Raw genomic sequence first — 144,179 nt, 5'->3', positions numbered from 1 at the left:
GGCCCCTCGCGTGCTCTCTCTCTCTCTCTCGAGGGGCGTCTTTCCTCGCAACATCTCCGTCCCGACGGGTCGACGTCGCCATGCACCGGGCGTCCGTTCGGTCTCGCGGATGTTTTCTCGCTCGCCCTCCGCCGATCGTCGTGCCCTCTGCGCCCCCCCCCCCCCCCTACATCCCCGCTCCACCGTCCACCGCGCGGCTACTTTGGCGGTCTCGCTGCCTCTGCTGCCGCTCGCGGGGACCATCGCCTCCCACTTTGTCCGCAGGATCCATCCTCTCGCCGCGTCGCTCGCTCGTCGCCGAACGCCGATCGCTCGGCGGTTCGGCGTTCGGCGAGAGGTTGAAGGACGACGGCCCCCGAAGTGAAGAGATGTTTACTTCTTTAAAAGACAACAAAAAAAACTCCCAAGCGAAACAAATGTCGCGTCGTGACGCGCCGCTGGGCCATTATTGGCGACGGGAGGAAAAGAAGAGAGGTGGTGAGCTGGTGGCGGTGGCGAAGATGACGATTCATGTTGGCGCACTTGGCGACATTGGTGTAAATGATGACGATGATGGCGAAATTTTGATGTAAAGCTTTCGTGACTGCATGGATTCATATTCTTGGTTCTTTCGGTAAAGTCACCACGTAGAAGGGAAACAATATATATATTTATTATTTGATTGTTTCCCTTCTACGCGACTTTACCGAAAGAACCAAGAAGATGATGGCAAAGTTGGCGAAGACGGTGATGATGTTGCCGATGGCCACAAGAAACGATGGGATTCAATTCGCACCTGCCCCTTCTTGTTCGACGCGGTAATGGTGATGCATGTTGAACTTCTTTCGCACCGTACGCAGCCAATCATGCTAATCGGATGATGATGATGATAACGACGATGATGACGATGGGATGATTTCACATTCTCTGAATAAGTGAGGTATGGCACGGTTTATGGGCATGATATGCAATGAAAATGTAAACACGCTCCCTCCAACTTCACCTCTCCCGCTGTCAAACACGCTGACACGTTCATGCTCGCTCGCTCATGCACGCACGTGTGACTGTGGTGGTGAAGGCGGTGCCACGCGGGCGGGCAGCTGGCGATGGATGGAGGCTGTGCCACATGACCACCAGCACCGCAGTCAACAGCGGGCATACACCATCTCACTACCGATACCACCTGCACCACCACAACCACAACCACTGCCGCCACCAGCACCACCAACGCCATCAGCTATGCCACCTCCACCATCATTATCAGCAGCAGCACAATCATCGCCAGCAAGCAGCATCCATCACCAGCATCAGCCACACCATCATCACTAGCATGACCAACACCATCAGCTGTGCCACCACCATCGTCATTATGAGCAGCAGCAGCATCATCAGCATCACCACCACCACCACCACCAGAGCCACCATCAACACCGATGCTAGCAGTACCATTCCCACCTCTCACCTCCTCTATCACCATCGCAGCGACCATCATCACCATCATCACCAACATCACCACCATCAATCTCGGAAGCTGCTATAGCAGCAGCAGCAACGATAACAGCTGTTTCATCACCTGCATCACCTCCACCAATCATTCCCCAAACCCCATGATTCAAGTAAGAGTCCTGATTCAGGGTCGCGATTCGATTCAGAGTATATATAAGTCTAATGCCGTGGTGAAAGTCGTGGCCTCTAGTGGTTGGCGGAATCAAACCATTGCAGCTGTGCGTACAACACACTGAGTTTAAACATATTGAGTCTCTACACGCGTGGATGAATTCATCCAGCAGTGGATTGACCATTGCAGATGTCGGTGATGACTTATTCCTCGCGTGCGCCGTGCGATTTGGGACTTGATTTTGTTCATCGATAGATTCATCGCAATATCCATAACCACCGCTACGTCCACCTTCACCACCACCACCACCACCATCGTCGTCATCACCACTGCCAACTGCAACGACACCACCACCAGAGGTACCCACAACTGCATCATCACCACCACAACCTCCCTCCCATCACCAAACTTCCGCCGTTATGATCGCCACCATTTGCTCAACCACTAGCACCTAAATACATCTTCAACACAGGACCACCTCTACCGACGTTAACACACATTACCACCACCTCTTCTACTGTGTCCACAACTCAGAATCAGACTACAGGGACTCCTCTGCTTATGAACATTCGACTTATGAACTTTCAGAGATACGAACAAACCTGTCCGTATGTCCAATTGCCTGTTCGGATCGAGAGTCGTAAGTTCAACCACCGCGCAATAGATGGCGGTGGTGGCATCTACACAACGTGAAGAACCAGTGGCATCTACATCTGCAGAACGTGAAGAGCCAGTGTCATCAACATCTGCAGAACGTGAAGAACCAGTGACATCTACATCTGCAGAACGTGAAGAACCTGTGGCATCAACATCTGCAGAACGTGAAGAACCGGTGACATCTACATCTGCAGAACGTGAAGAGCCGGTGTCATCTACATCTGCAGAACGTGAAGAACCGGTGACATCTACATCTGCAGAATGTGAATAACCGGTGGCATCAATATCTACAGAACATGAAGGACCGGTGGCATCTACATCTGCAGAACGTGAAGAACCAGTGACATCTACATCTGCAGAACGTGAAGAACCAGTCGTATCTACATCTACAGAACGTGAAGAATCGGTGACATCTACATCTGCAGAACGTGAAGAACCAGTGGCATCTACATCTGCAGAACGTGAAGAACCAGTCGTATCTACATCTACAGAACGTGAAGAATCGGTGACATCTACATCTGCAGAACGTGAAGAACCAGTGGCATCGACATCTACAGGAGATTATACAACTTTTAAAGCCATTCCCCGTGTTTAGTGAACACGCCATACAATGTGTTTGGAATCGACAGGAGTAAAGTTGAACTTACGAACAAAGCGACTTACGGACAGACTTCGACAACCTAACTCGTTCGTAAGTAGAGGAGTCTCTCTATCGATTCATACTGGAGCAATCCCATGAGCCTATGAAGCTCGTTTTTTTTCCCACAGACGTCCAGGAGACATGTGTGGAACTGACACCTGCCCCAACCGTAACACAACGCACCACCGCCACCACGACTACTATCAGCGCCATCTCCACCGCAGTGGTCCTGCCACCAGCTCCTCGACCAATCGCCAACAGCTGCCTCCACCTCCGCTAAGCCCACCAACAATCCCCGCAACCCCCCGACTATTGCTAGCGACACCGTTATCTAACCACACAACGCCACCACCACTGCCATATTACCACCACCGTCAACTCATCCACCTCCAACCCCCCCCCCCCCCCCCCTATTCCACCTCTACCTTCTCCAATATCTCAACAATTTCCACCAAATATCTCCTCCTTCATCATTTCCCCTTCCACCACCATCACCACAATTACCAACGTCAGCTCCACCATCTCCTTGACGACCTTCACAATCTGCTACCACCATTAGCATCCCCTCCCCCCCCCCCTCCTCCATCATCACCACCTCCCCTCGCTCCTTCACCACTGCCACCATCACCACCTCCAACATCATCACCTTCACTACCAACACCACCAACTCTATCTCACCCTCAACCTCTTCCACCACCACCACCACGACCATCTTCACTTTTTCCTCCACCACCATGCCCACTACTGCCATAGCCACGACATCCATCGCTGTCACCGCCACCAACAACCACCACGACCTCCACCATTTTCATTACTTTTCCAATCTCCACCGTCACAACCTCTCCATCCAACACCTCCGCTACCTCCTGATCCAACACCACCACCACCTCCCCACCTCGCCGCTCCCCGGCGAGTGCACCTCCTCCTCCTGCTCTTCCTCCTCCTGCTCTTCCTCCTCCTGCTCTTCCTCCTCCTCTTCCTCCTCCTGCTGCTCCTCCTCCTCCTCCTGCTGCTGCGGCGCGTGGCTCAGAGCCGCTTGCCAGTGGCCGCGTGGCCGTTGTGGTGGCAGAGCCGCGGTTTGAAGTGCATCGAGTTCTCGTGGCCAGCGTGGCCCACGTGCTGCTGCTGCTGCTGGGCGTGTGTGTGGCCGTGCCCTAACGCGTTCCCGGCGGGCGACAGCAATCCTCCTCCTCCTCCTCCTCCCACTCCCACTCCTCCCACTCCTCCCATTCCTCCGACTCCGCCTCCTCCTCCCGCCCCGGCGGGCACGAGCAGCCCGGCGCCCGCCGAGTCGTCCTCCTCGTCGTCGTCATCGTCCTCGCGGGGGAACGCGTGGTAGCGGTGCCGCCGGCCACTGCCGCCGCCACCGCCGCCGCTGCCGCCACCCACGGAGCGGCGCTTGGGGGTGAAGCGGCACGAGAGCCATCGCCACGCCTCGGCTACTCACGCGGGGGGGGGGGGGGGGGCAGGGGGGGCAGGGGGGGGGAGGGAAGAGGAGGGAGGGATGGTGGGGGAGGATGGGGGAGGTGGAGGGAGATGGTGGGGGAGGATGGGGGAGGTGGAGGGAGATGGTGGGGGAGGATGGGGGAGGTGGAGAGAGATGGTGGGGGAGGATGGGGGAGGTGGAGAGAGATGGTGGGGGAGGATGGGGGAGGTGGAGAGAGATGGTGGGGGAGGATGGGGGAGGTGGAGGGAGATGGTGGGGGAGGATGGGGGAGGTGGAGAGAGATGGTGGGGGAGGATGGGGGAGGTGGAGAGATGGTGGGGGAGAAGGGAGGAGGGGAGGAGGGACGAGTGGGAGGGATGGTGAAGAGGCGGGGGAGGGGGGGGATCAGGGAGGAGGGGAGAAGAGGGGGAGGATGAAGGGGAGAATAAAGAGATGGACAGCGCCCCCCCCCCCCCCCCCCACCGTGCAGTGTGTAGGATGAGATGAGGGGCACAGCAGCAGCATCAGCAGCAGCAGAGGCGGCGGCGGCATCATCGCCGTGGCCTCTCCCACATTCCTCCACAGACGTCTGCAAATCCGAACGCCGCCGTCTTTGCTCGTCTCTCCTCGTACCGGCGTTACGCGGCGCTGCCACGCCGCCGTTGGCGAAACCGCAACGAGGCGACGCAGTCCGCCGCGACCCGGCATCAACGGCGGGGCACAGACAAACGAGGCCACGAAGCCGGTCACCGCGCAGGGACAGCTGCCACTCGGGGCGCCCTTGCAAGCGTGTTGAGTCTGGGTCGCTCGTGAATCACGCGCGGTGCGTTGCGCTCCGTTCCAACACAAAACGACGGACGGCCTAGTCCATCCGCGAGTCACTCAGTTCATCAGTAAGTCAATTAGTTCAGAATATGCTCCATCGACCCGTCAAATGAACAGCGCATCAATCAGTCAACGAGTTAATTATTCAATCGGTAAATTGGTAAATCCATCTGTGGGACAATTTAGTCAATCACGTGTAGTTCGTTTTGGACACACGTGTAGGGTGCACAACGATAGGAACATTAAAAGCGATGCTGTGATGTTCGAAAGAAATGGAAGGAGCAGGCAGCGCCGGATTATCCTCGTAGCAAAAGTAGCTACACATGTAGTAGCTGCACATGTGTGGTAGCTGCACATGTGTACTAGCTACACATGTGTAGTAGCTGCACACGTGTAGTAGCTACACACGTGTAGTAGCTACACACATGTAGTAGTAGCTACACACATGTAGTAGTAGCTACACATGTAGTAGTAGCTACACATGTAGTAGTAGCTACACATGTAGTAGTAGCTACACGTGTAGCAGCTACACATGCATTAGCTACACATGCATTAGCTACACATGCATTAGCTACATATGCAGTAGCTACGGGCCCCGCACTTTCCAGGGCCCCGCGCTAAATGCTTTCAAGCCAACAATTCCGGTTCAGTGATTCTGCGCTTGCTCTATTACCACAGTACTATACTGCTTTCAACTTTTATGAACGACTGGGTGTTCAAGGTTAGCGATTTGTTGTATTATCTGGCGTATAGCAAATGAAAAAAATACAATTACTTTACTATGCAAGTAAAAAATGTGTGTTTTCCTATTTACGTGTTTTCTTTATATTTATAACATGTGCTAGAGGCCTCGCACTCGCTTAATCCGGCACTGGCAACAGGAAAGAGAGGAAGACCTGCCAGAGAGCAGCTTTGAGGACGGCGACGACGTCTTACACAAGATCGGTGCCAGAAAGATGTGGCCGCGACTCGAGCATATTGGCACGACAAGACACAGAGAGAGAGAGAGAGATTGAACGTGTAAACACAAAAAAAAGACGACAAAATGTGCAGTGGACACCTCGGCCCACGGTGGATCGTGATGACGCCGACGACGCTGATAGCTAGTCGATCGAGCGAAACCACAAAACGACGCATTTCCACCAGGCGGTTCGGCACCCACATCTGTACGGCTCAAATGAAAAAAAAATCCGTTCCGACAAACGAGCCGAGCTGTACCGGCGAGCTGGCGGAGCTGCGCGTCGGTGAGGCGGCGGTCCAGCCACAAGAGGAGCCAGCTGATGCCCAGGCCCAGGGTGAGTCCCAGCAACAGGTCCACCTCCTGTTTACTCAGCGCGGGAGTCACCGCGTACCCGTCGGGGCTGTGCACCTCTGCGCTGTCGCCCGCGTACGGCACCACGTAGTGCACATGGTGCCTGCGTGCACGACACGGAAAGGGCGGGGGGGCGAGAGGTGCCGCGGTGGTCAGATGTTAACTACCTCGCCTGGTGTACAGGAGGTCGTGGGTTCGATCCCGACCCTGACGCCTGCTGCTGTATATTTGGAGTTTGCCGTGTCTCTCTCTCTCTCATCATCATCATCACGGTGGCTAGGAGATGTTAACTACCTCGCCTGGTGTACAGGAGGTCGTGGGTTCGATCCCGACCCTGACGCCTGCTGCTGTATATTTGGAGTTTGCCGTGTCTCTCTCTTTCTCATCATCATCATCATCACGGTGGCTAGGAGATGTTAACTACCTCGCCTGGTGTACAGGAGGTCGTGGGTTCCATCCTGACCCTGACGATGCCTGCTGCTGTATATTTGAAGTCTGCGTGTCTCTCTCTCTCTCTCTCCCCATGGTCGCGTGGATTTTTATCGAGCGTATTTGGCCGCTATACATTCCCGCATGATGATAAGCCATTGAGCTATCATTTGTGATGGCCAGGTTGCTTTTTAAAAAGAGCTACACAGAAACTCAATGGGGCCTTACCTGACAAAAAAAGAGTTTAGTTTTGTTAGTGGGAGGCACTTTCCACACACAAGGACAAATACCACACCTATATATAACCTTGAACTGACTGCTGGGGCAAGAGCTGTCAACCAGCACCAATGCACGTTGAACTTTCTTTCGCACCGCACGTAGCCAACCGTGCTAATCGTAAGGACAACAAACTAAATTTTGATTTAAAGCTTTCGTGACTGCAGGGATTCATATTCTTGGTTCTTTCGGTAAAGTCACCACGTAGAAGGGAAACAATAAAATAATAAAAATAATAAAAATATAAAACAATAACATTATCACGACGTTTCGACTGCAACACAAGCAATCATCATCAGGTGCGAAAATCAAATTTTCTTGCTGTGGTTTTCACACCCTGATGATGATTGCTCGTGTTGCAGTCGAAACGTCGTGAGAATTTGTATTGTTTTATATTTTTCTTATTTTATTGTTTCCCTTCTACGTGGTGACTTTACCGAAAGAACCAAGAATATGACAACAAACTAAACACCAAAATTACTTCTGAAGAAGTTAGCTCCCTCTCCTGCAGCTCACCAACGTCGCGTGACGTCACACCCCGACCCCTCCGCTCACCACCGCCGCGATTCTTTGTCGTTGGCTGTCGACCACCTTCATCGATTCATTCGTTCAATCAGTCGATCGGTCAATCAAACGTTGCGCTGTGTGTGTGTGTGCGTGGCGGGGCCACGCGGGACGGTAGAGCAGAGACCAGCAAGGCCTTCCCTGCTGGCCTAGAGATATGCCCTCACAGTCGGGCATATTTTGCGGAACACACCACGTGGTGCCGCCGTTGACCCTGGCCATTGACCGAGCAACCCAACGTTCCTACCAGCTCCCTCCGCAGGAGAATGTGTTTCCACTAGAAGGTTACGGTCACTGTGACTATGGGGTGGTTACGTCGACTGACAATAGCCTGTAGACCTAGTGTCATGGTGAGGTTATTCGAAGGCGGTTTAATTGTGGGAGGTTCTCACTGATAGGCCGACGTGTAAAACTCACGGCCCGCCACTGCCAGGTAGAGTGATACCCCGGGGGTCGGGATGCGTTGCTGAAGAGTGCGACGACGAATATCGAAACGACGTTAAATCGCAAGCGATTGACAGGGTAGTCGTAGTTGGGTGATGGTGGCGATGGCTGAGAGGCGACGTAAGTGTGTGTGTGTGATGCTGTCAGCGACGTAAGTGTGTGTGTGATGCTGTCAGCGACGTGAGAGTGTGTGTGATGCTGTCAGCGACGTGAGTGTGTGTGTGATGCTGTCAGCGACGTAAGTGTGTGCGTGTGTGATGCTGTCAGCGACGTGAGTGTGTGTGTGATGCAGTCAGCGACGTGAGTGTGTGTGTGTGTGATGCAGTCAGCGACGTAGGCAATAGATAGCTTAGATGATCACTGAGCTACTTTATTTAACCAGGCAATATCTCTTCGAGATTACCACTTTGGTAATGTATTTAACCCAGGGAGTAGCTAATTGAGATGACCACATGACAACGTTTATGTGACCGGGCAATAGCTAATCGAGATACACCGTATTAGCTCATCTATTTAATGCGGAGGCGAGCTGATTGAGACGGACGTGTCGCTGCTATACAGGCTGCTTCAAAAAAAATGTTAATATTTACATGGGACTATCGTTTTTAATGGAAAAATAACGGATACTAATGCACTGCAACATGATAACAGAATGCCATGTTAACAGCTTCAGCAAGTCCAAGAGTCTCCCCCCACTCGTTCGCCAGCGTTGTCAACGCGTGGCCCCGGATCTTCTCCCAGGTGATCTCCAGAGCCCGGAGGCGGCGGCACGTTCCTCGCGGCGTCGTTGAAAATCCTCAGAAGTGTATCGCATTGTCTGTTGAAGCACCCTGCATTTCAAACCAAGCCGGGTCGATCGCTCCGACGAACCAACGCTGAACGAATCAATAGTTGACCAACCCTCGTCGACAATTGTGTCGACAACGGGAGGGGGCATGTCCCGTGCGCCGGGGTGATTAATCGTCTAGCCGCATACATGTTTCTGTTTGTTGTTGTCGGGCCGATGATTTGCGGTCGGTCCACCCTAACTGGGATGACGTGACGAGTTGGGGGGGGGGACGGCGGTGGGTCGGCGGTGGTGGGGGGGGGGGTGTCATGGCATAATTGTTTGGCTATCCGCGCCGTGTAAATCTGAGCGTGCCGACGTCTCGCTGGAGGCGCGCTCGGATTTGCCGGACGGCTTGAGATGATGCCGGTGGGAGTCTCGCCGGGGCCCTGCCGGTTGGGCCACCGCGGATTCCGCCTCCTTCCTTCGACGGCGCCGCACGCCAACTCGCTCGCAGTGGTCACTCGCCGCACAGCGAAAAACCGTCGAGGCAATGTCGGGTCCGGGGGGGGGGGGTGGTGGTGGGGGATCTTTGTCTTTGTTACCCCCTTCCGAGACGAGGGGATGGATTTGTTTTGTCCCCTTTCCCTTATCCGGCCAATTATTCCTCATCTATATGTAAACGAGGCTGCGCTGCACGCGTCAATTTGTGGTTGTGCATCATCAGCTGACGGACGGGAACGGAGGAGGGCGTGCGATTGGTCTCCGGGGAACGACTGTGGACAAAGATAAAAGATCCCCCGCATTGCCTTAGCAGACATTTAGCGACCGTCGCCGCATTTGCCATCACAATGAGAAAGAAATAGGATAAACATCCCCCGTTTAGCCTGTAACAGACTGTTGGGGCAAGTGCTGTGAGTGAGCAGCATCTAATGAAGGCCCGCACGGCGCACTCAGTTGAGGCTGAGTCGACCTAGGGAAGGCCCAGGACCGGTTCAGATATTCTTCACTTATGTAAACCGTGAGCGGGAATCTAACTGCTCACACACCTACTGATATGCGCACAGGGATATATGATCATACACAGACACATATATAATTGCACACATACTGGACACACAATAACATACAGATCACATGTATACTACAGCTTAAATTTCCCACGAAGTGGCAGTGATGCCACCAGAGCACTTGTGCCATGCTAGGTGCATGGCCACGTAAAGTGTGGAAGACTCGATGCTGGAAGGAGGGCATGGGACAGACCCAGGTGCCATGCGTTGTCTGATCGAGATTACTGGCAGATGCACCACCTGTGCTGCCCGCTGGGCCACCTCGCTGTTTTTTATCCACCCGGCGCTCCGCTCGTTGTTGTGAGCATCGCTCCTCCGCCCTCTGTTGTTGTTGGAGGGCGACTGCCTCCAACTGCCCAGTAGCAGCGTCCTTCACGAGTCTCCTCCATAGAGGCCGACCTTAACACCGCTGGTAGCAGTCATCGGCAAATCCACTCAGCTCCACGTCCTCCTGTACCACATCACTCCATCTCTTCTCTAGCTGGTGCCGTGCCCGTTTAGCCCCCTCTACCCAGCCAAACAGAAGCTACTTGTGCATGCGGTGGCTGTGCATGCGGGCTACGTGACCCAGCCAACGCAGCCTTGTCTGCCGGAGGAGCTCACCGATGGGGCTTTGTCCAGATATGTAAAGGATATGTGAGCTCCGCACACAATCCACCCTGGTCAAACCCAGGATGGATCGTAGATAGGGCAGCATGAATGTTTCTAACCGGCGCACGTGTTCCTTTCAAAGGTGCACTTTAAGACCACGTGGTGGCCGAGTTTAGCGACGCATATATATTTACGCGATATAATCCAAAAACAACCGCTATTATGGATAATATTGGTCGCTATAGCCTACTCGTACTGCGTGTTAAACTCCTTCAAAGGGCTCCACGTTTCGCAAACATAGAGAAGGGAGGTAAGGGCATCACTGTGGCCGAGAAGACCTCCGATTAGCGTGGTTGATTGGCTACGTACGGTGCGAAAAAAAGTTCAACATACATACGTGTTTACACGCACAGTATGCATATTGTGTGCGGATGTGTTGTGCGTGTTGTATCTGTGCATGTCTCTATGTGTTGTTGTGTATATGTTGTGTGTATTTTGCATGTTGCTTGTGTTGTATGTTGTATGCAATTGATATGCTGTGTGTGTGTTGTTTGCTGCGCGTTGTATGTAATCTGAATATTGAGTCTGTGCGCTAGTTGTATGTAATTTGTATGTTGTAAGTTGTGTGTATGTTGCATGCTGTGTGCATGTTGTATGTAAAGTGTATGTTTTGCGAGTCTGTGCACTAGTTGTATGTAATTTGTATGTTGCTGTGTGCATGTTGCATGTAACTTGTATGTTGTGTGTATGTTGCATGCTGTGTGCATGTTGTATGTAACTTGTATGTTTTGTGAGTTAGCTGCCCACCTCCCGCACACGCAGTGGCACACGCGGTCCTCCCCGCGGAGGCGAGGCAGGATGTAGTTGTGGAATCGGTCCAGGAAGGCGTTCGTGTCCAGGATGCCCGCCAGAGCCTGCACCGCACGCGACACCACCACCACCGTCGTCATCATCACCGTCATCATCATCATCATCACCACCGTAGTCATCATCACCACCACCGTAGTCATCATCACCGTCATCATCACCACCACCGTCGTCATCATCACCGTCATCATCACCACCACCGTCATCATCACCACCGTCGTCATCATCACCGTCATCATCATCATCACCACCACCACCGTCGTCATCATCACCGTCATCATCATCATCATCACCGTAGTCATCATCATCACCACCACCGTCGTCATCATCACCGTCATCATCACCACGACCGTCATCATCACCACCATCGTCATCACCACCACCACCGTCGTCATCATCATCATCACCACCGTCATCATCACCACCACCGTCATCATCACCACCACCGTAGTCATCATCACCGTCGTCATCATCACCGTCATCATCACCACCACCGTCATCATCATCAACACCACCGTCATCATCATCACTACCGTCGTCATCATCACCGTCATCATCACCACCACCGTCATCATCATCACCACCACCGTCATCATCACCAACACCGTCATCATCACCACCACCGTCATCATCACCACCACCGTCATCATCACCGCCACCGTCATCATCACCACCGCCGTCATCATCACCACTGCCATCATCATCATCACCACCGTCATCACCACCACCGTCATCATCACCACCGTCATCATCACCACCACCACCGTCATCATCACCACCACCGTCATCATCATCACCACTATTATAGAGACCATCATCATTACCGCCCACCACCATCATCACCACCACCACCACCACTAATCATACAGACCACCATTACCACCACCGTCATCACCACCACTACGACCACGAAGACCACCACCACCACCGAGGACCCCCGTGTCGTGTCGGCCCTCGGGTTGTTTGTTCGACCGCACTTCACGGCCACGCCGACGATCCGTGTGGGTCTGTGGACGGCCTGCCCAGCGATCCCCACCGGGACAGCCGCGACTCGCCACCGGCGCTAAGCCGCGGCTTAGCGCGGTCAAACCCGGCGTGGGCACGAGACGGCAAAAAAAACGAGGAATACAAAATTCGATGCAAACTAAAAAAAAATCTATAAAAGGGCGCGTACATGTGCGCGCGTGTTTCTCTGTGTGTGTGTGCGTGTCTGTGTCGGTCCCGGGCCTCTCCTAGGTCGACTCAGCCTCAAATGAGTACCTGGTGCGGTGTAAACATCGTCACTAGGGAGACAAAGGCGGTCGGGCGTGGTGCTGGCCACCCACGCCTTCGTGTACCGTTCCGGCCTTCGTAGGTGCTGCTCGCGAACAGCACTTGCCCCTACAGTCTGTTAAGGCTATATGGGGGATCTTTGTCTTTGTGTGGCGGTGTAGCGGTTAGCGCGCTGCGCTACAAACCTGGCGACCCGGGTTCGATTCCCGCTCACGACCAACACCGGTGACGATTTTCTGAACATGGTCCTCCCCTAGGTAGGCTCAGCCTCAAATGAGTACCTTGTGCGGTGTGTAGTAAACATCGCCACTGGGGAGACAAAGGCGGCTGGTGTGGTGTCGGAGACCCACCCCCTCGTGTGCCGTGCCGGCCTTCACAGGTGCTGCTCGCGAACAGCACTTGCGCCTACAGTCTGTTAAGGCTACACGGGGGATCTTTGTCTTTATGCGTGTGTGTGTAATATTATATTCATACGGCCACGAGAGAACACTGCCCCACGTGCTCGCCATTGCGTCCAGTGAGGTCACAGTAGCGAGTTGGCAACCACTGAGACCCTGGGTGTGATGCTGGGTGATTTAACCGGGTCTCCCGAGTGCAGCGAGTGAGTCGATGATCTCAACCCGATCATCAATGACTAACGACGGAGAACCCCATCGGATCACGTAGAGACACACAGACTTGCACGTAGAGACGCACAGACTTGCACGTAGAGACACACAGACTTGCACGTAGAGACACACAGACTTGCACGTAGAGACGCACAGACTTGCAGGTAGAGACACACAGACGTGCACGTAGAGACACACAGACTTGCAGGTAGAGACACACAGACTTGCACGTAGAGACGCACAGACTTGCACGTAGAGACACACAGACTTGCACGTAGAGACGCACAGACTTGCACGTAGAGACACACAGACTTGCACGTAGAGACACACAGACTTGCACGTAGAGACGCACAGACTTGCACGTAGAGACACACAGAATTGCACGTAGAGACGCACAGACTTGCACGTAGAGACACACAGACTTGCACGTAGAGACGCACAGACTTGCACGTAGAGACACACAGACTTGCACGTAGAGACACACAGACTTGCACGTAGAGACGCACAGACTTGCACGTAGAGACACACAGACGTGCACGTAGAGACACACAGACTTGCACGTAGAGACACAGACTTGCAGGTAGAGGCACACAGACTTGAACGTAGAGACACACAGACGTGCACGTAGAGACACACAGACTTGCACGTAGAGACGCACAGACTTGCACGTAGAGACGCACAGACTTGCATCGAAACTCACATTAGATTCACAGATATACAATTTACATAGGAACCCGCAGCCTCGCATAGAGACGCACAGACTTGCACGTAGAGACGCACAGATGTATATGTCGAGACTCGTAGATTGACGTGGAGACCCACGCGTTCGCATAGACTGTGTTATGATTAAACCAAGTTCTCACGTGCGGTAAATTGATGGTCTCAGTCCGACCCCCCAGTGGCTGAACAACAACGCAACCACACTGCATTTGGTTCTGCACTTAATTAGATTAAATTCCAGCAAACGAGAATTCAAAAGAGTAGTCTGTCTGTCACGCGATAAACGTCTCGCTCCGTGTGGCAGGGCGAGTGGCCTGGCAGAGTGTCAGCCTGTTCTTTGGTTCTTTCGGTAAAGTCACGTAGAATGAGAATAAAATAATAAATTGATAAAATAAAATAACACAATAATATTCTCACGACGTTTCGGCCACAACACAAGCGGCCTTCATCAGCCTGTTTTTAGTGGGAATCTCAGATGTAGCTCTGTGATGTCCTCTTTCCGCAGGGGCCGCGCTCTCACGCGTCAGAAGGGGCCTCGCGGATTCGTCTGCCGAGGGCCAACGCCACTGGCCAGCGCAGTCGGGACGAGATTGAGGGACGGTTTTTTTTTGGTGGGGGTGGGGGAGGGGGAGGATTAAAACAATATATATTTATACGTTTGTGTGTTTTAAATCGATACCGGTGAAAGTTTGTTTTTTGCCGAAACCCGTCTAAAAAAAATGTCAGACTTTCGATATCCGCACTCTTCCGGCACTTCTTCTCGAAGACGCGTGATGCCGCAAGTCGATATGGAGTCGGCAAGACTTTTCGCCACGAGTCGTTAAAGTACTCGAAGTTATACTCCCGTAAGAGAGCCACAGAACAATACTGTACAGGGGAGTGAGCGGGATGATGCTTTTTGGGCAATGGCTCGTGTTCGGAGAGAGATGTTAACTACCTCGTCCGGTTTACCGGAGGTCATGGGCTCGATCCTCACCCTGACGCCTGCTGCTGTATATTTGGAGTTAGCGCGTCTCTCTCTCTCTCTCTCCCCGTGGTTGCGTGGATTTTTCTCCGGATCCTCCGGTTATTCCCCCCCCCCCCCTACACATTTAGAATCAACGTCACGTGTTTAAGAGTATGTGGCTGCCATAAATCTCCACGTGATGATGAGCGCACTTCGCTAAGCCATCACTTGTGGTGGCCTGGTCGCTTCTGAAAACGAGCGATGGATACTCTTTGGTTCTTTCAGTAAAGTCACGTGGGTATAAAATAAAATAAATCACGACGTTTCGTCCGTCATCAGGCGGGACGCTTGTGTTGCGCCCGAAACGTCGTGACTTATTTTATTTTTCTACCCACGTGACTTTACCGGAAGAAAACCAAAGAGTATGGATTCCTGCAGTCACGAAAGCCTCGAATCAAGAAGAGCTACGTAGCTCAGTGGGCCTTACTCTGGTAAAATAAAAATTTGAGTGAAGACCTACCTTTCACACTACCCCTCGCCTAGCCCAACACTTACCCTAATACAACACGAACCCCGAATCAAGTGATGCTAACCATAACCCCCTAGTAATGGCCCTAACTTCAACACCAACTCGCAAGCATCGTCAACGGCATCGGCACCACCACCGGTAACCTCGTTCAGCACAATCATCACCAGAACGGTCAGCACGGATATCAGCATCACCATCACCATCTTCATCCTTGTATTTGACATGTATCTTTGTCTGCTTTATACGTTAGCACAACAGTCACCATGTATCTGTAAGGTAATTGTAATCCTACTGTGGATCAGTCTAAAAAAAATCCGACTCATGCCAACGGGGAATTTATTACGTAACACTAATTTATAATTTGTGCAAAAATTCTCGATTTCACATGACACCGTTGATGTGTTTTTTGTTTCTCCACTTGCTGTATATAATTTGTTTTGATGTTGTCACCTTGGTCACCACCACCACCACCCGGCCCCCACCCCCAGGTCACTCTTGCAAAAGAATCTCCAATCCTGAGCTAGTTAGCTGGCTACGCGCCGAGCGAAAGAAGTTCAACGTATGACACGGAGGAGGCTTGCGCGACCAATATCCATAACAGAGGTTTTTTTGGATCAGATCGCGTAAATGTATAAATGTGTCGTTAAATCCCGCCACCACCCGACACACAGCCAATGGGTGAGGTTTGTCACGTAAACAGAACGTGGCCAATCCCGGTGCGGTGGAGAGTGAACCGACAGCTCTCCAACACACCGGTGTGCTGTACTAGTAACGAATTGGCATGTTCTGTTTACGTGACAAACCTCACGAATGGGCTGTGTGTCGGGTGGTGGCGGGTTTAACGACACATTTATACATTTACGCGATCTAACAAACCCCCCCCCCCCCCCTCTATTATGGATACGTTCAACATACTACACACATAGGAACTTAAATGTGAACATCACGAGTAACAGCACCGGCATCAACTCCTCCTCCACGTTACAAACAACAGCACTGTCACCCACAGTAGCTCCATCACCACGATTATCACCACCACTACCACCCAAGACAAAGACCCCCCAGCTTTCCGCCCCGTGTAGCCTTAACAGAATGTAGGCACAAGTGATGTTAGCGAGTACCTATGAAGGCCAGCATGGAACACGAGACGGTGGGTGGCCATCACCATGTCCGATCGCCTTTGTCTACCCAGTGGCTATTCCTACACACCGCACCAGGTACTCATTTGAGGATGAGTCGACCTAGGTGAGGCCCAGGACCGGTTCAGATAATCGTCACCGGTGTTGGCCGTGAGCAGGGATTGAACCATGGTGGCCGTAATTTGTAGTGCAGCGCGCTTGGCCATGGGTAAAGCGGCACGTTCAGGAGTCACAGCTAATACTGGGAGGAACCTCCTGGTGACACCACCAGCCCACAGGGGATTATTGTGTCCGTCCGTCCGTCGTGCATCCAAAAATGGGAGGGGTGGGGCTGGGAGGGGCTGGGTGGGGAGGGGCTGGGTGGGGAGGGGAGGGTGGGCAGGGGCTGAGTGGGAGGGGTGGGGCTGGGTGGGGAGGAGCTGGTCACCCCGTGGTGCCCTTATAAAACTCAACGTTTCACCTACTCACGCCGGCTTGTGCCCGCCCTCACAGTCGGGCACATTTGCGGAATACACCACGTGGTGCCACCGTTGACCCTGGCCATTGACCGAATAACCCAACGTTCCTACCAGCTCCCTCCGCAGGAATGTGTTTCCCTGTTCACCTCGGAGTGTGACGAAGATGTCCTCTGGCCCCTACTCTATTTCACACGTTTTGACTGCAGAGTTCGAAAAGGCTACCCGCTGTTGTGCCAGCGGAGTTTCCGTCCGGTACAGATCCAATGCGAGGCCGATCGATGCCCAGGTGCCGCCAACGATTGGTAAACCTTGTTGTATGTATGCCGATGACCTGATGAATATTGGTCATACGCTTTGATTCTTTCGGTAAAGTCACGTAGGTAAAAATAAAAAAAATAAAGTTAATCAAATCACGACGTTTCGGAGGCAACACAAGCTTCCGTCATCAGGTGTAACTAGCACCCCACCCTGCATCCGTCCTCTGTTGGCTCCTCCCTCCCCCCCCCCCCCCTCCTCTTACCCGATATAATAATCTCTTATTACAAATAGCTCTCTTAACAGTAATTTTGCTGTGCTAGTTATACCTAATCACGGAAGCTTGTGTTGCCTCCGAAACGTCGTGATTTGATTGACTTATTTTTTTATTTTCACCTACGTGACTTTACCGAAAGAACCAAAGAGTATGGATCATTGCAGTCACGAAAACTTCAAATCTAGAAATATTGGTCACTCAATGAGTTGGAGACTCCGCTACTGTACCTGGAGTGTGCCACTACGTCATTGTTCGTCAAAGCTACTGTACCTGGAGTGTGCCACTACGTCATTGTTCGTTATCCGCTACTGAACCTGGAGTGTGCCACTACGTCATTGTTCGTCATCGCTACAGTACCTGGAGTGTGCCACTACGTCATTGTTCGTCATCCGCTACTGGACCTTGAGTGTGCCACTACGTCATTGTTCGTCATCGCAAGGCCCAGCGGGCCACTGGCGGCCCCCTGGTGGCCTTTCGTGCGGCGCCTGACGTGTGGGCCTCCCCGGCAATACACAACGAGTGACAACACCAGCTCCATCATCATCGTGCTGCTGTCAAACCCAACAACGGTTTCAAATAATGTTGTGGCAGGCCACGCACACTGACGATGTCTTGTCGGCGAAAGTGGCCTCACTCTGAAAACAAAGCACCTGTATGGGTGTCTTGTGTCGACAAATGCACCACCCCCTTAACCTTCCATGAATAACTGGGATCATTTTGGAAAGAGTGAAGGAGTTCCCCTATCTGAGCAGCGTGCTAATGATCGGTTCGAATGTAGCAGTGCAAGCTACAACCTCAGTTCAGCGGAGTTAACTGTTCATAAGTCGTGCAGCGATGTGTAATGTGTCTGGCCAGTCGCTCCATGCGGAGCTCTGGGTCATCTCAGCCACAGTCACGCCCTATCTCATCTACGATTGCGAAGTGTGGACCCCATTTACGGAAACACACAAGGTTCGCCTGCATGCAATCCACCGTGGGTTTAACCGGCCTGCATTGTGTAAAGCGCTTACAGATCCTTCAGAAATCTCTACGCAGACCCATCAGTGAGCTCTCCTAGAGGAGGCTACGTCAGCTGGGTCATGTAGCCCTAGTGCCGGATGAATCTAGTGCGGGGGCTGTAGTATATGTTGTAAAGGGGTCCTAAAAACATATTAAAACACAATTTTGTTAACTTGGATGATAAGGTAATTGTATTTTTTCATTTGCTATACAGCCAGATAATACGACAAATCGCTAACCTTAAACAGCCAGTCGTTCATAAAAGTTGAAGGTGGTATAGTACTATAGTAATAGAGCAAGTGCAGAATCACTGAGCCGGAATTGATAGCTTGAAAGCATTTAGCGCGGGGCCCTTGAAATTGCGGGGCCCGTAGCTACATATGTAGCTACTTTCGCTACTAGAATAATCTGGCACTGCGTGTCCAGTCTCCGCATGACCATGCAGCTTCTGTTAAGCCAGATAGAGTGGAGCTAAACAAGCACAGCACGGCCCGGGCATAAGGTGAGATGGTGTGGTGGAGGATGACTTGGGGGTTGAGTGGACTCGCCAACAATTGGTACTCGTGGTATCAAAATAGATACGCGGACAATACATTTCCACCAGATATGTCTCCCCATGTATAAAGTAAAAGTTTGTTTTCCATAACACAACGGCCCCACGGACTTCTGGGAGTGCACAATTTCAGCAGCATTGATTTAGTACAAAGCAAGCTCTGGACTGGATTCCACAACCGTGTCTCATCAGCAGCGTAAGGCTTTCGTGAATCAATCGCCAAGCACCTTCGCCTATTACGTCTGGCACTTCACCAGCTTCGGGATCAACGCAGAACGATGTAAAAAATTCTCAAAATAATCATTAGCGTTCGTTCATTTCTCATTCCGCTTGTCCTAGCGAGGGTCGCGGCGGCGGCAGCGTGTTGAGTAGTGGCGGTCCACACCTCCCTTTGCCTGGCGACAGACTCCAGCACTACTACACTACACTATACACTACACTATACACTACACTATACACTACACTATACACTACTATACACTACTACACTATACACTACTATACACTACACTATACACTACACTATACACTACACTATACATTACTACACTATACACTACTACACTATACACTACTATACACTACACTATACACTACCATATACTACTACACTATACACTATTATACACTACACTATACACTACACGATACACTACTATACACTACACTATACACTACACGACACACTACTATACACTACACTATACACTACAATATATACTACTATACACTACTACACTATACACTACTACACTATATACTACTATACACTACACTATACACTACTATACACTACTACACTATACACTACTATACACTACACTATACACTACACGATACACTACTATACACTACACTATACACTACACTATACACTACTATACACTACTACACTATACACTACTACACTATATACTACTATACACTACACTATACACTACTACACTAACACTGCACCAGCGTGTTGAGTAGTGGCGGTCCACACTTCCCTCTCCCTGGCGACAGACTCCAGCACTACTATACACTACACTATACAATACACTATACACTACACTATACACTACTACACTATACACTACTACACTATACACTACTACACTATACACTACTACACTATACACTACTACACTATACACTACTACACTACACTATACACTACACTACTACACTATACACTACACTATACACTACTACACTATACACTACCATACACTACACCATACACTACACTATACATCACCATACACTACACTATACACTACTACACTATACACTACTATACACTACACTATACACTACACTATACACTACTATACACTACACGATACACTACTATACACTATGCACTACTATACACTACCCTATACATTACCATACCATACACTATGCACTACTATACACTACACATTACCATACCCTACACTATACACTACTATGCACTCCATAATAGTTTTTTGGGATGAGATCGCGTAAATATATAAATGTGTCATTAAAACCCGCCACCACCCGACACAGCCAACTAGTAAGGGTTGTCACGTAAACAGAACGTGGCCAATTCGACACTAGTACAGCACTAGTGTATACTGTAGCAGTGTAGTGTATAGTATAGTAGTGTATAATCGTGTAGTGTATAGTGTAGTGTACAGTAGTGTAGTGTATAGTGTAGTGTATAGCAGTGTATAGTGTAATAGTGTAGTGTATAGTGTAGTGTATAGTATAGTAGTGTATAATCGTGTAGTGTATAGTGTAGTGTACAGTAGTGTAGTGTATAGTGTAGTGTATTGTAGTGTATAGTGTAATAGTGTAGTGTATAGTATAGTGTACAGTAGTGTAGTGTATAGTGTAGTGTATAGCAGTGTATAGTGTAATAGTGTAGTGTATAGTGTAGTGTACTAGTACATCACTAACCGGTGTGCTGGAGAGCCAAGCCACAACGTTTACAATCTGAATACGACGTTTCGCCAGTAATTGCAACCAGCTTCATCAGGCGACAGCCAGATTTGTGGAGAAGTCTTACTGTCTCGTTCCTTAATATAGAGGCGTAGATGCGGCGACCACGCTTCTGCGCTCTTGCGCGAAGTCAGTCAGTGACCACAAGTTACTAACACAAGTTACTGACTGGTGAATGGAGATTGCTATATGCCAGTGCGTGTGCGTGGTGTTTGGCCACCCACCCTCTCGCGCGCCGTGCCGATCTTCAAACGTGCTACACCGCGAACAGCACTTGCCCCAGCAGTCTGTTAAGGCTATACGGGGGATCTTTGTCTTTGTACGCCTGCAGCACTTATCGCGAGGCTCTACGAGACCATGCGACCCGAGTTCGATTTCCGATCGCGGCGAATAACAGTGGCGAATATTTGAAACGGTCCTGTGCCTCCCCTAGGTCGACTCAGCCTTAAATGAGTACCTGGTGCGGTGTATAAATCACCACTGGGGAGACAAAGGCGGCCGGGCGTGGTGCTTGTCAACCACGCCCTCGTGTGCCGTGCCGGCCTTCACAGGTGCTACTCGCTAACAGCACTTGCCCCAACAGTCTGTTACAGGCTGTACGGGGGATCTTTGTCTTTGTACTGCACTCGCATGCCCAGCCAACCGCGTTCGATTCCTACCCACGGTTATCCTCAGTCGTCCAGTCCAATCCGAATGTATCCGGTCGCCCCCTAGGTCGCCTGAGCCTTCAATAAGTACCTGGGGGGTCACTGTGCGCAATAACATTAGAGTACTAATAACATTAGAGTACTAATAACATTACAGTACTATGGAGACAAAGGCGGCCGGGGGGGGGGGAGGGGTGCTTGCTGGACACAGCAGCCCTCATGTGCAGTGACTTTGCTGCCCTTAATAGGAGCTCGCTAACAACGGTTACCCCAGCACGGTCCTGCATGGCCTATACGGGTTAGGGGGGAATCTCGCTCTGTATGCGCGCGCATACCCCGCTACCTGTGCGTGCCCTTGTGTGAGTGTCCTTGAGTGAGGAAGGCGGGGAGGAGCGGTGGCACAACGGTTAGTGCCGCTGCGGCCACCAACGCCGGTGAACCGGTCCTGGGTCTCCCCTAGGTCGACTCAGCCTCAACTGAGCACCTGGTGCGGTGCGTAAAAACATCGCTACTGGGGAGACAAAGGCGGCCGGACGTGGTGCTGGCCACCCACCCCCTCGTGTGCCGTGCGGGCATTCATGGGTGCTGCTACTCGCTAACAGCACTTGCCCCAACAGTCTGTTAAGGCTATACGGGGTGGGATCTTTGTCTTTGTGTCCATGAGTGTGGAGGGGGGTGGAGGAGCGGTGGTACAGCGGTTAGCGCGCTACGCTACGAACCGGGCGGTCCGAGTTCGATTCCCACTCGCGGCCACCAACACCAGTGACGACTCAGCCTCAAAATGAGTACCTGGTGCGGTGTGAAAACATCGCCACTCGGGAGACAAAGGTGGCCGGGCCTGGGTGCTGGCAACCCACCCCCTCGTGTGCCGTGCCGACCTTCAATAGGTGCTACTCGCTAACAGCACTTGCCCAAACAGTCTGTTGAAGGCTATACGGGGATTTTTTGTATGCATGGTACGTGTGCAAACACGTCTGTTGTATGTGTCCAGGCATGCATGTTAACGTGTGTGCCTGTAATTTACATGTGTGCCCATATGTGCTGCTTCGAACCCGTTAGATTCCAGCTCACGACCAATCACAGTGGCGAATATTTGAACCGGTCCTGGACCTCCCCAAGGTCGACTCAGCCCTAAGCACTGGGAAGACAAAGGCGGCCGGCCGGTCGTGGTACTGACCAACCCAGGCCGCCCTCGCGTGCCGTGCCGGCCTTCATAGGTGCTCGCTAATATAACTTGACCCAGTCAGTTGAAGGCTATTCGGGGGACCTTTGTCTGTGTACATACACTACGTGTTGGCGCATGTATTCCTTTATAGAGTTACATGCAGTGTACATCAATGCGGTGTTCGTGCACGCATTTTGGTCTGTGTGTGCCTATCAATGTGTCCACGTATTCCGCGACCGTGTACGTGTGTGCGTCTGTGTGTCTACGTTTCCACGTGCGTCCATGCATGTCGATGTTCGTGCATGTGTGTCCATACGCCAATGTCTATGTTTCTACGTCTGGCTAAGTGCTGCCGTGTGCGAAACGCGTGTCTGTATATTGATGCTCGTTTACCTGTACAATATTGGTGCGTGCATGTACACACGTACGTACGCATACGCATGTCTGTGTTTATACATTTACACGTGTATATATGCGTATGCATTTCTAAATATGTCGATGTGTACAGTATATACATCTCTACGTGTCTGTATACGTCTCGACAGTAAATACATTTCATATGCGTGTCTACATTTCGATGTGTCTACGTGTATACTGATTTGTTTGCCCATATACGCACGCATATCTACGTGTCTGTATATGCCTACGTGTGTACACATTCCAATGTGTATATGCGTGTGTGTGTATGTCTGTGTGCACACGCATATCTACGTGTCTGTATATGCCTACGTGTGTACACATTCCAATGTGTATATACGTGTGTGTGTATGTCTGTGTGCACACGCATATCTACGTGTCTGTATATGCCTACGTGTGTACACATTCCAATGTGTATATGCATGTGTGTGTGTATATGTCTGTTCTGCACACGCATAAATATACGTGCTTGTATATGCCTACGTGTGTGTACACAATGTGTATATGCATGTGTGCCTGTGTGCACACGCATATCTACGTGTCTGTATATGCCTACGTGTGTACACATCCCAATGTGTGTGTGTGTGTGTACACGCCTATCCACGCGGCTTGTCTTGCGTGCAAGCGTCGTGCGTGTGCGTCGTGCGATTCTCACCAACACCACCGACGTGCCGAGCAGCATGAAAATCATCGTAACGGGAGCGAGATTCGGCATCCGTGATTGGGACGACGCTGGCGCTTACAGTGGAGGAAGGGGGGTGGGTGGTGATGGGGGAGGGAGAAGGGGGGGGGGGGATGGCGAGGTGATGTTGTGATGGGGGCCGATGGGATGACAGGGAGGGGGGAAGGTGATGGGGGGGGGGGGGAGGTGAGCTGATGTAGCTGGATGAGGAAAGCTGTATGGTGGTGGGTTCGGGAAGAGGATGACTTAAACGGGTAGGGGTATGGATCACGGTCTTGTTACTCCTACAGCAGCAGACTCCGCTCTTTGACGCATCCTCTACCAATTCTTCCGCCACCGCTCCTCGCCTTTCTTAATCCTCCTCGCCTTTTAGTTCCTCTCTCTCTCTCTCTTACAAAACGGGGCCTCTGGCGTTCCAATCAGGAAATCCCGAGAGTCGGTTTCCACTTGGTTCGGGATCAGCTCCGCGCGGAACAGCCGAAAGGGTCCTTATTATTATTCCAAGGAGAACTTGGCGGTCGCCGATTTTTGCACATTGTGCTTTTCCCCTCTCTCTCACTCTCGAAGCCGGCACTAACTATCGAAGACTGACGCCAAGAATGAGTAACACCACCACCACCACCACCGCCGCCGCCGCCACTGCTGCAATCGCCCTCGTGCTGCCGTTATACGTCATCTATCCCGCCGTCTTCGTCGCCCCCATCGAGAATAAGTCGACCGCTTTTCATCGCCAGCCAAAATAAACGACGTTCGATTTCAGCACCACGGACAGCGGCCGCTGCAGCCGTCTCCATTAGGCGCTCTCCCCTCGGCCAGAGAGAGCGCGCGGCTCCCTCTCGCCCTCTCTCCGGGTGAAACACCGAGAGTCCCCAACCCCCCCACCTCTCCTGCCTCCCCCCTCCGCCTCTCTCTCTCTCCCCGCCTCACGCTCTCAGCTCCCCGCGTTTCCCTCCCCTCACCACGGCGGTGTAACGAAGTCTCTCCCCCGGTTTTCTCGTCCTCGTCGCGTACCTCTGCCTTTCTCCTCCCATCTCCTTACGGCATTGAGGCGCCTCTCGCTCGCTCTCTGCGCTCTCTGCACTCTCTCTGCGCGCTCCTCCACCCCTTTCTCCGCTCTCCCTCTCCTCTCTCTTTGCGCTCTCTCCGCTCTCTCCGCTCTCTCTCTGCTCTCACCGGAGCTGTCTCGTCCCCTCGTTCACGCCGCCGTAACCGCCCACCAAGAATACACCGGTTTAATTAAGGCTGCCGAATTTGCGTTGCATTTTGCAGTCCTCTTTCACGCCTCGCGAAAAAAAAAATGCTACATTAATAAACGTTACGTGTTCGTTCATATAATATGTACTGAGCGTATCGTATTAATAATACAATGCTGCTGTAACGAACGCTAAAAGATCCCCGCCGTCTACTCGGGAGTGGAACTGCTCACCGACACGCGATATCGCCGGCAGACAAAAAAAACACACTCGATACCCGCACAGACTCCTAAACGCACATGACCTCGAAACCGCAATTGTGCTCGGACACAGTACTGCAGTAGATACTGCATTAACACGAACGCACGTGCCGTATACAATTGCCGCTTGCAACATCGAGGGGGGGGGGCATCCAGAACTAACGAGCGATGCATGCCTGTGCGGCTGTGCACCGCGACACTGCACTGATGTCACACGTTTGGCTTTCGCTACGCCGCAACGTGCACATCAATTGGTTGGGGATGACGGTGGAGAGGGGGGGGATGATGGTGGTGATGGTGGTGCCGAGGTGAGGTGAAGGTGGGGGGGGACGTGGGGTTAGGAATGGGATTGGGGGAGCGTGGGAGTGGGAATGGTGCGGGCGGCATGGAGATGGTAATGTTTAAGATTGTGGTGAACGCAATAAGCTAATGTAGGAACCTCCGTTATATATATAATAAACAAAACAGCTCCCATCTTGTATACAAATAAATAATCAGTATACGATGCCAATTATATACCCAGTAGAGACTCGTTGAGTCTGAGGACCTTTCAGTAACTGGGGGTGGTTGGCGTTCACTTTCTCCACTTATGACTTGTGAAAGAAATCGTACCACCGTTCCGTTTCTCCGTGTAAAAAAAGGTGTTAGTCAATCGCCCCTAATGCCCCTCCTAGACTTATATTCAACCAGCGGTGTTTATTTAAACAAGCCCTCCAGACTGGTTTCAACTTGCAGGGTGTTATCAGCAGTCAGAGTTTGCTGAAGCTGACGTTACTGGTAAGAGCACTATTTATAAAGCACGGGGGGGTTCCTGTCAGCGTAAAACAAACTAACATTTCGCAATATATACGAAACAAAAAAAACTCATTTACTTTAGTGCTGCATTCTGGGACATTAAAATACATAAATTGACTTGTCACGTGCAAGGAAATTATAGCACCAAGAGAAAACCCACACATGCGAGGGGATGTTATTCAAATCTCTGCACCGATCGATTCAATCCACAGACAAACACAAGTGTGCGGGTTGGACCCACTGATGTCCTGCCATGTCCTGGCCAACGCGTGGAGCTGTACCTACAACACCTGGCACACCCTAGTGGTGGCGAGATGTTAAATACCTCTTCCTGGTATACAGAAGGATCGTGGGTTCGATCCCGCCTGTTGTATATTTGGAGTTGGCGTGTTCTCCCTATGGTCGCGTGGATTTTTTCTCCGGCTCCTACGGTTTTTCGCTCCACATTTAGAATCAATATCGCGCGTTTAAGAGTATTAGCTTGCCGTACATTTCCACGTGATGATAAACCACTTCATAATAATTCATAAACCACTTCGTTGAGCTATCATTTGTGGCCAGGTCGCTTTTGAAAAATAGCTCTATAGCTCAGTGGGCCTTACCTGGTAAAATGAAAATAGTTTAGTTTCTCATATAGCACTAAGCTCAACCCTGCTCATATTCCAATGTGATACTAAAATCGAGGTCATAAGGCTACTGTGCAGTTGTAGTCAGTATATCGGGTTAATAATCGTTAAGAATATACGGCTGGTGCCCGTCGTGGGTATGTGGAATTTCCACCTCAGGCTCACAGGCGCCAATGGAGATGACTGCCACCCAATTACTCGTTTCATTTCTCAACTGATCACTTTGTACAAAGTCACCAGTGCCGTGGTCTTAATTGATGGGTCCGCTCCGTAGGAATGTGGAATTTCCATAATGTGAGAAACGCGAAGACACCAAGGGGGGATATGATCACGACCCCACTGCACATTTGAGCAGAAACTTTCACCATTTTCTGTTTACACGTAGAGAGACCAACACTGCATCGCTACATTTTTAAACAAAATCAGATCTTTGAATTACAGGTCACATTGTACCACGTGATTTATTAACTAGGTGGGGGCCTATTGAGATGCGTTATATATCGATTGCAAAAGCGATCTGGTTGAGTTGCTATGTTGCAAGAGCGGCCGGCTCGCAGTTGGAAGGATTGCGAGTTCAACTCCATAGCAGGGATCGAACTGGCCCTACCATCCTTAGGGGTGACATTATTCACTGATACTGCGTTGGCAGTGGTGCGTAAAGCACGAAACTCTAAATAACTCAAACGCATTGTTGATAACACTGCGTGGCCTTTAAAAGGAAACAAACGTATATAATGCAGGCGAGATTTCGGCCCTTCTTGATAGCACATTCTGCATCGGATATAAAAGTATAAATGTGCTGTTATTTCCCATTCTCTCCCTCTTCCCTCTCGCTCGCACCTCCATTCCTTGCCGTCCCTCCCCTACCCTTTCGTGATCTCCAAGTACCCCTCTATAGCGGTCACCCATTCTTCAATCCATGCAGCACGCCCCTGCCATCTAAATCGTTCTATTCTGTCACCATTTTTTACTACGTTAAGCTGCCAGATAAGTTAAAGGTCATTGCTCTAAACATCGCCTATTGTATATTGTGTTTTTCTTCTTTTGGTAAGACCACGCACACAGTGTTAATGACGAATGTGTTGAATATATTTTTTCATATTCTTATGGGGAATATAAAATGAGTGCAGTCATCTCTCGATTATCCGGGATAATAGGGGGGGAAAGGTGGCCCGGCCAAAAACGAAAACATGGATAAATGCACAACAAATTAAACTTATACTATGAAATCATAGTTATTGTTTACTTACATAGAATGGGGGGGGGGGGGGTGAAGACGTAGATTCCATCTGTTTTTATCCTATCTCAAAAGTAGTCGCTTTAACTCGCTGACATGTTTACGGTCATGCAGGCCCTGGTGACGGTCCCGCGACAGATGAGAATCAGCTAATACACCAGACTCACTCCACAACCGGGGTAACCCACCCTGGCATAGACAACCGAGAGTTAACGGCGCCACTTTTGTGGGGGGATGGGGGGGGGGGTGAGGGGAATGAACAGTCATCGTTTCCTTACGGAGAATAGCTTTGTCCCAGCGTGGGAACGAGGAATTAAAATCGCAGGGTCTCAGAATCGCCAGGAGAGACAAGGCACTGCCCGAAACACTCGGCTATTAGGGTACATGGTTTGGCGTTACGCAAGTCACAGCCCTCCGACGTGTTACGGGCTGCGTCGATGATACACGACGTAAACAACATACACATCGGTCACAATTCACACGTGTTCATATATTTGTTTGAACACTGCAGTTTTATACCCCACGCAGATTTGCGCACGCGCCACACGAGCCTACAGTGAGGGAAACAAGTATTTAATCCCCTGCTGATTTTGTACGTTTGCCCACTGACAAATAGATTATCAGTCTGTAATTTTAATTGGAGGTTTATTTGAACAGTGAGAGACAGAATAACAACAAAATCCAGAAAAACGCATGTCAAAAATGTTATAAATTGATTTGCATTTTAATTAGGGAAATAAGTATTTGACCCCCTCTCAATCAGAAAGATTTCTGGCTCCCAGGTGTCTTTTATACAGGTAACGAGCTGAGATAAGGAGCACACTCTTAAAGGGAGTGCTCCTAATCTCAGCTTGTTACCTTATAAAAGACACCTGTCCACAGAAGCAATCAATCAATCCGATTCCAAACTCTCCACCATGGCCAAGACCAAAGAGCTCTCCAAGGATGTCAAAGACAAGATTGTAGACCTACACAAGGCTGGAATGGGCTACAAGACCATTGCCAAGCAGCTTGGTGAGAAGGTGACAACAGTTGGTGCGATTATTCGCAAATGGAAGAAACACAAAATAACTGAAATCCTGCAGCGCCCGCAAGGTCCCCCTGCTCAAGAAAGCACATATACATGCCCGTCTGAAGTTTGCCAATGAACATCTGAATGATTCAGAGGACAACTGGGTGAAAGTGTTGTGGTCAGATGAGACCAAAATGGAGCTCTTTGGAATCAACTCAACTCGCCGTGTTTGGAGGAGGAGGAATGCTGCCTATGACCCCAAGAACACCATCCCCACCGTCAAACATGGAGGTGGAAATATTATGCTTTGGGGGTGTTTTTCTAAGGGGACGGGACAACTTCACCGCATCAAAGGGACGATGGACGGGGCCATGTACCGTCAAATCTTGGGTGAGAACCTCCTTCCCTCAGCCAGGGCATTGAAAATGGGTCGTGGATGGGTTTTCCAGCATGACAATGACCCAAAACACACGGCCAAGGCAACAAAGGAGTGGCTCAAGAAGAAGCACATTAAGGTCCTGGAGTGGCCTAGCCAGTCTCCAGACCTTAATCCCATAGAAAATCTGTGGAGGGAGCTGAAGGTTCGAGTTGCCAAACGTCAGCCTCGAAACATTAATGACTTGGAGAAGATCTGCAAAGAGGAGTGGGATAAAATCCCTCCTGAGATGTGTGCAAACCTGATGGCCAACTACAAGAAACGTCTGACCTCTGTGATTGCCAACAAGGGTTTTGCCACCAAGTACTAAGTCATGTTTTGCAGAGGGCTCAAATACTTATTTCCCTCATTAAAATGCAAATCAATTTATAACATTTTTGACATGCGTTTTTCTGGATTTTTCTGTTGTTTTTCTGTCTCTCACTGTTCAAATAAACCTACCATTAAAATTATAGACTGATCATTTCTTTGTCAGTGGGCAAACGTACAAAATCAGCAGGGGATCAAATACCTTTTTCCCTCACTGTAAGAGCGATGCACCACGGTGGCTAGGAGATGTTAACTACCTCGCCTGGTATACAGGAGGTCGTCGGATCGATCCCGAGTCTGACGCCTGCTGCTGTATATTTGAAGTTTGCGTGTCTCTCTCTCTCTCTGTGGTGAAATGTTAACTACCTCGCATGGTATACAGGAGGTCGTGGGTTCGATCCCGAGCCTGACGCCTGCTGTATGTTTGGAGTTTGCACGTTCTCCCCGTGGGCACGTGGATTTTTCTCCGGTTCTTCCCCTCCACATTTAAAATACACGTTGAGAGTATTTGGCTGCAATACATTTCCACGTGATAACCACTTAGTTAAGCTATCACTTGTGATAGTCAGGTCGCTTCTGAAAAAGAGCTATACAGCTTAGTGGGCCTTACCTGTTAAAATATAAAAGTTTAGTTTACAGTTTAGTTTACCATTCGTGAATCGAATCGTCATCCTGAATCATACCATTACATTCATGTGTACCATTTCTCTGTGAAGCGCATTTGTTAAAGCGCTAAGTAAATTACGTAAAGCCAAGATAGAATTACGGAGAATCGTGACGTGATTATTCCTCTAGTTCTTCCTAACTAAATACTCCATTAATTTAGATTTTTTTTAAACCCTCGAACATTTGCTTACGAAATAGGTTCCAACGTAGCTCGTGAGAGACTGGGGTGCCACGGTTGGGGAGATGTTAACTCCCTCGCCTGGAATGCAGAAGGTTCGTGGGTTCGATCGCGACCCTGACGCCTGCTGCTGTATATTTGTAGTCTGCATGTTCTCCCCGTGGATTTTCTTCATGGTCTTCTGGGGTTTTCAGAAGCGACCTGGCCACAAATGATAACTCAACTTAGTGGCTTATCACGTGGACATTTATAGTAGCCAAATACTCTAAATGCGTGTCGATTATAAATGGGGGGAAAAACTGGACCCGGAGAAAAATCCATGTAGTCACGGGGAGAGACACGCAAACTCCAAATATGCAGCAGGCGTCACGGTCGGGATAAAACCCACGACCTCCTGCTCCCAGGTGAGGGAGTTAACATCTCCTAGCCACCGTGATCATGATGACAGAGAGATGCAAACTCCAAATATACAGCAGCAGGCGTCAGGGTCGGGTTCGAACCCACGACCTCCTGCATACCAGGCGAGGGAGTTAACATCTCCTAGCCACCGTGCTTAAGTCCCCGCTTGCCACTCTCTTTCCCTGCTCCCCGACCCTGTTTCGTGTATATTGTTCTCACCGGTTTTCACCAAAACCCGCTGGCGATGACTCAAGCGCAGGTCACCGGCTCCTACTTTGAGACATAAATCAGCCTCCCCGATTCCTTCGCGTGCCAAGAGCTCGCTGTCCAAAACCAAGAGACGCAAGGCGGTTATTATTAACGCTAGTCAATTGGATTCCATACAATGAAACCTGTCGGCATGAAACCCGATTTCCCATCATACGGAACTCTGTTCATATCATCGCACTCTTCGCGAGGAATAGTCAATTATTGCCCTATACCACTGCGTGTAATTAATATGAACAATAATGTTTGGCCCTTTGTCTATCCCGCTGCCGGCTAACTCAACGAAGCCAGATTGACTTTCGATTTCAAGCTTTCGTGACTGCAGGGATTAATCTTCTTGGTTATATCGGTAAAGTCACGTAGAATGGAAATAAAAGAATAAAAATAAAACGTCATAAAATAAAATTTTCACGACGTTTCGGCAACAACACAAGTAACCTTCTTCAGGTGAAGAAACAGGACTGTCCAGAAGACAGCGCTTGAGTGAACACTGCCAAGCATGGGCCGCGTCTTTTAAGCTGTGTGGGAGGAATTAACATATGAATTAGCATGTTACCCAGCACCACCTCCGGAGTGGATGAGGGGGGCGGCTGGGCACACAGAAAAAGAAAGAAGCAGAACAGCCAAGGTGCGCTGCTGTGTCCTGTGTTGCGTTGTAACTCTGCTATAAACTGGACTACTATACAATACAATATTATACCTTCCAATCTAAACTACATGGTATAATATATCCATAGACAAATTCCACCTTTGAATTATACAATGCGTTACTATACACTACCCTATACTTTAGACTATAAAATATTAGACTTGTAATATTACACTATGTCTTATTCTACCAACCCTACTGTATACCACACTGCTGTATATTCACTGTACAATTACGATACTATATATTGCCTTATGAATTATGTTAAACATTACAATGTTATACTATTTATTATTATACAACATGCTATAAACCATACCATTGACCGTCGCGTGAAAGGTATTAAGAGGCAGTGCCAGCGAATGGACTGCGGTCTGAAGGTCACCGTAAAATACAATCAATTAAGAACCAAAATGGTTTATAACATCTATCCAATGGTTACTAGGCCAGAATCCATCTTCTCGGTTGAAATTGTCTCTGTGTTTGTATATGTGGATGGCCTCATGAACGAATCTCTCATGGTAGCCGGATGGCTTGCAGAGAACCTCCGTCTTGGAGAAGTCAGTCATGTGAGCCCACTGAATTATAACAGTGATCTGCCACGGCTGAGGAGTTCGTCCTACCGTGTTTCAAGTCTGCTTTATGTTCACGGATGCGGTCCGAGATATGTCGTTTGGTTTCTCCAATGTAGCTGCTACCACAGAGGCAACTTAGTTTGTAAACACCCGGGTACTGTATGTCTGGAACCACATCTTTTACAGACGGAACCAGATCATGGATTTTATGTACTGTGTTGAATCGGACCTGGATCTTTTGTTTATTCAGGATTTTGGAGATCTTTTTTGTGACCCCCGCAATGTAGGGTAAGGTGATGGTTTTGAATGGCTCAAGAGGATCCTTCTTCATGACTGGAGTGATGGCTTTGCGGATTGTGTAGTCGGAGTAACCATTATCCTTGAGAGCTTGGTGTACGTGCTTGAGTTCACTGGCAATGTATTCCTGGTCGGAAATGCATTGGGCTCTATGGTATAGAGTCTTGATGAGGGAGTTCTTCTGGGATGGATGGTGGTGGGAATCCGCTTTTAAGTAAGCATCCGTTTGGGTAGCTTTCCTGTAGACAGAGTGGCTCATTGAACCATCAGGTCTCCTTTTAATTTAGACATCCAAAAAGGGTAGCTTGCCATCTTTTTCGACCACCATGGTAAATCTGGTGGCTGGGTGTATGGAATTGATGTGGTGGAGGAATTGGTACTAAACTCTACTCACCTGGTATCGACAATCAAGGGTATTTCCCTGTCCCCAGACGACCTGCTTGTCAGTTTTGATGTGGTTTCCTTATTTCGGTTAATTGATTGTATTTTACAGTGACCTTCAGACCGCAGTCCATTCGCTGGCACTGCCTCTTAATACCTTTCACGCGACGGTCAATGGTATGGTTTATAGCATGTTGTATAATAATAAATAGTATAACATTGTAATGTTTAACATAATTCATAAGGCAATATATAGTATCGTAATTGTATAGTGAATATACAGCAGTGTGGTATACAGTAGGGTTGGAAGAATAAGACAGTGTAATATTACAAGTCTAATATTTTATAGTCTAAAGTATAGGGTAGTGTATAGTAACGCATTGTATAATTCAAAGGTGGAATTTATCTATGGATACGATATTATACCATGTAGTTTAGATTGTAAGGCATAATATTGTATTGTATAGTAGTCCAGTTTACAGCATAGTTATAACGCAACACAGGACAGAGCAGCGCACCGTGGCTGTTCTTCTTCTTTCTTTTTCTGTGCGCCCAGCCGCCCACCTCATCCGCTCCGGAGGTGATGCTGGGTGACATGCTAATTCATATGTTAATTCCGCCCACACAGCTTAAAAGACGCGGCCCATGCTTGGCAGTGTTCACTCAAGCGCTGTCTTCAGGACAGTCCTGTTTCTTCACCTGATGAAGGCTACTTGTGTTGTGGCCGAAACTTCGTGAGAATTTTATTGTTTTATTTTTATTATTTTATTTCCATTCTACGTGACTTCACCGAAAGAACCAAGAAGATAAGCCAGATTGTATAAATAATGTCGCGTGCTGTGCAAGTGTCTCCTTTGCCTCCCGCTTGCCTAACCTGACCGCTTTCATTTCCAGAATTGCATTGCGTTTCTCGCATCCGTTCTATTGTAACGGGTCATTCGTTTTATTTACACAGCCTTTATTTAAAAGGCACTATTAGATCATTGTTAAAATTTTGTCTAGATTTGGTCAAATTTTAATATTTTTTTGCGAATATCCGGGGTACTTACAACGACTTCGTGTAACCCGGGGGGTTGCCCGAATGTAGGAGGCAATGCTGTTCCACGAAGCGTTGTTGGGTTTATTCAATCGCCTGCTCAAACAATGGAGAAGTGAACCGCCGGACGGATGCTTTTGTCGGTCACGGGAGGTCGTTTGGCCATACTTCACCGCGCATGATCGGTACGAGTTGAAGGGTGCCCAGGTCCAGTTCAGACATCACTCCGCCACTGCTGTCATCGACGGTATTTATTGAATAACAACAATAATGTTCAGGCCTTTGTCAATCCACTGCTGGATGAAGGCTTCCCATGCTGTGTGGGTCATGGGGGTTTAATGACCATTGTTTCAAACCACGCTGGTCACTGCAAGGTTTGCTTAAAGGGGAGGGGGTGGGGGTGGTGCAGGCACGGGTTTCCAATATCAAACACCACCGACGGGGTTATCCGCGTCCCGAAATCGAACTCAGGTCGCTGCATTTCACAGCGCCGCTGTGCCAACGGCTGTTCCCGCTGCTCCACCCCGGAATGTAAATGATTATAATTTGTTTCTTCCCGTACACGTTTTGCCAGACCTTCATAGCTGCAGTCGTTCGGGCGGCTTATCTAACGCGGGACGCCGCGAGTTTTTAGTGCGTTATGAGCCCAGCTGTCAAGCACATTAGCTGCGTCATGCGCAAAACCGGCAGCCTTTAAAAGGGGTAGCCTCCTCTGTCACGCCGAAATATGTACGGCACGGGGCAAGGCTGGGTTCTGTATCACTAATCAGAAGGGCAGACTCCACTTCTTTCATCAAAATTACCCCACAGTTTTACTGAAGTAAGTTGACATGAGGGCGGAGCGGTGGTTCAGCGTTTAGCGGCCTTCCAGACAAACGTTACTCACAGTAGCACACACATCCATCTCTCAGGCAAGTATTTCAACCTTCAGAATTCCATCAGCAGTCATGTTTGTTAAAGTTCCTATGGTCACTGTTACATTGCTTTTATGGCTTTATTTTGGTGATGTCGAAAAGTTTTTTGGTTTGGCCATGTTTGCTTGTTGTAGTACGGAGTTAAAATGATGGCCTTAATCTAAGTTGTCTTGTGGTTGTTGTTGTTTGACTTGCATCCCACTGGGATTTTTGCACACAGCGTTGGTGTGCGGTGCTTTTTCAGGAATATTTTGCTGTTTTTTCCTGGATTTTCTGTTTTGCACAGTCACAAAGTCACTTTAAGATGTTTTCTTGTTCATGTTTTTGTTTTTTGTTTGTTGCGGTTGCACCCGATTCAAGAGCCGAATGGCTCACAGGGCTGTACCAAATAAATGAAAAAATTAAACTTGAAATAAATACCGCTGCTGTGTTGCCAGATGTTACTGGCAAGCGCACGGCTCTGTCTACCTAAAAGGGTCCTAAGTCAACACAAATAATAATATAACAAAAAAACTTTTTAAAGAACACGCTTTAATGAAATGTACCCTACCAAATTTCGATTTAAAGCTTTCGTGACTGCAAGGATTCATCTTCTTTGGTTCTTTCGGTAAAGTCACGTAGAATGAGAATAAAATAATAAATTGATAAAATAAAATAACACAATAAAATTCTCACGACGTTTCGGCCACAACACAAGCGGCCTTCATCAGGCGAAGGGACGAGACAATTCCTTTGTCAAGGCGCTTTGTTTCTTCTCACACAGCTTAAAGGTCGCAATCTGAACGTGGCTTTGTTCGCTCCAGCGCTGTCCTCCAGACAGTCTCGTCCCTTCACCTGATGAAGGCCGCTTGTGTTGTGGCCGAAACGTCGTGAGAATTTTATTGCGTTATTTTATTTTATCAATTTATTATTTTATTCTCATTCTACGTGACTTTACCGAAAGAACCAAAGAAGATGTACCGTACGAGTAATGGAAGAACTCCACGACTCCAGGAAGTGGCCCCGAAGCTCGCCACGACGTAAAGGACCGTGGTGATTTACAGCCAACGTCAGCTGAGCGTGGACAATTAAACCCAAGCCGAAACATAACATGTAAAAAAGAATGTAAAAAAATATATTTATTTATTTTATTTTTAATGATAGAATATAGTATTGTCATCAGTACGACATAAGTATACCAAGTTTGCAGTCGATACCACATTGGGAAGTGGGTTAAAATTGAGTTACAAGATTTGAGGATACAACAACAACAGACAGAGTTAATAGAAAGCGTGTAAACAGGCTGATGATGCGCTGTAGTGGCGCAATAATGGGCAATGAAGTAAATGAAGGGAGCGAAATTTAATTAATTATCCCCCCCCCCCCCCCATAATGCTTCACACCAACGCATAACGAGTTTTTTTTAATGTTCAACAATCGGTGTTAATATGGCAGGGTGGCGCATAACACTTGCGCCTCACAGCAACAAGAGCCCGTGTTCGATTCCCTGACGCGAGTGCCTTTCTGTATGTTCTTAACATGTTCTCCACATGTTCTGAATGGGTTTCTCCCAGGTCCTCTGGTTTTTTCTCACACAGCTACAACAAAAACTAAAAAAACCAAAGAGTAATGCAACTGGCATTGGCCGAAACATCCCAAATGCCGAAAAACAAAACCAGTAAAATTACTCAATTGGGATTCAAGTACACATAGCAGCAACGACATCGTCCCCTAACTGCGAAACCATAACAGGATCCTCATTAAAAAAAATAGTTGAGGTATAGTAACGCTTTCCTGCGTAAACAAGCATAATATTAATAAAATAAGAAAGCAGTCGCGAAATAGCAATTAGTTATTAACAACGGCATGTACATGACAATGGTGTTTAATAGGGTGTTGTAATAGGGTGTGTAGGTTTATTATTACTGTGCATGATTGCATGAAATTGGTCAGCATTTTATGAGCTGAACAAAGGCATCCTAACCAGACGAAGGGTTTGCCGTATCAGATGCATGACCGTGTTCTCGTGTGGTACAGAAATCACCGGGCCGATACACATTCACGCACGCAATTCAGAACCTTCGCTGAATCCTACACGGAACCCTCATCCAATACGGGAACTCTTTTTCTTCCACTACAGAACCATCGTCTCATTTAATACTGAACACCTGTGTGCCATCCAATGCAGGAGAATGATATGATAGAGAACCCTCATGTCATCCGATAGAGAACCCTCATCTAAACCCATACAGAAACCTCATCTCAACCTGACACAGAACTCTCATCTCATCCGCGAATTTTTATACGTGGAGGGAAAAACCAGAGGACCCGGAGAAAAATCTACGCGACCACAGGGAGAGATGCAAGCAAACTCAAAATATACAGGCGTCAGGCTCGGGATCGAACCCACGACGTCCTGCACAGCAGGTGAGGGAGACGACATCTCACGACTGCTGTCGCACGGGACAATGTCCTCACAAGACAAACTCAAGGACAACAAACACCGAGTTCAAGGGCTTCCAACGAGACCTTAGAATGTGTTTAATTAACACGGCGTGACGAGACAACAAGGGCTCATTTAGAGAATCATTAAGCATTACTTAGCGTTTATTAAATTATTATTTATATTGCATATTCACATCGCATTACATCGTGGTTCTGTAAATGGATTGGAAACGCATGAGCTGAGAATTCCGCCAAGATTGGAGTTAAGGTTCTGTGCCCTTGGGTGAGTTGAGGTCTGCATCACACGTGGACTGCGGCTCTCTCACCGAATGCGCCAAAACCCTTACTCGCAGCGTTAGGAAATTCTCAAACGGCGACCTTGAATAGTGACGAGTAATCACCATTGCACAACGCTCGACCGCGCACATTGAGACGGCGTTCATTTATTCCACGTGAAAGAGGTGTTCGGCCGAGGGCAGACTGCCCACTTGCCTCTAGCCTCCGTCTCAAGTCGGCGTTGCCCATCTCAAACAAGCGCATCATCTTCACCGCTGGAAATTCCGCGTTATTACGGCAGCATCCAACCTCTTTCTTAGCACAGCAGTGATTAACTTTAACGTAAAGAATTGACCGAAAGATCGGACTCCCCCCCCCCCCCCCCGCCGCCCCACCGCACACCAAAACCACGATGTGAATTCGCCGTCTTGATTCTTTGCCGAGTGCCTTTAACCACAGGGCCACGGCGGCTAGCTCTGTCCGCGTCGCTCCCTCGCACTCTAGTCTATTGGGCTGCGAGCCAATCGCGCGTCAACGGCGGCTCAACTACCATTTAAAAAAAAATTAACTGTAGAAAGTCCAGAGAAATGAATTTTGGGGAGCCGTAGAGCGTGACGTGTGGAGACAGATGCCGCGATCCTAATTGATACAGGCTGTTACCTACGTACATACGCACGTCTATATACGCACAGACAAATAAGGATACATGCGCACATGGCTATAGATACTTAAACCCGTGGGAAAATTTTTTTATAAAAACGTACCGTGTAACTTGTGTTGGCCAAACATCCCAAAGCTGAAAAATTACCTGGAAATCACACGTAGCAGCAGCAGCAGCGGCAGCACCGCCCCCTTACTGTGAAAAACTGGGCAGTACCCTCCTGCAAAAGCGTCTTGAGAGACTCGGTGGGGTCAGCCTGGTGTGATCATTTGCAATTGTGATTTGTAACTTTTGATCCTTACGCCCCCCCCTCCCTCCCCTCGAAGGTTTCGATAGTTCACATTTCAACGTGCAATTTTATTGAGGGGCTGTGTGTGTTGTCTTGACGTGGTCTGGGACTGTTTTTATTTTTGTTTTGCTGCCCATGCTTGCATTTCTTGTTGAAAAATCGGCAGGATTTGATGTACTATAGCAATTTCTACTTATACACTTCATACAACAATTGTATGTATGTATTTAGCCTTCGTGACTTGCATACCTTACCTATACTTTGCACTGCCTATCGTGTGTTTGTATTGTTTGTTGCTGTAACTTTCTGACCCGGCAGCCGTTGCCCGAACCCCACTCCGCTCCGCCGCGCGCCCGATCCATTCCGGCTTTTCAATCCGACCAGTGCCCGCCACTCTACCATGAGCAAAACGGCAACGTACCGCTCACTCACTCACATCTGCTCCCTTCCAAGAGGCGGGGGGTTGACGCTAGAGGGTGGGTGTGTTGGTAGCGGGGGGGGGGGGGGGGAGCTACCCTGTGAGGAATTGGGAGAGACGAAGGAAGAATTACTCCGTCTAATTAGTTGCGGCAGATGGGACACCGACGGCTTGTGACATTTTGCTGCGGACCGGCAAAAACACGCGAGGTTGCGTTGCGCAATCACGTGCGTGACCCCCCCCTCCCCCCACCCCCTCCCCCCACCCCCCCCCCCACCCCGACCTTTGGCGGTGATCGATTCTCTTCCCTTCTGTCGCGACCGCAATAACCGGGGTTCACCGGGGCAGCGGCACGGCCGGCGAGTGTGCAGGCAGTGCAACTGCATCGCGGCCCACGGGGGCTGGAAGGATCCCCCAGACGGTGCACGAGGGTGGGGTGGGTGGGGGGGGGGTGGGAAGGTGGAGGGGGAGCTAGGGAGGGGGGGGGGCGGGCATCCCATTTAATTCCTTGCACCAGGGACCCATGCCAACCGAGCTATGGCACTGCAATGGCATCGTCTCGGGCGTTCGGTGCGGCCATCCGTGGGCAAGCTCAACGCCAGCCGAGTGTCAGCCAAGAGTCATCCCGGTTGGCAGTTAAACGGAGCTAATTGGGGGGGGAGGGCATGGCGGAAAGGCGGGGGGGGGGGTGCCAGTGCAAGATGGGACGCCTCCCATCTCACCCCCCACCGCCCCATCTCGTGCCCCCCCCCCAAAGCTCCTCGTACCCGCGGAGAGAAACCCCCCACGCGGCCATCAGTAGAAGCACACCGTGTGCAGAATCAGCTTCCCGCTCTTCTCCTCAAAGTCCTGCACGAGTTCGTCGATCTCATTGTCCAGGTCCTCGGTCAGCTGGATCTGCAGCTCGCGAATGAGAACGGCACAAACAAACAAACAAAAAAAGACGAAGATCCCACCCCGGATAGCCTGTAACAGAGTGTTGGTGCAAGTGCTGTTAGCGAGTAGCAGCACCTGTGAAGGCCCGCACGGCACACGTGGGGGTGGGTGGCCAGCACCACGCCCGGCCGCCTTTGTCTCTCCAGTGGTTAAGTTTACACACTGCACCAGGTGCTCTGCTTTTTGTGTTTACTTTGTTGTCCTTCCTCCGCACCTCCAATTAGCACAGTTGGCTACGTACGGTGCGAAAGAAGTTCAACATTCATGCATACATTCATTTGAGGCTGAGTCGACCTAGGGGAGGACCGGGACCGGTTCAGATATTCGCCACTAGTGTTGACCACGAGCAGGAACCGAACTTGGGTCACCGAGTTCGTGGCGCAGCGTGCTAACCATTGCACCACCGCTCCCCATACGCACACAAACACACGCATGCACAAGTGAAATCAAGGGGACATGTGGTGGCAGAGGAGCGATGTTAATGAAGGTTATGGCTATGTTCGGCGGTTAAATGAGGTGAAGGTGCTGAGGTCAAGAGGTTACCATGGGCCTGGACTGCCAATCCTACAACACCTTGCCGATGATTTATTTCCGCTGGATTGCGTAGTTGTTACACGTCCAACACATCCTTCAACGGCCGCTTTTACAGTTACCACCACAGTCAGCAACCACCAACACCACCGTCGCTCTGGGTGCCACTCCAATGCCCGACTTCCTCGGTACCCTGCCCTCCTCATCCACCCTGCACACGTGCCCCCGAACCAATCGCAACCACCTCCTCCTCCTCCTGATTAAATCTACATTGCTTTTCATGCCACGTGCAATTCCACAAACCGAAAGAAATTGTCAAAAAGCGCAAAATGACCACCGTTAAATCGTGAAGCACAGAGCACTTCCGCTATGAGCCTCAGGATCCACATTCAATCGCGGTCTGGCTCTCCGCTAAAAAATAAACAGTAACAACGACGGTGCTGTTATTTGTCAAACGCTTTGTGAGAAGCCTTTCTTATGCTCGTGGGGCACGGGGGGGGGTTATCGAGAGGAGTACTGGATGCCGCCCCGTGATTTATTTAAAGTTCCGTGCAGCGAGCCTCCCCGGGTCAAGCTCAAGTTAATGGGTAGTTGTGATGAGAAGATAACTTCGGAGTTAAAACGTTGCTGTTTGCATGGGAAATTAAGTGGTGCGTTGGGGCAAATATCACATATTTTTTTTTTCTGATAAGTTACAGCCATTTGTTAATCCACTGCTGGGTGGAGGCTTCCGCCATGGCTTATTGATTATGGGGGATGTTTGACCATACTTCTTCACACTGGTCAGTGTGCTTTGGTCAGGGTCGGGGGCCCAGGACCAATTTAGATACCGCTCGCTAACTAGGCTAGCCGCCGCTGGGAATTGAACTGAAGTCGTAAGGTTCAGAGCGCAGTGTGCCAAACAGTGCACCACGACTTCATACGCATATACCTCGCCTGTGTCACTGTGCGACGCTGCGTGTGTTGGCATGTGGGCAACCCTGCCCGCGTTACCGTGCTACATCACCCGCGTTACCGTGAATCCACCCGCGTTACCGTGCAATGTCACCCGCGTTACCGTGCTACGCCGCCCGCGTTACCGTGAAGTCACCCGCGTTACCGTGCTACGCCACCCGCGTTACCGTGAAGTCACCCGTGTTACCGTGCTACGCCGCCCGCGTTACCGTGCGATGTCACCCGCGTTACCGTGAAGTCACCCGCGTTACCGTGCTACGCCGCCCGCGTTACCGTGAAGTCACCCGCGTTACCGTGCTACGCCACCCGCGTTACCGTGAAGTCACCCGCGTTACCGTGCTACATCACCCGCGTTACCGTGAAGTCACCCGCGTTACCGTGCTACACCGCCCGTGTTACCGTGAAGTCACCCGCGTTACCGTGCTACGCCACCCGCGTTACCGTGAAGTCACCCGCGTTACCGTGCTACATCACCCGCGTTACCGTGAAGTCACCCGCGTTACCGTGCTACGCCGCCCGCGTTACCGTGAAGTCACCCGCGTTACCGTGCTACGCCACCCGCGTTACCGTGAAGTCACCCGCGTTACCGTGCTACGCCACCCGCGTTACCGTGAAGTCACCCGCGTTACCGTGCTACGCCGCCCGCGTTACCGTGAAGTCACCCGCGTTACCGTGCTACGCCGCCCGCGTTACCGTGAAGTCACCCGCGTTACCGTGCTACGCCACCCGCGTTACCGTGCTACGCCGCCCGCGTTGCCGTGCTACGCCACCCGCGTTACCGTGCTACGCCGCCCGCGTTGCCGTGCTACGCCGCCCGCGTTACCGTGCGATGTCACCCGCGTGTTACCGTGCGACGATAGTGAGCGGAGCCGGATTTTTGGCGATTTGCCGAGGAGCGCACTCACACATTGGCAGAGCTCGCAGATGAGGAAGGCGCCGAGCGTCGCGTCCTCGTGGTTGTCCTGCACGTCCACGTTGATGACGTGCACCGGCTGGAAGCTCTCCTGCTCACGGCCGCTCAGGTCTGCTTGACAGAACGCCGACAGGTTGGTCGTGGGAACGGGACCTCCCCGTTTATACCGGAGGAATCCAATGAGCTACGAAGCTCTTTTCCACAGATGTCCAATAGAGGTCAGGACGTTACGAAAAAAAATACGCAAACACGATAGGAGTGCACAGTATAGGAAAGGTAAACAAAGCACTTTAAAAACGATCAAAATAAAAGGAAACTATTTTTTATATTACCAGGTAAAGCCAACTGAGCTATATTACCTTCTTTTTAAGAAGCGACCTGGCTGCACATGATCACTCAACCAAGTGGCTTATGACGTGGAAATCTATAGCAGCGAAAATATTATAAATTGTCTAAAGCAACCGGGGACGCCTTGGTTGGTGGTGGGCTCTGTGAGGCCCAGTCGAGTCAAGTTTATGCACGTTTTTATTTAACAAATGTTTTTTTTTATTGGAGCGCAATAAGAGCCCCGTAGAGAGCACAGACCGCTGATGCAGGTTCTGAACTCTGTGCTCCAGTGTTTAGAGGGTTAATGCGTTTAACCAGGTGAGATCTCATCAGGATACCAGGATGAGTCTCATTGCCAGAGTCAACTGCCTACCAACCACGTACATTTCAATGAAGTCTCACTGATGGTATTTCAAGTATATTATCATTATGTATGCAGGAAAGCCTCGCTGCCAACAGAGGCGAGCATCGTGTGGTGCTCGGTTTCACCTAATTCCAATTTCTCATCTAATTATGTTTATAGAGCGGTGTTTGAAGTAGCTTACAAAATGGTGACACCAAATTGAATGATGCAGTTGACAGGGGCGCGCTACAAGGATTGAGAAATGAGTGAAAGGCAATAGCGGGGTACTTAGGTATGTTGAACTTCTTTCGCACCGTACGTAGCCAACCGTGCTAATCGGAGGTGCGGGGGAAGGACAACAAACTAAACACAGAAAGCGGTTCAAGAAAAGGCAGGGGAGGGACGGGGAAGGAGTGATGGGGCGAGGGGAGGGAAGAGGAAGAGATTGGGCGATGAAGAAGAGGTGAGCTTTTGAGAGAGAAATGGAAGGGGGTTAAGGGGGACTGTTTAATGTGCAAGTGAAGTTCATGACAGGGAGATGCTTCGATATTTTGAAACTGTAAAGAATCTAATGCGAGAGAGAGGACACAATACAGTTTTTTTGGGTTAGATCACGTAAATATGTAAATGTGTCGTTAAACCCGCCACCACCCGACACAGCCAATTAGTAAGGTTTGTCACGTAAACAAAACGTGCCAATTCGTTGCTAGTCCAGCGCACCGGTGTGTTGGAGAGCAAAGCCACAACATTTACAATCTGAGTACGACGTTTCGCCAGTAATTACAGCTAGCTTCATCAGGCGACAGCCAGATCTGTGGAGAAATCCTCCTGTTTCGTTCCTTAAACAGAGGGATAGATGCGATGACGTTGTAGGTTAGCTCTCCAACATACCGGTGTGCTCTACACTACTGTGTCGGGTGGTGGCGGCGGGTTTAACGACGACACATTTATATATTTACACGATCTAACTAAAAAAAAACCCTGTATTATGGATGATATTGGTCGCAAAAGCCTCCTACGTGTCAAAACCGAGAGAGGGCAACGGCACGGTCTCTTACCTTCCACGACCTGGTCGTAAACCCGTTCTTCACACGTCAGGATCAGGTCAAACCTAACGTACGACACGCACATCCCAGTGTCAAACATGTGGAGCGCATGAGATTTTTGAAAAAAAGACTAGTGCTGACTCTCCGCTAGGTCGACTCAGCCTTTAATGAGTACCGAGTGCGGTGTGTTAAACATCAGCATTGTGAAGAGAGAGAGATGGCTGGTTATAGCGGTGACCATAGCACCCTCTAGCCAATGTGTGTAAGGCCATAACATTTGTATAGTTTTGTGGATAGGTACACAGATTTGTGTATGTGTTCATCTATGTGCGTGCATAGCTACGTGGGTGTACATCCGTGAACACGTGTACAGACGCATGTTTGTCTAGATGTGTTTCCATGCTAACCACTCGGTGATCCGAGTTAAGATTTCTGGGCCCGCGGCTATCATCAGTGGCGAGTGATAGCTGCGTCGGTCCTGGGCGTGCCCCTCCCCCTTCACAAACTTGCACTGACCAGAGTGTTGCAGCGTGGTCCCAACTACCACTACAACGGACACAGTTGAAACTAAACTACTAATAAACGAAACTATTTTAGATTTTACAGGGTAAGGTCCGCTGAGCTATGTAGCTCTTGTTCATAAGTGACCTGGCTATCATAAATTATAGCACAACGAAGTGGCTTTTCTCGTGGAAATTTATAGCATCAGCCAAATACTCTAAAGGGACGTTGATTCTTAAGGCCCAGGACAAAAAACGGAGGACCCAGAGAAAAAAATCCACATGACCATGGAGAGAGAGACATGCAAACTACAAATATACAGCAGGCGTCAGGGTCGGGATCGGACCCACGACCTCCTGTATACCAGGCGAGGCAGTCAACATCTCATAGCCACCATGGTGAGTTTGGGGAGGCCTTCTACCAGCAGACATTGAGTTGATATATATCGTAATTCAGATGTCCGTCAAGAGGCATCTCTTGTCAGTAATCACAACCCACCAATGGCTCCGTGGCATATTTAGCCCTCTCGTCTGATAAGGCTCCATGTATCTACCCTGTCAATAAAAAAAAAACAATCCCAGGTTTTGAGGGGAGATTGTTGGCACTGCCTTGCTCATCCTTGCACCAGTTTTGGTTCATCGAGTTAAAGTCACGATGGACAAACGACGAAGGACAAACACCTTTCAACGGACCGACAGCGGTGTGACGATAATTAGGTGATGCACGATGGGAGTGAAAGGGGGTGGCAAACCTGTCGGGGCACTCTTGGAAGCGTTCCGGGCACGGCTTGATGCGCCGGTTGCGGTCAAGCATGTGCAGGATTCCGTTTTGTGTGTATCTATCATCGCGTAGGGTCAGGTTAGGTTAGGAAATTAAGGAACAAGTAGTACATAGGCTGGGAGAGATGAGAATAAACCACGTATGTACACAGTACACATTTTGTTGAAAACACACATCCTCCGTGTAAATATGCAAAACTATCAGCATTTCCCAGAAGAAGTGCATTGTGGTCCTCTTGTCTCAGTTAACGATCATAATAAATTTAAGCAAATGTGACTGACTGACAGGCACCGGTAATGCAGTGATAGACAGCTGTGGACTGGTTTGGTCCCGATTAGGACTCATCAGCACGGTGTATTTTTCTCGTCAGTTACAAATTTGCACATGTACTTTCCCCATTAAGAGTTTTTTTTCGGGGTTAGATCACGTAAATATAAATGTGTCATTAAACCCGCCACCACACGACACAGCCAATTACTAAGGTTTGTCACGTAAACACGTCCAACTGGGCAAAGACCCCAGGGCCGGCCCAGGACACGCTGGCGGAACGATGTTGCTTGGCTGGCCTGGAAACGCCTGGGAATTCCCCAGGAAGGGCTAGAGTCCGTCGCCAGGAAAAGGGAGGTGTGGACCGCCACTACTCAACATGCTGCTGCCGCCGCGACCCTCGCTAGGACAAGCGGATTCAGGAACGAACGAATGAACGACGAAACAGAAAAATAGCGTTACACAATCCCTCTTGTTTATGGCCACCAATTAATCATTCATGCATTTTTTTTACCGCTCTCGCTTTTTCAAACAACCTGATGGAATTTAGTTTTTTCGTTAAGTTTTTTTTTTCCACAGTTACACCGGTGCATTTTCCAATGACGTTTGCGTTCCTTTAAGTTTCAAATGTACAACACAGCTGAGTAGAGCTAAGATGGAAAGTTGATTTAATCGACAACAAATTCTTAATTACTTTTTTTGCAAAGGGACCCGCGGTAATTACCACAGGTTTCGAGGCTGACGTTTGGCAACTCGAACCTTCAGCTCCCTCCACAGATTGTCTATGGGATTTAGGTCTGGAGATTGGCTAGGCCACTCCAGGACCTTAATGTGCTTCTTCTTGAGCCACTCCTTTGTTGCCTTGGCCGTGTGTTTTGAGTCATTGTCATACTGGAATACCCATCCACGACCCATTTTCAATGCCCTGGCTGAGGGAAGGAGGTTCTCACCCAAGATTTGACGGTACATGGCCCCGTCCATCGTCCCTTTGATGCGGTGAAGTTGTCCTGTCTTCTAAATCATTCAGATGTTCATTGGCAAACTTCAGCTGGGCATGTATATGTGCTTTCTTGAGCAGGGGGACCTTGCGGGCGCTGCAGGATTTCAGTCCTTCACGGCGTAGTGTGTTACCAATTGTTTTCTTGACGACTATGGTCCCAGCTGCCTTGAGATCATTGACAAGATCCTCCCGTGTAGTTCTGGGCTGATTCCATTCCAGCCTTGTGTAGGTCTACAATCTTGTCCCTGACATCCTTGGATAGCTCTTTGGTCTTGGCCATAGTGGAGAGTTTGGAATCTGATTGATTGCTTCTGTGGACAGGTGTCTTTTATACAGGTAACAAGCTGAGATTAGGAGCACTCCCTTTAAGAGTGTGCTCCAAATCTCAGCTCGTTACCTGTATAAAAGACACCTGGGAGTCAGAAATCTTTCTGATTGAGAGGGGGTCAAATACTTATTTCCCTCATCAAAATGCAAATAAATTTATAACATGTTTGACATGCGTTTTTCTGGATTTTGTTGTTGTTATTCTGTCTCTCACTGTTCAAATAAACTTACCATTAAAATTATAGACTGATAATTTCTTTGTCAGTGGGCAAACGTACAAAATCAACAGGGGATCAAATACTTTTTTTCCCTCACTGTATGTATGCCAATACTCTGCTGTATAAACAGCTGCTCATTCTGTTGTCTATCTAATCCCTGTAACCCGAGATGTGACTGAAGCACTCTTCTGCCATTCCGCGCTCCCAAAAGGGAAACTTGCAAAGTCTCAACGAGTCTGGGGCGGTCATCGGCCACACGCCTTCAAGGCGGAGGGTTCGTCTCTCCATAGGGTCCGCGTATACGTTACGTGCAACGGCCCCCTTTTTTGTTTTGCCAATCCGCTGCTGGACGAGGACTCTCCTGCAACGCGCGGGCCCTGGGGGGTTATTTGAGCCGCACTTAAGCACGCTGGTCAGCGCATGTTGGCAAGGTCGGGGAGCATCGACGATTGGAGCAGAGGGCCAGAATAAAGTTTGATTTGGTCGCACAGCCCTCTGCTGCTAACGTAGCCCCGCGGCAGCCTGCAAAATCTGGTTTATGCACCGAGGTCATTCATTCTAACCATATATATATCTAGGATAAATTCCTGCTTAGCTTAGGAAATATTCATGACATTTATAATGCGCCAGATTTTGCAGACAAGTCAACAACTCAGAGGCGCGGAGCCAAGCTCAGGGCCGCTCGAAAGCCCTGAGCCAAGAAGAAGCCTTTAGATGTTTTCTTGAAGGTAGTCAAGAGTGCATTTGATGTTGCGGATGCGCAAAGGGGATAGAGTTCCACACCGAGGGTGGTTTTGCCGTTGGCGACTTCCCACGTTGCGGTAACTCGGTTTGATGAACTATGAGGGGACTACGTTGCCGAGCCAACCCTTGAACGGGGTTTGAACTCAGGGGGTTTCATATCGCGAGTGAAGCGCTCCAATCGCGGCAAACACCCCGGCTGAATAGAGAGCGGAAACCTTGTGGCGTTTTAAGGGTAACAAAAATATACCGTACAGCAGCACGCTGCTCTGTATCTCCACATACATATGGGGATCACGGTAGCAAGATGCCAACTACCTCGCCTGGTATGCAGGCGAGGTAGTTGGTTCGATCCAGCCCTGACAATGCCTGCTGCTGTATATTTGGAATCTGCGTAATCTCTCTCCCCGTGGTCGTGTGTTTTTTTTCCGGGGCCTCTGGTTTTTCCCTCCACATTTATAAACATTAGTTTTGAGTATTCAACTTCTATAATTGTCCACGTGATAAGTCACTTCGTTGAGCTATCATTTATAGCCAGGTCGCTTCTGATAAAAAGTTATATAGCTCAGTGGGCCTTACCTGGTAAAATGTTTTTATAGTTTACTTAAATATATATACAACGAAAGTGTAACAAGGTCTTTACATGCAATGTTATCGTATTTTCCCGAACAATCAAATTTCATATTGAATCACTGTCTGGCAAGCAAGAACATCAAATTTTTATAGTTAACAATTCAGGTAATAACATTTTATTTTATTCTCGACGAGCAGCATTTTCAGTTCAATGAATTTACTAATTTAGTGCTTTAGGGTAGCCTGCAGAAAGTAGTAGAGCAAGTAGGTTGCTGACCTCTGCTGTGTATTTTTGAGTGCATTCCAACGTTTATTCAATTCCTTAATGAGTAAAAAAAAATGTATGGGGAAACCAGGCTACCTGGTTGAAACACACCCATAGCAGTGGAAAACACTCAAATATCTGATACACGATGTGGTCGGATGATCCAAACATGCTGATACCACGGTGTAGCCACTTGACTGGCACACTGAGATCTTGAGTTCCCATCCAGGTTTTGGCTGGCCATGGTCAAATCAAGTTCTCAGATGTAGCGAGTCGCACGGTCTGAGCCCAATCACCAACGACCGCGCAAAAAATCCATCACGTGAAATTTGGTTCTGCGTTTTGATTGGTTATACATTTCAGCTACGAGAATTTAAACTATCGGTTTAATTGTTACGTCATGAACGTTACTGAGAGTGGGCGGGAAATGCGCTTTCCCACACTTTGTGGACCAGGGGTCAACTTGAAAGGAATCCCAGATGGGAGCTCCGCGAGATCCACTTCTGCGCGCCGTTCTCTGAAACTAAAGGGGTTGCAATCTCAACGGATCCTCCGTCTTGGGGCGTGGCGCCAAATTGCGCAATCGGGAATGAAATCGCGGGGAAAACAAAAAAGAGCAAATCGTTACAAAGTGCAAAGTCGAATACGGCAATCATGCCACAGTCACCGCCGGGGCGGATATATATATCGTGTGCCACACAGGGCGGAGAAGAAGAGAGGCCTAATGAAGTGATTTCAGAAGCAGTTTAGTTACATCACCTTCCGGGACCATTCTCTACCCCGCTGCCGACAGAGCTCCGAACAGTAAATCTGTCGTGGCACGAGGCCAACGGCATACACAGAATTGGAAAACATAAAAATCCACGTCGAAAGAGAGAGAGAGTTATAGGCAAGTCGGCAACCTACTTGCCGTACTTACATCAAAAGGCTACGTAGACATCTGCAAGTAAATCACGAGCGAATAAAGAACTGTAACGATTGCCGCCATCTCCACATGTCGGAGGATTGTCACGATTGGGTGGATACAAATTGACGAATCGGCTGTTGTGCAATTAGACTCGAAAGATAGTGTGATAATTTCCATCGGATATGGAAACAATATCATCGATTAAAATGGATACGCGTGCTCAGAATACAGAGGGAATTGTGCATTCAGGAATCGATTATTTACGATTAAGTCAATCTATTGTAAATGGGAGGTAAATAGTACACATAAGCAAAAAAGAACGAATGAGACAAAATAAGACGAGAGGCAGATAAAACAAACACAATGCTTAGGTGGGGTGGTTGAACAATTACATGCCTCGTTTCCAAGAAATAATCACAAACAATCGTGAATCTTGCAAGAGTTCCTGCGCGCGCTATCTCGACGCGCGTAACAGCAAGCCACTCGAAAAAAACGTGACCCGTGCAGCGTTGGGAGGGTCCGTCGTCAAGCTGTGGAATGCCTCGCGCACGTACATCGCGAGCCCGGTCGCTACATCGCGCACGCAAGCGATCCATCAACTCCGGGTTACATCACGCGCTACGGCGCAACCACGCTCGGGCGGGGGGGGGGAAAAAAATAAAAATAAAAAAATGGAAAAAAAAAATAAAAATAAAAAAATGGAAAATAAAATAAAAATAAAAAAATGAAAAATAAAATAAAAATAAAAAAATGGAAAAAAAAAATACCCCCCGGTGGAGAACCCACAACGACACTGCCGCCGGTCGGCCCGCCACTGGTCGCGCTTTCTGCCGAGCACAGCGAACGCTTTGTCCTCCCGTCCCCGCCGACTTAAGGTCACAACTTCCCAATCACTTACCCCGCCGCGCCCGGGGAGTGCATCGACAGCACAAACACAACACCCAGGGGAGGGGGCGCCAATCGAATTCCCAACCGGCGAGCAATGAATTATGGCTATTAAGAGGGCCCCCAGTGGCCGACCTATTTAACCGCCGCGGATAAAAAAAAATCACTTAATATCGGACGAGCAGACGGAGGGAGACGTTGATGCAAGGAGATAAAAGGAGGGGGAGGGGGGGGGGCGTAGAGATGGAGGGGAGGCGGGAGCTGTGTGATTGCGCACCAGGTGGGGGGGGGGGGGTAGAGAGGGGGACGGAATTTCGAGAGCGATGGGGGGGCGGTTTTTAGGAGTGCGTGGCGGGGCGGCCTAGAGATAGGACTGGAACGGTAATTGAGTAGCCCCGTTAGGCTGATTTACTTTCAAAGCCCCTGACGACCGCTCACAATGCGCGATGACCCTACGACCCTCGTAAGTGGCTGGGCGGGGGCGAGTGCACACAAAAGCATCGACAGCGATATTAACTGCACCCTCACAACGTGTGTGACTTTGGCAGCGAGTGAACCGGTGCTTACCGCCAACCTCCTCCACCCGGCATAGAACCATCTGTAGTTTTTTTTTAGGCCAGGGGGTGGGCAAATTTACTTTACACGGTTGGCTACGTACGGTGCAAAGGAAGTTCAGCATACATACTGCACTATTATACACTGCAGAGTACGGTACACTATACACTACTTTACACTACACCATGATACTTGAAAACTCATTTCTTCAGAACTGCTTTTTGTCTTTAGTTTGTTGTCCTACCTCTGCACCCCAATTAGCACGCTGGACTACGTACGGTACAAAATAAGTTCAACATAAATACAATATGGCTTTCAAATACTCTTAGTTGGGCCATGCATTAACACAGGCAACTCAGTTACTCCCGTCATTGCAAGACGCCCTTGTTATATATCCCAGAAAATATTTCCCTCCAGCACCAAATGAGTGTGGTCAAGATGCTTGCAATGACGGAAGTGCCTGGGCATGGTGAAAAAATTGGAAACGCAGTGTTGGTGCCAGGTCAAAACAATATTCATCCTCTCTAGTACCTGATTAGTGTGGCTAAAACGCTTCCAGTGATGGATAAATATTGTTTGCAGGTAATTTGTATGTATATATAACTTCATAATAAAGGTTTTTGGGTTAGATCGCGTTATTTATAAATGTGTCATAACCCTCCACTACCCGACACGGCCAATCAGCAAAAAAGTGTCACAAAAGACAAATAGTTCACTACTTCAGCACACCGGTGTGTTGAAGAGTGAATCCACAACATTTACAGTTTGAGTACGACGTTTCGCTGGTAATTACATCTAGCATCATCGGGCAATTCGCCAGAATGGTAAAGCCCTCACTTGCTAAATAGAGCAGCAGGGTGACGTCATCATTTAACTCATTTCAGGTGAAGTGATTTGAGGCGGAGGGGGGGTATTGTAATTATATAATCGATTGGTAATCAGTCAATGGTTATGATTAGTAATGAGTTGTAGATTAGTAATTAGTTGTAATGTGTGTTATTGTGATTATATGCTACGTTAGTGATCCGTTAATTAGTATGTGTTTCCCCCATAAGGAATTGTAATATGTATTATCTAATAATACGCTTCCAAGCCACACTAAGCCTGTACATTTATAAATAACGCGATCTAACCCAAATACCTTTATCATGAACAATATTGGTCGCGAAAGCCTACGTGTTATATATAACTTCTTTCGCACTGTACGTAGCCAACCGTGCTAATCGGAGATGCGAGGGAAGGACAACAAACTAAACAAAAAAAAGCAGTTCTGAAGAAACGAGTTTAAAAGCGCTAGGCCTTATGCGGCCGTCGGCCATGTGAACTGAAGGCATGGGCCTGGTACGGCTCATAGGCCATAAGTTTCCCCAACGCTGGGTAAGGCCGAGTCTACCCATGTGGCACGATACCACGTGTTGAAATGTTTGATACAATTTGCTTGATGATGAATGTGGAATTTCTACCACTGGCCTTGGGGATGCCAGCTGCAGTCACGATTCTGACTTAATAAGGCCATGAATTTATAGGCTATGGTAAGACAGGTCCCCATCAGGGTTATGTGGAATTTATAACAGCCGGCGCAGGGCCACTACTGGATACGAGCTTTTCCCCGTTGCTCCCTTGAGCTGGGAAAGGCTTTGACTTTTGGCTTCATTGAGAATTGTGATCCTTTGTCAACTTCGTGTTACGAGATGGCTGGGATGTCCCTCTAGAAATTGGTGAGCGGAGCATCACGCCACGTCAGCAGATCCCTTAAAGCAGCGGTTCTTAACCTCTACTGCAGCATCGCATCCCTTTGGTTCTCAAGCGTAAAAAAAAACAAAATTACGTTAATACATAGGTTTGATTAAACAAAGTAGTTGTACTTGCGCGTCCGTGGTTAATTTGTGTTTTCGATTATTTACCTTGTGAAAAAATGTGGCCATGTCTCACACCCTCAGAAAGGGCATCTCACACCCCCAGAGGGTGCGTGCACCCCAGGTTAAGGGCCACTGCCTTAATGTGACTTCTTATCCACACTAGAGGGCGCACTATCCCAAATGCACTCTTAAATGACAAAAAAAAACACATTGCTCATCACATGGCAGTCATACCAAGAGTTGGAATGTAGTCGAATTATGCGAAGGATCAAATTTCAATGCCAGTATTTTGTTTAGCTATTGGTGACTAGCTATCTAGCTTGGTTTCATCACAGGTAGCAAACCAGCAATCGAACCCAGGCATTTAGCTGTGGGTGCGAGCTAAGTGAGACAGAGTTAGACCTCTGAGCAGCGGTGTAACGTCCTTGGCAGGGGCCCCCGGTGTGCAAGGAATGGAATGCAATGCCCCCCCCGCCCCCTCTCCACCGTCAAAGTTCCCCGCTCTTCGCCGCCCAACACCTTGCCCGCCACGGTCCGTCCGTGGGCCCTGGTGCAGTTGCACAGGCCTGTGTGCGCTCGATGGCCCTCTCGAGGATACAGGTCCTTGTCGCGCTGCAGAAGGTCCTGGTACATCGCGTCGTAGGGTGTCTTGAACTCATAGATGTTGGGCTTGTCGGGTGAGGGGCCCGGCAGCTTCACGTGCGTCCCCGTGCCGAACGAGCGCACGTCGAAGCCCTTCTTGCTGCACGGACACAAACAAAAAGACAAGGATGACCAAAGATCCCCCCCCCCGCCTATAGCTTTAATAGACTCTGAGCGCCTATGACGGCTGGCACGGCACATGACACGATGGGGCTGCCCTAAACATTGATTGTTATATTTCGATTTAAAGCTTTCGTGACTGCAATGATTCATCTTCTTTGGTTCTTTCGGTAAAGTCACGTAGAATGAGAATAAAATAATAAATTGATAAAATAAAATAACACAATAATATTCTCACGACAGTCTCGCCCCCTTCACCTGATGAAGGCCGCTTGTGTTGTGGCCGAAACGTCGTGAGAATATTATTGTGTTATTTTATTTGATCAATTTATTATTTTATTCTCATTCTACGTGACTTTACCGAAAAAGAACCAAAGAAGATTGATTGTTATGTTGATCGTCACAGTAAAAATCTACTAGATGACTGCAATGGTGAGAAGCTACGGCTTCTGCAACGTTGAGAAGGCATGGGCTGCTGGTACGGAAACGTGCAATGTTGAGAAGGCTACTCGGTCACAGAAACGTTGCGAAGCCACGATGCCGCCGGGGCTACGAGAAACTATGAGGCTGTCGGTAACGTTAACAGTAACGTTGGCAACCAATGAAGCTGCTGTAATGTTGCGACGTTTCGGGGCCGCCGTTACTTTACTACGCTACGGGGCCCGCTGTAACGCAGACAATAACGTTGTGAAGCTATGATGCCGCTGTTTACGTTGCGACGCTAAGGGGCCGCTGTAACGCAGACAGTAACTTAGAGAGGATACAATGCCACTGTAACGTGGCAACGCTACTGGGCCGCTGTAACGCAGGCAGTAACGTTGAGAAACTACGAGGCTGCAGGTGACGTTGACAATCGCGCTGTGAAGCTGCGATACCGCTATAACGTTGCGACGCTACGGGCCCGCTGTAACGCAGAGAGCAATGATGGGAGCATGCGTGCGCCTCTGTCTCTCTGTCTCTGGCGTCTCAGTGCAGGGGAATTCCGGTGGTGAGCGCGTTCGCTCGCGTCTGAGAACAAAACCGTCGCTGCTCATTACAGTCAATCGCACTGCAGCAAAACGTGGGCGTGTGGCGGATTTCAATTTCACGGGGTGAGAGCCGGGAGGCTGGGGAGGGACTGGGGGGGGGGTGGGTGGGAATGGGGTGGGTGCAAGGGCAGTGAGAGAGGGGTGGTGGTGGTGGTGGTTGGTGGGTAAATTGTAGTGGTTGGTGGGTAAATTGTAGTGGTTGGTGGGTAAATTGTAGTGGTTGGTGGCTGTGACAATGGTGGTGGTGCTGGCCACCACCCCCCCCACCTCCCCCACGTGTGCGGTGCCAGCCTTCATAGGTGCTCGATAACAGCACTTGCCCCGACAGTCTGCTAAGGCTATACGGGGTATCTTTGTCTTTGGTGGTGGTTGTGATGTTTTTTGTGGTGTGGGTGGTTGTAGTGGTGTTGCAGTAACCGTAGGTGTGCTTATTGTTGCGGTGTTGGTGGCAAGAGTTGTGGTGGTAGTGGTCTTGATGGTGGTGGTCGGGGTCGTAGTGGTGGTGGTGGCTGTTTTCATATATGAATGGTGTTGATAGAGGTAGTGGTTGTGACTGTGGTAGCTGTGGTAGTAAGTGGTGGTAGTAGTGGTGTTGATGGAGGTAGCCGAATTATTGTTGTTGTGGTGGAGGCGGTGAAGTTCGTGACCGTTTATTCAGCAGCAGCTGTAGTGGTGGAAATAGTGGTGGCGGTCATGTATGTATGTTGAACTTCTTTCGCGCCATACGTAGCCAACCGTGCTAATCGGAAGTGCAGAGGTCATAGTGGTCGTGACAGTGGTAGTTGTGCTGGTTGTAGTGATGGTAGTCGATGGAATAGCGGTTATGGTGGTTGTGGTCGTAATTGCGGTGATAGTTACAGTGAAGTGGTACTTGTATCTGTGGTGTTGGCGGCGGTCACGGTAGCGGCAGTAGTGGTGTTGTGGTGTTGGCATGGTGGTGGCGGGGAGGGGGTGATGTTGTGCTGCTTTAGTGGCTTGTCACTTGCCATTGACCCATTTCGATTCAATTAACTACACGCGAAAATACGTGCCGCCCGATGCACAACACAATGCACGGGGCAAACAGGTTTGAGATTCCCTCCCGCCAGCCACCCGCAATGTCTAACCACCCCCTTACCCTGTTCAAGTGCGGGTTCATGACCTCCCTTTTCTCCTCTGCCTACGACTGTCTGTCTGTCCGTCTCTCTCTTTTGTACGTCCTTAACAGCACCCTGCCGTTCTATCATCTCTCTTCACTGCCCTCTGGCCTCTCTTCTACCTACCGCAACTGCGTTCTGTGAAAATAAAGGGAGAGCGGCTTCCCCTCCTCTGGTACGCTTCTTCATGTGAATGCCCCCTATTTTTTTTTTAAATGGGGGGGCATTTTTACGTCGTCTTGAAATAAGGTCACATTTAAACACGGGGTGGAACAATTCACAATTCACCCCAACCCAAACCCCCACCAGCCGCCCCCGCAGCCGCCCTCCTTGGCAATTTCGTGAACCGTCGCGATTCGTGGTCACGATTAACGAGTCTGGAATGAAATTATTACGTGTAGCATTTGCGAGGTGTGTGCGTGTTACAACGTATGCCGTTCAACGCATGTACTGGTCAGTTTAGGAATCGATACGAATCGATATTATTGGACCGATGCGTCGTTCAAACCCCCCCCCTCCCTCCCCACATTTAGATGCACAAATTGTAATTGACAGCCCCCACCGCCCATCTTTTCTACGAAAGAGAAATCGGTGACCCCCCCACCCTCCCTCCCCCCCCTAAAAAAAAAGTCCATACAGAAGCACTGGGCAGCACTCATCAGTGTTGGCAGCCTCGAGTCATTCGTGGAATATCCACATTTCTGTGACAGGAGACAATCTCTGCCAATGGTGACCAACTCAAATACCTTACAATCATCATTATTGTCATCGTGATCAGTGGCTTGCCCCTGGCCGGGACTTGGCGGTCTCCACGTAGACGTCGACAGGTGACCCCATGTCCTCAGAACCTCCGATTAGCACGGTTGGCTACGTACGGTGCGAAAGAAGTTCAACATACGGTACATACGTGCAGCACGCCACCACGTTGAGCACAGTCCAAGGCCGTGGTGTTTGAGAAACTAAACCTAATTTTTTTGGTATTTTACCAGGTAAGGCCCACTAAGCTATATGTAGCTCTTTTTCAGAAGCAACCTGGCCACAAATGATAGCTCAACTAAGTGGCTTATCATGTGGACATTGCTAGCAGCCAAATACACTTAACACACGTTTCAGCCACAATAGTGCATATCCACCATGGTCTGTCTCCCAGGTTGGCTCCAGTCCCACGGTAGGCCGATGCTGTTCGTGCGCGAGGCAGTTCTCAATGTTATTGGCGGAGAAGGGATAACTGATGAGCTGGGTCTATCAGGGCTCAAGATCATTAAATACAACCAATGTTGACTTCCCTGCACCAAATGGTGTTCATTTCACGAACGGCAGCATGCTTAACGATGATGGGCTTAGCTTGTATTTTATTTACAAGCCTTAAGGTGTGCGCAGAATACAGCCTATGACTGACTCGCCCCGAATTGCGCTCGACCTTGTCGGACCTCGCAAGCTAAGCAGAAGCCGGCCTGGTTAGCACTCGCATGCAGGGCCGTCCATAGCGGGGGTGCGGGGCCCGTGGAAAATTCACAAAGTGTGGACACCCCCCCCCTACCCCTGACGCCTTCACACTAAACCAGAAGTATTACTTCTGACACCACGACGAAGCGTGGGGCCAGGGCGGTCGCCCTGATTCAACGTACCAGAAAGGGATGGCTCTGCTCGCAACGGGAGACTGCCAGGGAATGCCAGGTGTTGTGGGCTTGGGCTGCGAGGTGGCAAGGAGAGAGCAGTACGGCAATGGCATTTTGAATCTATCTGTATGCAGCATTGAATGTCATCCTTTCTCATGTTGGATTTCCTCCGGTTTCCTACCGCATGAAGCCAAACGATCAATAATGGAATTGGACTGGCCAAACATCCCAATGTACGACCCTCCAACGTTTATGCTGCGATCAATACAGAGTATGAGCAATCATAGGTGAGAATATGACGATTTTATATTATGCCATAATAAGCGATCGAAAAATGCGCGAATCCCCGTCATTCACAGACCATTGGTGATTCGCGGATCGCAAAAACCGTGATCCGTAGGGAAGTGGCCGGGGCCAACGCAGAGCTGCAGGAACGGAGCTGCAGGGATAACGCGATGGTAAGATATCTACGGGATACCTTTTTTTTTTGCCCGCATAAAAAAAAAAATGATGAAAAATCGGAAATGGTTTTTACCCTTTCTGACAATAAAACAGGGGCTTGTGTTACGATGCTCAAACACCAAATAATGATACCTTTTGCAAGGCATCAGGTCCGCATTAACCACACATTACTCGTGGCAAAACATGCAAACAAAAATGCTCTGATATCTGCATTGGCCTACATCAGAGACAGCCTTCTTCATTGCCTCGTCTGTACGGTAAGATGCTTATTAGTTAGCATTTTTATGTATTTATTATGCTTTACGCCCCACGCACACACTAGCTGCGTTGATATGATTTGTACAGTAGAAAAGGATGTTTATACTTTTTAGACTTGGGAATCAAGTGTAATATTTTTTTCCCCCAAAAAATATATATTTATAACACAGATAGATGCATATGGCAGATTTGCTACGAGTCGAGGAAATACTCATCACCTCAAAATACATCAATATTCACTTCGCCGCTAGTCACGTGCCACGCTTGCCCCTGCAATCTGCAAAATTTGCACACATAAATGGAATCTCGTGGTCAATTCCTCCAATAATCCAAGGCACAATGCGTCGATGCTAAAAATTGTTCGCCGATTATAAGTCTAACCTCCGCGGTGCACCGCGGATTTCAGGATCCGCAACATGGCTCCCCCCTCCACCCCCCCATAGCAAAGCACTTTATTGGATTGCTGCTGGATATATATGTAGATTGTACGTGCGTGCGTGCGCTTGTGTGTGTATACGTACGTGTTTTATCTACACATTACGGTGGCCATAATTTTGGCTCCTACAAGCCTCGGGCGTTCACAACCAAATCCTTGGAATGCAGAGTCATCGTTTACGCTCGCACGTATGAAAAGGCTGGCTCAGCAATTGCAAATCTTCTTAATGCTCGTTTCATAGGTAATGTTGCTCAAAACAAGCCAGCCACTCAGTCATTCTCTTAATGACCAAAAACCATGCATCACAGACCGACTGGTCTGGCAGTCTATGATCTAACGATCACATCACAGCCCATTCCGTCAGTATTATTATTATCATAATCTACAAACCTAAAAAATCCAGCTGTTAGTCTATTATTGCATCGTATACGAGACCTCCGATTGGCTACGCATGGTGCGAAAGAAGTTCAACGTACATACGTACGTGGTGTATAGGTCTAATGTTTGAACACACCATCAAAGATTGATCTGCCAGTCAGTTGTCTAGAGACTTCCAACAGTATTGTCCTCGCAATAACGGTGATAACGTGTGTTGGTCTTGTGAGTGTGGGATGTGAGATGGTCAAAAGGTGGCATAGAGCAAAGGACTACTGAACCTATCTGTGCAGAGCTTTGAGCATGAGCCCTTTATATGCAGGGAGGATTACTCTGGATTATCTGGTTTCCTCCCACAAGTCAAAAACAGTAATGGAATCGGCCAAACAATTCAATGCATGACTTCCTGTGTAAGTAAAGAGCAATATTATAATTACAGAGGCAAACGTATATGCATAGTGACAAGTGTGTATGCTTAGGTGATGATACAGGGGCTGCAGCGAATACAATAAAATATAATAGAATCATTTTACAGCCCTTTGTTAACACCCTGCTGGATGAATACCTCCCGATGCTGGGTTGGTCATCGGGGTTATTTGACTGTACCTCACCAAATTGGTTGGCGTGGGTTCATGAAGTGGGGAAGGGGCCCAGGACCGGTTCGAATATCACTCGCCACTAATGCTGGACATCAAAAGGAATCAAACTTCGGTCATTGGATTCGCAGCGCGGAGCTCTAACCACTGCTCCATCGACCTCCCCCCCCCCCCATCCCCAAATTACAATAGATCCATTCCTTAATTTTTGCTGGGTTTGGCAATTGAGTGCTTGAGTGCCTTAATAGGGCCACTGGTGTCAGAGGGAGAATGCGAGCGTATGGATCAGTGTCAGTGTGGGAAGCGTCGCGTTGCGCGCACGCCTCGCGCAATTACAGCGTTTTCATCACCCGCGCGTTCGCGGGCCCCGGCCGGAACGGCCGGGACAACCGGTGGAGACGACAACGAGCACGATGGAGGAATAATCCTGACGGTGAATAGTCGAAGGGATTTTCCCGCTCATTGGTGATCACCTCCCGTTTACAGCCCTGAGCGGTGGAGGATTCCCATTCTGTTGGCGGGGGGGGGGGGGCGAGTCCCGTTGTGAGAAAAAGCACCATTGACTTACCTCGCAGAGTAGTACTCTCAACTAAAAACGAATCTATTTATTTTTATTTTACCAAGTAAGGCCCACTGAGCTGTATAGCTGCTTTTCAGAAGAGACCTAAGCCACAAATGATAGCTGAATTAAGTGGCTTATCACGTGGACATTTATAGCAGCAGCCAAATACTCTGAAGCGCATGTCGATTCTGAATGTGGAGGGGAAATCCGGAGGACCCGGAGCAATATCCACGTGACCACAGGGAGAGAGACACGCAAACTCCAAATATACAGCAGGCATCAGGGTCAAGACTGAACCCACGACCTCCTGTATAACAGGCGAGGTAGTTAACATTTCACCACCGTGGCGCCCCTTTAAATAGAAATAAATGTAATTCAGTAGGGGTTGATAAAAATATATAACTTTGATGAAAGTCAAGGAGTAATTGTCCTTTTGTATTAAAAGCTGCTGGGGTGGCCCATGGGGCTCCAGAAAATGTCACAACTCCGAGGCAGCACTGCTGAGATCTCGATTCAAATGAAGAGTTTCAGCCGCCCTTGATTATTATATAGCCCTTTGCTGTTCCTCCTCCCCCCCCCCCTTAATTAAACTGGGTTCCCAAGCGTAGGGAGTGAGGTCTCTGCCCGGTTAGCAACTACTGAACGAAAAATATCATATTAAATAAGGATTCTCAATGAAATAAGACTTAAATTTTGATTTAAAGCTTTCGTGACTGCAGGGATTCATATTCTTGGTTCTTTCGGTAAAGTCACGTAGAAGGGAAACAAAATAATACGAAAAAATATATAAAACAATAAAATTATCACGACTTTTTCAATTTTTCTTGCTGTGGTTTTCACACCTGATGATGATTGCTTGTGTTGTAGTCGAAACGTCGTGATAATTTTATTGTTTTATATTTTTATTATTTTATTGTTTCCCTTCTACGTGACTTTACCGAAAGAACCAATAAGACTTATTTTAGCTCTGAGAACTAATCATTTTGAGTTGATTGCCATGAGACTGCCGATTCGATTTTTAACTATTTTTTCTCCACCCCCCCCAACCCCCAATGTTATTTGTGCCCTTTCCATTTGGATATTTAACCCTTTTGCGTTAAACGAATGACCCTGCAGAAACAGTTGTCACAGAGCTACCGCTGAAATCTCATCAAATGACCTTTGGTCCGCAGAAGTAGAGGGCAGCACTTTCCCATCCGCTTTGTCGCTGGCAGCAATGTATATCACTCTATCGCATGACAGTCAAACTAATATATATTTTTTTATTCTAAGAGGTGGAATTTATCCAAAAGCGAGTAATAGTTTTCTTTGTGCAGTCACTGGCGATACGAGCTGACACCCACAAGTCGCCGCACTTCGAGAAGCGAAAGAGTGCCGCCCCATGCTCAAAACAGCGTAGTTTGATTTTGTTTAACCAGGTGAGAACTCAAGCCAGCAGGATACAGGGACTGCTCTACTTGTGAACATTCTACTTACAAACTTTCAGAGATTCGGACAAGCCTGTCCGTATTTCCCGTTGCCCGCTCGGACTGAGAGTCGTAAGTTCAACTGCCGCGCAATAGATGTCGGTGGCTGTTCGGTGTCATTACCCAGCATTCTCAGCATTTCTGCCTTGGGCCGCCACCATTGTCTGTTGTTGTGTTGTCGCTGTGCGGTTCCCTACGACATTCTCTGTGCTTTTCACGAGCATTATCAACCCCCATCATGTCTCAGAAGCGTAACAGTGGTGGAAGTGTTGAGGTGGTAGTAAGAAGAGGCGCATTATTACGATGGAAACTAAGGCGCTGTGGGAGGTGAGACGATTGTAAACATTCCGCGTGACTTTTGTGATAAATTGTTCGACAATTTTAAAGGGCCGGGAGCGAATTAAGCAGCATGTGAAAGGTTCTGTGCCAATGCGGTCCACGTTTGTTAGTAAGAAAAGCAGCATAGTGATTGAAGAGATGCAGAAACTGTTCAGAGAGTGTGGCTGGAGGACCAGCGTCAGTGTTGCATGCCTATGAGCCATCTTTCATTTTAGAAGGCCTCGATTGCAAACAATATGTTTGGAATCGACGGGAGTAAAGTTGGACTTACGAACAAATTGATTTACGAATAGACCTCTGGGACCTAACTCGTTTGGGAGAAGAGGAGTCCCTGTAGTCTCATTTGCAAGTGGCTTGGGGCATGAGTTTGCCATTAGAGGAGCAATGATTTTGATGTAGAATAACTGAAAAATTTGCGGGTAATTTTGATAAGTTGTAAGTTGGCATTCCATGCCAGCCCTCTCTTGCGAATGACGTAATGGGAACTTTAACGGCCACTGTGAAGCAGATGGCACGTGGTATTATCGTTGTTATGCCGGCAGTAACAATCACATTACACCCGAAGCGAATGAATAATGAAATAAGCAAAGGCAGAAATGTCACAATCCTACCACGGAGATCTCCTGTGACCGGATCACTCAGAATGGGGCCGATCTCATCCCATCTGGGAGGCCTAGTAGTTTCGAGCTTGGACAGTGCTTGAATGGACGGCTGTCATGCACATCAGGTTGTTATGGGGTTGTTATGGGGTTATAAACTGCGGGGGTGGGGGGGTATGTGGTGGGCGGCAGACTGAAATGCAGTCAAATCCAGTTGGATTTAATTTTCTAAATATCCACATCTATGCTCCACTCCTTTACCAACCGGCACTAACCGGCGTGGTGAAATATCGCCAAATAACGCCCACGACCCACGCTGCGTGTAGAGGGCCTCATCCAGCAGTGGAGTGACACAAGTGCTGTACATATACAGTGAGGGAAAAAAGTATTTGATCCCCTGCTGGTTTTGTACGTTTGCCCACTGACAAATAAATGATCAGTCTATAATTTTAATGGTAGGTTTATTTGAACAGTGAGAGACAGAATAACAACAAAAAAATCCAGAAAAACGCATGTCAAAAATGTTATAAATTGATTTTCAATTTAATGAGGGAAATACGTATTTGACCCCCTCTCAATCAGAAAGATTTCTGGCTCCCAGGTGTCTTTTATACAGGTAACGAGCTGAGATTAGGAGCACACTAAATTTCGATTTAAAGCTTTTGTGACTGCAAGGATTCATCTTCTTTGGTTCTTTCGGTAAAGTCACGTAGAATGAGAATAAAATGATAAATAAATTGATAAAATAAAATAACACAATAAAATTCACACGACGTTTCGGCCACAACACAAGCGGTCTTCATCCGGTGAAGGGACGAGACTGTCTGGAGGACAGCGCTGGAGCGAACACAGCCAAGCTCAGACCGCGACCTTTAAGCTGTGTGAGAAGAAACAGAGTGCCTTGACAAAGGAATTAGCATAGAATTTAGCATTGAAATAGCTAGCTATCCGTGGTGCTAAAGTTGAGGGTAAGAATCCACCCATTTTTTCGCCATATAGCATTGTGATATATAACGACTTATTGTTGGTAGCTTAGGTGATTGGAGAATATATAGAGTTTATTGATAACATTGAGGTAATTTATATTTTAGTTTTTTTATTGGTTTACTATATAGTATTCATTATATAGTGTATACCCAGTTACTGTTAATAGCTCAGATGTGTAGGCTTTGACTTTTAACATAGCCATTTCTGTGACCAGTCACAAGCTAATCACTCAGTTATTTCAATGCTAAATTCTCCTGTTTGATTTGTACTAGGTGCCTCTGTAGATGTGTAGGCTTTGACTTTAACATAACTATTTCTATGACCAGTCACAAGCTAATCCCTCAGTTATTTCAATGCTAAATTCTCCTGTTTGATTTGTACTAGGTGCCTCTGTGAATGTGTATGCTTTGACTTTAACATTGCCATTTCTGTGGCTAGTCACAAGCTAATCACTCAGCTATTTCAATGCTAAATTCTATGCTAATTCCTTTGTCAAGGCGCTCTGTTTCTTCTCACACAGCTTAAAGGTCGCAGTCTGAGCTTGGCTGTGTTCGCTCCAGCGCTGTCCTCCAGACAGTCTCGTCCCTTCACCTGATGAAGGCCGCTTGTGTTGTGGCCGAAACGTCGTGAGAATTTTATTGTTATTTTATTTTATCAATTTATTATTATTTTATTCTCATTCTACGTGACTTTACCGAAAGAACCAAAGAAGATAGGAGCACACTCTTAAAGGGAGTGCTCCTAATCTCAGCTTGTTACCTGTATAAAAGACACCTGTCCACAGAAGCAATCAATCAATCAGATTCCAACCTCTCCACCATGGCCAAGACCAAAGAGCTCTCCAAGGATGTCAGGGACAAGATTCTAGACCAACACAAGGCTGGAATGGGCTACAAGACCATTGCCAAGCAGCTTGGTGAGAAGGTGACAACAGTTGGTGCAATTATTCGCAAATGGAAGCAACACAAAAGAACTGTCAATCTCCCTCGGCCTGGGGCTCCATGCAAGATCTCACCTCGTGGAGTTGCAATGATCATGAGAACGGTGAGGAATCAGCCCAGAACTACACGGGAGGATCTTGTCAATGATTTCAAGGCAGCTGGGACCATAGTCACCAATAAAACAATTGGTAACACACTACGCCGTGAAGGACTGAAATCCTGCAGCGCCCGCAAGGTCCCCCTGCTCAAGGAAGCACATATACATGCCCGTCTGAAGTTTGCCAATGAACATCTGAATGATTCAGAGGACAACTGGGTGAAAGTGTTGTGGTCAGATGAGACCAAAATGGAGCTCTTTGGCATCAACTCAACTCACCGTGTTTGGAGGAGGAATGCTGCCTATGACCCCAAGAACACCATTCCCCACCGTCAAACATGGAGGTGGAAACATTATGCTTTGGGGGTGTTTTTCTGCTAAGGGGACAGGACAACTTCACCGCTTCAAAGGGACGATGGGCGGGGCCATGTACCGTCAAATCTTGGGTGCTAACCTCCTTCCCTCAGCTAGGGCATTGAAAAATGGGTCGTGGATGGGTATTCCAGTATGACAATGGCCCAAAACACACGGCCAAGGCAACAAAGGAGTGGCTCAAGAAGAAGCACATCAAGGTCATGGAGTGGCCTAGCCAGTCTCCAGACCTTAATCCCATATAAAATCTGTCAAGGGAGCTGAAAGTTCGAGTTGCCAAACGTCAGCCTCGAAACCTTAATGACTTGGAGAAGATCTGCAAAGAGGAGTGGGACAAAATCCCTCCTGAGATGTGTGCAAACCTGGTGGCCAACTACAAGAAACGTCTGACCTCTGTGATTGCCAACAAGGGTTTTGCCACCAAGTGCTAAGTCATGTTTTGCAGAGGGGGTCAAATACTTATTTCCCTCATTAAAATGCAAATCAATTTATAACATTTTTGACATGCGTTTTTCTGGATTTTTTTGTTGCTATTGTGTCTCTCACTGTTCAAAATAAACCTCCCATTAAAATTATAGCCTGATCATTTCTTTGTCAGTGGGCAAACGTACAACATCAGCAGGGGATCAAATAACTTTTTTTCCCTCACTCTACATCACGGACATCAGCCTTCTCATTGAAAAATCACAACCCATGACCCAAAACGGCGGTGTGAATCATTTTATACCCCCTTCCCCCAGAACGCATGATAATTATTAAGGGCGATGTCATCATCCCACAACCGGGACTTGAACATGCAAAACCTTCCGATTGCGGGGTTAGCGGAATCGCCAGTGCAAGCCTTGGTCGGACGCGATTGGCGCTCCACGTGACCATATTGCCCCGCATCCGCCAACAGAAGGCCGTGATTTTATTAATAGGGTTAAGTTAACGAGCTTGATCATTGACGCAAGAGCCAAGCTCCGCGCGAGCCGTCTGCCGCCCCGTCACCCTCCCGCGCTGCCGCTCCGCGTCCTATTCACCTCATAGAGCACTCAGTGGTTGAGCATCTCCACATACTGTGGGGATTGAAGTACAACAACAACAACAGGTTGCTAGAGGCTACGGCAGCAGTGAAAAAAAATCCACTGTTGTACTGTGCTTTGATGGTTCCCCGCTTTCACCAACCCACACGGATGACAAGAGGGGAAGTATTGGTTTAAAAAAAAAAAACCGTGCGGCATGACATGGCCCTCGTCCAGCAGCGGACTGGCAAAGGGGTCAGTTTCTTCATAGGCACAATCACCGCCGACATCCGAAGAACATGCGGCACTATCAACTTTATCCAGCCCTTTGCCAATCGACTCCTGGATGAGGGGCCTTCCATGCCGTGCAGATTATGGAGGGGTTATTTTGACCAAACCTCACCATACTGGTGAGTGGGTGAGTGGAGACCATACCAGTGAGTGGAGTTGGTGAAGCAGAATGGGTGTACAGAAAGTGGTTAAGATATCACTCATTATTTTAATAGCTCTCCGTTCAAAACGATGGTCTCAGGTTATTGGTTCCACAGACATTGTCACTTTGGGGTAATGGTGCGTTTGCCTGCGCTGCATTTCAGGAACATTTGCTCCGTCTAATGTGAATCGCACAATCCTTGAATTTAACGGCGACCTCCCCCCCCCCCCCCAAAATCGTGACCTTGCTTCGGATCACGGCACAGTGAAAATTATTTCAGATGCCCAGGAAGCAATACTCCCCGAGATGACGCACTTCATATTGTTCTCAGGGCTTCGGATAATTTCCGTGGAGAAAAGAGTGGAGAGAGATTCTAGGGTTATTGTGGCGTTAACAACATATTATTATCATCCTTGTTTAGGCAGCAAAGCCTCACCGAGTCTCATGAATCTCTTTCAAGAGGGGCCTGCAAATGTTTTGCCCTAGGAGGTGATGAATATTCCAAAATAGTAATTCGCGGGTCCATTTTATAATCTGGACCACAAAGCCGGCACACAACGGCCTCCTCCTGTGAATGATATCACAGGATCTTTAACTCTACTGGATAATACACCTGCAATATTAACCAGGGTTATTGCTGGGTTTGAACCATGAACCTCTGCAACAAGCAGCAAACGTGCTACCGCTAGGCGATGTCATAACCTACAACCCTAAACAAGGATAATTATCCGAACCCAGGCCATTACGATAATAAGCTACATCATGAGATGCATAACCCAAGATAATCGTAAAATACTCTTTTTTATATATATTATCATATCCTAATTATCATTGATATTTTTTTCTTTAAACATTTATTTTATGACAAAAGAGCTACGAAATAACGAATGCAATTAAAGTTGTAAATAAGTAAAGGGTGCCGCGGTGGCTAGATGTTAACTACCTCGCCTGGTATACAGGAGGTTGTGGGTTCGGTCCTGACTCTGATGGCTGTTCATGTGGAGTAGTTTGGATGTTCTCCCCGTGGTCGCATAGACATTTCTCTGGGCCCTCCGGTGATTCCCTCCACATTTATAAATATGCCTTGAAAAGTATTTTGCTGCTAGAAGTTTCCACACGATAATCTACTTCGTTGGGCTATCATTTGTGGCCAGGTCGTTTCTGAAAAAGAGAGCTATTTAGCTCAGTGGGCCTTACCTGGAAAAAATATAACCATTCAATTACTGCTTTGCCATGTGCTTTTCAGGGTGAATTGATGGCATGCCAATTGTATGACATCGTCATTTTTATAGAATAGTTCACTGGATTATTTATTTTCATGTAACCGACAGTATATGCGTTGCGAGTGCTATCGATTGCAATGTTACTCTTACAGTATTAAAACACGTACGTATAGCGGGCTTATGTGGAATGAACTGCGATTGAAGATTTTTAAACTATTCACGCGCTTTCAGATGCGCTTCTGCGGTCATCTGGAACGCTCTTCTTTTCGATATTAGCAAACGACTGGGAGCTATGCACTTTTAAATTTAGACTGAAAACTAATATCTTTAGAACTGCTCTTGTGTTGTCCTTCCCCCGCACCTCCAATTAGCACAGTTGGCTATGTATGGTGTGAAATAAGTTTAGCTTACATACATTTGCACTCGTAGTAAAAAAAAAACAGCACAAGAAATGCAAAACACAATTACAAAGTTATAGGACAGCTGACATTGAGAGATAGTCGTCATGTCGTGAAATCAAAATATCGTATCGCGGAAAATTACACTGAGGCCACCTTAGAAGATGCCTGCGACACTGGGTCGGTGCGCAGGCGAAGGAGACGACGACCTTCGTGACGTCGCTATTTCAGCGCCTATCGTGAGCCACGGCTCGGCTCACGGTGCTTGGCTCTCGGCTCAAGTGAGCCGGCTCAAAGCCGCCGTGCTCGGACACGGTCCTAGCCGTGCTCTGGATTCCCGCGAGGCCGAGTCCCGGAGCCACGGCTAAGCCGCTCGCGCACGCCGCCTTTGAACGCAGCTGAGGAGCGTTACAGGCCGAGACAGAGCCGAGCCGTGCCCAAGAATCAGTATATTTATTTACACTGGAGGAATCCAATGATTTATAACGCTATTTTTCACACGTGTCCAGTAGGGGCAGGTCAGAACGTTACAACAACAAACAATACAAAAAAACACACACGATAGGAGTTCCAAATAGAGCAAAAGTAAACAAATCACTTAAAATGTATGTACAAATAAAAATAAACTACAATTTTCTTACCACATAAGGCCCACTGAGCTATCAGATTATTTTTCAGAAGCGACCTGGCTTTCAGAAGCGACCTAAGTATAGGGCTCTAAGAGACCACTGGGAACTGTTGTGACTGAAAGCAATTAAATAGCTCTTGAGTGCGTGGGCTGGCTAATTGGAGCTCTGCTGGATGCTGACGAGAAAAAAAATGACTTAACAATCAACATTGTCCTTCAAAAGTGATATCATTAAGCCAGATGTGGCCCGCGTTTGCCGGCCAAAGAATTAACCTCCAATGGCAGCTTTGTATTTGGGAGTTTGCACAATGCCCTTCAGAGATACATCGGCCAATCACAGAGTGCAATGGCCCTCCGGCAATAGAGCCTTGAGACTCGGCTAAGAGTTACAGGATAAATTATGGGTCCTGGTACAGTATGGTGAAACGCCTTTTATACGCACCGGTATGGGGTGGGAGCACGGAGAATGTTATCGGCAATTATCTGCACAGAAAAGTGAGAAAGCAGACAGAAGTGGCACCAACAATTGCCAAACTCTGTGGCCCTTTGACAATCCAATGCTGGATGAAGGCCTCCCCTCCGCCGTGTCAGTCAAGGAGGAGATTGGAATTTGACTATACTTCACCATGATGGTTAGGGTGGGTTGATAATGCTGAGGGCGGGGGAGGGGGGCGGTAAGCCCAAGAATATGTTGTTTAATACAAATTTTCCACAATCAGGGTATTGACATTTGGGGCACGCGGCAAAACGCTTTAAATTCCACGCGACCTAACAGACGCCAAGAGTCTGGAGAAGAGACGACGCAGGCCCCCTCTGGCTTACATCCTTGAAGGATCTGTCTTACAACAGCTGCTCCTGCTGTGGCGGCTTTGGAGCGGTTTGCCACAAGCCTTGTCTCGCCAAATTAGCCCACGAAGCTGCCCTGTGCCGAGTTGTTAATGTTCAAAAGCATACATCTGTGACCGGGCTAAGTTAAACTAAAAAAAAATTGATTTAAAGGTTTCGTGACTGCAGTAATTCATATTCTTAACTCTTTCGGTAAAGTCACGTTGAAGGGAAACAATAAAATATAAAAACAATAAAAATTCTCACGACGTTTCGACCATAACACAAACGGTCGTCATCAGGTTTGTGTCGTGAGAATTTTGATAGTTTTATTTATATTTTATTATTTTATTGTTTCCCTTCAACGTGACTTTACCGAAAGAGTTAAACTAAAAACTAAACTTTTTTTTATTTTATTTTACCAGGTAAAGCTCACTGCCCTGTTTCGCTCTTTTTCAGAAGCAACCGGGCCACAAATGATGGCTCAACGAAGTGGCCTATCATTATGTGGAAATTTATTGCAATGGATCGATGGTGACTGATGACGGTGAAAATAATGGAAATACAATCACACGGCACACGCATGAGATCCGGTGCTTTGTAGAGGAGGGTTGGTGGATAACGTAGGGTTCTAAAGCTCCCAAATCTGGGTGGTTGCATAAGTGGCCGGTAGATGGCGGGGCAGCGAGTGGATCCTTGAATCTACACGTACGGACCTTTGAGTGTTATTTGGTATTAGTTGTATCTGCTTTGCTATTTCCATTTCATTTCGTAAGTCAGGGCTCCCTTGAAAAGTATGTTTTGTCTCAACGGACTCTCAACTAGGTTGTAAATAAAGATTACGCGCTTATCCCCCTTGGTGTGTGTGGGTTTTCTCTAGGTGTTCTGCTATCCACATTCAAAGTAGTAATTGATCCTTATTGCGGTAACCCGGGGTACCAAACAACACAAAATGCCCGAGGCAATTAAATATTTTATTTCTGGGACACTATTTTTGTCCAGGGGTGTTACTTAACTCCGCGACTGGGGTACCAATCAATCCGAAATCAGCGCCACACTCCGCGATGTCGAAACGCAGCGAGGACGATTGTGCCGAAATCCTGAACGCTCGCGGTACGCACCGTGGCGGTGCATCGTGAGTACAGCTCGTCGAGATGAGTCGATTGCCGCATCGCCGACCATCAACAGACTAAAAATGACTGCATCACGGACATCATGTGAGAGCCGGGGTTCTATGGTACCCCGGGGTTCTATGGTACCCCGGGGTTCTATGGTACCCCGGGGTTCTATGGTACCCCGGGGTACCGCCATGAGGTTTAATTCTCCAAACGTCCCAATGCAGAACCGGAGAGAGAGAGAACCTCGAGACTCAGTGAAGCTTTCTTTGATAAATTTCTATAATTTATGCGATTGGCCACACCGGTTTAATACAGCTTCTGTTCAGCTGAGAGTACACAGAGCAAAATGAGCATCCCTTGAACGAGGTGCCTGGGGTTAAAACGTAGAATCTTAACACAGCGCTGGCTCAGCGCACTTAACACGTCCATTATGAGCCCCCACGAGACAACCAACCGCCTCGTTACCAAAGACCGCGATAGAGAAAATGTCTTAGCTTCGAGCACAGATCGTAAACATTTCGCCACTGCCCTCATTAACGGCCTTCTGAAAGAAAATTATATCGTCGGCTAATGTCGTGGGCAATGTTCCTCTCCTTCATAGCATATTGCGTGGGCAACTGTTTGGCTGCGCTGCATGCACACGTGCAGTCGTTTTTTTTGTCGATCCACTGCTGGATGAGGGCCTCCCGGTGACGTTGCGGGTTGTGGAGGCGATTTGACCATAATTCATCACCACGCTGGCCGGCGTGGGTTGTTGAAGGTCAAGATAATAAGACTTTGGAGCATAGTAGAGTACAAGAATGGATGCTGCTGCACTGTACTCAGATCATAACGACGTAGCCCTGCAGTTGCAGCCTATAGCAGCCGTTTCTTTGTGCACGTTAGTGACCCCATCAAGCGCTGTCCAGGTTTAACTCTGCTTAGCTTCCGAGTTTGAATCAGGTCCGGCGCCGTTGCGAGTTACTTGGCCATATTGACGTATAATTTGACGTACGATCATTTGTTATAATTGATCGACTGATCGACTTTGCAAGGTGAGAATCCGTTGGAACTTTTAAGTCTCTTTTTCAAGGTTCACTTTGGTCAATAAATAATGTAATATAGGCATAATTCACGAAGACTAAACAGATCAAGTTAAATAAAAATGTAACAACAAACTCGCAGGATTTTGATGAATAAAGCAAAATTAATTTATATAATGCAGTATTAACGAATATGTAAAAAAATGTATGTTTTAAACGCTCTCGAACAAAGGTTTTAAGCATTTATGCATAATCTCTGTCCAGTGGTCTGTCCGTCGTGGGGAGGGGGGGCATGATAACTCTCGTACAGATGATCCAAGATGAACGAAACTGGAATACAAACTCGAGTTGCTTTGAAGGACTTACCCCATTGAAAATAGGCCAAGTTAATCAAAAGGGTTGTCCAAACACCCCTGAGACATTAAACCAGAGCAAAGACGACCAGTTAAAAATATGTAAACGCATTTTGCACTGACAGCCACCACCACGCTGCGTGGCTTCCACGCCGCACGTGAGAATTGAAAATAATCGTTTCTCGCGCGCACTAAAATTCGATGCGTGCGTCGTAACCGTGAAAATCTTCGATGTGTCGTCACGCCAACGGTGAACAGCAAGCTCCTTGGCTCTCAGATCATTGTTTCTCCCTCAATCACGTGGCGTGGCTGGGCTGCTGTCGACGACGACGTATATCTTCGCGCCGAACGGCACGCGGCCACGACCCGAAAAACACTTCGGAGAGCTGTACGGCACAACAGCGAATGCCTACGCAGCAGCGAGCTCTTCCTTGGCCATGAAAGAAGACAGCGAAATGGGGAGGGGGACGCGTTAGGTGGTACACGTTTGGCAGTGCGCCGCTCGTTTTTTTTGCGCGCTCCAGTTTAACCGCGGTGGGATGGGGGGGGGGGGAGAAAACTCTGCCTGCGTCAGCGGAACGGCGACGCGAGCCGTGCCGAGCACACACGGAGGCGCGGGGGCAAATAAATCACGTGGCGGCCAACAAACCGCAACGACGAGATGGGCGATGCGGCCTGGGAGAGGCTGGGGGGGTCTCAGGCGGCCGACGCCAATCAGCGGCGGCACGCGGCTGGATTCGCTTCGCTTAGGAGCGCCGTGGCGTGCGCGGCTGTGTCCTTGCATCGCAGGAACAACCTTCGCGCGAGGGTTACCCGTTTAAATGTGTTCCGGAACACAAGGCGATGTGGTCACATCGGCTGAGTAGTGACAGAGATGCCAAAAAATGGCCCTTATCAGGGCCGCTCCACTGGAAATATTGCACAGGGAATATGTCTCTATTACGTACAAGGCGCGCCAATGATTCGTCGGTCCTACGATTGAGATAGATCCCGATGCTAAAGATCACACGTGTCGCGGTGTGAACGATCGGACTCGTGACTGTGCAGTGTTATAATTACTGGCTCAACGTCATGCTTTCATAAGAGAGCGAGGTGGAGCGGTGGTGCAGTGGTGGGCGCACCGCGCCACGAACACGGCAACCCGAGTTCCGCTCCTAGCCACGGCAAACCCCAGTGGCGGGTGATATCAGAACTTGTCCTGCGCAACGCCCCCCTCCTTCAGCAACACACATTGTCCAGCGTGAAGAGCTCCCATAGTCCACGTGGCACGGGGAGGCCTATGTTCAGCAGTAGATTGACAAAGAACTGTACGTGATTATTTTATTCTTTGAGGGGTGACATTCTTCCTGTGTTATTTTCCTTTCATACCCTTTTTTGTTCGATGTTTCCAACAATTACTCTCAGTCCACTTTACATGAATATATAAATAAATCAAAACGGTTTTCTTTTTTGGTCCTGAAAAATATTCCCATCGTGCAATTGGAATTATATCTTAAGATATGGCGGCAGAAGAAATTGTGCACGCGACTTTTGAAAATTCCTTCATGTGGACTCTTTTATCCTTTACGTATCAGGGTTCACACTTTCCCATACATCCACAAGAGGTTTTTGGGTTAGATTTGCGTGAATATAAATGCGTCGTTTAACCCGTCAAAAAATATGCAGGAAGCACGCATCCTCCGTGTGAACGTGCAAAACGATCAGCGTTTCAAAGAGGTGCATTGTGGTCCTCTTGTCTCAGGTAACGATCATAAAACATTTAAGCAAATGTGACTGACTGACAGGCACCGGTAATGCAGTGATAGACAGCCGTGGACTGGTTTGGTCCCGATTAGGACTCATCAGCACGGTAAATTTTTATCATCATTCACAGATTTGAACATGTACTTTCCCCATTAGAGGTTTTTTGGGTTGCAGTGAGGGAAAAAGTATTTGATACCCTGCTGATTTTGTTCGTTTGCCCACTGACAAAAAAATGATCAGTCTATAATTTTAAAGGTAGGTTTATTTGAACAGTGAGAGACAGAATAACAACAAAAAAATCCAGAAAAACGCATGTCAAAAATGTTACAAATTGATTTGCATTTTAATGAGGGAAATAAGTATCTGACCCCCTCTCAATCAGAAAGATTTCTGGCTCCCAGGTGTCTTTTATACAGGTAACGAGCTGAGATTAGGAGCACACTCTTAAAGGGAGTGCTCCGAATCTCAGCTTGTTACCGTATAAAAGACACCTGTCCACAGAAGCAATCAATCAATCCGATTCCAAACTCTCCACCATGGCCAAGACCAAAGAGCTCTCCAAGGATGTCAGGGACAAGATTGTAGACCTACACAAGGCTGGAATGGGCTACAAGACCATTGCCAAGCAGCTTGGTGAGAAGGTGACAACAGTTGGTGCGATTATTCGCAAATGGAAGAAAAACAAAATAACTGTCAATCTCCCTCGGCCTGTGTCTCCATGCAAGATCTCACCTCGTGGAGTTGCAATGATCATGAGAACGGTGAGGAATCAGCACAGAACTACACGGGAGGATCTTGTCAATCATCTCAAGGCAGCTGGGACCATAGTCACCAAGAAAACAATTGGTAACACACTACGCCGTGAAGGACTGAAATCCTGCAGCACCCGCAAGGTCCCCCTGCTCAAGAAAGCAGATATACATGCCCGTCTGGTTTGCAAATGAACATCTGAATGATTCAGAGGACAACTGGGTGAAAGTGTTGTGGTCAGATGAGACCAAAATTGAGTTCTTTGGCATCAACTCAACCCGTGTATGGAGGAGGAGGAATGCTGCCTATGACCCCAAGAACACCATCCCCACCGTCAAACATGGAGGTGGAAACATTATGCTTTGGGGGTGTTTTTCTGCTAAGCGGACAGGACAACTTCACCACATCGAAGGGACGATGGACGGGGCCATGTACCGTCAAATCTTGGGTGAGAACCTCCTTCCCTCAGCCAGGGCATTGAAAATGGGTCGTGGAGGGGTATTCCAGCATGACAATGACCCAAAACACATGACTAAGGCAACAAAGGAGTGGCTCAAGAAGAAGCACATTAAGGTTCTGTAGTGGCCTAGCCAGTCTCTAGACCTTAATCCCATAGAAAATCTGTGGAAGGAGCTGAAGGTTCGAGTTGCCAAACGTCAGCCTCAAAACCTTAATGACTTGGAGAAGATCTGCAAAGAGGAGTGGGACAAAATCCCTCCTGAGATGTGTGCAAACCTGGTGGCCAACTACAAGAAACGTCTGACCTCTGTGATTGCCAACAAGGGTTTTGTCACCAAGTGCTAAGTCATGTTTTGCAGAGGGGTCAAATACTTATTTACCTCATTAAAATGCAAATAAATTTATAACATTTATGACATGCGTTTTTCTGGATTTTTTGTTGTTATTCTGTCTCTCACTGTTCAAAATAAACCTAACATTAAAATTATAGACTGATCATATATTTGTCAGTCGGCAAACGTACAAAATCAGCAGGGGATCAAATACTTTTTTCCCTCACTGTATATGCCTCGTGAAAATTTCGAAAAAACACCCCCACTGCCTCCGTCATTTCAAATCTGTTTTCTAAGATGCAGTCTAGACCTTTGGCCGATGTCTCCTTTCCCCCAGCGCGTTAATCTGCCTCCCAGCAGCTTTCTCCCCCTGTGTCTCCTTGCATAGTTTGGCCTTTTGGAACTCACCTGACTTCATCCCCACATTTCGTACCTCAGTTAAGCTGACTCGATTCACGAAGTTTGTCGGGTCTCACTTAAAACTTTCCTCGAATTAAAACGAAACTCCAGGGCACCACCTTGGCAGTGGTGTATAAAACACAGATTGAAACAACAACAAAAAAACAACACCACACCACCACATTACACGGTGCTCTCCACACGAAAACAAAAATCCTCGCCACCTTAAAAATAGCCACGTAGTAGGTTAATATTTCTGACGATGACCTTTCTTCAGACAGAATGCAAAAAATACGAACGTATTATTGGACATCACACTGCTCGGAATTTTACCTATACTGCTACAGTATTTCTTATATATTCTTTTCGCTGTCGTTCTGTACTGCTCCTAAAGAGGAGTGTTTTCAGGGTGTTTTTTTTTTACCACGTGTTGTTCAGCGTGACGTCCGACGTTCCGCTTCACACCCTGGGAGTTTCTTCATGCTGAATAAGCACCCAGCACGCGGTGCGAAACATTGAACAGCGTGCCGAACAACACTTGGCAGAACCCGAAAACACCATTGGGAGGCCCACGTTATATCTACAGTACTACAACACATCACATTTTACATTTTCAGTTTACACTAAAAAAAAATGGTCCTGCTGTTAAGTTTCATTTGAAATAAAAAAAAATTTGTAATGTGGATAATTCTGACCCTCAATGGTGTTTTTGACCTAGTTAACAGTGTGTCCTACTCTACGTATATGGCCACATGGCTCCTATGTCCCTGGTCTCCACTGAAAAATAGATTTAAAAAACATATCTCTTTACTTTACAGGGTGGTATCTTGAAAACGCTGGTGATGATGGTGGTGGTAATTGTGGTGGTGGTGGTGATGGTAGGGATGATGGTGCTGGTGGCGGTATTTGCAGGAGTCGTAGTGAGAGTGAGGACAGAAATACTGAATGGCATTGTTGAGGACCACACTTTTCCTTGAAACTATAGCGGTAGCAGTAGTAGTGGTGGTGGTTGCTGTGGTGAAAATAGGATGACTTCTAGTTAAAATAATACTCATAGCTGAAAACACTGATGATTATGCTGGTGGTGGTAATGGTGCTGGTGGTAGTGATGAAGATGGTGATGTAAATGGTGGCGAGGACAGGTTTGTAGTTGGAGAACACACTTTACAATGTGGCACCTTAAAACTATGGGGAAATGTTGAAGCACGGCTGGCTACGTACGGTGCGAAAGAAGTTCAACATACATATAACTTTAAATTGACAATTAAAAGATTTGTATCCATAGAATGTTGAAATCCATGGTGTTCTTGGAAAGCTCTTACCCCTAACCCATTGTATATACCAGGGGTCGGCAACAAAAATAACAAGGGTCACTTTTTTCGAATTGGCTACAAAACTCAATACTTCTAGAGCCACAATGCACGTGAATAAATGCATGAATAACGTTACGAAGCAGTCCTTGAAGAGCCGCATGCGGCACCGGAGCCGCGGGTTGCCGACCCCCTGGAATATACTACAGTCAGGTCTCAAGAGTACGCCGCCGGGGTTAGATTCCGTGTAACCCTGCGTACACGGAACCATGAATTACCGTAAGTTGGGGTTCGCCTATACGAGTGTAGATATAAAATGTGTTTCAAAAATGTATGGAAATGTACATAAATGTTTAATAAAGCACCATGCTGTACAGTAAATGATCCACTAATCATCTGTAAATGATAAATGCTAGCTGGGTGGACTCGTTTCTTGCACGGGCGATACGGTTACACCCCGTCAAATGCACGTTCGCGTGAATTGACTCCTCGCTTCCCACGCCGTGCGTTTTTTGCGAAAGTACGAGTCACAAAGTGTAAGTACGAATCGGGGTCGGTCGCGCATGAGCGGGTCCGCGTACTCTGAGACCTTACTGTGCATAGCATAGGGATAGACTGGACCTCACCGTTAGAATGTGGAATTTCCACCGTTGGCTAAGGGACCACCAATGGCAGGGATCACCAGGCCAAATTTAGTAGGGAACATTTCAGACGTCCGAGTGTTTTTTATTTTAACTTGTGGGCAGCTCTTCAAAATTAACCTGTGAGGAACTAAAACCTGCAAGACCCTCCCTGATATAAAGTCTTGAGATCTCTGACGGCTGCCTGGATTCGAACCAGGCATCACGGAAGTGCTGGCTCGGTGCTCTGACATGGCCACGATGAGCCCCCTGAGTCACACAGTCCTCCTCCTGTCAATAGCGCTGCGATTCTATCGGACTAATCATCTATGATGAACGAGCGTTTAATTGTGGCGCAAAAGATGGTAATGCTTGGGTGCTCCTCCGCTCGTGAAAGGAGACCGAATAGATCGAGGCAGGCTTACTGATATAAAAAAGCCTCTCTCTTTAAATTTATCGCACCATCCAGAATTATTGGCCAATTTCGTCGTGGATAATAATCACAGTTCTCACAGTAGGAACAATCGTTTGGGAAACTGCGATTTGAGATTAAACAAATTGCTGTCCTAAGTTACAAGCATATTTGTTCGGCTGTTATCATTAGGTTAGAGTGAAAATAAGGTCACATTATTCATTATAAATGAGTAATTTTTTTCGTGCAATTTCAATATGGGAGGAAACTGGGAGTATCTGGCTTGAACCCACACACTACGAGAGAGGGTTTAACATTTAACGCTCTGCACAGACACACTGAAAAAAAATCCATTGCTGTTCTTGCATCCCTTCGTCACTTCATATTTTAAGCCTATACACTTGGTAATCCACAGCAGTATCATATCCAAGGGCACGGCTAAACCATGTTAAACAATGCTTATCGCAACGTTTCCAATGGAAATACAATATTCACGTCTCCCTTCTAGAAATACAACTTTAACAAAAACAAAGAACCACAACGGTACTCTCACGTGGTAAAATGAAGGCAAAAAAAATCCACTGGTGGATTAATAAAGTTCAATACTCATCTTTCCAATAAAGTACTCAAAACGAGCGATGGGCAACTGATAATTATCCCTGTTGTGCTGAGCCAGTGGTGGAATTTCCACATTCCTATTTCTGAGAACCGCCACTGGTGACATCTTCCAAACTAAACAATTTTCATTTTTTTTAACCAGGTAAGGCCCACTGAGCTATCTAGTTATTTTTTTCATATGGGACCTGGCTACAACTGATAGCTTCAACGAAGTGGCTTACCATGTGGAAATTACTAGCAGCCAAACAATCTCATCACATGTTTCTAAATGTGGAGGGAAAAGCCGGAGGACTCGGGTAAAAATCCCAGTGACCAAGGGGAGAACATGCAAACTCCAAAAATACAGACGTCAGAGTTGGGATTGAACCATCGACCTCCTGCACACCTCACGAGGTAGTTAACATCTCGCCACCATGGCGCCAAATGGAAATAATCACGGGTAACTTTTGTCTCTTAACAACAGGTAATCAAGCCTGCCATTTTAAACGGAAATGAATGTCAACCGGCACTTATTTAGATCAAGTTTTCAAATTTCATTTATTAGGTGTAGCCCTGTGAGCCATGCGGCTCTGAAGTCGGGTGCAACCGCAACAAACAAAATTTGAACGCGGAACATCTTAAAGCGACGAATAAAACAGAAAATTATCGAATGCCAAAAAATCCAGTGATTACTATTGTCCCCAGACAAGAACAGTTAGCAGTGCCAGAGGTATAGAAATCCTCCAGAGTTTTCCCAAATGCAATTTGTGTTCTGATGACATGGACAGGTCTGAGGCACACATCAAGCGGTCTTCACTCTCCTATTCAATATCCTTGTCTTTTTTCCTCTTCCAGTGTGTTTATATTGTCCTTCCTTTCAAATGATCTAACATCTTCCTCTGCCTGCCTCGTGTTTCTGTCGCTCCACTTCAGCCACCCGCATTGAACATTGCGGTGAAGTATGGTCAAACAACGTGCACGACTCCCACGGCGTGTGTGTGTGTCCCTCATCGCGGAGTGCATTGTAATTGTATTGTTAGAACGTTACGTGTACATATTTGCTAAAAAAAAAAATATCACGTACAACAAAGTTCGCCAAACAACCAGAGATCTCTGTCGGTGAGACACAAATGGAATGAAAGCACGGCGAGATGGTGTGCCCAGGGCAGTTATTGAACGTGGAACCGAACATCAAAATGACGAAATAAAAAAAATATTGATGAGAGCAGGTTGGAGCACTTTTGGAAAGCTGAACTAATTGCAACACGCCGATGCGTCCGAAGAGGAGAGTTTTTAAATTTTGATTTAAAGCTTTCGTGACTTATAAGGGAAACAATAAAATAAAAAAATATTATTATTTTATTGTTTCCCTTCTACGTGACTTTACCGAAAGAACCAAGAATAGGAGTTTTTATTATTATAACGCTTTTTTTATTAACTCACTGTCTGTTGTATCCTCAAATCTTGTAACTCAATTTTTACCCACTTCCCAATGTGGCATCGACTGCAAACTTGGTATACGTATGTCATACTGATGACAATACTATATTCTATCATAAAAAAAATATATATTTTTTTAAACATTCTTTTGTATATGTTATGTTTCGGCTTGGGTCTAATTGTCCACGCTCAACTGACGTTGGCTGTAAATCACCACGGGTCCCCTTACGTTGTGGCGAGCTTCGGGGCAACTTCCTGGAGTCGTGGAGTTCTTCCATTACTCGTACGGTACATTTCATTAAAGCGTGTTTTTTTTAAAGTATTTTTTAAATATTACTTATTCAGTGCATTACTATCTGCGATGACCTATGGATCAGAAACATAGGACACTGATTGGGCAAGAGAGTGGAACAAAACCTGGAAAGTGTGCAAAGCACGGCATAGGCGCGTGCGTAGGATTGCAATGGGAGCAGGAAAGATGAACGTGGATGAGTTCGTTGTCATTCACCTGCACCTCCGATTAGCGTGGTTGGCTACGTACGGTGCGAAAGAAGTTCAACATACATACAGAGTGACTATATACTGTACACTGGTTAAGGGGCCGTCCATAAATGACGTCACGCGATTTTGGACGATTTTTGACCCCCCCCCCATCGTCACACGGCATCACAAAAAGTCAGACCCCCCCTCAAAAATGACGTCACAAAGCTCTTCCCCCCCCCCCTCCCCCAAATAAATTCAAATCGCTTTAAACTATTGTCATTGTAGTGCGTATTTAATGTGGCGCTGCACTGTGATGTTGTAGGAGAAAACATTAAAAAGTATAATTAAGTAGAACGTGTTGTCTATATTTAAAGTTGCGCATTTTGATGTGACGTCACATTTCTCAAACTCCCCCCCCCCGCCTCTCGTCACAAATGTCTGACCCCGCCCCCCTCCTCCCCCCTAGGTGCGTGACGTCATTTATGGACGCCGCCCCCCCCCCCCCCAAAGACGTACTCTACTTTTGACAGTGAAGGACAGCGTTTGATAAGATACGTCGCGAGAATAGATTCCGGTGGCGAAGGTGGATGATGGGGATAACAACTCAGTGGTGGCCAAGGCAGAACAAAAGATCCACAAGAGGACATCCTCTTTCGGAGATTAGATTGGGTTGGTGTGCCAGGTGGATACAAAACATTACTTCGTACAAAGTGGTGGTGGTTGGTGGTATTAATATATAGAATGTTCAATTGTTGCATAGCGTCATGCATGCACATTGCATCTCACGAATGCTGAAGAAGCCGCGAAGAGGCGTGGACGGGTCAGCTTGCGGAGATACCAACAATTGCCCAAGCTTTCAGGTCCTCTTTATATTAAGATGTTTTCGGCCAAATTTTTTTTTAAATGATATCCAAGAAAACGCGAGTTACTTAAATTTAAAAAAAAAAATCTCATTGGGGAAATTACCTCTTTTAAGATCGACTAATTAATCGATTAATCATTATATGAACTGCGAATTATTAGTAAGATGATTGCTGTCTTCCAACTACGGGGTTTACTTGTACGGTTGCTCCCTTGACGATTAAAAAAAAATTCACAAACGATTAACCATCACCTTGAATATTGTCACTCCATGTCCTTTATAAGTTAAAGACCTTCACGACTTACTCGCTAAATGACGACCAATCAGTATGGCATGCGGTTGCACCACATTAAAGGATATTAACCATTTACTAGATTAATCGATTGATCGATTACCAAGTGACTGTGAGTTTACAAGTCACAGGCATCTCGCTCTTGAGAAACATCACACGGAATGAATCACAACGCAGTCTCGCCTGGTTTAAAGTGCATCTTTCAATAAATCGATAGAATACGCTGTAATCGATTAATCTCTTTATCACCAAACGAGCGGCTGAGTTAAGCTACCAACGCCTCTCCCTCATTAGAAAAAAAACACACAAAAGCACGACGGAGTTTCAACCCGGTTACAAGTTGGGTGCATATCAAGCAATTAATTAACGATCGATTAACTCGCGTATCGATTACCGTTGGTCAATAAGTAATCTCGCATCACAATAAAAAGACACACACAATCAAAACTAGAGTTGTATCGGGTTTAAGATGCGTCATTAAATTAATCAAACGATCGTGTTGTTGTTGTTATCAATAGTCGATGAACACGTTATCGATTACCTGAGCAAGCTATGCGCTTCCATGCTTCGGTTCTGATTACTCGAGCAAATGACAGCAACACGCAGTGGCGTCTGAGGCATGCCTTTTTGAAATTAAAACAAATCCTTGCATGTATATATAAAATATAAAGATTATAAATGTGCAAAGGGCCCACTTTGTTCTACGTTCGTTCGTAGAAAGTGGTAGGAAAAAATTTTTTGCCTTTTAATTTAACTTTTTTTTAAAAAGTGCGTAGCTGCTTCGACCTAGTTAGGCCGAGGTGTGCAGCTGCCCAGTTTATATTTCCCACACGCTTGGGCGACCCCGCGCCTGTGCAAGGCAGCCGATTGGTCGCGATCGATCACGCGGCAGCGCAGTGCGTGCCCGTTGCTAAGAGGGCCGACCAATCGGAAACCGGCCAAAGTGCAGCCTATGCTTATGTTGTCTGAGAAATGTAATTGAAATGTTGCGCATTTTTTGCAACGCAAAAAATAAAGAAAAGACGCTGTTAATTAATGTTTTCGTCAAAGTGCTAATGATTATTATTATTTCAGTCGTGTACTGATTAATATTGAAATTATGTGTTGAAAATGCTTCCCCCCCCAAAAAAAACAACCAAACCCAACAACCCCATTTATATTCTTGGTTCTTTCGGTAAAGAATTCTCACTGTGAGAATTTTATTGTTTTAATTTTTTTTATTATTTTATTGTTTCCCTTCTACGTGGTGACTTTACAGAAAGAACCAAGAATATGAATCCCTGCAGTCACGAAAGCTTTAAATCAAAACCCCATATATATCATGAACTAATTGTAAACACGCCCACAACAACATTATTAAAGTCACAGAATCGGGCACAGGTGCTGTATTTTAACATAATTTTAATGACCCACGCACAAAAAAAATACACAATTTGGTGATGCATTATTAAATAGATGGCTGGCACACGGCGAAGCAGGTGTTAGAATAGCCACTAGCGGCCTCTAGTGGTTGGCGAGAGAGGGCATTCTAGATTTGAAGCTTTCGTGAATGCAAGGATCTATATACTCTTTGGTTCTTCTATTCGGTAAAGTCACGTAAAAGTATAAAACAACAGAAAATAAAAAAAAATTCACGAAGGGACCAGACTGTCTCGAGGACAGCGCTGTCTGGTCCCTTCACCTGATGAAGGCCACTTGTGTTGTGGCCGAAACGTCGTGACATTTTTAAACTTTTCTTCTTGTTATTTTTAATTTTTTTGTTGTTTTATACTTTTACGTGACTTTACCGAATAGAACCAAAGAGTATGGAGAGAGGCCATGTGAACATAGAATCTGAATATTATTATTATTTACTTGAGAAATCCAATGAGCTGTAAAGCTCTTTCCCCGCCCCCCCTCCACCCACATATGTCCAGTAGGCGCACTGGGTCAGAACGTTACAACAAGGAATACAACAACAGCAAAACCACGAGAGTGAAAAGTACAATAAACTACTTTTACTTTACTAGGGGGGGGGTTTGAGAAATGTGACGTCACATCAAAATGCGCAACTTTAAATAAATATAGACAACACGTTCTACTTAATTAAATAGACTTTTAAATAAATGTTTTCTCCTACAACCAACATCAGAGTGCAGCGGCACATTAAATACGCACTACAATGACAATAGTTTAAAGCGATTTGAAGCATGTTTTATTTATTTGGGGGGAGGGGGGTGCAGAGCTTTGTGACGTCATATTTGAGGGGGGGGGGGGTCTGACTTTTTGTGACGCCGTGTGACGAAGGTGGGGGGGGAGGGTCAAAAATCGTCCAAAATCGCGTGACGTCATTTATGGACGGCCCCTAAAGCCCACTGAGCTCTATGAACTTCTCTTTAAGAAGCGACCTGCCGGTCACAAATGATAGCTCAGCAAAGTGGTTGGCTTATCGCGTGGAAATTTATAGCAGCCTCCCCAAAAAACACAGCATAAATAATCTTTCCGGTGCAAGAGATATTGCAAAAAAAAAAGAGATATTGCATCTTCGCGAGTTTTTTTCCCAAATACAAATTGTGCTCTGTCTACATTGACAGCTATGATGCATAAGTCAGGCAGTCTTCACTTTCTTATTTAAACTAGCCTTGTCCAAACCCTATCACTTACCCCTGTCACTACCCCTATCACTTACCCCTGTCACTACCCCTAGCACTTACCCCTGTCACTACCCCTATCACTTACCCCTGTCACTACCCCTAGCACTTACCCCTGTCACTACCCCTATCACTACCCCTATCACTACCCCTATCACTACCCCTATGACTTACCCCTGTCACTACCCCTATCACTTACCCCTGTCACTACCCCTAGCACTACCCCTATCACTACCCCTATCACTACCCCTATCACTACCCCTATCACTACCCCTATCACTACCCCTATGACTTACCCCTGTCACTACCCCTATCACTACCCCTATCACTACCCCTATCACTACCCTTACACTACCCTATCACTACCCCTATCACTACCCCTATCACTACCCCTATCACTATCCCTATCACTACCCCTATCACTACCCCTATCACTACCCCTATCACTACCCCTATCACTTACCCCTATCACTACCCCCTATCACTATCCCTATCACTACCCCCTATCACTATCCCTATCACTACCCCCTATCACTACCCCTATCACTACCCCTATCACTACCCCCAACCCCTATCACTACCCCTACCACTACCCCTATCACTACCCCTATCACTACCCCTATCACTACCCCCAACCCCTATCACTACCCCTACCACTACCCCTATCACTACCCCTATCACTCCCCTATCACTACCCCTATCACTACCTCTATCACTACCCCTAACCCCTATCACTACCCTTATCACTACCCCTATCACTACCCCTAAAACTATCCCCAACCCCTATCACTACCCCTATCACTACCCTATCACTACACCTATCACTACCCCTATCACTACCCCTATTACTACCCCCAACCCCTATCACTACCCCTATCACTACCCCTATCACTATCACTATCCTTATCACTACCCCTATCACTACCCCTATCACTACCCCTACCACTACCCCTATCACTACCCTTACACTACCCCTATCACTACCCCTATCACTACCCCATCACTACCACTATCACTATCCTTATCACTACCCCTATCACTACCCTTATCACTACCACCACTATCACTACCTCTATCACTACCCCTACACTACCCCGATCACTACCCCTATCACTTCCCCTGCTCGTTTGAGAGGGTTGAATGGAAATTCCTTCGCCTCGTGAAATCGCAGAGCAAAATTTGAATTACACTTTAATTGGTTGACATTGGGAGGTTACATATATGCCGTAATTGGGAGGGGAAAATATATAAAATAGTTAAAGTTTACGGTGCAAAAGTTATCCGAGAACAGAGTAAATGTCACTGTACATTAGCAACAGCCAACAATCCATCGTACGGGGTGCTTAAAAATAAATACATTTTCCCACTTACATGGCACGATCGTTTTTAATGGAAAAATAACGGATAATATTGCACTGTAACATGATGACAAACGTAATGTCAACAGCTTCAACAAGTCCAAGAGCCTCCCACTCGTTCGCCATCGTTGTCAACGCGTGGCCTGGGATCCTCTCCAGGTGATCTCCAGAGCCTGGAGGAGGCAGGCAGCACGCTTCTTGTGATTGTTGTTGCAAATTCTCAGAAGGTGTTAAAACATTTTATTTGAAGCACCCTGTAATTTCAAAGACAAACTGCTCTAGAATGTATCGTAATAAACCGCATGATTTAAAGTGCTGATTAATAAATAATAATACAATAAGATTCGGAGCGTGTCGTTACAATAGCCGCTTGACGTTTCAAATTTCCGAAAACCGAAATTCTGGTCTCTAACCCCACATCCGCCAACCACCCACCACCACGCCACAGGAACGTGGAATTACCCCGTCCCCCCTTTGGTCGTGGGCTTTGTGAACGGATGTGAGAACCGCCTAAACTTCGTTTTTTGTACGAGCACGAAAAAAAATGGGGCATCGCTGACTTGAATCGCGCCAACGCGAGTTTGTCCCCCCTCCCTCCCTCCCTGCACGTTCATCCCTCAAGGTCATCTCTTCATCCAGTGACATGACCTCAGGAGCACAAATTGTGATTACATTGGCAAGTGGGGGGGGGGGGGGTGGAACTGAACAATAAGTCTGGAGTAAAAAAACACACACACACAAAATAAATAGAGTGCACAATGCCAGCAGTTAACAATATGATGGCAGAGGAACACTTTGCGAGCTGCAAAGCGGCGAAAGACGGAGAGTCAGAGCCGTGACAATCTGTCATCCTCGCAGCCAATGGCGGGAGCCAGGATTTTCAGGTAGTGGGGGGCAGGCAATCCCTCCAGCAATGAGAAATGATAGAGGAGTTGTTTAGTAAGTAAGGAGTTGTTTAGTAAGTAAGGACTTGTCCCTTGCCTTTTTACTCGACGCGTGTGCGGCGATGGTGCAGCCATCGATCGAGGGGTCGAATTCGAACCGCGTGGTGTGATCGCCATCGCGCTCGCTGAAGGTGAATGCCTTCAGGGAAATCGTGGACTGTATACGCAACTTCGCACAATTCTGTGAGTCGCTTAGGGTCCGTCCATAAATGACGTCACGCGATTTTTGACCCCCCCCCCTTCGTCACACGGCGTCCTAAAAAGTCAGACCCCCCCTCAAATATGACGTCACAAAGCTCTGCCCCCCCCCCCCCCAAAATATAAAACATGCTTCAAATCGCTTTCAACTATTGTCATTGTAGAGCCTATTTAATGTGGCGCTGCACTCTGATGTTCTAGGAGAAAATATGTATTAAAAAGTCTATTTAATTAAGTAGAACGTATTCTTTGTTAAATTTCGAAAAAAAAGTATTCTTGGTTTTTTCGGTAAAGTCACGTAGAAGGAAAACAATAAAATAATAAAAATATAAAACAATAAAATTCTTACGACGTTTCGACTGCAACACAAGCAATCATCATCAGGTGTGAAAACAACAGCAAGAACATTTTTAAAAAGTGGCGTTTTTTTACGTTAACAGCACGGAGAGCGATTTGGCAGTTATTCGGATGGACGAGTCCATCTATGTTCGGAAAAGAGGAGGGCGGAGACGAAAATAATGGATGCGGTCTGAAAGCCACCGTAAGCGTGAACAATCAATTAAGACCCGAAATGGTTTATCAAATCCTTCCAATGATTGCTAAGCAAAGATGAGCGTTTTGAATTATATAAATTAAAAAAGAGGGTATGACATTGTCATCCTCTCAGCCGACAAGGGTAATGCCACTGTCGTCATGGACGAAATAGAATATAACAACAAAATTCAAGAATTACTCAACGATGGCAGCTATGCAAAAATAAAAAGAGATCCCACCAACAGCCTCGTCATACAAACCAACAAAATCATTTCTGATTCAACCGCATTAATTGATCAAACCAAACAGTTCTCGTTGAAACCTTCTGCTGCCAGGCCACCAAGATTATACGGCTTACCAAAAATACATAAAGTAGATACACCCCTTCGTCCCATCGTCTCTACTATTAACTCCCCCACCTACAAACTGGCTCGTTTTCTGTCTTGAAATCCTGCGGCCTTTCACTGGAAAAACCACCTCTGCGGTACAAGATTCTACTCACCTGGTATCGACAATCAAGGGTATTTCCCTGTCCCCAGACGACCCCCCAATGTTTTTTTTTGGGTCAACTCTCACCAATTTGGCCGGATTTCTCTCGGATAAATCCTAATAGCAACACACACACACACGACGTTATACTAAAATGTAGAACAACTTTGGATTATATTATGGAGGTTATACTGTATCGGATCAACGTTACGCATTATCTTAAGTAATCGTAAGCCCTGTAACCCCCGGTTTTACAGATGGACAGAGCCAATGCCTTCACGCTTTCAACATTCGTTTTAAGGCTATGAAGGTGGCAATTTTTATTTATTATAAAATAAATTAATAGCCACATTTTTTGCTTCTTAAAGGCAACCTAGTGATCGTTACATTCCCCATCCTTGCGTATGGTAGCAATATATTCAGGGGTTAAATGCCAATGTTGAGGTCTGCTGCTGGCCACGACGAGAGAGCTTCAGCAGAGAGAGAGAGAGAGAGTTCGTGTCGTGTCGCTGTTCCTCCTCCTCCGTTGAAGGAGCGCAGATCACAATGGGTTTACTGTGTGGGTCCTGCTGAGCTCGGGTTGCATGGCCCACAGTCGCACTGCTGTTGCTTGTCTTTAATGCACCTCTATGGGCCTCTGTGAATCTCTACGTATCTCTGTGAGTCTCTGTATCTCTATGTGTTTCTATATATGTGTGTATTTTTCTCCGCGTCTCAATGAGTCTATGCATCTCGATGTGTCTCTATGGGTTTACTGTGCGGGTCCATAGCTCGGGTTGCATGGCCCACAATTACACTGCTGTGGCTTGTCTTTAATGTATCTCTATGGGTCTCTGTGATTCTCTATGTATCTCTATGAGGCTCTATATCTATCTATGTTTATATATGTGTGTGTGTCTTTACAGATCTCTATGGGTTTCCTATGTGGGTCCAAAGTTCGGTTTGCATGGCCCCCAATCGCACTACTACGCATGGCTTGTCCTTAATATATCTCTATGGGTATCTGTGAATCTCGATGCATCTCTTTGAGTCTCTACGTATCTCTACGTGTCTCTATGTGTTTACTGTGCGGGTCCATAGCTTGGGTTGCATGGCATGGCCCACAATCGCACTGCTACTACTTGTGGCTGTGTCTTTAATTTTCAATTTGTAGGCGACATTGCCCTCAACATCCTCATACACACGGGCACAAAGTCAAGACAAGACGTTCGAGTGACTCATCATTTCAACGACGCTGTTATTTTTATTTATTTTAAACGTGATGTCAGTTTGTTAACTGACAGGAATAATAAAAAAAAGTATTTGAGCCAACATTAAATCCCCCCAACCCCAACCCCTCCAGTCTCCCCTCTGCGTGTGAAGAGAGTTACAACATCTGCCACGTGCGGCTGCGGCTTACAGGGTGCACATGGGTACAGCGCTGTCTGAACGGGATGGGCACGTCAGGTGTGGTGTGGTGGTTCCTCCCCGCCTCCTCCTGCCATCCCACCGTCAATGTCAACGAGAAGATCCGAGTGCAGAGTGCGTGAATAATTCAATCGCACAGTTACGAGTCGGTGGGGAATTGGTGTGGCAGGGGTGGGGGGGTGCAGGGGAGGGGGAAGGTCAAGGTTCAATGAGGGGGATCTCATTTATACTCTTTGGTTCTATTGGGTAAAGTCACGTAGGTGAAAATAAAATAACAAAAAATCACGACGTTTCGGCCACAACACAAGCGGCTTTCATCAGGTGAAGGGACGAGACTGTCTGGAGGACAGTCTCGCCGCTTGTGTTGTGGCCGAAACGTCGTGATTTTTTTGTTATTTTATTTTCACCTACGTGACTTTACCCAATAGAACCAAAGAGTATGGATCCTAGCAGGCACGAAAGCTTTAAATCTAGAAAGGATCTCATTTACTTCCAGGGGATCGCGGCAACCTCGCCACCCCGTCACCGCGCCCCCACCATCACCAACAACAACCCCCCCCACCTCTCATAATGGTAGATAGGAGATGTTAACTATCTCGCCTGGTATACAGGAGGTCGTGGGTTCGATCCTGACCCTTACGCCTGCTATATATATTTGGAGTTTCCGTGTCTCTATCTCATCATCATCACGGTGGCTAGGATATATTAACTACCTCGCCTGGTCTACAGAAGTTCGTGGGTTCGATTCTGACCCTGACGCCTGCTGTATATTTGGAGTTTGCGCGTCTCTATCTCATCATCATTACGGTAGCTAGGAGATGTTACCTACCTCGCCTGGGTATACAGGAGGTCGTGGGTTCGATCTCGACCCTGAAATCTGCTGTATATTTGGAGTTTGTGGTGTCTCTCATCACACGTTTAGCGTATTTGGCTTCTGCTACAAATGCCCACATGATGATAAGCCGCTTCGGTGAGCTTGCGTTTGTGATGACCAGGTCGCTTCTGAAAGAGAGCTATATAGCTCAGTGGGGCCTTACCTGGAAAAAAAAAACCCAATAGTTTATAGTTAGCTAAAATCCTCTGATTGCGAGCCGTGCACTTTCCTATCACTGTACCCTCCCGGTATTTCTTGCAAGACTTCAAACTCGGATCTAACCACGAGAACATCGTTACGTGCTACGTGATCACGATGGGACTGTTTACTACTTACTGCCGCTAAATTAGGGGTCCCCAACCCCCGGGCCGTGGACCGGTACCGGTCCGTGGCCTGTTAGGAACCGGGCCGCACAGCAGCAGGAGGTGAGAGCGGTGAGTCCGCGCGTGGCCCGCCAATTGTTTTATTATTTACCACTTCCGTCCGCGCCTCTTTCCCGCACTGCGCGCTTGTCTCAGTCACGTGGTGTTGGTAAGCCCACAAGCTCTAACCCCTAGCAGCCACAATGAGTAAGCCCACAAGCTCTAACCCCTAGTAGCCACAATGAGTAAGCCCACAAGCTCTAACCCCTAGTAGCCACAATGAGTAAGCCCACAAGCTCTAACCCCTAGTAGCCACAATGAGTAAGCCCACAAGCTAACCCCTAGTAGCCACAATGAGTAAGCCCACAAGCTGACCCCTAGTAGCCACAATGAGTAAGCCCACAAGCTAACCCCTAGTAGCCACAATGAGTAAGCCCACAAGCTAACCCCTAGTAGCCACAATGAGTAAGCCCACAAGCTCTAACCCCTAGTAGCCACAATGAGTAAGCCCACAAGCTAACCCCTAGTAGCCACAATGAGTAAGCCCACAAGCTAACCCCTAGTAGCCACAATGAGTAAGCCCACAAGCTAACCCCTAGTAGCCACAATGAGTAAGCCCACAAGCTAACCCCTAGTAGCCACAATGAGTAAGCCCACAAGCTCTAACCCCTAGTAGCCACAATGAGTAAGCCCACAAGCTCTAACCCCTAGTAGCCACAATGAGTAAGCCCACAAGCTCTAACCCCTAGTATCAACAATGAGTAAGCCCACAAGCTCTAACCCTTGGTAGCCACAATGAGTAAGCCCACAAGCTCTAACCCCTAGTAGCCACAATGAGTAAGCCCACAAGCTAACCCCTAGTAGCCACAATGAGTAAGCCCACAAGCTAACCCCTAGTAGCCACAATGAGTAAGCCCACAAGCTAACCCCTAGTAGCCACAATGAGTAAGCCCACAAGCTCTAACCCCTAGTAGCCACAATGAGTAAGCCCACAAGCTAACCCCAGTAGCCACAATGAGTAAGCCCACAAGCTAACCCCTAGTAGCCACAATGAGTAAGCCCACAAGCTGACCCCTAGTAGCCACAATGAGTAAGCCCACAAGCTCTAACCCCTAGTAGCCACAATAAGTAAGCCCACAAGCTAACCCCTAGTAGCCACAATGAGTAAGCCCACAAGCTAACCCCTAGTAGCCACAATGAGTAAGCCCACAAGCTAACCCCTAGTAGCCACAATGAGTAAGCCCACAAGCTCTAACCCCTAGTAGCCACAATGAGTAAGCCCACAAGCTAACCCCTAGTAGCCACAATGAGTAAGCCCACAAGCTAACCCCTAGTAGCCACAATGAGTAAGCCCACAAGCTAACCCCTAGTAGCCACAATGAGTAAGCCCACAAGCTAACCCCTAGTAGCCACAATGAGTAAGCCCACAAGCTAACCCCTAGTAGCCACAATGAGTAAGCCCACAAGCTCTAACCCCTAGTAGCCACAATGAGTAAGCCCACAAGCTAACCCCTAGTAGCCACAATGAGTAAGCCCACAAGCTAACCCCTAGTAGCCACAATGAGTAAGCCCACAAGCTGACCCCTAGTAGCCACAATGAGTAAGCCCACAAGCTAACCCCTAGTAGCCACAATGAGTAAGCCCACAAGCTAACCCCTAGTAGCCACAATGAGTAAGCCCACAAGCTAACCCCTAGTAGCCACAATGAGTAAGCCCACAAGCTCTAACCCCTAGTAGCCACAATGAGTAAGCCCACAAGCTAACCCCTAGTAGCCACAATGAGTAAGCCCACAAGCTAACCCCTAGTAGCCACAATGAGTAAGCCCACAAGCTAACCCCTAGTAGCCACAATGAGTAAGCCCACAAGCTGACCCCTAGTAGCCACAATGAGTAAGCCCACAAGCTGACCCCTAGTAGCCACAATGAGTAAGCCCACAAGCTCTAACCCCTAGTAGCCACAATAAGTAAGCCCACAAGCTAACCCCTAGTAGCCACAATGAGTAAGCCCACAAGCTAACCCCTAGTAGCCACAATGAGTAAGCCCACAAGCTAACCCCTAGTAGCCACAATGAGTAAGCCCACAAGCTCTAACCCCTAGTAGCCACAATGAGTAAGCCCACAAGCTAACCCCTAGTAGCCACAATGAGTAAGCCCACAAGCTAACCCCTAGTAGCCACAATGAGTAAGCCCACAAGCTAACCCCTAGTAGCCACAATGAGTAAGCCCACAAGCTAACCCCTAGTAGCCACAATGAGTAAGCCCACAAGCTAACCCCTAGTAGCCACAATGAGTAAGCCCACAAGCTCTAACCCCTAGTAGCCACAATGAGTAAGCCCACAAGCTAACCCCTAGTAGCCACAATGAGTAAGCCCACAAGCTAACCCCTAGTAGCCACAATGAGTAAGCCTACAAGCTCTAACCCCTAGTAGCCACAATGAGTAAGCCCACAAGCTAACCCCTAGTAGCCACAATGAGTAAGCCCACAAGCTAACCCCTAGTAGCCACAATGAGTAAGCCCACAAGCTAACCCCTAGTAGCCACAATGAGTAAGCCCACAAGCTCTAACCCCTAGTAGCCACAATGAGTAAGCCCACAAGCTAACCCCTAGTAGCCACAATGAGTAAGCCCACAAGCTAACCCCTAGTAGCCACAATGAGTAAGCCCACAAGCTAACCCCTAGTAGCCACAATGAGTAAGCCCACAAGCTGACCCCTAGTAGCCACAATGAGTAAGCCCACAAGCTGACCCCTAGTAGCCACAATGAGTAAGCCCACAAGCTGACCCCTAGTAGCCACAATGAGTAAGCCCACAAGCTAACCCCTAGTAGCCACAATGAGTAAAAAAAAAACGTCGCTGGAGAGCTTCTTTGAAAAGGGGGAAAGACCCAATGATGAAGCCCCCCCCCGACCCACCCACCCCCCGGTCCGTGAAAAAATTGTCTTCCACGAAACCGGTCCCTGGTGCCAAAAAGGTTGGGGACCGCTGCGCTAAATAATCAACAAACGATCAATGTGCTGTCGCTAAAGAACACGGAAAAAATAGTTTAAATAGTTGACCTGGTGGCCAGGGGATGGCAGAGTCGAGTGCCTCCTCATTTTACGCATCGGCGGCTTTTCTCCGGGGTTTTCCTCCCAAAGGAAGCCAACAGCAACAACAACAACAACGCATTCGTTAAAAGCATTGGGCCAAACATCCCAAAAAGCCAAGACCCTCCTGAACGAGAGTCACGAGACGCTGCGTGAGGGTTTGTTGTTTTTGTTAAATAAAGGGGACCGTGAAAAGGCAGTGAACGAAGCCAAATGTCGCCAGGGTGTTGTGCGGCGAAGGGGCTCACGATCTGAACTCTGACCCCCCCCCCCCCCCCAGTGAGCCGAGTTCGACTCCCGGGCATGACGCACATCGGCAATGGCAAGTGACCCCGCCTTGGGTGACCTTTGGGTCAACTCAGCCAAAAATGAACGAATCAATCAGAGACGACGCGACGAAGTGACAGCAACAATTTAGACGACGGCCCTTGAGCATTTCTAGCTCGGGGTGAGCAGTTAAATCATGGGATATAGCTGCTATAAATGCTATAAATAGATACGTGCATTGGCTTTGTACTGATCGCCTATTGGCGTTCTCTGGTTTGACACTGAGATTATCAAAGCACGTTTGTTTGCATGTTCACCGCAAGCACGTGTGGTTAATGCAGACTTAATTCCTTGCAAAATGCATATATTTGGTGTTTGGACATCTCAACGCCAATTTTTGTTGTTGTTGTTGTTGCCAGAAAGGGTCAAAATCTATTCTTATTTTTCATACTTTTGCTGTGGAGTCGTTGATGATGTCATGTCACCCTGGGGTGTAGAATGGATGACGGCTTGTCACCCGGGGATATATAAGCTGAGACGGGTGACGTGAACGGGGCTCGTCGTGAGGGGCCGGGAACAGAGAGGTGAGACGTGGGGACCCAGGGTAGTGGGAAATGAGCACCAGGCTAGATGAGGGGCTACTTCACCCAGCCGACCGAGTTGGCTGATCCCTCGGTCGGTGCTGAGGGCTAAGAACCTGAATAGCCTGGGTGGGTGCTAGGGACTTCCCAGTACCCTTTCCCTGGGGAGTTATACGGTAGTATACATAACAACTGTTAGGTGTAAGCCCCTAAATAAACCTGGCGTGAGCCCTTACCAGAAGAGACGTCTCCGTGTCGATTCTTCAACACAACACTTTGATACTTGCGAACAAAAAACAAGATTCTAGATTTGAAGCTTTCGTGACTGCTAAAAAACAAGATCCCGTGATGTAAACTTGATTTGGCGCTTTCGTGATTGCAGGAATTACTCTTTGTTTTGTTTTCCGGTAAAGTCACGTAGAAATAAAAAATAAAATTACATAATAGTAATTTTATTATTAAATTACATAATAGTAATTTTATTATTTCTTATTTCTACGTGACTTTACCGGAAAAAACCAAAGAGTACTCCCGTGATAAGTCGAACCTCATTTGCAAAAGCGACTTCAGAGGAATTCAATAAGCTCCATGTCCTTCCCGCGCACCTCCGATCAGCACCGTTGGCTGTGTACGGTGCGATAGAAGTTGAACATACACTCAGAAACGAATTTCTCTAGAACCGATTTTGTTGTGCTAAGTTTGTTGACCCCCCCCCCCCCGCGCACCCCCCGATTAGCAGGGTCGGGCTGCGTACGGTGCGAAAGAAGTTCAACATACATTCCTTCCGAAAATCGAGCCTCGATATCAAACTCCGGATTTATCCGTACAAGTGATGATCCACTGCTGGACGGAGGCCTTCCCACCGCGCTGCCGCTGTCTTTTCGCGGTCTAACGATTGACGGTGCCTCGATCCGACAGCTCGCGACCGTCGATCTCATCTCGTCCTTCTCTCCGCGGTCCTTCAGCTGTCGTCTTAGGGACCGCGTGGCGTTATTGCCCAAGGTGATGAGCTCCTTGGGGGGAGATTTATGTTGCCGCTGCCGTCGTTGTCATTGTTGTGTCTTCGGACACGTGGTAGCATGCGATAATTATTCAGGCGGTGCTGAACTCAATTTGTGACCTGTACCCCCTCCCGCGCGCCCCCCCTGTCCCTGGCTCGCCGCGTGGTGACATAGTGGGGGGGGGGGGGGGTGTTAATGAGTATAAAAATGAAAGCCCTTGAATCTCTCCACCCCCCCCCCCCCATCTCTCTCCGCCGTCGCCGCCGCTCCCCTCGGGCAAGCAATGAGTTTACAAAGCGCTGATGACGTCGGCCAGTCCGACCTCTGGGATGCTACGGATCGAGCCAAGTCACGGGTCGCAAAGCGCCTCTCCGATAGCCGAAGAGGGGGGGGGGGGGGCTCATAACGGCCAAGTAGGGGGCGATTTATTCCCTCATTGCGTGCCTCTCTCGTCCCACTCTCTCCATCACTGCACTCAGCCACTCGCCTACCTCACCCCTCTCATCTCACTCTCCACCCCTGCACCCACTCACCCAGCCACTCGCCTACCTCTCCCCTCTCATCTCACTCTCCACCCCTACACCTACTCACCTACCTCTCCCCTCTCATCTCACTCTCTCCATCACTGCACCCACCCACCCAGCCACTCGCCTACCTCTCCCCTCTCATCTCACTCTCCACCCCTACACCTACTCACCTACCTCTCCCCTCTCATCTCACTCTCCTTCCCTGCACCCACCCACTCACCCACTCACCTACCTCTCCCCTCTCATCTCACTCTCCATCACTGCACCCAGCCACTCGCCTACCTCTCCCCTCTCATCTCACTCTCCTCCCCTACACCCACTCGCCTACCTCACCCCTCTCATCTCACTCTCCATCACTGCACCCAGCCACTCGCCTACCTCACCCCTCTCATCTCACTCTCCACCCCTGCACCCACCCACCCACTCACCTACCTCTCACCTCTCATCTCACTCTCCACCCCTGCACCCACTCGCCTACCTCTCCCCTCTCATCTCACTCTCCACCCCTACACCCATTCGCCTACCTCTCCCCTCTCATCTCACTCTCTCCATCACTGCACCCACCCACCCAGCCATTCGCCTACCTCTCCCCTCTCATCTCACTCTCCAACCCCTGCACCCACCCACTCACCTACCTCTCATCTCACTCTCCTCCCCTGCACCCACTCGCCTACCTCTCATCTCACTCTCCTCCCCCTGCACCCACCCACTCACCTACCTCTCCTCTCTCGTCCCCCTCTCTCCATCACTGCACACACCCACCCACTCGCCATACCTCTCCCCTCTCATCTCACTCTCCTGCCTTTCAGATTAGCTCCTCCGATTAGCACGGTTGGCTACGTACGGTGCGAAAGAAGTTCAACATACTCGCCATGTATGTCATCCATGAACGGTTTGAGGTGGAACGGTGTTCAGCGTGGAACGGGGTTCAGGGTGGAACGGGGTTCAGGTTGAACGGGGCTCAGGTGGAACGGGGTTCAGGGTGGAACGGTGTTCAGGGTGGAACGGGGTTCAGGTGTAACGGGGTTCAGAGTGGAACGGGATTCCGGGTAAAAGGGGGTTCAAAGTGGAACGGGGTTCAGGTGAAACGGGGTTCAGAGTGGAACGGGGTTCAGGTGGAACGGGGTTCAGGGTGGAACGGGGTTCAGGGTGGAAGGGGGTTCAGAGTGGAACGGGGTTCAGAGTGGGATGGGGTTCAGGTGAAACGGGGTTCAGAGTGGAACGGGGTTCAGGTGGAACGGGGTTCAGGGTGGAACGGGGTCAGGGTGGAAGGGGGTTCAGAGTGGAACGGGGTTCAGGGTGGAAGGGGGTTCAGAGTGGAACGGGGTTCAGAGTGGAACGGGGTTCAGAGTGGAACGGGGTTCAGAGTGGAACGGGGTTCAGAGTGGAATGGGGTTCCGGGTAAAAGGGGGTTCAAAGTGGAACGGGGTTCAGAGTGGAACGGGGTTCAGGGTGGAACGGGGTTCAGGGTGGAACGGGGTTCAGGGTGGAAGGGGGTTCAGAGTGGAACGGGGTTCAGGTGAAACGGGGTTTAGGGTGGAATCGGGTTGATGGTGGAACGGGGTTCTGGGTGGAACGGGGTTCAGGTGGAACGGGGTTCAGGGTGGAACGGGGTTCAGGGTGGAAGGGGGTTCAGAGTGGAACGGGGTTCAGGTGAAACGGAGTTCAGGGTGGAATCGGGTTGATGGTGGAACGGGGTTCAAGGTGGGTTTGCGGGATGGATGGGTAATCCGAGGGTTGCTGCAACGGCCGCCTCCTCTAAGGTCGACGCTGTTGCTTTGCCAGTGACCAACGCTCACGTGCCCTCTTGCTCACGTGCCCTCTTGCTCACGTGCCCTCTTGCTCACGTGCCCTCTTGCTCACGTGCCCTCTTGCTCACGTGCCCTCTTGCTCACGTGCCCTCTTGCAAACGTGCCCTCTTGCTCACGTGCCCTCTTGCAAACGTGCGGAGGGAGGCACGGGGTACCGACCGATGAGCCCCCTGGCCGGCTACGTACGGCGCGAAAGAAGTTCAGCACACGGACGGTACCGCACGTGTTGATCGGAGAGCTCTGGGGCTTTGTTAACAAAGGGAGAGAAACGAATGACCGCTCTTATCTAATCCTCACACCCCCTGCTCGAGAGGAGAATGAGTCTCTCAGACAATCAAAGATGCGGCTATCAGGGCCGCCGAGGGGGGGGGGGGGGGGGGGGCTTCGAGTGCATAGAGCTTTCAAGGGCACATTCATTTGCCACCACCACGATTTTAATAACACGGTACGGTCCTAATGACAATGAAGCATGAATTAATTATTCATAGGAACCGTGCGGAGAGGGAGAGAGAGGGATAAACGATTTATTTTGTTATCTAGAACTAGCCTGTTAGCCTGTCCTAGGACGGAAGCTGTAATATTAAAGGTGTAAATTCACGTTTGATTGTGATTGTTAATTTTATTAGGAAATGTAGCACGTAAAGAAAATGCTCTTAATTTATTAAACGAAATTAAGGACTTTGGAAGATTTCTCGGTATACGATATTTTTGGGTGACTCTCATCACTGTTCAAAAGGTTTCCCTGCAGTTGGCTATCCTTGATGAACACTTTGATCCGTTGAGGATATTTAGATCTAGACAGAGCCACGTACAACTGGCCATGGGGAAATACGTGTCCATTGAGATAAAAGCCCACATTTTCAAAAGTCTGACCATGCGACTTGTTGATCGTCATCGCATACGCAGGAATTATCGGAATTTGTGGTCGTTTCAGTACGCAAGAGTGACATTAAAAAGTTCGGACACACATGGTTATTACAGTAGTATGATACAGGGTGGAATGGGAAAGGGTCAATTGGCCGATAACACCTTCATATGCAGAGGATTACAGAGCTTGGGCAATTGTTGGTGCCGGCTCGCCGCTTGGCTGCCTTCCTGCTTGCTTACAGTTCCTCCTCCTGGCACCTCTGAGTCGTTCCCCCCCCCCCCCCTCTCTCTCTCTAAAAGAGCGATGAGGAGGCGGCCACACCTCCCTTGGAGTTGAATCTGTTAGAAAGAGTCCCGCATGACTCACGCGCGCGTGCGTGCTCCATCTTACCGAGGGTCCCGTTAATTGAGAGCCCGTCGTTGCTTTTCACCACTGATTTGGGGGCGGGGGGGGACCGAGAGATTTACCGCGGCTGGCGACTGCCATTCGGTGTAGTGTGATGGAGGAGACGTAATCTGGCATCACCACCATCACCATCACCACCACCTCGTCGTCGTCGCTACGAGCAGTGGAGCGTTCTCTCTTTTTTCTTTCTTTAAAAAAGCATCATTCATTTTCTGCTTGAAACAGCGACTGAATTTTCAATACGCGGGGTTTGAAGTTGATTTGCTGCACGCATTCAGCAGGAGAGGTGCATTGTTTAAATTGTTATTCTGCTTTCGCCGGGTTCTATGCCCCGTGGGCAGGTCAGTGGTGAGCGTTTCCTTGATCCTATTAACGCTCGTCGATTGGTTTGAAATATCTCTATATATAGAGGACTGTAGAGCTTTGGTAATTGATGGTAGCGCCGGTTCACCACCGAATGGCCGATGCCTTCCAGCTTTGTGGTTCCTCATCGATTGTGACGTGTGGCCTGTACGAACGATGACGCAAATATATAAAGCTAAATATTATATCTTGAGTTAAAGCTTTCGTGACTGCAGGAATTCATATTCTTGGGTTTTTCGGTAAAGTCACGTTGAAGGGAAACAATAAAATAATAAAATATATCTCACAAAGAAAAATAACAAAAAACGACGTTTCATAACTGGCTGTGATGTTCCCATCCTACCACTTTAGTTGTTATTTTTGGCTCTCCGATTTGATATTAACAGGTTAAATTTCCCACACTAAAACAGCCACCTCTCTCGCGAGTTCGACGTTGCTGCTCTGCGATCTGCCATTAACATGCTCATCTCTCACATTAACATAGCCACGCCCACGTGGACGCCGCTCTCTGATGTTATTAACATGCTAATCTCTCACATTAACATAGCCACCTACGCGTAGAGGCCGCTCTCCGATCTTACATTAACATGCTAATCTCTCACATTAACATAGCCACGCCCACGTGGAGGCCGCTCTCCGATCTGCCATTAACATGCTAATTTCTCACATTAACATAGCCACCTCCACGCCCACGTGGAGGCCGCTCTCCGATCTGACAGTTACATGCTAATTTCTCACATTAACATAACTAGCCCCACCCACTTCGTTTATGACCCTTGGGCCACACCCATTTTAAACCTTTTAAAACAGTCTGCTTCAGCAGCTGTCCCGCTATCTTTACTTCCTGATGACGAACGCTTGTGTTGCAATCGAAACGTCGTAGTTTTATTATTTTTTGTTTTCTTTGAACCTATCTACGTGACTTTACCCAAATTCCCTAAATATTATTATCATTCAGCTTTCGATTGGAGTAAGAGGATCAAGTTATATTATGATCAAAAATGGTAAATTTTTGGACTGCTCATGATACTGTGGAATTTCCATACGTGGTTCGGGACTGGCCCCAAATAGATCACTCCAATATTTATTTGTTGTGTGCACACTCTGACCTTTGGATATTTCATGGAATTAAAAACAAAACGCATCAATGTATTATTAAACAGTTAAAGATTGTCATTTGTTTTATTTCAACCGTTACAATTGAGATTTAAACAGAAACAGTTCAGTTCAAGACTCGTGTCAATACATAAGTCACACGCAGTGGGTTGTGGATCGGTCCATTTGACCTCATTTCGAGAGGGTGCTTATTTTTGCTTTTATCAATGTTTCACAATAATGAAGTTGTCTTAAAAAGAGGCAATACAAAAAACCTGGCACTTTAAAGAAACTAAATGTTTTTTTGATAAAGTAGTGGAAGCTATAATTTAGTGTTACAGCGTGCACGTAAACAGTGGAAATGTCAATACATGTGTATCGCCAACAAAACAAGACAATACAACCAATATTATGTGCTTAGTAATATAAACATAAAAAAATGTCTACGGCTGCGAGTGGCATCAGCGTACTCTTCAGCGACAGCACTTTGATCGTTTGTTATTTAACGGCAGTAAGTAGTAAGCAATCCCTTCGTGTCTCACGTAGCATGAAACGATGTTCTCGTGGCTAGATCCGAGATTAAAATATTGCAAGAAACACCACGAAGCACAGTGGTAGGAGAGGCGTTTAACTAATTATAAACATTTTTTTGTTATTTGACCAAGTAAAGCCCACTGAGCTGTATAGCTCTTTTTCAGAAGAGACCTGGCCACAAATGATAGCTCAACAAAGCGGCTTATCATGCGGACATTTATAGCAGGAGCCAAATACTCTAAAATGCACGTTTCCAGTTCAAATCCCACTCGGGGGTCAACTCGGCCTCTCATTCCTTGGGGCGGGGTCAATAAAGTTAATACCATGAGAGTAAGTTAACAGCGGTTGTCTTAACAAGACTCACCACCCCCCTGGCCCACACCTCGCCACAGAAATGTTGAATTTTCACCACTGGCTGAGGAATGCGAGCGGGAGAGGACCTACCGCCCCGTGCTCAATCGGGTGTGGAAAGCACTTTTAACTTTGCGAATTACGTTTCACGCCCTTGGGAAACTTTAAAATAATTTCAATCATTTTCCTCACTCTGGCCGAGCGAGAGAACGACTCGGAGATGCGAGGACGAGGAACCACCGACGATCGGCGATGACGGCGGCAGCAGCAGCAGCAGCCACGTGGTGAGGAGCCGGCACTTCCAACAATTGTCCAAGCTCTGCGGTCCTCTACTTATTAAAACGTTACCGGCAAACGAATGAGTGTTTATACATGTGGGAGCAAACCGGAGAGCCCAGGGAAAACCCATTAATAAAGTGGGGGGGGGGGGTGGGGGGTTCAACAACACTATCCCACACAGATGGAACAGGTGGAGTCCGCATTTGCTCCGACGGCAATTCCTCGAAGCTCGCGGGGAAGCTGCACACCATTCGCGCGGCGATCCACTGACCCTTGCTGCCGCCTCCAACGGCGCTGGATTTAATAGCCTGGAATAGGAGCCACCGACAGCCAAACGAATCGGCGCGTCAGCTGCGTCCAAAGCTAATCGGTCGGCGGCCGAGGGGGGAAAAGAGACCAGAGGCCAGATGGCGGCACAGTCACCAACTCCGTCCCTTGGAGACGGCATGGTGACTGTGCAACAGCTGTGGATCTGCCAGGAGGAAGTGACGGCGAGTTGTGGCGACGTAAATAGCGCTCGCCACGGCGATGCCCTCTTAACCTTGCCTTTGATCGTCGAGTCTTTAAAAATGCATCCCAAAGTTTTTTTTTACGAATCCCAATGAGTAATGTTGCTACTGTAGACCCATATACTGGGTATCCAGTGGCGTTGGGGCACCGCAGTGGCGAGATGTTCACTGCCTCGCCTGGTATACAGGAGGTCGTGGGTTCCATCCCAACCCTGACACCTGTTGTATATTTGGAGTTTGGATGTTCTCCCCGTCGTCGCGTGGATTTTTCTCCGGCTCCTCCGGTTTTTCCCACCACATTTTGAATCAACATCAACGCGTTTAAGAGTATTTTGCTGCTGTCAATATCCACACGATAAGCGACTTCGCTGAGTTATCATTTGTTCCCAGGTCGCTTTACGTGGTGAAAAATTTAATGCAATAACACATAGCTTATTCATATTCTTAGCTCTTTCGGTAAAGTCACGTTGAAGGAAAACAATAAAATAATAGAATATATATAAAACAAAAAAAATCTCACGACGTTTCGACCATAACACAAACGGTCAAAACCTGTGACCAAATCACTCAAAATATGACTCTAAACCGCACCCGCACAAATGGTGGCGGCTGATGCGGAGAGCTGACGCACAAATGGCAACTAAAAAACTCCCCATAATATAGGTTTTTTTTGGGGTTATATAGCATAAACAAAAACCTCAATTATGGATGATATTGGTTGCCAAAGCCTCCGTGTTAAACTGAAAAACTCCTCGCTGTGCGACTGTGGTCACCACCCAGAAATTGAACCATGGGAACATACCCGTGACTCGATTCCAGATTCACAAAAAAAAAAACAGAGGCGGCATCGTCAGAAGCGACGATGTGCCACTCCGCGACTCCCGACGAGATAATCTGGCTCTACAACCACCACCTCATGTTTTCATCAGCTGAGTGGTTCGTGGGCCTACCAAGTTTGAGAAACACCGCTCCTTACATCAATGTCAGCCGTACGAAGAAGAAACTTGACATCGGCCCATCAGATTTAGCAAGCCAAGCAGGGGTTTTTTTTTTAAGCCTGAAAAGTGCTTCGATGAGTGGTCGCCATGCATAACAGGTGCTATAGGTTACATGGTGGGCAGCAGAAGGCAGTGCAGCAAAGTTCATTGTTGGTCTGTGCGCAACAACACAAGCGGTCGTCATCAGGAAAAGGGGGGTGTAGCCTCGAAAAGCCAAACTGTTTATAAAGGTTTAAAATGGGCGTAGCCCAAGTGTCAGCAGCATGGGCGGGGCAGCTAATGTTAATGTAAGTGATGGTCAATGACGGCGCTGGTGGTGGGTTTCCACCAACTAAAGTGCTGCCAGGTAAAAAGTTAGCATGTTAATGTAAGATCGCACAGTGGCCCTCCATGGCGAGTGCGCTGAGGTGGCTATGCTAATGTGAGAGATTAGCATCTAAATGGGAGATCGCGGAGCCGCAAGCTCTAGGTCGGCGCACGAAGGTGGCTGTGTTGGTGTGAGAAATTTAAGCTGTTAATGTAAAATCGGAGAGCCGAAAATAACAACATCGGAAGGTGGCAGGATGGGACAAACTTAGCAATCATTGGAAGGACTTGACCAACCAGTTTAAGTCATAACTGGCTGGGCTACACCCATTTTAAACCTTTATGAGCAGTTTGCCTTTAGATGCTAACCCCCCTTTTCCTGATGACGACCGCTTGTGTTGCGATCGAAACGTCGTGGTTTTATTTTTCATTACTTTTTCTATCTACGTGACTTAACCGAAAGAACCAAAGAACATAACTCTTCGAAAGCGGATGAAATATCGCGCAGTGCTGTTTCATCGTGCGACTCATGACCTTAACGATGCGATATCGAATCCCATTGAGGTGTTACAATTGAGGCCATCATCCACCCTGTGGATTGAAAAAATTATAGCCACCACTAAACATGCAAGTGGTCAACAAAGCAGGCATTCTTCTGTGCAGTGACTGGCTCATCATCATCCCATGGTAGCTTGGAATTTTTCCATGACGTTGACTCAGGGCCGCGGGTTCATATGAGCACCGCCGCCCATGGATCGTGGACTTTTTTTAGCTCAGAGACATGGACACGGTTCCAACAAATAGTGGGTGGCAAAGTAACCCGTCAAAAGGTAAACAATCACGATACAATAGGAAAATGCACGCGAGCCCATTGTGCGTGGACAGAGTGTTGTGCAACATACTCTTTGGCTTTTTCGGTAAAGTCACGTAGGTTAAAATAAGAGAAAGAAAAAAACAACTAAATTAAATCACGACGTTTCGGAGGCAACACAAGCTTCCTTCTTCAGGTGGAATAGACACAGCGAAATATCTGATATTGTGTTGCCTCCGAAACGTCATGATTTAATTTAGTTTTTTTCTTTTTCTTGTCTTTCTTTTATTTTAACCTACGTGACTTTACCGAAAAAACCAAAGAGTATGAACCACTGCAGTCACGAAAGCTTCAAATCTAGAATGTTGTGCAACAGGCCACCACCGTTAGGAATAACGCCCATGGCCAGCGCAACGGATGACAAGGCCACTTTGTATTCACGCGGCGATCCAGAAGCCCTCTCTTACCGCGTTGTAGTCGGTCGCAACGTCACAGCACGATTTCCGCGTCGAGGATCGATTCGCTTCCCACCTCTGTTGTACCCTCATTATTATTAACAGTGCATGTCGATTGTTCCAATTACACAATTGGGATTGTACATAACAGCAAATATCACCGTGCCACCCCTCCACCAACGGTACTGGCAGACTAATGCCCCAAGGTGACTCTTGCAAATGAGACTTGTCCTGGTCTCTTGCGTTCTCACCTGGTTAAATTTGAATAAACCTGGAATCTTGAAATGTGTTCTGTCTCGTTTGTTCCAATGGCTTCGACGTGTATCCGCTTATAATTTGCATCGACCGATTACCGTGCACATGATCCGATTGCCGTATTATGGAGCTAAAGGATAATTTGGTAGAACGAGGTGTAAAGTCGTCGATCGATACCGATTATTCGACCCGCTATGAATGCATGAGATCGCGCGAGTAACAACCAATGCTTTTTTGCTTGGCGCCAAATTCCGCACGACAGGCTCACGTCACCCCAGCAGCAGCAGCAGCAGCAGCCACTGGAGGCACTACCATTTGACATCAAAAGAACAATCTCGCGAATCGAACCGCGTCCGCGAATCGCGACGATTGTTCTGACACCAAGTTACGAATCTCGATTTCGACCGCCGGGTCGCTTGGACGTGGCTCTCGGTGAGGGCGTTAGTGGGGGAGGAGGAGGGAAGTGGGGGCGGGGGGGGGCGGGTGAGAGGTGGAGGGGGTTGCCCTTTCTTGGTGGCCGCGATCAGACGCGGCACGCGGCGATGATGTCGCCGTCGTGCGCCTCCGTGCCGCCCTCCTCCCCGTTGGCGATCTGCTGGTGCATCTGGCGGCAGAACTCCTCAAACTGCTGCTGCTCCAGTTCCGTCATCACTTTGTTGAGCGCGTAGATCTGTGTGCCCGCACCGCGCCAGCGCAGGCCACAATCGGCAGGGTCCGGCGATGAGTTTCGAAAGTCAACATTTACGATTTTTTAAATTCTCATATCTTCGAGGAAAATATTGGACTTTCTATGCATGCTTCATTTACGCGCGATGAAGGGGCCACTGCCCAAAACGTCGCCAAGTATATATTTTCGTTTAACGCCGCAGTGTTGGTGACGGGCGTGTTGTGCTTGTGCACCACTGCCAATGCAGCGACACTATCACCAAATCGTTTGTTCAGATTTTCTCATCATTTGCAAAACCTCATCACTTAATATCTTCCTGCCAACACTAGTGACATCATCACTCGATGCCGAGTGGCAGGCAAAGCGTGGAAGTGATATCATGAAAGCGACGTCAAATCCCGTGACTTCACGACAGCATCGCCACTTCCTGTGTCGTTCATTGTTTAGATCAAACCGAGCACATTTATTTCCACGGATCATCCCGAGTTTCATATCGAGGCTCGATTTTCGGATTGTATGTAAGTTGAACTTCTCTCGCACCGTACGTAGCCCAACCGTGCTAATTGGAGGTGCGGGGGAAGGACAAAAAAACTAAAATTTATGCCAAAATCAGGAACACGCCCATAGCTGTCAACCCATATGGTTTACCTGTATTCTTGTACAGGGAAATTGAATTTTCAGGTCCATACAGCGTACAGCGGTTTCAATACGGGCCAATTTGTTTTGTTTATTTGTTTGCGTTTCTCCCTTGCGATGGGACTTTGTTGGATGAACGTTGAGATTTATAAGGGCACAGCGTGACCAATAAGGTCTGAATTGGTCTGTCATAAAGGAAGGCACTGATAAGGGGTTGACAGGTATGCACATCCTGAGCGGAGACCGCCGCGTCAGAGCTGTCGAGGGCGCATGCCTCTATATCTGCGGCGAGCGCTTTCGAAGCAGGGGTTGATGGGATTATTACTTACAATAATCCATCACAACTCGTATCAATAGGGCACGTCGCGGCGGCATTTCTGTTTCCTGTCGCACCAGGGAGTAATGAGCGTTTGCTTGCGATATTTATTAATCCGTGATATGCCCCACCAGCGCTCCAGATAAGCTGCTTAATTGATGTGCGTGGCACAATAGAAAGCCATGAATTATGTATGAAATTTTAATTTTACGTGGGATAATGCGGATAGCAATTTTGCCGCACAGCTTGAGTTTGCATGGCAGCTTTTCAAAGATTCTCCCGGAGAAACTTTGTTGGGTTTTAAGACCAAGTTTATGCAAAATAGTACCGGATTCTTTTTTCCCAGTTGCTCCAAGCAGCATTGTAGTTAAGATATAATGCTCCAGTTTACGCATACCCAAGGTCATAGTCATTAAACATTGCACAGCATTCCGCGAAACTGCTCAATCGCGATTCACAAAGCAGAAGGCAGTGCGGGAAAATCCATCGTTGTACTGTTCTTCTATGCATCCACATCTATTGACAGACAACCAAAAAAACCTGCAAAATATCCATCAGTAAAACTATCTTAAATGAAATGCAAATACAACAGCCGAAGTTTCGGACAATGAGGCCTTCTTTGTGGCACTATGAGGAAGTCCCCAGAAGGGTTATGGCCCAAAACGTCGCTTATCTATTTAATTTTTTTAAGACCACACTGTTTACTTTATTAATTGGGTGTGTGCATCACTACCAACGCTGCAGCAGCATCAACAATTAATTAGTTCCACATCGTTAAATCTGCCATCCACACACATAGCTGATCAGTAAGGTTTCTTGAGTAAACAAAACTGGCTAATTAGTTACAATGGTGTGTTGGAGACTAAACCCACATTTACAATTCGAGTATGACGTTTCGCTGGTGATTACAACTAGCCTCGTCAGGCGACAACCAGAATTTCTGTGATCTAACCCCCAAAAAAACCCTTTATTATGGATACGCTTGGTCGCGAAAGCCTACGTGTTAAACTGACTAACATCTACGCTCACCTCGCCAACCCCTGCACTGACCAGCTTGGTGACGTATGCTCAAACGACCCTCGCAACCCATGCAGGCATCAAGGAGGCCATCATCCAGCAGTGGGTTGACAGTAAGGATGCACAGGCAAAACGCAATATTGTAGGTATGGTCAACGTGCTATATGTGGCCGTGCAACCCCAACGGTGGTGGCCATATACAAGGCACCGTAGTCTGTTGTTTTTTCAGCGGAGGAGCAAAACTACACTACCTCTCAGACTGCTGAAAGCCCTTTTGTGGCTATCAGACATTGCCATTGGCAAATTAGCTCCTGGACGTGTTGTCCATACACAAGACAAATCATAGAATGTGATCCGAAGGCCCACTGAGGCTCTTTTCCAGAAGTGACCTGGCCACAAATCCTAGCTGAATGAAGTGGCTTATCATGTGGAAATGTATAGCAGCCAAATACTCTAAACACATGTTGATTCTAAATGTGGAGGGGAAAACTGGAGGGCCTGGAGAAAAATCTACATGACCACGAGGAGAGAGACATGCCAACTCCAAATATACACGAGTCAGGGTCGGGATCGAACCCACGACCTCCTGTATACCAGGCGAGGTAGTTAACATCTCTTAGCCACCGTGATGATGGGACAGAGATAGAGAGAGACATGCCAACTCCAAATATACATGAGTCAGGGTCGGGATTGAACCCACGACCTTCTGTATACCAGGCGAGGTAGTTAGCATCTCCTAGCCACCGCGTCGAGATTGTGCCGTATGGGAGTGTATGGCGAGAAAGCTAACCTCGGCTCTCTGCCGCGCCTTGGTCTCCTGCAGTGCGGTCTTTTGTTGTTTGTTTTTATCCGGTTTGTTGCCGGCCTCTTTCGGGGTCCTCGGCTTGTCCCTCTTGGTGGCTGAGTCCAGTGAGCCGGGCTTCGGTTTACTCGCCGAATGGTTCTTGAAACGAACGCAACGGGGTGGAGAGGGGGGGGGGAAACACACACCACGAGGCTGCCATTTTACTGCAAAGTATTAAAAAAACTAAATAAATTACCAGGTAAGGCCGACTGAGATATAAAGCTCTTTTTCAGAAGTGACCTGGCCAAAAATGATAGCTCAACGAAGTGGCTCATCACGTGGAAATGTATAGCAGCCAAACACTCTAAATGAATGTTGATTCTAAGTGTGGAGGAAAAAACCGGAGGACCCGGAGAAAAATCCACGCGACCACGGGGAGAGAGACATGCAAACTCCAAATATACAATTTATTGCTGTGGTTGTCACACCTGATGTTGATTGCTTGTGTTGCAATAAAAACGTCGTGATTTAATTTATTATTTTTTCATCTACGTGACTTTACCGAAAGAACCAAAGAATATAACTATACAGGTGTCAGGGTTTGGGATCAGGATCGAACCCAAGATCTCCTGCATACCAGGTGAGGTAGTTAATATCTTGCCACTGTGGCACCCTTGCACTGCAACCATTGCATACCAATGGATAAATCCAACAACAGCATTTGGTGATATCTATGGGTTCCATTTGTGTCAGTATCTAATTAATGAGGAAAAAAGAGACTTCACCCTTTCTGTCAATAAAAGAAAAAAGGTCCAATAAATAAAACGCCTCAACCCGGGCCATTCATAATTTAACACTTGCTTTGCCTTTGTACTGTTCATATTTTGGTGTTCTCAGGTCTAACACTGGTGAAACAAGGTCATAAAATAAGGCTTTCTCTGGCGTAGGTCAATCAATTTCAATGACAATGCATATATCATGCTCAGAGCATGTTTGTTGCATGTGTGGCTAATGCAGATGTCATGCCTTGTAATAGTTATCAGTATTTGGGGTTTGAGCATCTCAACACATCCTGTTTCATTGCCAGAAAGGGTAAAGCCTATTCTTATGTTTTTTTGAACGGTTCGAAAGAAGTTCAACATACACACAAACGTACAGAAGCTGCATTGATATTTGCACCCTTGGACTGCGTGACGTAGCGACGGTTTGGGGAGGTGTTCATCCAGCAGTGGGAGGGGGGGGGGGTGCCCCCCCAATGATCCGATCGAAATTAGAGATTTCGATCGGATCATTGGGCATTTTGCGACCCCCACTGCCACTGTGTATCATAGTATTATGTGCCAGGGACTCTATGAGATGATAGGACAATAGTCTGAGTCCATAATTGGCAATAAGTAACGGCAAAGCAGTTCTAAGCGACTCACAGAATTGTGCGCAGTTGCGTCTACAGCACACGACTTCCCTGAAGGCATCAACACCTTCAGCGAGCGTGATGCCGATCACACCACGCGGTTCGAATTCGACCCTCGATCGATGGCTGCACCATCGCCGCACACGCGTCGAGTAAAAAGCAAGGGACAAGTCCTTACTCACTAACGACTCCTTACTTAGTAACTCCTTACTAACAACTCCTTACTTACTAACAACTCCTTGCTTACTAACAACTCCTCTATCATTTTTCAATGCTGCAGGGGTTGCCCCCCCCCTACCTGAAAATCCTGGCTCCGCCATTGCTCACGACGATTGCTATTTCCAGTTGCAGGGGGTGGAGCTTCAAAGAACCAGACTCAATATTGAAAGCCCAAAATGAAAAAAATCAACATCATTATCTCCTCAGTGTCTGTTGACCTCCTTCCGCACCGTACGTAGCCAGCCGTGCAAATCCGAAGTGCGGGAAATTAGTGCTAGGGAGGGAATGGACCCTGCCATAGGAATGAGTTTTCCCCACCGTTACATGGTCGTCGACAGAAATAATAACGATGACACAATTTGTGACGCAAAGGCGTAAATTATCTTGACCCCTGGAGGCACGGAGCCAAGCTCGGCATCGATAAAAATCCGGGCGAAAGAGGGGATAGACTTTGTGCCTATTAAGTGTCTTTAAAAAGTCGGTGAAGATTGAATGTTGCTGCAAATATGCAGCGCGACGGTGATGGCCGGCTTCGACGGAAAAACGACGCCTGGCAGCGACGGTCCTTAGGATAGAGCGTAGGAGGTTGTGAGTCACGATATTGAGAATTCTACCACGAGTTGTAGTGCAGGGGGACAGGAGCGGAGAGATATACAGGTGCTGCCACTCAGAGGAACGATGCCTGGCAGTGACGGTCCTTGGCGGAGAGGAGGAGGTTGTGACTCGCGCTACTGCGGAGACTTCTCCCGTGAGCTGTAGTGCTAAGTGGCGGGCACGATGATACGGTGGACGATCGAAAGTCTAGGCGCGGTGAGTGCTGCGCAATGGTCATTTGAGCAGGGAGACACTTTTGACTCATTGTCATCATCATCATCATATTTTACTGTTATTACCAAGAGTCATTATTAAGATCAGGGACCTCCTCGCATATAACTACTCTTGCTAATCTATTTAAGCATGGCACAAGGGCTGAATTTATAGCCGAAAGCACATACCCTCGAGGGGATCGATATTCGGAATTCCCAAGTGCGGTTTAATTAACTTAATGACCATAAATATAATGACTGATCTTTCTCATTATCAGTAACAAGTAGTTCAATCAACATTCGAGATGATTACACATATACGCGTGGGTGGACCCACATATTGAGTGGCGTTCAATTACCATGCAGCCCGCCACCGAACCACATGAGCGGAGGTTTAATTCTCGATAGAGGCATGTGGGGGTACAATTACAGCAGTCGTGGTGGTGCATGCCTGTGATATGGCATTTAGGAGCCGGGGTTGGTGGGTCATGTACTGATATTTGAGATAGGTGTCAAGACTTCCAACAACTCAGCAGAGCAAGCAGGGTGCTGACATCAGTATCGACCTTTGAGTGTTATACCCATGTGCGTAAGATTTCTCTCGGTACCCTGGTTTCCTATCACATGCAAACAAAGAAACTGGCCCAACATTTCAACACAGTGCCCTATTGAAAATGGTTATTTTTGGCTCACTGAGACTTTCCTCAGAGTAGGAAATCACTATTTAGAGTGAAAATAATTTTCAGACGTTTGTCAAACCGCTGCTGAATGCAGTCCTCCCCATTATGCTGTGTTGGTCATTGTGGCATACTGATAAGTCTTTCTCTTGTATGGATTAACAGCAGAAGATTACAGATGTAATTTAGATCTGTTATCCACTCAATTGTCTGCTCAGACACAGAGTGTATTTCGTCCATTCCTCCTTTGAAGGAGTGAAAACAACAGCAGCAGCGGAGTGCTTAGGATGTGGATCGATGGTTCGGGATTCGTGGCCGCACTCGCATGCCGCCAATCTTTGATGCGTCATTTGTGCATCAGGTGGCTACATCGGCCATGCCCGGCCCCGATTCAGTTGATGCTTGACCATTGGCGGCGTGGAAGGTTGAAACTGTTCCGTGTGGCTTGACGATGTTTCAGGTTTAATTTGTGTAACCAGGTGGTGAGAACTCAATGAGACCAGGACGAGTCTAATTCGCAAGAGTGACCTGCGTCACCACTGTGAATGAGTTTCTTGTATCAACTTATTTCTTTAGAACTGCTTATTTGTCTTTAGTTTGCTGTCCTCCCTCCCCCACCCACACCTCCGATTAGCGCAGCTGGCTATGTATGGTGCTGCTAAAGAAGTTCAACGTACATATATTTATAACAGGCTCTCATGTTGACCTAAGATTTAGGGTTTTCGCAGCCAATTAGGATTCATAATTTGATCAATTTGAACAATCACAATCTCCGGCGCTAAATACTTGTAAACGTAACAATCCATTTTCATGGCTATGTTGGGTCGCAGAGCGTCTTAACGACACACATTTGGCCAGATCTTGTCATGGTTAAATCAGGTTTCAAACGACATGTTTTTATCTCAAAAGAGATTTTTTCACGTTAAATATTTTTTTAAAGAAAAGAAATACCAACAAGTTAAATAAAAAAACATGGAAATTATTCTCGGTACTAAAGGATGACATACGTAATGAATGAACGCTGATGATGCACAAATGGAAAACATTAAAAAAAGTCTCCAGTAGCAGCGGCGGTGCGACCGTGGCCATCCAAAAACAGACAACGTAAAACAACGCAATAATGACGCAATGATCCCGTCCACACATACGAAGGGGACGTTATTGTCACAGCGATGACACTCCGCTCGTGCACCTGACGGGGTTATCTGGGCTTGACAACCTGAATGCGAAATTCCAAGTCGCTGCTCTGCATCCGCATCATCAACTCCAGTGGACATCTTTCCCCTGAAGCCCTCTCGTGGTGGCTAGCAGACCTCGACATTAGCACTCACCTCCCGAACACATACATGGTCATCATCATCATCCGAAAGAAAAACGCATGGAACCTCCACAAACACGCAATGACCAGAGTGGTGAAGTATGGTCGAACCCGCACGACCCGCAACGGAGTGTCAAGGGAGACCCCCTCAATCCAGCAGTGGATGCGCAGGTACAAATATTAATTGCCTCTTCGATTTATAATTAAACTCTGTTGGTTTCTCACACGATTGAATAACGGATAATTCTTACCAAGACCATGGAGTCAACATTGGGGGGGACCTAATCTTCCAGGGGGTCTGGGGGTCCCTCCCCCAGAAAAAAATCTACATTTTAAAACTAATTTCCTGCCATTTCCTGCCTAAAAAAAAAAAAAATTACTAACACATAGGATGGACTTTTGATTTATTTTTTACAATAATGTCTAATAGTGTATTGTATTACATTGCTCTGGTTTTTCTTTTTTACCATTTCTTGTGTCATTATATGTAATGGCAGAGATTATGGATTAATAAAGTACAACCATAACCACAATCATATTAACAGAAATCTATTTTATAGCAATATATTGGGGGGGGGGGCACACATTATAATTACGGTCTTCATTCTTACACGTACACTGCAGCCACAGCGAATGTGTATATAGTTAATATAATGGGAGTAACGAATTGCCGTTTGGAAAGTTGACGCTCACGATTGAACGCGAGTCTCAGCGCAACAGAAGCATCGCGCTCGACTTCAAAACATATAAACCCGTTATCTCCATGTGTATAAAAGGCAAAGTTGTGATTATGTGTCTGTTCAAAGTGTTTAGCATACTTCCCGATATGCAACAAATTTGAAATTTGCCATGTGGGTACTTTCCAGACTGTACACCATGCAAACATTATAAAAATAAACTTTTGTGTTTTTTTGGGGGGGAGGGAGCTCAATAATGCATAGATTTATTGCACGGCAAGTGAGCTGTGACGTCACATCTGTCACGTGACCCGCGCACGTGGAAGCGTAACGCATTGTAGTGTAGTGGTTAGCGCGCTGCGCTATGAACCCGGCGACCCGAGTTCGATTCCCGCTCACGGCCACCACCGGTGACGATTATTTGAACCGATCCTGGGCCTCCCCTAGGTCGACTCAGCCTCAAACGAGTAACTGCTGTGGTGTGTGAACATCGCCACTGGGGATACAAAGGTGGCCGGGCGTGGTGGATCCAAAGTCCCGGGCGAAGCCGGGTAGTACAGCTAGTTACAATATATAATCGGAAACTTGCACACATTTGCACACGCGGCAACCCCTTATCAGTGCCCTACCTTGTTACAGACCAATTCAGATCTTATTGGTTATACCCCGTGCCCTTTATAAATCTCAACGTTCATCCTACAAAGCCCCATCACAAATAGACAATAATTGTTGTTGTTGCCCGTAGTGAAACGGCTGTACGCCGTATGGACCTGAAAACTCAATTTCCCTGTACAAGAATACGGGGTAAACCGTGTTGTGACAGGTGTGGTACGGTGTAGTGTACAGTAATATAGTGTAGTGTATAGTGTAGTGTATAGTAATGTAGTGTAGTGTATAGTAATGTAGTGTATCGTGTAGTGTATCGTGTAGTGTATCGTGTAGTGTATAGTGTAGTGTATAGTAATGTAGTGTATAGTAATATAGTGTAGTGTATAGTGTAGTGTATATTAATGTAGTGTACAGTAATATAGTATAGTGTGTAGTAATGTAGTGTATAGTAATATACTGTAGTGTATAGTGTATAGTAATGTAGTGTATAGTAATATAGTATAGTGTATATTAATGTAGTGTACAGTAATATAGTGTAGTGTATAGTAATGTAGTGTATAGTAATATAGTGTATAGTAATATAGTGTATAGTAATATAGCGTAGTGTATAGTAATGTAGTGTATAGTAATATAGTGTATAGTAATATAGTGTAGTGTATAGTAATGTAGTGTATAATAATATAGTGTAGTGTATAGTAATGTAGTGTATAGTAATGTAGTGTATAGTAATATAGTGTATAGTAATATAGTGTAGTGTATAGTAATGTAGTGTATAATAATATAGTGTAGTGCAGGGGTCGGGAACCTATGGCTCGCGAGCCAGATGTGGCTCTTTTGATGATTGCATATGGCTCGCAGATAAAACAAAATATTCTCACTTGTTTTAATCCATCCATCGATTTTTCACTGCGCATGTCCTGTTCAGGGCTGCAGGAGCAATTGTCCATTATTTTAATTGGATGATACTGGCCTACGTTTGCCGTTGCTGGGTAAAACAGGTAAACGCCCCCTTTTGAATCAGTCTGAGACTGCGTCTGCTCGGTCATTAACTCAAATCTAACCCTTCGACGAAGAAGATGGCGAAAAGAAAAAAAGACGACGAGTATCGTACATTTCAGGACGAATGGACCGAATAATTCGCCTTTGTGGAGAGAGCGGGTTCTGCGGTGTGTCTAATTTGCAATGACAAAATTACATCGTTGAAACGGTCGAATGTAAAGCGGCACTTCGACACGCGCCACGCTACCTTTGCATCAAAATACCCTGCGGGAGACAGCAGAAATAAAGCGTGCCAAGAGCTTCTGAGCAGGGTGCAAGCTAGCCAGCAGCAACTCCGCGTATGGACCCGGCAAGGTGGCTATAATTCGGCTAGCTTTGCTGGTTCTTTAGCAATAGTGAGGAACGGAAAACCATTCACAGATGGCGAGTATGCTAAAACGTTCATGCTGGATGTAGCCAATGAACTTTTTGATGATCTTCCGAACAAAGACAAGATAATCAAACGGATACAAGACATGCCTCTGTCGGCAAGAACTGTTCATGATCGTACCATCGTGATGGCAAACAAAGTGGAGGAAACGCAAGTGAAGGACATAAATGCAGCGCCGTTCTTTTCTCTGGCTTTGGATGAGTCAACAGACGTGAGCCATTTGTCGCAGTTCAGCGTGATTGCAAGCTATGCTGTTGGTGACACACTGCGCGAAGAAAGTCTTGCTGTTCTGCCATTAAAAGGGTCCACAAGAGGTGAGGATTTATTCAAGTCTTTCATGGAGTTTGCTCAAGAAAAAAGTCTACCTATGGATAAACTTCTCTCAGTGTGTACTGATGGTGCTCCGTGTATGGTGGGGAAAAACAAAGGATTTGTGGCGCTTCTCCGTGAACATGAAAATAGACCCATCCTAAGTTTCCATTGCATTATACACCAGGAGGCACTTTGTGCTCAGATGTGTGACAGGCAGTTTGGCGAAGTGATGTCGCTGGTCATTCGTGTGATCAACTTTATTGTTGCCCGAGCCTTAAATGATCGCCAGTTTAAAACACTGCTGGATGAAGTTGTAAATAACTATCCTGGTCTGCTTTTGCACAGCAATGTGCGTTGGTTGTCAAGAGGGAAGGTGCTTAGCCGTTTTGCGGCTTGCCTGAACGAAATCCGGACTTTCCTTGAAATGAAAGGCGTCGGGCATCCTGAGCTAGCCGACACCGAGTGGCTCCTCAAGTTTTACTATCTCGTAGATCTGACTGAACATCTGAACCAGCTCAACGTGAAAATGCAAGGCATTGGAAATACAGTGTTATCCCTTCAACAAGCTGTATTTGCTTTTGAAAACAAGCTGGAGCTTTTCATCACGGATCTTGAAACAGGTCGTTTACTACATTTTGAAAAACTGAGCCAATTTAAAGATGCATGCACAGCAAGTGAGCCCATTCAAAACCTTGATCTCCACCAGCTAGCTGGCTGCACATCCAGTCTCCTACAGTCCTTCAAAACACGCTTTGGAGAATTTCGTGAGCACACTCGTCTTTTTAAGTTCATCACCCATCCAAACGAGTGTTCACTGAACACAGCCGACCTGAATTACATCCCTGGTGTCTCCGTCAGAGATTTTGAAGCAGAAGTGGCTGACCTGAAGGCCTCAGACATGTGGGTGAATAAGTTCAAGTCACTGAATGAAGATTTGGAAAGAATCACACGACAGAAAGCGGAGTTGGCGAGCAAGCACATGTGGACAGAAATGAAAAAACTCCAACCCGAAGACCAGCTGATTCTCAAAACTTGGAACGCGCTTCCTGTCACATACCACACACTGCAGCGTGTGAGTATTGCTGTATTGACCATGTTTGGATCTACGTATGCATGTGAGCAGTCATTCTCACATCTTAAAAACATCAAGTCCAACCTACGATCACGTTTAACGGATGAAAGCCTCAACGCTTGCATGAAGCTTAACCTCACCAAGTACCAACCCGACTACAAAGACATCAGCAAATCCATGCAGCACCAGAAGTCGCATTAATGGTGAGTGTTATAACAACATTATTTAAAAGAATAAATTCAGAGGCTTATTATACTGACATTTAGTTGAATTCACTTTTAAAATATATTATATGGCTCTCACTGAAATAAATTTCCAAATTTTTTGCTTTCATGGCTCTCTTAGTCAAAAAGGTTCCCGACCCCTGGTGTAGTGTATAGTAATGTAGTGTATAGTAATATAGTGTAGTGTATAGTAATGTAGTGTATAGTAATGTAGTGTATAGTAATATAGTGTAGTGTATAGTAATGTAGTGTATAGTAATATAGTGTATAGTAATATAGTGTAGTGTATAGTAATGTAGTGTATAGTAATATAGTGTAGTGTATAGTAGTGTTTCGGATACCTGTCAACGCCTTATCAGTGCCCTTCTTTATTACAGACCAATTGAGACCTTATTGGTCACCCCGTGCCCTTATAAATCTCAACGTTCACCCTACAAAGTCCCATCACGAGGAGAGAAACACGAATAGACAACACATTTTTGTTACCCGTATTGAAACGGCTGTATGCAGTATGGACCTGAAAACTCAATTTCTTTGTACAAGAATACGGGTGGGTAAACGGTATGTGTTGTAAGGGGCAGTAGCAATACAAATACACAAAGTTACTGTGCAAAAGCCACCACAATCAAACGGCACGCACACGCACCTTCGACTCGTTCATCTTGCGAGCACCCGTTGATGATAAACAGTTAAAAGTAATAATAATAACGTGTTTTTTTTTGTTCTTAAATTATTTTTGTTATCGCTCGCGGCGTTAATTCGCTTAAACGAGGCGTTGTTTGGCGATATTTAACGCGGCGACAAAACCCTACAATAGATAAGCGCGTACAGAGGCGAGCTTGGTTCTATATTTCGCAGTCCGCTTAAGCATTGTCGGGCCAGCATCGGCGCGTCCCATTGGATCGTTGGTTGTGACGAGCACGTGACCCGTCGCCCGTGCCAGCCAATCAGATGTCGGAGGGGGGGGGCATGGTTAGCGGGGGGCAAACGTGTCACGTGATACCGTGTGGGGGGAGGGCGGAGGGGTATTACCACGTGACCAGGGTAACGGGACTGGCCACGCCCGTCGTGTAGTCACGTGACGAGACGTCTCAAAATCTTTATTTCGACTGGAGGAATACGAAGAGCTATAAAGCTCTTTTCTACATGTCTACAGAATGATGTCCAGCCCTGTGGCCGTCCCGTCAACTGCCCCAACAGACAGCCCCGTGGCTGCCCTTCAACTGCCCCAACTGACAGCCCCGTGGCTGACCTTCAACTGCCCCAACTGACAGCCCCGTGGCTGCCCTTCAACTGCCCCAACTGACAGCCCCGTGGCTGCCCTTCAACTGCTCCAACTGACAGCCCTGTGGCTGCCCTTCAACTGCTCCAACTGACAGCCCCGTGGCTGCCCTTCAACTGCCCCAACTGACAGCCCCGTGGCTGACCTTCAATTGCCCCAACTGACAGCCCCGTGGCTGCCCTTCAACTGCTCCAACTGACAGCCCCGTGGCTGACCTTCAACTGCCCCAACTGACAGCCCCGTGGCTGACCTTCAATTGCCCCAACTGACAGCCCTGTGGCTGCCCTTCAACTGCTCCAACTGACAGCCCCGTGGCTGACCTTCAACTGCCCCAACTGACAGCCCCGTGGCTGACCTTCAACTGCCCCAACTGACAGCCCTGTGGCTGCCCTTCAACTGCTCCAACTGACAGCCCCGTGGCTGCCCTTCAACTGCTCCAACTGACAGCCCCGTGGCTGCCCTTCAACTGCCCCAACTGACAGCCCCGTGGCTGCCCTTCAACTGCTCCAACTGACAGCCCCGTGGCTGACCTTCAACTGCCCCAACTGACAGCCCCGTGGCTGACCTTCAACTGCCCCAACTGACAGCCCTGTGGCTGCCCTTCAACTACTCCAACTGACAGCCCTGTGGCTGCCCTTCAACTGCTCCAACTGACAGCCCCGTGGCTGCCCTTCAACTGCCCCAACTGACAGCCCCGTGGCTGACCTTCAACTGCTCCAACTGACAGCCCCGTGGCTGCCCTTCAACTGCCCCAACTGACAGCCCCGTGGCTGCCCTTCAACTGCCCCAACTGACAGCCCCGTGGCTGCCCGTCAACTGCCCCACGAGCTGTAGGGCCGGGTCTCTGTCCACTCAGTGGCGCTCTGAACACTCTCACTGGGCACCGCGAGGCCCTGGGGTCTCATCCCTGCAGTTCCCCGTCGTGGTATAGCCAAACTGTTGGGGCAAGTGCTGTTAGCGAGCACCTATGAAGGCCGGCACAGCTCACGAGGCGGTGGGTGGGCCAGCACCACGCACGGCCGCCTTTGTCTCCCCCGTGGCGATGTTTTACACACCGCACTAGGTACTCATTTTAGGCTGAGTCGACCTAGGGGACGCCCAGGACCGGTTGGGATTGTTCGCTACTGGTGGTGGCCGTGAGCGTGAATCGAACTCGGGTCGCCTGGTTCATGGTGCAGCGCGCTAAGGGGCCGTCCATAAATGACGTCACGCACCTGGGGGGGGGGGGTCAGACATTTGTGACGATGTAAATAGGTTCAAATTAATAAAAATAAACTACGACGTTTCGATCACAACACGAGTGATCGAAACGTCGTAGTTTTTTTGTTCATTTTTTATTAATTTGAACCTATTTAACGTGACTTTACCTGCACGGTTACTTTTCTAACTCGGAAACACTCGATTCGATTCGCAATCGATAACACCATAATCGACTATCGATTACAATTTTCGGAATCGATCGCGGGCCCGGGGCACGTGACGCGTTAAGGGCCAATCGGCGCCACCCCCCTTCCCCTCCCACCTCCTCTCCCATAGCAACCACGACGGCGTCTCAAAGATGTCGGCTCGCGGATCCCGCTCGGCCTTCGTTCTGCACGGATTCAAGGCCGCCCTCAGGTCTTCGCCCACCACCCACCCACAACTTTGTGTTTGTTTACGGCGGAAATTTTTTGTTGGTTTAAATCACGAGAGATTAAGAGAAAGCGTCGAGTTGTTTAAAATGTAATTTTTTTAAGTAGGGGTAGGGGAAGGTGGGGGAACATCCGAGCGGTTGCTAGGCAACCCTCGAGTTGTTGCCTAGCAACGCGAACAGCAAGCGCCTGCAGATCGGAGACTTTTTTGTTATATATTCTTTGTTTTTTCGGTAAAGTCACGTTGAAGGGAAACAACAAAATAATAAAATATATAAAACAATAAAAAAATTCTCACCACGTTTCGACCATAACTCAAACGGTCGTCTTCAGGTGTGTTGGTTTGCATAAATGTATTTTTAAGCGGCGCATTTATTTATTTATAAAAAACGTTAGCGCCACGCGCAACGATTTGGCAGTTTATTTAGGACTAGTCCATCTATGTTCTGAAAATAGGAGGGGGGAGACGAAATGTTTTATAATGTATTCTGTCTGAAAGCCACTGTAAGCGTGAACAATCAATTAAGACCTGAAATGGTTTATCAAATCTTTCCAATGATTGCTAAGCCAGAATCCATCTTCTCGGTTGAAATTGTCTCTGTGCTTGTATATGTGGATAGCCTCATGAACGAATCTCTCATGGTAGCCAGATGGCTTACAAAGAACCTCTGTCTTGGAAAAGTCAATGTCATGTGAACCTACTGAATTATAAGTGATCTGTCACGGCTGAGGTGTTGGTCCTTCCGTGTTTAAGGCCTGCTTTGTGTTCACGAATGCGGTCCGAGACATGGCATTTGGTTTCTTCAATGTAACTACCACAGAGGCAACTTAGTTTGTAGACACCAGAGTATTGTATGTTCGGAATCACATCTTTTACAGACGGAACCAGATCACACATTTTATGTAATGTGTTGAAACGGACCTGGATCTTGTGTTTATTCAAGATTTTGGAGATCTTTTTTGTGTTCCCTGCAATGAAGGGTAAAGTGATGGTTTTGAAAGGCTCCTCAAGAGGGTCCTTCTTCATGGTTTGAGTGATAGCTTTGCGGATTGTATAGTCGGAGTAACCATTAGCCTTAAGAGCTTGGTGTACGTGCTTGAGTTCACTGCCTATGTGTTCCTGGTCGGATATGCATTGGGCTCTATGGTACAGAGTCTTGATGAGATAATTCTTCTGTGATGGATGGTGGTGGGAATCCGGTTTCAGATAAGCACCCGTATGGGTAGCTTTCCTGTAGACAGAGTGGCTCATTGAACCATCAGGTCTCTTTTTTATTAGGACATCCAAAAAGTAGCTTGCCATCTTTTTCGACTTCCATGGTAAATCTGATGGCTGGGTGTATGGAATTGATGTGGTCGAAGAATTGGTCTAGAGCAGGCCGGCCATGTGGCCAGATGACAAAAGTGTCATCCACGTACCTCTTCCATAAGGTTGGGCGCAGAGTGGCAGTCTGGATGGCGTCAGTCTCAAATTTCTCCATGAAAATGTTAGCTATAACCGGAGATAGGGGGAGCCCATTGGGGTGCCCTCAGTTTGTTTGTAGAAAGTTCCATTCCAAGTGAAGTATGTATTGGTTAAACAGTGTCTCACCAGGGGGGGTACCTCAGTGTTTAGTCCTTGATGAACCAAGTCTTCAATGATTGCGATGGTGTCAGGTACAGGAACCTTGGTGAATAAGGAAACTACATCAAAACTGACAAGCAGGTCGTCTGGGGACAGGGAAATACCCTTGATTGTCGATACCAGGTGAGTAGAATTTTGTACCGCAGAGGTAGTTTTTTCCAGTGAAAGGACGCAGGATTTCAGACAAAAAACGAGCCAGTTTGTAGGTGGGGGAGTTGATCGTAGAGACGTACGTTTGCGGTGGCGTTTGGGTAGTGTAGAATTGGCGAACAGAGTTACGAGCTCTCTCACACGTTCGGACCGGATTAACTCTTAAAAAAAAAGATTAAGAATCGCGTGGCGCCGTTGCGGAGGTGCTATAGGCCGCCGTAACCAATGCTAATGACGATCGTTATTCTGTTGTGTATTGCAGTAGGGTGCAGCGTAATCGTTGGCTTCGTCAACGGTAGTCGTGAGCGTCATGATCGTCAGCTTCGTTAGAAATAACGTAACTCTGTAAATGTGCATCGAGCCGAGACCACACGTGGCGTAACGAAGATCGACAGTTCACCAGCATTGATTCGAGGCAGTCTGACTGCTGATGAGACACACTGGAGTGTCCAAACCGGTCCCGCGTTTGTTTGCTCGTTTTTAATCTGTGCTGAGATGAGTGAAGGGGACATTCGTGCCCGCTTACAATATTGAATTTCCTTAAAACATGAATTGTACAAACATGTCAAATGCAGGAACATCCTGAAAACTCGTCTTGACGTTCAGTGAGGCTGTTCTGAACAAATGAAGGACATTAGCTCGTATTGTTATTTGTTAATACCTAACTTCTCATCTATTACCATTCACCTCGGCTGAGTCAACAGGGATTTAAACTTGCGACCTGTTGATAGTGAGTCGTGGTCTTAAAGCATTGAACGTTGTACATTTTAGTGATTTTGTTGTACGTTTGTAATGGTTTCCTTTCGAATATATTTGTTCTGAGACGTTTTTCAAACGTGTTGATTTGAGATGTGTTTTTAATTAACTTCGTCAGCATGCAACAATTCTTCAATAATTCATTATTTTAAACTCATATTTTGTCATCTTCTTTGTATAATTTCTCATTTATTTTCTCCATGCAGTTTTTGTTGTTGCCCTACATATGACATTGGCATATGATTTACATACATATTAAGTAATTGATTCACACTGGCACCGTTCGGTGCACGATTGCCAGCTTGCGTATGAATTGTAATGGTTGAATCAGTGCATCGTTAGATGTCCACTACGTACTTTGCACTCCCGGTTTTTCTTCACAAAGTGACTTTTAAAGATCTCCCGCCTTTGTATTAAAATAAAACACTGCCTCAGTGCTACTGCGCTTAGCAAAGAATGTTGGCTCCTTATCTCTCTGACTTGGAGTTTTGTCCTCTGTGCCACTGCTAGAGACAAGCCAAGTGAATACCTCACCAACTCTCAGAGGACTTCAACGTCCTCTTTCCTCAGCCAGAGCACAAGCTTCTCAGCTGGGAACATGAGGCCAAAAAGTGTCCCAGGTATGCCTACTGCTGGTATGCGATGCAATAGAAAAAAGATGCAACACAGCAAATAACATGAATAAATTACATTTGCAAAAGCGCCTTTCTACAAGGTGCCAAGGAGCTGTACATCACACATGCATATCTAATACAGCTCGCGTCTTACCCATGTTGAGGTCCAGCCTCAAGACTTTCCTCTCTTCTCTTGTATGACTGCTTACAAATATATAATAACGAGAAGTTGCCGGGTGGCACAAAAGGCAGAGCCCGAGTTGGCACCGCTGAGATCCTGGATTTTAATCCAGGCAGTTGCCTTTGATTAAACTGAGTTTGCAAGTGTAGTGAGTTGATGGTCACTGATAACCACACAAAAACAATCATATTCTTAGCTCTTTCGGTAAAGTCACGTTGAAGGGAAACAATAAAATAATAAAATATATATAAAACAATAAAAATTCTCACGACGTTTCGACCAAAACACAAACGGTCATCATCAGGTGTGTCGGTTTGTATTAATTTACTTATTTTTAAACGGTGTATTTATTTATGTATAAAAACGTCAGCGCCATGCGCAGCGATTTGGCAGTTTATTTAGAAGGACGAGTCCATCTATGTTCTGAAAAGAGGAGGGGGGAGACGAAAAATTAATGTATGCTGTCTGAAAGCCACCTTAAGTGTGAACAATCAATTAAGACCTGAAATGGTTTATAAAATCTTTCCAATGATTGCTAAGCCAGAATCCATCTTCTTGGTTGAAGTTGTCTCTGTGCTTGTATATGTGGATAGCCTCATTAACGAATCTCTCATGGTAGCCAGATGGCTTACAAAGATGAGAGATTCGTTCATGAGGCTATCCACATATACAAGCACAGAGACAATTTCAACCGAGAAGATGGATTCTGGCTTAGCAATCATTGGAAATATTTGATAAACCATTTCAGGTCTTAATTGATTGTTCACGCTTACAGTGGCTTTCAGACAGCATACATTAATTTTTCGTCTCCCCCCTCCTCTTTTCAGAACATAGATGGACTCGTCCTTCTAAATAAACTGCCAAATCGCTGCACGTGGCGCTGACGTTTTTTAAAATAAATAAATAAGCACACCATTTAAAAATACATAAATTAATGCAAACCGGCACACCTGATGACGACCGTTTGTGTTGTGGTCGAAACGTCGTGAGAATTTTTATTGTTTTATATATATTTGATTATTTTATTGTTTCCCTTCAACGTGACTTTACCGAAAGAGCTAAGAATATGAATTACTGCAGTCACGAAAGCTTTAAATCAAAATTTAAAAACAATCATGTTATATTTTTCATAAAATTGGGGAAGTATAGGCCTCCTCTTTCCCGTGATATGTATGTCCCATATACATATCAGTTGCATCTAGACATTTGAGAGCCAAATTGTATTTTAGATATGCAATTCGGTTGTGTTTTCCAGTTTTGACATACAACCGGTGTTTCCACTGTGCTGTGCTAACAACCCGGTGAACTGATCTTGAATTGTAACCACGGCTCAAATGGGTGCTGAGTGATACCTGAACTTGTGCAAGGTGCCCTCGCTTCAACCCATGTCAGTTGCAAAATTAGCATTTGTGCAGTGTGCAAACATGAGCACTGGGGAGGCCAAGCTGACCTAACATTGTGCTGCCCACAACCAACCATCTCTTTTGTTTGCTGTGCCACAACCATAATCGGTGCTTTTGAACAGCACCTGCCCCAACATTCTGAATAGCTATACGGGGGAGGTTTGCCTTTGTGTGTGTAGTTGCGTGCTCCTTCCCAGTCACTCTTACCAAGGGCTCGGCAACCTGCGGCTCAGGAGCCGCATGTGGTGGCTCTTTGACTTCCCCATTGCGGCTCTTTGGCTGCCCCTTTGCGGACAGCCGTTCAAAAAAAACCCCGTAAATCTTAAACAAAATTTTCCGTAAAGGTAATTGATGAAATACGGCAGGGAATGGGTCACTATGGAATGTCTTGGTGACGACAAAATGTGGAGTCAAACTCTATTGTTAAAGAATAACTCAGGGGGAAAAAAAAAACCACTAAATAGATGCAATTTATTCCATCACCTGTTTTGCTTATTGAAATTAGAATGTGTGTCATCTGCTGTATACCTGCTGTGTTTGTGTATATGTGTACAAGTAGCTCTGTGTGCGATGTGGCTCTCGACCTATTTTGGTCAAGACAAAAACAAACAAAGATGGCTCTTCTTCTTTGAAAGGTTCTGACCCCTGCTCTAACCTCATGCAGCAGGCTCATCGGCAGTGAATGGCCGTGGCGGCAGCCCCACGCTGGACGAGCTGGAGCTGAGCTTGCACGACCTGAAGCTCCAGGTGAGTGACCTCCGTTCTAGCCTGGATGTCGACTTCGCCTCGGACAAGGCCGCCGGAGAAACCCGAAAGACCCGACAGTGGCCCCTGTTGCCGGATCCGGAGCCCGGCATGGGCGCTTTTGAAGACGACAGTGACGACGCCTGGTTTCTCGGTCCGAGACGCCGCTCCAGGTTTTCCTTGGACGGCAGCGCCACCACCATCGCCGCTGCCGGCCTGGGGCTGCACCGCGAGGCGTTCCCGGTGCAGATCGGCGCTCCGCACATCGTCGGCGTGCCCTCGCTGCTGCCGCCGGCGATCCCCGTGCGGGGCAGGTCACCCGTGCGGACGGCGGCGACGGTGGTGCTGGAGGAGGTGGCGAGGGCTCGCCGCTCGCGCTCGCTCGAGCGCTGGGCCGCGGACAGGAGAGGCGCGCGGAGGAGCGGGATGACCCGCTCGCGGTCGCAGTCGCCGAAGCCGGCGTGGAGGCCCAGCTCGGCAAAACCCGACCTCAGCTCACGGCCGCCGCCGCCGGTGCTGCGGTGTACGTCACGCTCGCTGGCGTGTGCTGCGCTCGGTCATTTGCATGGCATTTTTATTACAAAAAGATTTGCCCGCTAATTTTTTATTCCAATTGTGCTCAGTGGTCACAACGCCTATATGGAGCTTGGATCAGTGGTGTAGTGTGGTTGAATCAGAATCAGAATACTTATTCATACTGGAGGAATCCGATGAGGTAATAAGCTCTTTTTGACAGATGTTCACTAGTGAAAATTATAGTCAACGAAAACAAATCATACTCTCTGGTTCTTTCGGTAAAGTCCCGTAGGTATAAAATAAAATAAATTAAATCACGACGTTATTTTATTTTACCTACGTGACTTTACCGAAAGAACCAAAGAGTATGGATCCCTGCAGTCACGAAAACTTCAAATCTAGATTGAAAACAAATCACTTTAAAAATATATATTTTTTATCTACGAGGTAAGGCCCACTGAACTATTAGCTTATTTTTCAGAAGCGACCTGGTCACAAATGATAGCTCAACGAAATGGCTCATCATGTCAGAATCCATAGCAGCAAAATTATCTAAATAACCTAGATGCATGATTCTGAATGTGGAGGGGAAAACCGGAGGACCTAGGGAAAAAAACAATCCATGGTTGGCAGGGGCCCTGGTGCAAGCAGTGCCATGGGTTCCACCAATGTCTCAAGTTTCCCTTCATCTCCATAGCACGACAGCCGGGCCCCACCGGCCTCTGTGCCCTGGTGCAGTTGCACCACCTGCAAACTTGAAAGCTACGCCACCATTATACCATAGACCAGGGGTCGGTAACCTATGGCTCGCGAGCCAGATGTGGCTCTTTTGATGACTGCACCTGGCTCGCAAATAAATCTTAGCTGACATTTCTTTAGTTGTATTCAGTGTTAAAAAAAAATGTTATATGGCTCTCACGGAAATTTATTTTAAAATATGTGGCTTTCATGGCTCTCTCAGCCAAAAAAGGTTCCCGACCCCTGCCATAGACGGTGGCTCCGCCCGTTAAATCGAACGTTGCGGCGACAAGCGAGCCTCCGCCCACTCTTTGCGTGCAGCGCGCAGGAGCGGAGCGAGGGGGAAGAGTGACGAGGAGGGACGGCTGTCGGAGGACGAGCGTGGCCGGCAGCCCTGGCGGGGCCTGCGGTCGTCCCTGCGGTCGCTTTCCGCCGAGCACAGTCCAGGCCCCGCTTCTCGGGGTCCCACGGCGCTGGACGTGAGCGAAAGGTCCGTCCCACTCGCAGAGATGCCGCAACGCCAAGTGGAGGCCTGTGTTGATTACACAGGTAGAGAGGCATGGATGTGGCCATAGGAACAAAGACAAAGATCCCTCTCATAGCCTTAACAAGACTGTTGGGGCAAGTGCTGTTAGCGAGCACCTATGAAGGCCGCCATAGCACACGAGGGGGTGGGTGGTCACCACCACGCCCAACCGCCTTTGTCTCCATGTGGTGATGTTTACATACCGCACCAGGTACTCATTTGAGGCTTAGTCGACCTAGGGGAGGGCCAGGACCGGTTCAGACAATCGTCGTGAGTGGGAATCGATCTCGTGTCCCTGTATTTGTAGCACAGCGCGCAAACCGCTACACTACCGCTCCCATAGGAACACGCACGGACATGACCTGAGATGAGAGAAACCTGGAGAGATGTAAAGAGACATACAGCGATACCTGGAGAGAGGAAAAAACAAACACAAAGAGAGACAGACGTGAATAGAGTCGTGAAGAGACACGCAGAGAAATACGAAGAAAAACCAGAGAGTGACACGGAAAGACATGGAGAGTGATGCAAAGAGAAACATGGGCAAAGACACATGAAGAGAGACCCGGTCAGGGATAGAGACAGAAAGAAACATGCAGAGCAAGAGAGACACAATAGAGACGAACGCAGAGTTACATGGAGTTATATGAGGAAAGATACACATGAAAAGGAGCAAATGCAGAAGCACGGAGAGAAACACAAAGAGGAATGAAGAGAAACAATCTCATAGAGAGACAGGCACAACGAGAGACCTGGAGAGAAATATGATGACAAGGAAAGAGACGGACATGGAGAATCCTGGGACCCTAGCTATCACCCTTAATCCTATCCCTATGCTTAAAACCCAACTTCATCCCCAACCCTAACTTCAACACGGAATCTAACGTATCCCAAGCCATAGCTCTCACCCCTTTTTTTAATTGTAAACCCCTTGCCCTCTGCTAAACTTCTCTGACTCTAACCGCTACCCGGCCCCCCCCCCCCCCCTCGCCAGGTTTGTTGGTTCTCTGGGAGGCCACTTGGGGGGCACGTCTCCGTACGGGGAGGCTCTGCGCCGCTTGCGCCGGCAGCGTCTGCGGGTGGAGGAGGAGCTGCTGCTGGAGCTCAAGCGGCAGCTGGAACTGGAGAGGACGCGCGGGCCCCGGCCTAAGTGGTGCGTGCCACCCCGTGGCCTCTCGCTCAGTGAGAGTCACGGTGCCATGAGGTGCGGTCCCATGTGGACGCGATAAACGAACAAAAAGGCCTCGAGGTGTGAAATGAAGATGCAGCCCAAATAACAAAGACCTCACTTGCCGTGTAGCTGCGGTGGCGAGATGTTAACCCATTCCTTTTCCGATGACGTATGTGTCCGTCATCGGTTTTCTTCTGATTCCGTTCTGATTTATGTACGTGTACGTCATCGAAATGCAATCGATTCCACACGGAATCAAATCGATTCTGAACGGAATCGGAAGTGCCATGCGGGAGGGCGTGTGGCACAGCTATCGTAGAGTGTGGTTGAATGACTACAGTTCTCTGAGGTGAGTACAATACAATGTCTTTAAAAACAGCAGCGCTACGCCTCTCCAAATAAAATTAACGATAGCCGCTTGCACGTTCCACCCTGCAACCTGCAGACATCTCTGAACAAGAAAGGGTTGACTACCTCTCCTGGTATACAGGAGGTCGTGGGTTCAATCTCGATCCTGATGCCTGTATATTGGAGTTTGCATGTTCTCCCCGTGGTCGTGTGGAATTTCTTTCCGCGTCCTCCTGGTTTTCCCTCCACATTTAGAGTCGACACGCTTTTAGAGTATTTAGCTGTTATACATTTCCACATTGTAAGCTACTTCGCTGAGCTATCATTTGTGATGGCCAGGTCGCTTATGAAAAAGAGCTACATAGCTCAGTGGGCCTTACCTGGTAAAATAAAAATAGTTAAATAGATACCAACTCAGCTGGTGTATAATGTCATCGTGCATTGAGTAATCGATTAAAATTGATCCTTGCAATACATGCGTAATATCATGCGTATGATACTTGATCACGTAATATTTTAAGCAAATGTATGATAATTTATAATTTAATCTACGTTAGGCCACACTCATCTGGCCAGATATCTTGCTATAAAACCCTCCACCACCCAAAATAGCGAGTTAAATTGCCACGCGTACAAGTGTTTAATGCGCTAATTATTGTTTCAGCTGACCGGTAAGTTGAAGAACAATTTTCACGATCAAATTTAGCTCAGAACACACATTCTTGCTAAATATGGTTGTGAGAATACATTTTTCGAATGAATTGCTAAAATCCCTTGACTTGCGAGGTGGGTGAATCGTTATATCCCTGCCATCTAGTGTTGGGTAAGAGAGAAGGTCTTCTTAAACAGATGTACAACAATAACATTTCATGTCTATAGCATCTTTCAACGATCGCACTTAAATACGGAGTGACTATCAAAGCAGACGAATATGATGTATAATCAAATTAAAAAAAAAAACACCTCATTGCTCGTAAATTATATGTTAGCAAGAGTGTCATTGAACAGATGCGTTTTCAGCCGCGATTTAAAATCATCGTGGAATCAGCAACGCTTGCTGAGGGCGGTAAGAAGTTCCAAAGGTTGGGAGGATGAAATGAAAACGCTCTTATCACCCTGAGTGTGTGTTGTGAACCAAGGGAACGGTAATAGTCCAGAGCCTTGAACAGAGTAAACAGCTTGGGGTACAAAGAGACAGGAGTTCATGCAGGTGAGAGGGAGTGGGACCATCTCGTGGTTTAAAAGTTAAACACAACACCTTGAAATCTACTCGAAAACGACACAGGAGCCAGTGTGACGAGGTCAGGGTTGGAGTAATGCGGACAGATTTCTAAGATGTTTAAACCCGGGTAGCGGACATTCTGTACAACCTGCAGTTGGGACAATGCTCCTCGCAGACATTCCGATAAAGAGAGCACCGCAGTAATCAACTTGAGATAAAGTAAAAGAGTGCATTCACTTATCGCCCTCAGAAGAGGAGAGCGAGTGAGAGAGACGGGGAATCTGAGAATGGCAATGTGTCTGAGCTGTAAAAAAAAGAGAACCTGGTAACATTACATTTATGGGGCTCAAAGGAAAGTTTGGAATAAAAAATAACTCTTAAGGCTTTGACTGGCGTCTATTTTTTGTTCAGGGACAAAGCCACAGATGTCAATTTTGGGAAAGTTCAGGTTGTGGAGCTGATGTCCGGATTTCCGGTATAATAACCTTGTTGCCTGTATGTAGTATTTCGTGTCAAATTACTGGCTGTGAGAGTTATGAATGGAAGTTTCACGTCGTGTTACGACGATAATGCGATCTCTGTAGCAGCACAATTGGAATACACTGTTTGGCGAATGTTGGGCTCTTAAATGGCTTTGGATTTTTTTCCCAGAGGATGAGAACTTATTGCATATCATGAGACTGATAGCCGGGCATGGTGGCACATATCTGTAATACTCCGCTTTAGAAGCAAGGGTTTGTTTATTTCATGCAGATTTTCTGAAATTTCCTGCGATCTGGCCAGGGGAAGGAAGTACAGCAAGTTGGTTCGTGAGCAAACCAGTGCATGGTGTGCTCATTCCCGGGTACTGGGGGAATTTCGGTCAACTTGACCGGAACACCCTGCGTTTAAAAAAATAAATTTACCGAACATTCCAAGGCAGGCCCCTCCTGAAAGGGAGTCTTGGGACTCTCCGGGATATTTGAATGACACATTGAGATCTCTGCAAACTCTGATAAGACAATCCTCACAATCTTCTGCTGATTGGTTCTTTATCAACAGCTTTTAATTCAACCCCACCCATATTTCCCCATATATATTTAAAACTTGCTATACTCCTCAAGTGTACATGCATGGCATTAGTTTCAATGACAGGAAGAAGAACACACGGATTAGAGAACACATGCAATATACAGGCGTCATGCTGACCATTGAAAAAAGCGGGCAGGACGCATCGCTAGGAGGAGTGATGGCTACGGATAGAGATTAACCATGGAGCTGTAGCCTTGTACCTTACAAGCCCTGGTGGTCTCCCATCAAGCTACTAACCAGGCTCAAATCTAATTAGCTTTCAACCATAGAACGGTCACTGCACTGCGTGCTTTCAGATGCGCTTCTGTGGCCGTCTGGAACACTCTTCCCATATTTTGAAGCCACTCGAACGGTGCACTTTTAAATCTAAATTGAAAACTAATTTCTTTAGTTTGTTGTCCTTCCTCCCCACACCTACGGTTAGCACGGTTGGCTACATACGGTACGAAAGAAGTCCAACATACGTACATTCGACAGGATCGGGCGTATTCAATGTATTTTTTTTATGTAATGACAGGTACGAGATGAGGGGTCCTCAGTTCCACTACGAAGCCAGGAAGAACAACGACCACTTGCGGAGCAGCGCCGAGTGGCAGAGGATCTATGACTACAGGAACCAACTGCTCTCGGCCTCGCATACTTTCAGGGAAGGCCTGGCCAACAGGCCCTAGCGTCCATTGCCCAAGGTTTGTTTTTGCCGAGGAGGCGTTCGAAATTGTTCCGCAGTCGTCTTGTAAGCTTCGTCGTGGAGTGCCTGCACATTCTCGCATCTTCTGCGGAAACTTGTTCTGCATCTGTCGTAGCTGTCGCTGTCAAGGGACCAGTGTGTGCCTTCTCAAATGTCATTTTTGTCTGTCTTTTATCCGATTACGTTTAAAAACGTTCACTCGGCATCGTGCCACGAAACGAAGGAATTTCAATCTGGAACCCTTGCTTTAGTGCGGGTTAAATAATGTCCACTTGAAGGTGATATCAGACAACCATTTATGAGATTCTTTAATTTGACTCTTGTCTATTAAGCATGCAGCAATGCATTGATTAGTGTAATAAAGTTAAGCCTTGGCTCATGCACATGGTAATGCATCAGGCGATAATATGCTGATGTTAAACTTGGGTTAATGGAGCGAACAGAACTGTTACATTCCTCAGTATCTGGAACGCCACCCCACTGCACACTCGCAGCAATCTTCACCGACTGTTAAGAGGCACTCAAAGGCCCTACCTCTTTCGTGCCCCAACTGGCTTTCCAGTAACACTGACCTTGGCTGTGAGCATCACAATCACGGTCGTCACAAATTGCACTTTTGTTACTATTACAATCGAGGCAAACGAAAGCGAGAAACGATTTAATTGAGGCGGCACAAAGAAGCCGAAGAAGAAGAATCCATTGTTTAACTGAATGACGATCCTGAATTTTGACAGTGCATCAAGTCGCCAGGGTGGGGTGATTCACTACATGCTTATTATCCACACTAGCGGCACCACACATTCTTATGTGTCCTGCAATGTAGATAATACTCATAAATATAAATTTACCTTTGCAAGGTGCATTTCATTCGTAGATCCAAATGTGCCGTGTAATTAAAATAGGAAATAATCAGAAGCAGGGTAAACGGCTGGAACTAGGGGGTTCTTTTTTCGTATAGCATGGGTGAGGGAGGGGGCAGGAATAGTTTGTATAGATATCATCGTTGAATGTTAAGGTCCTTCAACCAATTCAAGGTGGTAGTCGATGCTGTATGGATTGCAGCGATACCGCCAGGGTGTGTGCGTGGATGCCGCAACTCGTCGCCGATGCGGTTGACAGTTTTGGCTTCGCCGCAGTCGCAGTTTGGGGGTAAAGGACAGTTTAAGGAGGTGAGTTTTCAAGACAGACTTAAATCTACCGAACGATTCTGATGACATGGCATTTGAATGCCAAATCGTAGTACTCAAGACAGTTGGATGTATACCTAATTTATCATTTAATTATGTGTGTGTGTGTGTGCAGCTATTGCTGATCCGGGCGAAGACCTGTCTACACTTGAAAACCCAGTTGAAATTTTGGATCATCGCCATCGCCGTTGTCCATCCACTGCTGGATAAAGGTCTCTCCCCACGCCGCCGATATCCTTCCCGGTCCTGCGATGTAACGATCCCACCAAGTGCCTGCAGGAGGGCCGACCTCACGGCTCCGTCTCTCCCCTGTGGACATCCTTTCGTTCACGTTTCCTCCTTTGGCTGCCACCCACCCTTGTCATCCGTCTCAACCATCGTCCCAAATCGCGACAACCTCCCGGCCTGGCCCGCTGACTTACTTAACGGTCAACATCGTGTGTGCCTTGCTTGTGCTTGTTCTGCAATCTGCCTCTCGGCGGTGTGATTCCACTCACTGATTCAAGAGCCGAATGGCTCACAGGGCTGTACCAAATAAATGGAGCTAAATGGAACTAAATGGAACTGATTCCGCATGCTATCGCGGGTACTGTACGGTAGTTGCCTGGACTTCAATCCAGGGCCTCCGTGGTGCTGGCTGAGCGCTCTGACTTGGAATTCACCCTCCGAGGCACAGCCACGTCGGACTGCTGTGAACATTGATTCTGGCTCTGATGTCTAGAGTGAGGCCTATACGCTGGGCCCGATTGTCTCGTCTGTACTCCGTGCAGCTGCTTCACCGCAGAACGGAGCACGTCCCCTCGTTTCTAACTCTCATCAGCCGTGTCCGTCTGCGGCAGGGGGTCATGGTAACGCCCGGAAAGATAATCCAATACAAATTACATTTTAGGATGAAGTTGTGTTGCCATTAGGGACTTATGTAACGGAAAACCAGCCAAATCGATCAAGAGTTGCACGAAACCTCAAGATTAAAAAAAACCCCCAGAAATAATGGCTGTGATATCACCGGCTCCTCACGATGTCATCTCAAGTGGCATTAATTGAATCGATTGGCGGCACCCCCGGTCACGATGGTGACCCGGGGGTGCCAAAACCTCCGTAACTCCGAAACCAGAAAGCCTATGAAGATGGGAGATGCCATTGAGCCCGATATGCAATGCCAAATATGGAAATAAAAAACACGCAAAACACCCTTAAAAAGGGGGGCTGCTGGGGATTTGTGCGTGGCAACGGCTGTTTATCGCTTGTTGTGAAAGTACATCAGGATGCTGGTCTGGTCATTCCCCAGCACGTTCTGCTTCTTACGGGGGCGGCCACCACCCTTGTCTTTGGGAGCGAGACCACTTGGAGGCAATGGCGCACCAGGCGCTCGCTTGCTACGGCCGGCGGTCACGGTGGTACTGGCGGGATCGACATCGTCGTCATCATCGCTCCCAGCGTCGCCCTCCGGCAGGACAGGGTAGTACCAGCGATGCTCCCAGAAAAAAAAACCTTTAAACTATGCCCGACCCACCAATATTTTGCGGTGACCCGGGCTACCGCCAATCAATTCAATTGTTCTGCGGTGCCGAAGATAACGTTATTGGAGGTAATTAAATCCTTCCGATGGCAAATGCGTGTCGGAAAGCATTTTCAGAATACACTTGTACGCATGATTTTTCTTCCTCGTTCTCTCTCGCGCACACAGCTCGCTTGGTCTGCCTCTACTGCCTCGAATTATTAACTGACTTGGTTAACGAAGCTTGTCAAATCTCACCTTACAATTTTACTTTAATTCTATTGAAGCATAGCGCGAACAAAGCTCTTTAAGTTTCCCTTGAAGAGCAAAAACTGACCACTTTCATCATTTATATATAAAACCAGACTGGTATTTTATTTTGAGCATTCAAATCGATTTACGGCTGGTCGTGCTTTTCTCGAAAGTAGTCATTCTCATTCTACGTGACTTTACCGAAAGAACCAAAGAAGAGTAGTCATTCTCTCTGCCATCTGCGAAGAAGGACAATTGCCTGAAAAACAAGCCTGTTATATATATTTTCGTCTGTTATAAACCAGTGTTTATGGCGAAATGTGTTCCACTGGCACTGCAACCTCCTTAATCTTTCAACCTCTTCACCACCTCTTATTCGTCACGTTGCTTGCTCGTTTGAATTGTTACGCCACGCAAGCCTGCTTGCCGCCTACCTACTGTGGGCAGAAACGGAAAAGACCACGCGTATGCATGGATTCTGTAACGCGTTCCAACGTACGCGTTTGTCCTCGGGTCTGAGTCATCTCGGTCAGTCAACCCATGGCACCTGCTGGGTCTGTCCCGTGACCTCCTGCCAGCTGGGCGTTCGACACTTCACGTGACCTTAAAGTGCACACAGCCTGGCACAAGCGCCGTGGTGACGTCACCACCACTTAGTGGCCAATGGTGGTTGTTGTTGTTAATTGGCTACCGTGTTACATTTCAAGCCGCACAATCAGACGATGTCACACCGCGCCTGATAACGTTACATAATGGCGTCATCGGGAGGGTATCCACACTCGCCTTGTCTGTTAAGTCGAACCCTCTTCGCGTTTCAGTTTCATCTATTTCAGTTTCATTTATTCGGTGTGACCCTGTGAGCCATGCGGCTCTTGACTCGGGTGCAACCGCAACAAAACAAAAACATGAACAAGAAAACATCTTAAAGTGACTACACGCAACAGAAAAAAATCTTGGAAAAAAACAGCAAAGCCTTCCAGAAAAAAAACCGCACGTTGTTTTTTTGTGTCCAGATGTTTTTTTTTTAGCAACCCCTTTATCGAATTTGGCCAAATTTTTGGTCGAGGGCAATTTCCCCACAGCAACACAACTCCACACTTGAGTGGTTTCGGTTCACATTGGATCTTCTTCGTGGGAGTGATCGTGAACTCCCTTTTGCCTCATGCACAGACGAACCGGAGCGAATGCATTTACACTTCGAACCTCGGCCGGAATTGCGTGACAGCACGACTTGCCGCGTCGATCCCACGCAACGTCGCAGTAGCCCAATCAACCGGCTGTAGATGCACTGCGGAATTTCTGCGAGTGGGAGAGGCGCACCAGCAACCCCCCCCCGACCCAAGCTGCTGTGGCTACTTTATCCCCCCTGGTGGCAGTGTTGGACCCTCATCGACTTCGCTGCTACGCGGCCTCAAGACACCGCGGCGCAAAAAACATCCCCACCGCAGACCGACACCTCCCCCGGCTCCCCTCTATTCGAACCGTTGAGGAAATCTCAGCCGTGGCCGATGGAATCGCCAGGAGGGCCATTGGCTTGTGAAACGCGACCATCCGTGCTGCCGTCCAGGTTTTTTTGTTTGTCCCGCGGCCGTTGGGCATTGTTGCCCTTGAATGAGTTTCGTTGTTGTTGTTGTTGTTGTCTGCGTACAGCCTCGCCGCCTGTTGGGTTTTGGCTGACCCGCTGAAATATGACACACGACTGCCATGGTGTGGCAGTATTGACACCGCTTGAAACCAGCGGTGGCAAACCCTTTTTTGTTTCAAACAACACTCTGGGCCGCAACCACAGCGACAACAACAACAGACATACGACCGCTTTTCCCCACGGCACTTGTGCACCTTCCAGAAGCGGCAGGAAACCTCGAGGTGCACCTTTAGCCGCTCACACACGAACAACACAAACAACACGAACAACACGCAAACACACGAACACTCATACACGAACAACACGAACAACACTCACATGAACAACACGAACACACACGAACAACACGAACACACACACGAACAACACGAACACACACACGAACAACACGAACACACACACGAACAACACGAACACACAAACAACACGAACACACGAACACTCATACACGAACAACACACACACGAACAACACGAACACACTCACACGCGAACACACACACGAACACTCACACACGAACAACACACACACGAACAACACGAACACACACGCGAACACACACACACGAACACTCACACACGAACACTCACACACGAACACAAAAGACAAAGATCCCCCGTATAGCCTTAACAGACTGTAGGGGCAAGTGCTGTTAGCGAGCACCTATGAAGGCTGGAACGGTACACCAGGGGGTGGGTGGCCAGCACCACGCCCGACGCCTTTGTCTCCCTAGTGGCGATGTTTACACACCGCACCAGGTACTCATTTGAGGCTGAGTCGACCTAGGGGAGGCCCGGGACCGGTTCAGATAATCGTCACTGGTGTTGGCCGTGAGCGGGAATCGAACCCGGGTCGCCAGGTTAATAGCGCCGCGTAGCGCTAACCGCTACACTATCGCCCCCCACAGAACAACACAAAAGACAAAGATCCCCCGTATAGCCTTAACAGACTGTAGGGGCAAGTTCTGTTAGCGAGCACCTATGAAGGCCGGAACACACACACGAACAACACGAACACACACACACTCACACACGAACACTCACACACGAACAACACGAACACCACGAACAACAAGAACACATGAACAACACACACACGAACAACACGAACACACTAACAACACACGCGTCGTCAGCGTCATCCAATAATAGCGCGAAAAATAACACACGTGTCAACTTGGGTTTCCACCTGAGGTTCGAATAACCGGGACGCAATGGGAAGGAGAACATTTTATAATACTTGAAAAAATGGGGAAAACTACATGTGAATTTATCGTCTCCAGTGGTGTATATTATTATTTTGCAGCTTACAAAACGCAGGACTTTCAATGTGCTGGGAAGAACTACATATTTCCCAGCACAGTAGCTACCTCAACAAGGAGACATCCCTGGGGAAATCTGGACTGGTGGCAACCCTAGTGTCGACCGAGTATGAAGAGTCCCTTGGAGTCAGAGAGGTGGTGACTAAGATTATTAAAGTTAGAAACGAGGTTGAACATATTTCCCTCTCGTCGTAGCCCTGAGCGAGACTCAACACACATACACATTTATTTTATTTTCTGTAAATGACATTCCATCTGTGCCATCTCCATCATAACATAAATCGAAGGAAATATATATTTTTTTAGGACGCTGACGGTGAGCGGTGCACCGCGTTGCTTCAAGGCAATGGCTCTCCCCCTGATAGGCGTTCGCGGTGGTCACTCTGCCATCGACGGGAGCCGATGGTGTCGCTCCTCGCCAGCTCCCGTGGTGGGGATAGACACTGCGCGCATCGCGGAGCGTGATGATCCGCGTTGCAGCATCTTTGCCCGGTGTTTTCCTCCCTTGCGCCTTGAGCCCGCGCATGGTCGATGGATTTGTTTCAACTCTGACCTCGACACTCGAAGGCGAGCTATGCGCCACCGATGGGCCAAGGTGGCAGTGTCGGATGAGGTCCTTTCTATCGAGGAGACTAAAAGTAAACTATTTGACTAAAATTTTTTTTAATTTTATTTTACCAGGTAAGGCTCACTGAACTATGTAGTTATTTTTCAGAAGCGACCTGGCCACAAATGATAGCTCAAGCGAAGTGGCCCATCGTGTGGTAATTTATAGCAGCCGTAGTTACTCTAAACGCGTGTCGATTCTAAATGTGGAGGGAAAACCCGTGAGGACCCGGAGAAAAAGCCACGCGACCACGGGGAGAACCCCCAAATTCAAAATATACAGCAGCAGCAGGTGTCAGGTCGGGATAGAACCCACGACCTCCTGTATACCAGGCGAGATAGTGAACATCTCCTAGCCACCGCGGTGCCCCAACCAGCGCCGGATGTCACGGCGACGTTTGTGATGAAGTCAGAGCACTTGATCTGACTTCAGAACGTCGACGGCGCGTACGGAAAGCCTCGTGACGCTTGGTGTCGGACGACGGGTGTGTACGAGAGTGGACACGCGGCCTTTTCTCCACTCTTGGAGGCGCTCCACGCGATTGTGAGTGATGGGGGGGAGTGGTCGAGCGGAGCGTAGCCCGACCAAATGCTGTACCTTGCATGTGATTTCAAAGTTGGCGACGTAATTTATTGTGATTTCTGAACATGATTATGCTGTGGGTTGTTTACCTACATTTCATTGCAAACATTTGTTACTTGATGCCACCAAAGATACCGCAAGTGTGTTGGCAAAGTGTTTATGTTTGTGGTTTAAATGGCATTGATTAATATTGTACGTGATTTGTACTTTTTTTTTACCAGTGCTAAAGTTGCATATATTCAACTAATCTTGTGTCATTAATCTATGACCATTTGGTTGTTGCTACTGCACAACAACAAAAACCCTGTGCCATTTCACAACGCTCTGGAATTGTGCTTTTGTAAACGAAAGTGTGTTCGTTAACGTATGTATTCTCCGATGCAAATGGTAAATGTGCGTGTGGTGTTCAAATTTACATGACGCGTGAACACTTTACGCGTTTATAAACGGGTTCATTAACGTTTTACGGAAACACGTTGCCTGTCGTCATTCATAAATATGGGGCTCCTATGGAGTGGCGGGCGCGGGTGGGTCAAGAGCAGGATGGAAGAGGGGCAGGTGACTGAGGAGGTGTCGTGGTGGCACCCAGAGGTTATTATTACTCCTACTAATTTTTTTAATGTTCCCAGAGTAAGGCCCACTGAGCTACGTAGCTCTTCCTGATTTGAAGCTTTCGTGACTGCCGGAATCCATACTCTTTGGTTCTTTCGGTAAAGTCACGTAGTTAGAAAAATAAAATAAATTATATATCACGACGTTTCGATCGCAACACAAGCGGTCGTCCTCAGGCGGGAAACAAACGCAGTTAAAATGAATGAATAACAATAATCCAGTAGTGCAACTGCTAAACGTTCAGCAATTCCACTGCTGGAGTATTTCTTTCCGCCTGAGCACGACCGCTTGTGTTGCGATCGAAACGTCGCGATATATTATGTTTTGTTTTATTTTATTTGTTATGCCTACGTGACTTTACCGAAAGAACCAAAGAGCATATAGCTCTTTTTTTTTCAGAAGCGACCTGGCCATCACAAATGATGGCTCAACGAAGTCGCTTATCGCGTGGACATTCGTAGCAGCCAAATACTCCGAAACGCGGTGACGCTGATTATAAACGTGGAGGGAAAAACCGGAGGATCCGGAGAAAATGTCACACGACCACGGGGAGAGAGAACACGCGAACTCCAAATATCCAGCAGGCGTCAGGGTCGGTATCGAACCCACTATCTCTTGTATTCCAGGCGAGGTAGTTAACATCTCGCCGCAATGGCGCCCCAACCAAGGGGAAGAGAAGACCTAAAGCCAGATGGGGCTGGTGGGGAAGATGATGATGAGCTTGCGGAAGGGCGGGCATTTGAGGTCGAACTCAATTGCGCAGCGACAGCTGACGAATCTAGCAGAAGGAAGCAAGCACAATGGCGAGATCTTGAGCCAGCAGCATTGGCCACGATCGGTGAAGCATATCGGGTGATTGGCATGGGCCTTGATGCAAGGAATGAGATGTGATGCCCCCCCCACCACCACCACCACACCCCCATGTCCAATTTACCACTTCTGCATAGCCCCGGTGTCTGGGACCCTTGCAGCCTCGGCACAGTTGCACCGCCTGCACACGCTCGGGCGGTGGCGTCGCGGGCCACGGTGACTTCTTCACCCTGAACCGTAATTCCCTCCGCGCATTCGCACCAGACAAATGATACCATCAATGTGTCACACTCGCGGCGCACGCGGTGCATCGATTCACGCACCCCGTGTTTTATATTGTCTTGTTAAAAAAAAAAAGACGGAGGGTGCAGTTTTTTGTTACACCATTACAGCCTTCTCATATTCGTTTCATCAGAAAGAAAGTCTTAAGGTGTATTTAAGGATCACGCTTAAATCCCCCCCCCCCCCCTCCCCGCGATCTCCCTGAGCGGTAAGACACTCCGAAATCTCGAGATCCCCGGAGGACGGGTCGACGAGAGAAGAAATGAAATCTCATCCTTGTTCTGAGCGGTGGAGGGGAGAGGGGGGGGGGGGTGTAAGTCGCGAGCGCCTTCATTAGGAGAGGGGGGAGGGGGTCGCCCGCTCACCAATGATTGATGCTCGCCGAGATTAACGACCGTGATGGTTATGGCCCCTGCTCGCAGCGGTCTCTCGGCCCAGAGTGCTGATGAGAGTGGAGATTTACAGCGAGCGAGGCATGTTGTTTCGCTGTTGTTGGTGGTGGTTGTGGTGGTGTTTTTTTTTTGGAGATGATTGAATTCGTTGCGTTTGGGAATTGAAAAAAAAAGGCAAGCCGGCGAAATGGGCAGCGGCAGCTTTCTCTCCATTGTGCAGTGCTTTGAGCCGGCGGTGGAAATTCCACATTCCTCTGACAGGTACCGCCAGTCTCTTCCCTGACGTGACAATTGTTGGACTTTCTACGGCGGTGTTGAAGTTAAGAAGCTGGCTGTGAGCGCACGTTATGTAATAAGCGCGGTTCTGGTACGAGCTACACACGCTCATATTACAACGGGTGACAAAGACAGGGAAAATCCTGATACAAGAGCACAACTCCGGGTACAAGTTAAAGAAGACTCTGGGCCCTTTTCATTTTCCACGAGATAAGGTTTTTATTCCACGGCACGGGTCCTGTAGGGGCCGGGTCTCTCTCTCTCTCTCTCCCGCAACGCCCACGAACTTCGCCACCGGCTCCCTCTTTTAACCTCTTCCTGGCTCTGCACTTCGTCGCACTCTGTCTCCATCATCCTCTCTTCTTACCCTCACCTGGCCTAACCGTCCCACCTGACTTTCAGCCACCCATCCACTCACCCACTCACTCACTCACCGACTCACCCACCCACTCACTCACCCACCCATCCACTCACCCACTCACAGACCGACTCACCCACCCACTCATCCACCCATCCATTCACCCACTCACTCATCCACTCACCCACCCATCCACTCATCCACTCACTCACCCACTCACCCACCCATCCACTCACCCACTCACTCACCGACTCACCCACCCACTCACTCACCCACCCATCCACTCACCCACTCACTCACCGACTCACCCACCCATCCACTCACCCACTCACTCACTCACTCACCCACTCACCCACCCATCCACTCACCCACTCACTCACCCACCCACCCATCCACTCACCCACTCACCCACTCACTCACCCACTCACCCACCCATCCACTCACCCACTCACCCACCCACCCATCCACTCACCCACTTACCCACTCACCCACCCATCCACTCACCCACTCACCCACCCATCCACTCACTCACCCACCTACCCATCCACTCACCCACTCACCCACTAACTCACCCACTCACCCACCCATCCACCCACCCACCCATCCACTCACCCACTCACCCACTCACTCACCCACTCACCCACCCATCCACTCACCCACTCACCCACCCACCCACTCACCCACCCATTCACCCACCCATCCACTCACCCACTCACTCACCCACTCACCCACTCACCCACTCACTCACCCACCCACCCATCCACTCACCCACTCACCCACTTACTCACCCACTCATCCACCCATCCACTCACCCACTCACTCACTCACCCACTCACCCACCCATCCACTCACCCACTCACTCACCCACCCACCCATCCACTCACCCACTCAACCACTCACTCACCCACTCACCCACCCATCCACTCACCCACCCATCCACTCACCCACTCACCCACCCATCCACTCACCCACTCACTCACCCACCTACCCATCCACTCACCCACTAACTCACCCACTCACCCACCCATCCACCCACCCACCCATCCACTCACCCACTCACTCACCCACTCACCCACCCATCCACTCACCCACTCACCCACCCACTCACCCACCCACCCATTCACCCACCCATCCACTCACCCACTCACTCACCCACTCACCCACCCATCCACTCACCCACTCACTCACCCACCCACCCATCCACTCACCCACTCACCACTTACCCACTCACCCACCCATCCACTCACCCACTCACCCACTCACCCACCCATCCACTCACCCACCCATCCACTCACCCACTCACCCACCTACCCATCCACTCACCCACTCACTCACTCACCCACCCATCCACTCACCCACTCACCCACTCACCCACCCATACACTCACCCACCCATCCACTCACCCACTCACCCACCTACCCATCCACTCACCCACTCACTCACTCACTCACCCACCCATCCACTCACCCACTCACCCACCCATCCACTCAACCGCTCACCCACCGGCTCCCTCTTTTAACCTCTTCCTAGCTCCGCACTTCGTCGCACTCTGTCTCCACCAATCCTCTCTTCTTACCCTCACCTGGCCTAACCGTCCCACCTGACGCCCATCCAACCCTCCAGCTCTTTTTCCCTTTTGAATGTTACAGCAAAGCCTCTTGTTCCCCGTGCCCTAACCAATCAGAGCGTGGAGTGTTTGCTCCCTCCTTCTTGATTACTCTGTCCCAGGTATCGCGTGGGACAATCACTGCACAAGCACCACACCTGGACGAGCTTGCGAACGGTTTGATAGAAAAACGGACTCGAAAACTGCCAATTGTGAATTGGTTGCGTTTCTTTCGCGACTCCCAGCTAGATATGCGGAATAATAATAATGCGGAGTGAGAGTGGACACATGCAAGGTGATGATGCAGGTGATGATTCCGTTGACGAGGGTACATCGTATGATGGTTTAGTCTGATTGCGATGATGACGATAATTGGGATGAAATTACCCAAGAAACGCATTCTGAACAGGGGGAGAACATACAGACTCCACTCTCATCTCACTGCAGAACAGGGGGAGGACATACAGACTCCACTCTCATCTCACTGCAAAACAGGGGGAGAACATACAGACTCCACTCTCATCTCACTGCAGAACAGGGGGAGAACATACAGACTCCACTATCATCTC

General features: G+C 47.9%; 4 protein-coding genes across 6 annotated transcripts; 1 reads left to right on the top strand and 3 right to left on the bottom strand.

The window, feature by feature from the left end:
* Positions 1–2,286: 2,286 nt before the first annotated feature.
* On the bottom strand, positions 2,287–25,727 carry TMEM240 (transmembrane protein 240). 3 transcript variants are annotated; one of them, XM_032968090.2, is made up of 4 exons: positions 25,041–25,727; positions 11,405–11,511; positions 6,364–6,560; positions 2,287–4,333 (listed from the first exon to the last, which is right to left on the bottom strand). In XM_032968090.2, the coding sequence occupies exons 1-4, from the start codon at positions 25,110–25,112 to the stop codon at positions 3,921–3,923; spliced, it is 789 nt and encodes a 262-aa protein (XP_032823981.2). In that variant the 5' UTR covers positions 25,113–25,727; the 3' UTR covers positions 2,287–3,920. The 3 variants fall into 3 exon arrangements, with proteins under 3 accessions (XP_032823981.2, XP_032823982.2, XP_075929028.1); XM_032968091.2 differs by lacking the exon at positions 25,041–25,727 and adding an exon at positions 24,055–24,971; XM_076072913.1 differs by lacking the exon at positions 25,041–25,727 and having other exon boundaries at positions 11,405–16,998.
* A 10,689-nt stretch (positions 25,728–36,416) lies between these two features.
* LOC116950393 (RNA polymerase II subunit A C-terminal domain phosphatase SSU72) lies at positions 36,417–82,899 on the bottom strand. Its single transcript, XM_032968096.2, has 6 exons — positions 82,587–82,899; positions 53,906–54,049; positions 45,682–45,768; positions 44,442–44,494; positions 42,706–42,824; positions 36,417–40,276 (listed from the first exon to the last, which is right to left on the bottom strand). Exons 1-6 carry the CDS (start codon positions 82,664–82,666, stop codon positions 40,175–40,177), a joined length of 585 nt encoding a protein of 194 aa, XP_032823987.1. The 5' UTR covers positions 82,667–82,899; the 3' UTR covers positions 36,417–40,174.
* Positions 82,900–100,913: 18,014 nt separating this feature from the next.
* On the bottom strand, positions 100,914–118,373 carry SVBP (small vasohibin binding protein). The gene is made up of 3 exons (XM_032968107.2): positions 118,164–118,373; positions 108,770–108,922; positions 100,914–106,013 (listed from the first exon to the last, which is right to left on the bottom strand). Exons 1-3 carry the CDS (start codon positions 118,176–118,178, stop codon positions 105,867–105,869), a joined length of 315 nt encoding a protein of 104 aa, XP_032823998.1. The 5' UTR covers positions 118,179–118,373; the 3' UTR covers positions 100,914–105,866.
* A 1,695-nt stretch (positions 118,374–120,068) lies between these two features.
* On the top strand, positions 120,069–139,746 carry LOC116950387 (uncharacterized). The gene is made up of 7 exons (XM_032968086.2): positions 120,069–120,416; positions 123,471–123,580; positions 125,823–126,425; positions 127,478–127,646; positions 128,677–128,835; positions 132,012–132,180; positions 133,485–139,746. Exons 1-6 carry the CDS (start codon positions 120,358–120,360, stop codon positions 132,163–132,165), a joined length of 1,254 nt encoding a protein of 417 aa, XP_032823977.2. The 5' UTR covers positions 120,069–120,357; the 3' UTR covers positions 132,166–132,180; positions 133,485–139,746.
* The last annotated feature ends 4,433 nt before the right edge of the window (positions 139,747–144,179 follow it).

Source organism: Petromyzon marinus, chromosome 39 (genome assembly GCF_048934315.1).
Source record: "Petromyzon marinus isolate PM22_M1 ecotype Great Lakes invasive population chromosome 39, UKy_Petmar_22M1.pri1.0, whole genome shotgun sequence".
Lineage (NCBI taxonomy): Eukaryota > Metazoa > Chordata > Hyperoartia > Petromyzontiformes > Petromyzontidae > Petromyzon > Petromyzon marinus.
This window is presented reverse-complemented; position numbering and strand designations above follow the sequence as displayed.

Excerpts from the sequence above, each read along its gene's own strand:
- TMEM240 (XM_076072913.1), bottom strand. The coding sequence starts at position 12,285 with ATGATGATGGTCTCTATAATAGTGGTGATGATGATGACGGTGGTGGTG. Across the intron at positions 6,561-11,404 it reads TGCCACTGCGTGTGCGGGAG|GCACCATGTGCACTACGTGG; the intron begins GTGGGCAGCTAA and ends TCGTGCACGCAG. Across the intron at positions 4,334-6,363 it reads GCAGCTCCGCCAGCTCGCCG|CCGAGGCGTGGCGATGGCTC; the intron begins GTACAGCTCGGC and ends CCGCGTGAGTAG.
- LOC116950387 (XM_032968086.2), top strand. The coding sequence starts at position 120,358 with ATGTCGGCTCGCGGATCCCGCTCGGCCTTCGTTCTGCACGGATTCAAG. Across the intron at positions 127,647-128,676 it reads GCGCTGGACGTGAGCGAAAG|GTTTGTTGGTTCTCTGGGAG; the intron begins GTCCGTCCCACT and ends CCCCCTCGCCAG. Across the intron at positions 128,836-132,011 it reads CGCGGGCCCCGGCCTAAGTG|GTACGAGATGAGGGGTCCTC; the intron begins GTGCGTGCCACC and ends ATGTAATGACAG.
- SVBP (XM_032968107.2), bottom strand. Across the intron at positions 106,014-108,769 it reads AGGCGCGGCAGAGAGCCGAG|ATCTACGCGCTCAACAAAGT; the intron begins GTTAGCTTTCTC and ends GCGGGCACACAG.
- LOC116950393 (XM_032968096.2), bottom strand. The coding sequence starts at position 82,666 with ATGCCTCAGACGCCACTGCGTGTTGCTGTCATTTGCTCGAGTAATCAG. Across the intron at positions 54,050-82,586 it reads GAAGCGCATAGCTTGCTCAG|CAAGAAGGGCTTCGACGTGC; the intron begins GTAATCGATAAC and ends GTGTCCGTGCAG. Across the intron at positions 45,769-53,905 it reads CTGCAGCGCGACAAGGACCT|ATACACACAAAACGGAATCC; the intron begins GTATCCTCGAGA and ends ACGCGATGATAG.